Source organism: Astatotilapia calliptera, chromosome 23 (genome assembly GCF_900246225.1).
Source record: "Astatotilapia calliptera chromosome 23, fAstCal1.2, whole genome shotgun sequence".
NCBI classification, from domain to species: Eukaryota; Metazoa; Chordata; class Actinopteri; order Cichliformes; family Cichlidae; genus Astatotilapia; species Astatotilapia calliptera.
Genome location: NC_039323.1, coordinates 42,218,957 through 42,363,135, shown reverse-complemented (window position 1 = coordinate 42,363,135; position 144,179 = coordinate 42,218,957). Strand labels below are relative to the sequence as shown.

Genomic DNA, 144,179 nt, shown 5'->3' with positions numbered 1-144,179 from the left:
TTGGTATTTTATTCATGTGAATGTTTCAGTGCTCTGAATGATACTTACTCTTTTGGGTTTTGCAGGAAGAAGAGTGTGCTGTTTCTGGATTACTTAAAAGTGTCACGGACGAGAATGCGGTGGACTCAAGAGCAGACTCAATTTGCTTAGAACTGTGTATAATTTATTGAAAAGAACAAAACGTGAACGGAACTGGGTTTAACAAAAACCATACGCAGAAAACTAAAGGAAATCCATGGGCGGAGAAACCGGCGTAGAGCACGGGGAGACTTCTAACGGGAACTTCTGTAAACACAGGGGAGAAATGTTACTGAATGGGAAACAAACAAGTAAGGGACAAAGGTACGGAGTGCCAGTGAATAGTCTTGGGCTTACTTGGCGACCCTAGTCATTTAACGGGGAAAAGGCTGCCAGGGGTGTATTCCAAAGAGGGTCAAGAGTGGAGAGTCCGGTCCAGATTTCGAAGAGATGGAGAATACAGACTGAAGGGCAGGCTGAGGAGAAATGGAGTATATAATCCTCGGGTTCCGAGCAGATGGGAGGACAGGATGGAGACCAAAAACAGCACTACTGGTGAGTGCGATGGGTGGAGAATCTGAAGAATACAGGAAACAAAAACATATTAACCCAAGGTCCAGATATACAGAGTCAGAGCTCAGAGGAGGCCGAGTTTACCACAGATGGTAGCAGGACGAACTGGCGAGGAGTGGCAGGCCGTGCTGGCTTAAAACCCCTCTAGGTGGAGCCCCGGAGATTGACAACAGGTGATGAGCTGGCCAACTCCACTCCCAGGGACAAATGACAGGAACCTGGACCACGCCCAACCAGACACTCCCACAGCATATGACAAAAAGGAGCTGAGCAGTGAAGTCATCCTGCAGGAGAAACATTGTATGAACACTCGCAAAGACAGATAGAAAACTTAATTTCTTAATTTGTCCACTGAAGCAATCATCCTGGGAATCTGTGTTATGATGAGTGTGAATCTCAGGAAGCTAATGCTGAAACCATGTAGGGTTAGCTGATGCAGTAAAAGGAACCATCTAATGGCTCCTGTAACACTGAGCAGAAGGAGTCTTCATAAATAATGTAAAAATTATCTTCTTTTTTTTTGGCTCTTTTGCCATCAGAATTGTTGTCTAAAGGCAAAGAAAGATGCCCAACGGATTTACTTTACCAAATTGACCATCCCAGCCTTGCCGTAATGGTCCATTTGATTCACCTTTTATTGTTTATTTTATTTTCACTTACTGAATACGGGACAGACTTGACTGGAGGAAAGAGAAACAGCTGAGAAGAGGGACGGGGGAGAAGGGCAAAAGACAAAAACCAACAGAACGGGCAGAGAAAAAAAAATGCATATATCAATCACCTGGATCACCTGCTGAGAAAGAAAAAAGAAAGCAAGCAGAAGAGAACAAGAGTAATAGAATAAACAACATCACAATGATATATGGGAATATGACAGTAAATACTAAATATTAAACATTATTGTGCAGCACATAAGATCAACAGAACACAGTGTGCTTTGAGGTAGGAGCCAAAAAGGGTGTAGTTTGTGGGTGTGATCACCCGTGTGTACACCTGTGAGCATGGACGCGCTTGTTTTTTGTTTTTTAAAAGGTTCCTTCATGTAATAATCTGCTAGAGGGTGTGGGGGGGCCACAGCCCCGTCCTCCAGGGCATGAAGCAGGTATGGAGGAGATCAAAACTCCAGACATCCAGAGGCCCCCAGAACACAAGAGACCAAGGAAGACCAACAGAGGGGCAGCCGCGCCACTGTCCCGGAAAGAGCTGAGGAGAGTCCCAGATGAGGGCTCACCCAGCAGCCGCGGAGCAGATGCCCGGGGGAGTTGCAGTGACGCGCCCGTGAGCTCCGCCGGCAGCCAGCCGCGCCTGAGTGACCGAGCCCCAGGCCGAGAGGCCGGGGGCACCCCACCTCTGAAGTGGCCCGAGCGAGCCCCAGGCTCCAGGCCCCGATAAGCGGCCGCCAAGGAGTGAGCCGGTGTGTACCCGGACGCCCACCCCCGGACACAAAGAACCACTAACGCACCGATGTCCGAGGGGGACCGCCACTGGCAGGGGAAGTGGTGGTAGGGGGAGATAGGCCTCCAAACCTTGGAGGGCCTGAGATGTCCCCAGAGAGGTGGCGCCTGACACCCAACCTGACATATAGACACAGACATACAGGCACACACAGATACAAACATCCATTCCCACCCTCATGCTCTCATATGCACTTACTCCACACTCAACCAACGTGGAGACAGACATAAAGAGACGCTGTACACACGATCACAGTCCCCAAGCGTACTCTACAAACCGGGTCTAGGTGCCCTTGCCCCTGGAGGGGGGCACTGCACCCAGACCCAGGTGGTGTTACCCTTTTCCCTACGGTGGGGGGAGGCAGACCGCCCCGACTCTGCAGCAGCAGGAAGGCTCCACACTCCAGACCGCAGTCGGACAGCCAACTCCTCCTCCTAGCCCCCCCGCTCCAGCAGGTCGCAGAGAACGGGGGTGAGAGAAGACTCCAAACCTCCCTCCACCCGCTCATTGTAGTGTTGATGCATGTGTGTTCTAAGGTGCAATGAAAACCCAGGAGGGCTTGGAGCTACCTGCCAGAGAGCAGCAGGTAAGCGCATGGTCCCTCCTGCTAGCCCTCAATGTCTATGTGTATTTAAAATTGAGAGGTGGGCAACGATGCCAGGGGTGGGGTGTACACCCTGATGGTACTTTGGACTCCGTGTATCGTGCCCACCCCCAAGATCCTATATGTATGTGTAATGAGAGTGTGAGTAATGTGAATGTCTAAGTTGTGGGATAAAATTGAGGCAGAGGCAGCCAGAAGGGGACAGAGGGGGGGGTAGCCTCCTCTGCACCCTGGTGACATACCCCTACTCCAAGGTCCTGCATGTGTGGGTGGTTGTGGTGGAGCGGGAAGAGGGAGGCAGCTGGAGATGGGGAGGGAAGGACGGGAGGGGCAAGTGACCCCTCCCTGGGGCCAGCTCCCCCACTGACCCCAGTAGGCACCCCCATACTCAACCCACCAGGGAAAGGGGGCCCAGGCCCATCCAGACCGGGGCCCAGCGCAGCAGCGCCTCCCGGCCCCACAGAGCCCGGGACAGTCCTCCCAACCCCACCACAGAGAAAACTGCACCCACCCCACCATCCACTCATCTTCCAGACTACATAAGACAATAAACACCCAGGCTGAGATCTTCCTCCACCTCTCCTGTATCTCCCCCTCCTGCAGAGAGTTCCTGAAGAGAGGAAAGCTCCTGCAAGATGTGACAATCTCCCCCACCAGTTGAAGAGCCCCCCAGGTGGCTCGATGCACCGGCGGCACCCCGCTCCAGGGCCGGGCCCCCATGCACCCACCCGCCCACAACCCCGGCAACACACCAACCAGGACCCAAGCCCCCGAGGCCCGGTCCGGGCCCCAGCCCAGAGACGGAGCGCCCCCAGAACCTCACGCCCATCCCGGACCCACCCAGGGGCAGCCAGGCTACCAGGTCAGTAACCCACGTCCGTCAGCACAGACCCTCCCCTAGCCCTGCTGCACGCAGCCGCGAGGAAACAGTCACCTGAGAGCCAACAGAGCCCCTAACCGGACATGACCGCTACCCCGGGTTGAGCCCCCCAAGGAAGATGCCTCCGGGGAACCCCCCGACGCCCTAAGCCTGTCCCTACCCCCACACCAATCACAACAGTGAAGGCGGGACCAGACTATGACCCCCCACCCCCACTAGGTGATGGAGCTGATCAAAAGAGCCCAGAGCAATTGATCTGATGTGGTGGCAGAGGCTGTATCGAGACTAATGTAATCTAATAGATAATTTCTATATTGGTTAGAATTAAGATTATTTTTATTTTTCCAGTTCATGAGGACTGTTTTCTTGGCTATGCATAGGGCAGTGAAAACCATATGGGCTATATTCTTTTCTGAAGTGACATTATCTAAGCTGCCCAACAAACACACTAAGGGGGAAGTTGGAACGTTACATTTCAGACACTTCGATAAGTCTTCACATATCTCGCGCCAAAACTTCTGAACTGGTGGACAGAACCAAAGAGCGTGGATATAATTGTCCGGTGAGTTGGTTTGGCAGTGTGAGCAGTTGTTGGTAGACGTAAAGCCCATCTTGAACATCCGATGACCTGTATAGTGCACTCTATGTAATATTTTGTATTGAATTAATTGAAGACTGGGATTTCTAATTAGATGAAAGGTTTTTAAGCAAATCTGAGACCAGAAGTTTAGGTCTAAGTTAACTGATAAATCCGCTTCCCATTTTGCAATAGGAAGTGATATTGATTCATCTGTTTTAGAAAGCATTCTGTATATTTTGGATAGTAATTTGGGGGGTTTAAGAGTAAAAAATTGAACCACACTTGGTGGTGTTTGTAGTTCAACTTGACCCGGTTTAAATTTCTTTTTTACTATGGATTTAATTTGTTGATATTCTAAAAATCTTTTCTTGTTGATCCCATATTGTGTAACTAGTCCGTCAAATGAAATAAATTCTGTTCCTTCTAGTATATGTTCTAAATATTTGATTCCTTTATCACTCCAATCTGAAAAGTTTATCATATTATTGTTTTGTAATATGTCAGGGTTGTTCCAGATAGGTGTACGTTTGCATGGGATTAATGAAGACGCCGTCAATTTTAGAAACTCCCACCATGCTGTCAGAGAAGTGCTGATGTTGATGCTTTTAAAGCATTCATGTCGTTGGATGTTTGAGCTGATAAATGGTAGGTCTGAGATCTCTAGATTATTGCAAAGTGCTTGTTCTACATCTAGCCAAGGTTCATCTAAGAGGGTGTGTTTTAGCCATCCTGAGATCAACTGAAGCCTGTTGGCTAAGAAGTAGTGCTGAAAGTTAGGCAGTTCTAGTCCTCCTTTATCCTTGGTCTTTTGTAGTGTTTTTAAGCTTATACGTGGGGGTTTATTTTTCCAAAGGAATTTGGACATACATGAATCTAGAGATCTGAACCAATCTTGTGGCGGTTTAGTTGGGATCATTGAGAATAAATAATTTATTTTTGGTAAGACCATCATTTTTATAGCGGCAACCCTTCCCATGAGTGATATGGGTAGACATTTCCATCTAGCCAGATCATCTTCTACCTTCTTTAAAAGTGGGATATGGTTTAATTTAGTTAGATCTGCAAGCTTGGGAGAAACATTAATACCTAAATATTTTATATTTCCCGATTGCAGTGGTGTAGAAGAGGAATTATGGAGGGAGCAATTAATCGGTAGGACTGTAGATTTTGACCAGTTAATTGAGTAATCTGATATTCTTGCAAAAGAGTTTATCAATTCAATCACCCCAGAGATATTGGTTTGTGAATTTTGGAGAAAGAGTAACACATCATCCGCATAAAGGCTGATTTTATGTTCCACGTTCTTGCATTTTATGCCCTTAATTACTGAATTCTGTCTAATTGCTGCTGCTAGTGGTTCAATAAAAATTGCAAATAGTGAAGGGGAGAGTGGGCATCCCTGCCTGGTGCCCCTCAAGAGACAGAAGCTGGAGGATGTCTGGTCATTTGTTCTAACACAAGCTGTTGGGGAATTATATAATATTTTTAACCAGTTTATGAAAGAGGATCCAAAACCAAATTTGTGTAAAGTTGCAAATAGAAATTTCCAGTTAACTCTGTCAAATGCTTTTTCTGCGTCTAAAGAGAATATTGTAGTTTCTAGGTTTTTACTGTATGAGTAGTCTATCAAATTAAGTAATCTACGTGTATTTGTTGATGAGTGCCTGCCTTTTATGAAACCAGTTTGGTCAGGATGAATTAAGAGGGGGGTTATTTTCTCCAGTCTCTTTGAGAGAGCTTTGCAGATTATTTTAAGGTCTACATTTATAAGGGATATTGAACGATAGCTTGAGGGATATACAGGGTCTTTGCCTGGTTTTAGCAGGAGATTAATGTTTGCAGAATTCATATTTGATGGAAGTCTGCCCTTTTCTTTAATTTCCAACAACGTTCTGTAGAAAACTGGTGCCTGAATCATCCAGAATTCTTTGTAGAATTCTGCAGGAAAGCCGTCTGGACCTGGAGCCTTATTATTGGGCAGACTTATCAGGGCTTCCTGGAGTTCACCTGGTGTCAGTGGTGAATCCAGTGTCATTGCTTGAGTGTCCAATAATTTTGGAAGAGTTATGTTGTCCAAAAACTGATCAATTTCTTTTTTAGATGGGTTTATTTGTGGTGAATACAACGTTTTATAGAAATCCCTGAAAATGTTGTTTATTTGTATCGGTTCATATATTGTGTTCCCAGATGAATCTTGAACAGCACATATAGTTGTTTTTTCTTTATTTATTTTTAGCTGGTTTGCTAGAAATTGACCGGATTTATTACCATGTTCATAATTTTGTAGGCGTAGTCTTTGTACTAAGAATTTTGTTTTTTTATCAATTATCTCATTTAATTCTAGTTTTGTTTTGCATATTTTGTTCAATGTTTCCTGATCTTGGTGGGACGCGTAGGCTTCTTCTAGTGATTTGATGTTTTTTTCTAATTCCTGAATATTTTTGTTTTCTTTTTTCTTTTTATGTGATGAGAAAGAAATTATTTTACCTCTCATCACAGCTTTCCCTGCTTCCCATAGAACAGAAGCTGATGTTTCGGGAGTGTCATTATAGTCCAAATATGAAGTCCACTCTTTTTTAAAATATTTAATAATAATAATAAGTAAAAATTATCTTCAATGGCACTGCACAGAAATCTCCTTAATTGGGGCAATCATGTCCTGCTTCAAGTAATCTGAGGGGAAAGAGACCTGAGACTAAACAGGAGAAAACTCACTTTAATGGTCATTTCTACTTTTTTTTCCATAGTTTTTTTTATTAGTGCTGTCAGCGTTAATCTCGTTAAAATGACATTAACGCCATAACCGCATTAACGCGACAAATCTCCATTAGCGAGTTAACACTAACAGTTTTCAGGCCCCTCTTCTGTGGAACCAGCTTCCAGTTTAGATTCAGGAGACAGACACTATCTCTACTTGGATTATGTATTTGGATTAAGTTCTGCTGAATGATATAACTGTTATTTCCATGTATCCCTTAAAAATTATTATACATGACTTTCCATGGTGTGTTCCACAGCTTGTGGGAGTCTGTAATCTTGTATCTTTCAGGTTAAAACTGATTAAAATTGGACAGAAGTTGGAAAGAAGATGCAAACCGCAGCCTCCAGTGTGAAAGTCCCTCACTGTAGACCAGAACCGTATAACCTTGGGAAAGAAACAAGGTCATGCAATGGCAGACACTGAATAAATACAAGGAAAATCATCAAATCATAGCAGGACGTTTTTAGTCACTGAGCCAAAACAGTTCATGCTCTGCAGCAGATGGTGATTTAGAAGACGTGAAAATCCAAAAGCTGCATAAGTGATATAAGTGGAGCTCTGTGGGCCCTGTTGGTGTTGGTGTTTAGCACATCTTCTGAGTCAAAGACAAAGATTCACCCGCTGCCCTCTGGAGGTCTGCAGCTCTGCTCTGCCAAGTTCAAACTGTCTGGAAAGTCTCTCTGCTAAAGAAAAAACAATGTACCAAATGTAGACTTTAAAATTTAATCCCTATTTTAATTTAATATAAGCAGCAGCTGTGAGGAAAATTCAATATGAATGAAGAGTATGACCAAAAGGCGCCGAGTAAAACGCAGCGGTCTGGGGTAAAGATTCAGGTTTGCCTGTACTTCTGTCTACATTTGAAGCAGCAAGCTCTGTTACATCTCTGCGTCTCTCAAGATAAATGATGAATATGGATTTTTGTTGTCATACAAAGAAAACATCAAAATCTAATTCTTTACAAACAATTTTATAAAGAATCACAACAATGACTAGATTCATGTATTCATCCATCTTTATTAAATCTGTCAAATCAGGCACAGATGGGTCTCCTATCTGTGTAGGCTGGGCTGGTCAATCACCTCATTCAATTTTAAAGTATGTGTTACAAGTAATTAAACACTACTTCACTCCAAGAAAAAAATACATAATTAGAGTAAATGATTCACCTAAGTGCAGGATTATGCAACAATAGTTTGCCAAAGAGTCATCATCAAATCCCCGGAAAGTTTCAGCAAGCAGTCGGTGGTTTACGACACCAACTCTCTGCCATCTATAATCCAGTTCTGAGATTCTTCCCAGACGCCTTAACGCCCACTCACATCCTGGGACATCTGACCTCAGGAAATCACATGATAGGGTGGTGCCAGGTTTCACAATGAGCTCACCTGAAACCCTGGCTGATTGTGACCCACACCCGCTTTCACAGCTTGGCTCGTGTGATTAGGTAGAGGATGGATCATTAGGGGGTCCATGGCCCTCTCAGTGGGTTACTCCCACAGGGCTTAAATCTGGAACTCTCCACCATTTGACCCTCCAGTGTGTCTGGTGCAGTGTTAAGATAAGATAAGATAAGATAACCTTTATTAGTCCCACACGTGGGAAATTTGTTTTGTTGGGTAAGTTACTTTAAATTAGTAACTTAGTTACATTACTAGCTACTTCTATCAAAAGTAACTCAGTTACTTCAAGTTACTCGTTACTTTCAGAGTAACTAGTTACTAGGGAAAATAACTTTGGTTTTACTCAGAATTCTCTTGTTAATGTGTTGCTTCTGTAACTGGATACCCAGCCAGATTGCCAGTCTTCTAGCTTGCTTACTTGCCACAAGTGCACTGTGCCACCTACCAATAGAAAGGAAAAGATAATGTGCACATTTCCACGAGAGAAATACCACGCCTGATTCTATCCTAGCCTGCTTTTTACATCCAACACAAAAACTGCAGTCGTGGTGCTTCGATTGTACTCAGAACTCGGAAATTCTGCCTTCTGAATAGGAAGATGTAGGCAACACCAGACTGCAGATGAGCTGCATACAGGGCTGGACTGGGACAGAAAATTGGCCCGGACATTTTGACTAGAGACCGGCCCACCATTATAGGAAAAATCATAAAGCCTTTGAATGAAAACAAACACTGTTGTGACAGTGATGTTCACTGTTCTGATGGTATATATGCATCAATCTATCAATCGTTTGTTGTAAGATTCAGATAATTATTTATTAAAAGTGAGACATTTTAAACGAGAATAAGAAAGAAAAGTATTTCTTTGTGCCCCCCTTTCCCTGTTAATGCCTACCTGGCCCCCTGGCAACACTTTGCTAGACCGGCCCTGCACAGTTACCAGCTGTCAGCTGCTTAGAAAAGGATGCTGGTGTTATTTATCTCTCAGAAACAGTTCATAACTTCCCTTCAACTCATTCATGTCACCTAAAAGGTAAACCTGTTTCTCCATCACAGCTCTGATGATTCAGTAAGGACATCTCCTGGTTTCATCTTCATGTTTCCCTCTCACCACATATCCAAACCGACATCATGACCAGCAGCTTCACAGCTGTGGCTCCAGCAAACATCAGCTGATACTAGAAATTAATATTAAATAAATTCTAACAACAGCTGATCAAGCTTAAACCTGCTGCTGTTGTTTAGTGCGACATCCATTGGTTTCCTGTTTCTGGCGCAAAGTGAGCGATAAACAAACAAGAGAGATGATCAGCTGATCATTGATCAGTTTCATGATTGAAGTAGCAACAGGAGAGGGAGGGGAGAGAATGAGAGAAGAAGAGGCAGCTGTGCAGCAAAGACAGAATAACTCCAGCTTTGTGTCTTTTCCATTGTAGCTGAATTACGGGACAAACTGTTCCTTTTCACCTCAATAAGAAACGCGTAATATTTTCTCTGAATACGAGATGATTCTGTTTTTTACGGGACGGTTGGCAACTCTACTAACTAACCTTATGAACAAAATAAAGTTCAACATCACTAACATCATACCACCACCCAGCTGTATAGAAACTCCGTCATGCTAGCTAGCACGCAGTACGGAAAAAGTCAGCATAACGAAAATAAACTCCACCTAAACTTATATCTGACCCAGATGGACTGCAGGTCATAGCTTCTTACCTGAAGTTCAGTTCACACTTGGACCGGCGGCTGCTTCGGGTCTCTCCTCCTCCTGCCTCCCTTTTCGTTCATCCACCTGCTGCCTCCACCACTTGCTAATGTTATTGAATCTGTGGAAGCTCCGCGATAGCCACCACACGAAGTAACGAGTAACGAGTCTATCTGAATCCCAGTAACGACTAACGCGTTCCTGGTTTTGGCATAATAACTAGTTACCGTGCTCGTTACCACAATGATAACGTAGTTACTGTAACACGTTACTTAATAACGCGTTAGTCCCAACACTGGTCTTGTGATACAACATATATCCTCTTTACTGCACGAGGTGTGACCATTGGTATCCTTGCATCTGTCCATTGCCAACCATTTCATCTTGTCCACATCTGAACAACTCTTCCAAGTTTGTGTGTTTTTCCTTCTGAACACACACACAGCTTCCCGCACCATTGTTTTAACACCCTTACACTCATCACCACACTGTGTGTATGTGCTAATAGAGAACTCATGTCCTTGATTCTGAAGTACAGCTCCACTAACTCATTTATGTGAGGCATTTTGCAGAGGGCTTTAATATCCACATTTTTGACTTTATTCTCAAAATGGTCAACAACTTTTTGTGTTAATGTGGCCATAGTAATCATCATACTTTTGTGTTATGTTGTGTTGTTTCATTACAAATGAATATGAAGAGTAAAAAGGAACAGAGAGTGTGAATCTGGTCGCACAACAAGGGTTTTTTTTTTCTGTGTACTTGCGTGAGCAGAAATTGAAACCAACACGGTCTCTTTTCCATTCATCAGGTTTTACGGGTGCTGATTCTAACTAGTGCCTGGAAAAAAAGCTTTTAGATATGTTGAATGTTCTGGAACAATGCAGTGTAGAAGGACCTGAAACTGTCACAGCTGATTATTCTCTATGAATAACTTAGAAAAGAGGCCTTTCAGACAGTTTTTATCCTTCTAAATTATTTGAATTATTCTCATTTTATCTACCTTATATGCATTGACTGGATTTTTGAATAACTGCCATTGTGACAAAGATTAATGGGAAGACAGGACTATTTATATTATAGTCCTTTTTATACTATAGTATAATATGCAGAGGGCTAATTAGGAAATGACAAAGAGGAAAGGAACAAGACTCACACACTGTGTTTTGCAGCATCTCAGATCCAAGACACATAGAGTTCTTCAAGATCAGAATCAGAATCAGAAAGACTTTATTTATCCCCAAGGGGCAATTAAGATACAATAGAGCAGCATGATTTTGAGGATAAGGACAATACGAACAGGCAATAAGAGTGAGATAATAAATGCACAGAATATACACAGTTTTAAAATTACACAGTTTTAAAATTAAAGTGACTGAAAGGTGAATAAATAACTGTAAATGACTAAAAGTGAATAAAGTGTCGGTATAAAAAGAGTGTAGAATAGTTTATGTTTCTGGTGTGGATCGGCTGGAGTTAAAAAGCAGAGTGGCTTTGGGGACAAAGGTGGCGCTCCTCCTCTCAGTCCTGCAGGAAATGCAGTGGAGGCGTCGCCCAGAGGGGAGCCATTGAAATGTGGGGTGAAGAATGTGAGAGGGGTCGTTGATGATTTTGGCTGCCTGTCTAAAGCTACGTCCACACTAATGCATTTTTGTTTGAAAACGCATCGTTTTCTCTCCGTTTTGGCTTCCCGTCCACACTGAGACGGCGTTTTCTCCAAGGAAAAACGCAGCTCTCGAAAACGCACACATTTAAAGACGGTGAGTTTGCGTCGCAGTGTGGACAGTGAAAACTGAGATTTTTGAAAACGATGACACAATTTAGTCATGTGATCCAGTCATGTGACAAATTAAACAAAGATAGTGGAGGGCATTGTACAGCAGTTGTTGTGTTTGACAGCCCTGTTAAAGATGAATATCAGCCTGCACGTGCTCCAGAGAGCTTTTCTTCAAATTCTTTAATTTGAAGAATTAATTGCAACTTTGTACTTTTGTGTTACTCGCAGCAACAACTCCACCTCATTGTTAGTCCATTTAAAAAAACTCGGTGCTTTTCCTCGACCTTTTGCCACAACCTTTAAACGAGCTGGAAAGAAAATAAGCTGCAGACAGAAATGAGGCAGGCCAAATCTTCTTGAGTTTCACACATGCGCAGGACTGGAATGTAAGCGTTTTCGGCCATTTCAGTGTGGACGCACAACTCTGTGAAAATGACTGAAGACGCTAGTGTGGACGTGGAGCGTTTTCAGGCAAAAACACTGTTTTCAAATCTATCCAGGCTAGTGTGGACATATCCTAAGGGCCTGTTGCTGAAAACCTGTGCCAGAGTTCTGACAGGCCAATGATTTTAGAGCACACTGATGCCGTGTGCTGCAGTCTGTTCCTGTATGAAGGCTGAGGGAGGGGAACCAGCAGGTGATGGAGGTAATGATGCTTTCCAGGAAGGCATAGGAAAAGTCATCATGATGGGTGTGCTGACTCCAAAGGAGTTGAGTTTCCTAAGGAGGTATAGCTGTTGGTGGCACCTCCTGAGATTCTCCTCTGTGTTGGCAGAGATTTTCAGGAGGTTGTCAAAGATGGTTCCCAGGTATTTGTACTAGTGATGCGCGAATCATGAACGAATCGTTCAATACTCGAGAATCACTTTACTGACTCATGAATCATGATTCACAAGCCCAACTGACTCACTGACTCATCCCTGTTGCTGTTAGCAGCAATGTATATAGCTTATAATTAAAATTGTGGAGAAAAACACAACATCCAGTATAGTAACAAAAACATTTCTGCTCTGAACTGGAAGAAAAAACCCTGAGTAGAAGCTCACATCAAGACAATAGCTCCTCGGTTCACAGTAGCATCGCTCTGCTAACATGCTAACAGCACATTTGAGCTACTCACCCCCTCCCTCCTGGCTCACAGCTTCTTCTTCTTCTTGGTTGGCAACCAATGTTAAGGCGCATTACCGCCCCCTGGCTCACAGCTCAGTGGACATTTAGATGAGAAAATATATATTTAACACATTTAAGGAAAATACTAATAAAATAAAAATAAACAAAAATGTTTATTAAGACATTTTGATAGGAAATTGCTTAATTTTAGAATTTTTTTGCTCTTTTTTGCTCTATAAAATAGTTGTTTTCTTTTAGAATCACTCGTCTTAGCAGTAGGATTTACATGAAAAGAGAAACAAATTAAGTTTGAGTGAAAATGTACATTTTTTGCACTCTCTGGTCGACTGACTCAGTGACTCAAATGACTCAAAAAATCCAATTCACTTTGGTGAGTGACTCATTAAAACTCGATTCAGTGAAAAGAATCAAATTTACCATCACTAATTTGTATTCCTCAGCTACCTCCTCTGGCTTCCCGTGGATGGTGGTGGTGACTGAAGCAGCCAGATCCCTCTGCCTACTGGAGAAGGTCACCACCATCTCTTTGGTTTTGCTCACCTTCAGTTCAAGTTTGGAGCTGTCACACCACTCTACAAACTCCTGCAGAGCGGGCCCGTGGTGCTGTGAGGGCCTGACAGCAGTGACAGGAGAACTGTGTCGTCAGCATATTTCACCAGGTGACAGTTGGGCTGTGTGGATCTGCAGTCATCAGTGTAGAGGATGAAGAGCAGGGGGGAGAGCACACAGCCCTGGGGGGAGCCAGTGGAGGTGGAACGGAGAGAAGAAAGAGAGCTGTTTACCCGAACTTTCGAGTCCTGTTGGTCAAAAAGTCCAATATCCACAGGATTAGCTGATCATCCAGGTGAAATTTTCCAGGAGGAAAGTTTAGTGGCCAGGATACGAGGCTGCAGAGTGATGCACGCTGATGAGAAATCAGCAAACAGAAGTCTGGCAGAGGAGTCAGGGAGCTCCAGATGTTTGTGGATGCAGTCCAAGATGAAGAGTTTTGCATTATCGACACGTCTGCGTGCACGGTAAGCAAACTGGAGTGGGTCCATCAGGGGGTCAGTTGTTCTTACCATGTGCTGTTTTATGATCTTCTCCATGGCCTTCATCACCTGGGAGGTGAGGGCCACAGGACGAAGATCATTCAGAGACTCTGGGTTGTTTCTTTTGGGGATGAGGATGACTGTGGAGTGTTTCCACAGCTGGGGGATGGTGTGACTGTCAATTAAGTGTTGAAATAGAGTCCAGAACACACTTCCTACGTGCCCTGCACAGTGCCTTACAACTCGACTGCTGATGTTGTCATGGCCGGGTGAGCTCCTCTCCCTGGTCCTCCTGAGGGCTCTCACCACCTCCTCAGTCCTGAAGGTGAGTGCAGAGCTGCCAGGTTTGAGTGAGGATCTGGACGCCTCAAGCTGGATGATGTTGTCTGTCTCAAACCTGGTGTAGAAAGTGTTGAGGTCGTCAGGGAGGCAGGAGGGGTTGCTGCCCTCCACCCGGATGGTTCTGGGGGTGGTGACCGCAGTATCCACAGAGGCCATGGTTTTGAGGCCCTGTCAGGCTGAGTGGAGGTCCCCTGTGGTGAATCTAAAGGCTTGATTATTAAAAAAAAGAGAGAAAAATCTTCAGCATAATATTTCCCAAGTATCACATCATGTACTGAATTCAAATGAACTAATCAGCAAGTTTCTGTTATCATATCCTAAATTTGACACGTTGTTCGCTTTCATTTTCACAATATGATATGATTTAAAATCCTTATTTATATATGGCAGCCGCAGACTTTGAGAAGCAGAGGTTACATTAATTAAACGTCATCACAGCACACATTTTCTGACTACAACAGGATGTGTGCTCTGTGCTATTACAATACATACATTCATCATCTGCTGTATCAAGGGTACCTTGCTGTACCTGCTTTTTGCCTTCAGACAGGGCTCAGCTCCTAATCAGAATGTCATGCAGTAATTCATATTAATGGACTATGCTGTTACCAAATGTAATCAACCCTTTTCACATTTGCAAACCTCATTTCAATTGGTTAAACATTACGATGTTACCTTCAAAAGCAACCTAATTAATCAGAAGATCTATTGTATTTATAAAAAATAATTTAGAGTGAATAATCAGAGATTTCAATCTAATCCACCCACTTTAGCGTGGAGCCTTTCACAACTAAGGCAAAGGCTCAATCATTAGAATAGAATAGAATAGAATAGAATTCAACTTTATTGTCATTGCACATGCACAGGTACAGGGCAATGAAATGCAGTTTGCATCCATCCAGAAGTGCTTTAGTGATATAGGTATATTACAATATATATTAGCAATAGTATAGATATGTAAGTATATTACAGAAATGGGTCTATTATGGTATGTTATAATGTACACGGTATGAAGTATGTTGTGAATATTCTATAACTATAAGTATGTACAGGCTGTAGTGAGTACAAGCTATGTACAGGCTATGAACAGGATATAAATATGAAAAACTATACAGAATATGAAATAAATAACTTTACAGAAATCTGAGATATACAGCTATACAGAAATGGGAACTATGCAAGTTGTAAACAGTTGTAGGATTAAAGATTATCGAATGTACAGAATGATTATTTACACAGAGCTATTGTCATGAATCGCCGTGCGGCAGGCAGGAGTAGGACCCAAAATGCAGGACTCACAGGCACGAGGGAATGAACTCAAAACTCAGCTTTATTCGCTGGCAGAACAAATATACAGACTTAACCTAAACTGGGAAACCAAACTAAGAATTCACAGAGAGACACAGGGAGATCCACACAACATGAGGGACGACGTCACACTGAACAGAGGGAGACGCAGACAGAAATACACAGAGGGTTAACGAGGGAAGTGGGAACACACGGGGAACACAGGTGACACTGATAATCATAACGAGACAGGGCGGGGTGAACTGAACACTGACGAGAGAGGTGAAACAGGAAGTACAGGAGGAGAGAGAGCACGAGTAGAACACCAACGTAACAGGCAGGGGAGACATGGAATAAACACGAAAGGGGACAAGGGCTCATAAATACATAGAGGGCACACAGGGGGAAGAGAGAGCACGGGGAGAACTTAGACATAATTGGCAGGGGAAGCATGGAATAAAATACAAACATACAAGGAAACTAAGAACACTGGGCCAACATGGCCCAGGACCATGACAGTACCCCCCCCCTCAAGGGCTGGCTCCAGACAGCCCAAACACAGAAAAACAAAACCAAACAGGAAACAACCCAGGGCGGGCGGCGGGGGCCCAGGACGGAGGGCCCGGAACAGAAAACAAAAGAAGAGCACAGCAAACACCGGAGCCCAAGAAAACAACCCAAACACAGAGCAGTTCAGGGGGCCGACCATGCAGAAGGCAACGGCGGAGACGTGGAACCAGTTCAGGGGGCCGACCGTGCGGAAGGCAATGGCGGCGACGCGGAAACAGTTCAGGAGGCCGACCGTGCGGAAGGCAACGGCGGCGACGCGGAAACAGTTCAGGAGGCCGGCCGCGTGCAAGGCAACGGCGGCGGCGAAGGAGACGACGGAGCAGTTCAGGAGGCCGACCGCGCGGAAGGCAGCGGCGGCGGCGAAGGAGACGACGGAGCAGTTCAGGAGGCCGACCGCGCGGAAGGCAGCGGCGGCGGCGAAGGAGACGACGGAGCAGTTCAGGAGGCCGACCGCGCGGAAGGCAGCGGCGGCGGCGAAGGAGACGACGGAGCAGTTCAGGAGGCCGACCGCGCGGAAGGCAGCGGCGGCGGCGAAGGAGACGACGGAGCAGTTCAGGGGGCCGACCGCGCGGAAGGCAGCGGCGGCCCTCCAGTCTCAGGCGTGCTGGCCATGGCCTGGTGGGCACAGGACCAGACGAGGTGGGGCCAGACGAGGCAGAAGCGAAGGCTGGGCCAGACGAAGCAGCTGATGAGGATGCTGGGCCAGACGAAGCAGCTGATGAGGATGCTGGGCCAGACGAAGCAGCTGATGAGGAGGCTGGGCCAGACGAAGCAGCTGATGAGGAGGCTGCAGCAGACGAAGGCTCTGAAGAGGCTGCAGCAGACGAAGGCTCTGAAGAGGCTGCAGCAGACGAAGGCTCTGAGGAGGCCGCAGCAGACGAGGACGAAGACTCGGAGGCCGGACCAGACGAGGACGAAGACTCGGAGGCCGGACCAGACGAGGACGAAGACTCGGAGGCCGGACCAGACGAGGACGAAGACTCGGAGGCCGGACCAGACGAGGACGCAGAGGCTGAGGCCGGGCCAGGCGAGGTTGCAGAGGCTGAGGCCGGGCCAGGCGTAGCAGAAGCGGTCGCAGATGGCGGCTGGACAGGCTCCTCGGGCCCTCCAGCTGATGCGGCGTGAGGCTGGACAGGCCCCTCGGACCCTCCAGCGGAGACAGGAGGCTGAACGGGCCCCTCGGACCCTCCAGCGGAGACAGGAGGCTGAACGGGCCCCTCGGACCCTCCAGCGGAGACAGGAGGCTGAACGGGCCCCTCGGACCCTCCAGCGGAGACAGGAGGCTGAACGGGCCCCTCGGACCCTCCAGCGGAGACAGGAGGCTGAACGGGCCCCTCGGGCCCTCCAGCGGAGACGAGGAGGTGCTGGCCGGGCTCACTGGAACCCCCAGCGGACGAGGTAGATGGCGGCGTGGGGGCCGCGGAGTCCTGGATGAGCTCATCCGAGCTTCCAGCAAGAGCTGATGTAGAGCCAGAGAGAATTGGGACCCCGGGCTCAACGTTAAGCTGGCTAGAAAACCGCACTGCTACGGGGAACAGGGCCAAAGGTCCAGGTGGGACCTGAGCTGCTGGACACACGGGGACCTGAGCTGCTGGACACACGGGGACCTGAGCTGCTGGACACACGGGGACCTGAGCTGCTGTCTGTAGTAACGGTGGTGGTGAGAGTGGAGTAGGTAGTGGAGTTAATGACTTCACAGGGGAACGAACTAGAGGTAGTGACGGTTGTGGTGCTGGTGGTTGAGTGGGTGACTGTGCTAAAGGGGGCTGCACTGGGGACACTGGAGACTGCACTGGGGACACTGGAGACTGCACTGGGGACACCGGAGACTGCACTGGGGACACCGGAGACTGCAGTGATGGTTGTAGTGGAGGTGTAACGGGTGAAGGAGTGGCTGAAGTGGCTGTGGGTCGGACGGCTAGTGGCTCAGCTACGGGGTATGGTAACGGCAGGGCTATGGGTTGAATGACTGACTGAGTAGCAGCCTGAGTGGCTGGGTGTAGTGACGGTTGTGGTGGAAGAGAAACAGGTGGTAGTGTGGATGATGGAGCTAAGGGCGACTGAGTGGCAGACCGAACTGATGACTGAAGCGATGGTAGAGGTGAAAATGGAGCTTGTGGTGGAGTTAATGGCTGAGCTAGCGGGGACACAGGAGACTGAACTGAGGGTGGCTGCGAGGGAGCTAACTGAACTGAGGGTGGCTGCGAGGGAGCTAACTGAACTGAGGGTGGCTGCGAGGGAGCTAACTGAACTGAGGGTGGCTGCGAGGGAGCTAACTGAACTGAGGGTGGCTGCGAGGGAGCTAACTGAACTGAGGGTGGCTGCGAGGGAGCTAACTGAACTGAGGGTGGCGGCGAGGGAGCTAACGGGGCTGTGAAGGGCTGCGAGGGAGCTAACGGGGCTGTGAAGGGCTGCGAGGGAGCTAACGGAGCTGTGAAGGGCTGCGCAGGCGATAAGCCGCTCGCATTGACTTCCGCCACACAAAACACAGCCCCTGAATGAACAGTCATAATGTCTGGAAAAGACACAGAGTTCTCACTCACCACAGCAGGTGAATTAGAAGGCCGAATGTCCGGCCGTGGGGTGGCGCGTCGGCGGCGTGAATGCCGTTTTCTTCGGGAAGCCGGAGGTGCGGTGATGGAGGAAACCGGCAACGACGGAGAGATTGCGGCCGGCTCCTCATCCTCCGACCACATTGCTGCGAGAAAAGCAGCGGGTGAGTGACAGTCAGAGTGGAGGGTGGATGGAGAGGAGTCCAGTGGCAGCAGCGTGGAAACGTTTCCCGATTGTGGCGGTCGCTGTTGCGGTATGACGAGCTCGCGAGTTTGTACTGTTTCCTTGGCTTTCTGCAGATTGGACAGTAGGCCCGAAAATCCTGAGAGCTCGTGGAGATGGGGATTCCCTTTGAGAATAGCCTCGATGGCGTTTATCCCAATGGACACGGCTTTAATGTCCGAGGCGTGGGAAACTCGCTCCCACAGGCCGAAGATGCGGGCCAAATCGCTTTCCCGGGAGGAGCCTGCTGGGTCCATGTCTGGTGACGTCGTACTGTCATGAATCGCCGTGCGGCAGGCAGGAGTAGGACCCAAAATGCAGGACTCACAGGCACGAGGGAATGAACTCAAAACTCAGCTTTATTCGCTGGCAGAACAAATATACAGACTTAACCTAAACTGGGAAACCAAACTAAGAACTCACAGAGAGACACAGGGAGATCCACACACGGCATGAGGGACGACGTCACACTGAACAGAGGGAGACGCAGACAGAAATACACAGAGGGTTAACGAGGGAAGTGGGAACACACGGGGAACACAGGTGACACTGATAATCATAACGAGACAGGGCGGGGTGAACTGAACACTGACGAGAGAGGTGAAACAGGAAGTACAGGAGGAGAGAGAGCACGAGTAGAACACCAACGTAACAGGCAGGGGAGACATGGAATAAACACGAAAGGGGACAAGGGCTCATAAATACATAGAGGGCACACAGGGGGAAGAGAGAGCACGGGGAGAACTTAGACATAATGGGCAGGGGAAGCATGGAATAAAATACAAACATACAAGGAAACTAAGAACACTGGGCCAACATGGCCCAGGACCATGACAGCTATACAGTAGTGCAGTTAAGATAAGTGAGGGTGTAGATAGTTTCTACAGAGGCTATATAAAGTGCTGGTGGTTGTGAGTGGTGGTTCAGTCCATGTTATTATTGTGTTTGAGGGTACAGTTGTCCATTGTGGGTGTGTGTATGTTCAGTCCATGAGTTTAACGTGGGTCAGATGTCAGGAGGCAGAGTTCAGGAGTCTGACAGCTGTGGGGAAGAAGCTGTTCCGGTACCTGGTAGTCTTAGTCCGGAGGCTCCTGTGGCGCCTCCCAGAGGGCAGGAGGGTGAAGAGTCCATGTGATGGGTGACTGGGGTCTTTGATGATTTTCCCAGCCCTTTTCAGACACCGCTTCCTGTAGATGTCTTTTATGGCAGGAAGTGGTGCTCCGGCGATGCGCTGGGCAGTTTTCACGACCCTCTGCAACGCCTTCCGGTCCGAGGCAGAGCAGTTCCCGTACCAGACTGTTATACAGTTGGTCAGGATGCTCTCGATGGTGCAGCGATAGAAGTTCACCAGGATGTCTGAGGACAGGTGGTTCTTCCTCAGAGTCCTCAAGAAGAAGAGGCGCTGGTGAGCCTTCTTGACCAGCTTGGAGCAGTTGGTCGTCCAGGTGAGATCCTCGGAGATGTGGACTCCCAGGAACTTGAAGCTGCTCACACGCTCCACAGCCGTCCCCTTAATGTGGATGGGTGGATGTGGGTCAGCATTCCTCCTGTAGTCCACGATGAGCTCCTTGGTCTTCTCGGTGTTAAGCAGCAGGTTGTTTCTGTCGCACCACTCAGCCAGACGATCCACCTCCTCCCTGTAGGCGGCCTCATCGTTGTCACTGATGAGACCAATCACCGTGGTGTCATCTGCAAACTTAATGATGGTGTTGGAACCATCAGCAGGTCTGCAGTCGTGGGTGAAGAGGGAGTAGAGGAAAGGGCTCATCACACAGCCTTGTGGTACACCGGTGTTCATTGTGATGGTAGATGAGCAGTGGTTATCCAGCCGGACATGTTGGGGGCGGTTGGTCAGGAAGTCCAGTAACCATTTGCAGATGAGGGAACTGATTATGGAAGCTAAACGCACATTTGTGGTAAAGCAGATAAGATGAGAAAGATGCACAACATTATTTAAGTCTCTTAATCACATAGAGGCAGTCCACCAAATCATAGCATTATTCAGGACAGACACTGGGACATCATGCTGGACATAAAACCTGTTTTCATTCTATCCTGTACTTTTGCCAATAGAAAAGTTAGGAAAATATAACATTTGAAGATCAATTCAGAAAGTAATACTAAAATATGCTAGTATTAATACTATTAATAGTCCTATTACTGTAATAGTTGGAGAGTCTCCTAATGTGAGTGTAGCAGCAGCCATTGCAGCCGAGTATACTGCTCTCCAGGCATCTGGTTAGAGAGACCATACCATTGTAACGGGCTGGCGCCGGCGACTACCTGATCCGCACATGTACAGTATGTATGTTGTTCTGTCTAACTGACTAACCTCTACACCATATGGGCCTCCTAGCCAGTCCTTCCTCGCCAGACCACCGTTACAACATGCAAAATGGGAAGTCCAAAAATAGATGGAAATTCATGACACTGTCATGAACCGAAGTTCAGTACGCAAGCTGGACCCAGAAGCAGAGTCAACACGCAGGAGTACGAAAAATAAACTTTATTTCAACTAAAGGTGTCCTGGAAGGGTCAAAGGAAAACACGCTAGAAACTAGAAAAACCAAGGGACTGGGGGATGAGTTACGCAGGAACGCAGTAATCGGGACTGTGGGAGGCTGCAACAGAAAGAGGAAGAGAGTTACTGGGGAGCGGGGAAATAGCAGCATACGTGGGGGAGAGTATGAGTCTTACAGTCAAAGCGGGGCCGTGGGAGCCGGAGGGAGGGGTGAGGGTCCGCGGGGGAGCTCCAGGAAAGTAGAGGTGATTGGTACCGGAGGCGATCCAAACTCCAGACGGGCAGGTGTCTCAAAAACACGCCGAGCTGTTACCTGAGCGCAAAGGAAAAGATTAGCGTTTGTTCAGGTAAATGAGGGTTTTCACAACCGCCTTCCCGTGGGTGTACGTTACCTCTGTGGGACAACTAACAGACTGGCGTGGAGCAGCTGGCTGGGCTGGATCAAATAGTCCACCTGATAATCGCCTGAGATGGGATGCAGGTGTGGAGTTAACAGCCACACCCGTGGGCGTGGGCATCCCATCAGCTCCTCGGACACCGGGCCATGACAGACACCAGCTGAAATCTATCAGTAATTAAAACACAATCCTGCCACTTAGTGCAAATTAATATCAGCTGGTTCAGTCAAACTGATGGCCTGTAAAAAGGTCTCGTTACCAAGGGAACATCTCATGGTAAAACCAGGATCTCTCACGATCTTAACGGCCTTGCTGTTGCAAAACATCCTGATGGCACTGGTTACAGAAGAATTTTTAAACTACTGAAGGTTCCAGTGAGTACTATTGAGCCATAATCTGAAAGTGGACAGAACATCATTTCACTATATACAGTTGTTCCCCACAAGATTTCAGACAGTGAAGTGAAAAAAGTTATCAGAAGAGTTGTCCCAGAGCCAACTTGTGGAGAGCTGCAGAAAGACCTGGAATCAGCAGGTACAGTCGTTTCAAAGAAAACAATAAGTAATGCTGTCCATCAATGTTCTGTATCCACGCTCACCACGCACGACTTCATTGCTGAAGAAAAAGCATGTTGAGGCTTGCTTGCAGCTTGGCCGAACAAGATTTAGACAAGTTGGTGAAATATTGGGAGAATTTGGTGTGGTCAGATGAGACGTAAACTGAACTCTTTGGATGCCATAACACGCACCATGCTTGGAGGTCAAAAGGCATCACCCTGAAAACACCATACCAACAGTGAAGTTTGGCCGTGGGAACATTGTGGTGTGGGGCTGTTTTACACCGTATGGTTCTGACATGCTTCATATAATTGAAGATAAAGCACTAAGACATTCTTGATAAAGAAAGGGCAATCGTGGCTCAAGGAGTTCACCTTGTAATCGGAAGGTTGCCGGTTCGAGCCCTGGCTTGGACAGTCTCGGTCGTTGTGTCCTTGGGCAAGACACTTCACCCGTTGCCTACTGGTGGTGGTCAGAGGGCCCGGTGGCGCCAGTGTCCGGCAGCCTCGCCTCTGTCAGTGCGCCCCAGGGTGGCTGTGACTACAATGTAGCTGCCATCACCAGTGTGTGGATGTGTGTGTGGATGAAGTATAAAGCGCTTTGGGGTCCTTAGGGACTAGAAAAGCGCTATACAAATACAGGCCATTTACCATTTAAAAGTCTTCTGCCATCTACCAGGATGATAAAGATGAAATGAAGGTGGACATGATCCTAAACACACAGTCGAGAAAACACTTAAGTAGTTTCAGAGAAAGATAATAAAGCTGCTAGAATGGTCACCTGACCCAGAGCGCCGAGTTCATAGAAGGCGCCCATGGAACCTTCAGGATTTGAAGACTGTGTGGAAAAATGGGCCAAAATCAATCTGAGCAATGCATGTGACTAGTTTCTCCATAAAGGAGGTGTCTTAAAGCTCTCATCACCAACAAAGGATTGGATGGGTTGGGAGGGATTGCTTGTTTCTAACATCTGGTAAGAATTTCATGTTAACGGCACCTTCAGAAATGTATTTGGTGGAAATTTGGTGATGTGTTCAATACTTATTTTATCTGCTGCACCTTTATTCTTCGTCACAGCTTGAACTCTCTGAGGTAACCTTTTATATTAATTATTTAAGTAGTCTTCATGAATTATTCTTGGGCTTCTTGGAGGACATTCCAATGTTCTGTTTTGGATCTTCTGTTTTGGACCTTCCCTTATATTCTCACTACTTCAGTTGTTGAGGTGTGGGCTTGGGGGAGGTATACAAGTATGCTTTCACTGCATTTGCACAATGTTTGGGATTATTGTCATGCTGAAGAATGAAGCTGTTGCCAATCAGATGCTTTCCAGACAGCAGGTATTACATGGTGAATGAAAATCTGATGGTACTTTTCTATGTTCATAATTTTCCTCAACACCACCAGCTGCAGCTGCAATCATGACAGAGCCTCCACTGTGTTTTACAAATGGCTGCGGACACTCACTATACCCTTCCCCTGACCTCCTAGCCTCATCATACTGTCTGGTGAAGCAATATATTTAAGCCAAAAAGAAATCTTTGCTGTCTGAGTTTGTGGTGTAGCGAGGAACACTTTGAAATTCTAGAATTATACAAGTGCACTCAGAAAAATTATGGTTCTTAAATGGTTCTTCAGATGTCTTCATGGTTCTTTAAAGAACCATCATACGTCAAAGAACCTTTTTATTTTGTGGATGGTTCTTCAGCTATTACAAATGGTTCTTTAAAGAACAAAAGGTTCTTTATCCTTAGCAATCTAAGTTTGATGGTGTAAATGGCATAAATATTTATTCACTATAATGAGGCTGTGAATTATACTGTGTGTTTTCTTTGTGTGCATGTGTGTGCGAAGGGGAAGGGCGGGATACCTGGCAATTACCCTTTAAGAGAAGATGGTAGGAAACTGAATATTCAAATAAAAGTTAGAAATATTTGCAAACAATAGACACAATACACACATTCAAGTACTGTACTTTAGTTTTAAATTTTAATAAAGCATTACTATTTTCTACTCCAAGGCATTACTTTTGAGATTATTATATATTTTTGAAAATATAGCATAATGATAATACTAGTTATTGTAAACTTTACAAACCACCCAGCAGTATGTAAAGTCAAATTATAAAATACAAGTAAATAACAATTGCAGAACAGAATGTCGGTGTAATGAACACAGACTTCGTTTTGACAAAGCACACTGCTTAGGTAAATGATCTGAGTAGTTGTTCATCACTGAATAATTTGTTAATATGTGTTTCGAGCCAAATAAATGACAGGGAGAGAGAGAGTGACGTCAGAACAGGTCATACTGTAACCTCCCGGGAGCGGACGGAGGGGGTCAGTCGTTGGGATGCGCATGCGCAGACAGAGTGTGCGAGCGGCGGGCCTTGACCTTCGGGAAAAAAACTCACGGACGGTGACAGCGAAACGGATAACAGTCTTCAGTACCTGCTGGACTTTGAAGCTGTGGATTCTGGGACTGTTAGAAAAGGTAAAACATTTTCATTAAAACCTTATTACTGTTTTGTTTTTGTTACTCGTCATTGTAGCTTGCTGTTAATGTTGTGCTAACAGTAGCGATTAGCTAGATACGTTAGCCGTTGAGGTCAACGCAATTTAGTATCCAACGGTTTTCCTAACAAAACCACTGTTATAATTAAGTGAAGCTGCTCCCAGCTAATTTGAACCTTTGGCTTCTAGAGTTTCTGTCTGATTTCTCAGACTTTTTATCTGATTTAGTTCTGAGCTCAGATAAAATAATTATTGTGGGTGATTTTAACATCCATGTAGATGCTAAAAATGACAGCCTCAACATGGCATTTAATCTGTTATTAGACTCAATTGGTTTCTCTCAAAATGTAAAAGAACCCACCCACCACTTTAATCACACTCTAGATCTTGTTTTAACATATGGCATCGAACCTGAACATTTAACAGTGTTTCCTGAAAACCCTCTCCTGTCTGATCATTTCCTGATAACATTTACTTTTACAATAATTGATTACACAGCGGTGAAGAGTAGACTTTATCAAAGTAGATGTCTTTCTGAAAGCACTGTAACTAAGTTTAAGAATATAATCCACCCACTGTTATCATCTCCAATGCCCTGTACCAACACAGAGCAAAGCAGCTATCTGAACGCTACCCCAACAGAGGTCGATTATCTTGTTAATAATTTCACCTCCTCACTACGTACGACTCTGGATACTGTAGCTCCTGTGAAAACTAAGGCCTCAAATCAGAAGTACCTGACTCCGTGGTATAATTCTGAAACACGTACCCTAAAGCAGATGACTCGTAATCTGGAGAGGAAATGGCGTGTTACAAATTTAGAGGATCATCATTTAGCCTGGAGAAATAGTTTGCTGCTTTATAAGAAAGCCCTCCGCAAAGCCAGAACATCTTACTATTCATCACTGATTGAAGAAAATAAGAACAACCCCAGGTTTCTCTTCAGCACTGTAGCCAGGCTGACAAAAAGTCAGAGCTCTTTTGAGCCAACCATCCCTTTAACGTTAACTAGTAATGACTTCATGAACTTCTTCACAAATAAAATTTTTATCATTAGAGAAAAAATTACCAATAATCATCCCACAGATGTAATATTATCTACAGCTACTCTTAGTACCATTGATGTTAAGTTAGACTCTTTTTCTCCAATTGATCTTTCTGAGTTAACTTCAATAATTACTTCCTCCAAACCATCAACGTGTCTTTTAGACCCCATTCCTACAAAACTGCTCAAAGAAGTCCTGCCATTAATTAATTCTTCGATCTTAAATATGATCAACCTATCTCTAATAATCAGCTATGTACCACAGGCCTTCAAGCTGGCTGTAGTTAAACCTTTACTCAAAAAGCATCTCTAGACCCAGCAGTCTTAGCTAAGTATAGGCCAATCTCCAACCTTCCTTTCATATCAAAAATCCTTGAAAGAGTAGTTGTCAAACAGCTAACAGATCATCTGCAGAGGTTTATTTGAAGAGTTTCAGTCAGGTTTCAGAGCTCAGCACAGCACAGAAACAGCTTTAGTGAAGGTTACAAATGATCTTCTTATGGCCTCTGACAGTGGACTCATCTCTGTGCTTGTCCTGCTAGACCTCAGTGCAGCGTTCGATACTGTCGACCATAATATCCTATTAGAGCGATTAGAACATGCTGTAGGTATTACAAGTACTGCGCTGCAGTGGTTTCTATCATATCTATCTAATAGACTCCAGTTTGTGCATGTAAATGGAGAGTCCTCTTCACACACTGAGGTTAATCATGGAGTTCCACAGGGTTCAGTGCTAGGACCAATTCTGTTTACATTATACATGCTTCCCTTAGGCAGTATCATTAGAAGACATAGCATACATTTTCACTGCTATGCAGATGACACCCAGCTCTATCTGTCCATGAAGCCAGATAACACACACCAATTAGTTAAATTGCAGGAATGTCTTAAAGACATAAAGACCTGGATGGCCGCTAACTTTCTGCTTCTTAATTCAGATAAAACTGAGGTTATTGTACTCGGCCCTGAAAATCTTAGAAATATGGTATCTAATCAGATTCTTACTCTGGATGGCATTACCTTGGCCTCCAGTAACGCGGTGAGGAACCTTGGAGTCATTTTTGACCAGGACATGTCCTTCAACGCACATATTAAACAAATATGTAAGACTGCTTTCTTCCATTTGCGCAACATCTCTAAAATTAGAAATATCCTGTCTCAGAGTGACGCGGAAAAACTAGTTCATGCATTTATTACTTCCAGGCTGGACTACTGTAATTCATTATTATCAGGATGTCCAAAAAACTCACTGAAAAGCCTTCAGCTAATCCAAAATGCTGCAGCAAGAGTCCTGACAGGGACTAGAAAGAGAGAGCATATTTCTCCTGTTTTGGCTTCCCTTCATTGGCTTCCTGTTAAATCCAGAATTGAATTCAAAATCCTGCTCCTCACATACAAGGTCTTAAATAATCAGGCCCCATCTTATCTTAATGACCTTGTAGTACCATATCACCCTATTAGAGCGCTCCGCTCTCGCTCTGCAGGCCTACTTGTTGTTCCTAGAGTATTTAAAAGTAGAATGGGAGGGAGAGCCTTCAGTTTTCAGGCCCCTCTTCTGTGGAACCAGCTTCCAGTTTGGATTCGGGAGACAGACACTATCTCTACTTTTAAGATTAGGCTTCAAACTTTCCTTTTTTCTAAAGCATATAGTTAGGGCTGGACCAGGTGACCCTGAATCCTCCCTTTGTTATGCTGCAATAGATGTAGGCTGCCGGGGGATTCCCATGATGCATTGAGTTTTTCCTTTCCAGTCACCTTTCTCACTCACTATGTATTAATAGACCTCTCTGCATTGAATCATATCTGTTATTAACCTCTGTCTCTCTTCCACAGCATGTCTTTATCCTGTCTTCCTTCTCTCACCCCAACCGGTCGCAGCAGATGGCCGCCCCTCCCTGAGCCTGGTTCTGCCGGAGGTTTCTTCCTGTTAAAAGGGAGTTTTTCCTTCCCACTGTCGCCAAAGTGCTTGCTCATAGGGGGTCATATGATTGTTGGGTTTTTCTCTGTATCTATGAAGCGCCTTGAGGCGACTTTTGTTGTGATTTGGCGCTATATAAATAAAATTGAATTGAATTGAATTGAAAATATGTGGTTCAATTGCGTGCTGCGTACATAACCTAATGTCAGCTAGACCGAAATTAAAATTTAATATATTGTTAAAGTCACTAAAATGGCGCCTGAAGCCTGTTGTGACGTGAGCTCTGTGTCTGCTCTAGAAACTCTGAAATTCTGTAGATCTGAGCCGTACATTAAATACTCACATGAACCTGTACTTTGAATTCTGTATGAGCTGTATAAAATGCAGCTATGCATAAGTGTTTTGAATGAATAATTAGATTAGATAACTCTTTATTGTCTAATCGAATTATATAGAAATGAATAGAAATGTGACATGAGAAGGTGTCTTTGACTGTTCCTGCATAACTTAGTTTCGGACTAGTTGACAAGTTATGCTCCGGTCATTTGATGTTTCCAAGGTAGATGTTCTTTTGTAATATAGTTAATTTTTTTGTATATTTCATTTATCCACCATCATACATCATACATACAAGCTAAGAAGAGGTCGTTATACTAACAAGAGGTATCAAGGCCGGGCCAAAGTTCAGCACATGGTTAAAGTTTGTAATCCAGCCAGGGTGTAAATATCACTCAGCAGCCAGAGCTGAAGCAGGTAGCATCAACACATAAATCTACTCTACCCGGCTTAAATCACAAGAGCACCTCTGACCAAAAAGCTGTAGATTTTTCTTGTTTGCACAAATTAATCCAGATTCACATTAATTGTGTTCACAGCTCCAACAAAATGAGGAAGAGGAGGGGGAGAAACACAATTAGGTTGAATTACAATTGGATGGAAGGCGAGGACAAGGAGAAGGAAGCTTAGGATGAGGAGGAAGAGAAGCAGCAGGAGCATCTTTAGGGATCCCTATGATGTCATTGAGGTTGGTTTCATTAATATGGTCCTCTCACAAAGAACGATGACTTGTTTTAGTTCACCTACTTCCTGTATTAAATAGTGATGTGCAAAATGTTGTGAAAAACCATGGAGCAGGTATGTATAGTGCATCTGCAGGTAAATGAACATCAAATCTCTAAGACAGACTGAAATTTGTATATTTATCACCCTTATGATAAAACCCATGTCAGCCATTGGTTTATGGACTTGCTTTCTTGCTGTTGCTATGTTGGGACCATATTAGGATGAGGGATCAGAATCTGGAGTCATGCACACTATTGTTTCATTTAGTGTGTATCCATAAGATTCGTACAGCAGATCCAAGTTGTGCCTTGAAAACAGGAAAGTCGTCTGCATAGAGGAGAACTGTAATAGCAGGCTTGTACAAAGTGAAGCTTTGTGCTCTCGTTTTACTTCTGTCACCCTGTTTTGATGCAGATTTCACTTGAAATCAGGCAAGAACTGGACTTATTTTTTATGTGTTCTTGTGAATTGATTGTGTATCGCATATGTTTGATTTGACTTTCTGCAAGACAACAGTTGTCCGCTGGCCAAAAAAGTTTTCCAAATACCTCCACGTGATCTAGCCTGGATTTAGAAAAGAATAGCAAAAAAATCTGCACCTCCTGCTTCAGATGCAATTTGTGTTTCTGTGTTCAGAGGCAGCGGCGAGAGGGGAGACCTCGGCTCATCCAGCTGGAGAGCCTGACCAGGAGGAGTCGAACATTAACTGAGCTCTTCCAGGGCACCCTGCAGACTCGGCTGCTGGCATCGGCGAGGGATGACGTGAACGCCAAACTGGAGTCCATCACAGGTCAACTGCAGGTATGCGAGTCAGACCTTCTGAGGAGGGTTTCACTTTTCTCTTCTTTATAATTGACTCTTTTCTCTCTCTTTCAGCTCCTTGTCTCAGAGTGGGAGGGATTTGAAGCACAAAGGGAGGAACTTGTCATTTGGTTGGCTGATATGGATGTGAGGTTGACCAGCTGACAGGAAACACCAGTGAAAAACTGAAACAACTGCAGGTGTGGGCTTGTTTTGATATGACATATACAGGGAGTGCAGAATTATTAGGCAAGTTGTATTTTTGAGGAATATTATTATTGAACAACAAGCATGTTCTCAATGAACCCAAAAAACTCATTAATATCAAAGCTGAATGTTTTTGGAAGTAGTTTTTAGTTTGTTTTTAGTTTTAGCTATTTTAGGGGGATATCTGTGTGTGCAGGTGACTATTACTGTGCATTATTATTAGGCAACTTAACAAAAAACAAATATATACCCATTTCAATTATTTATTTTTACCAGTGACACCAATATAACATCTCCACATTCACAAATATACATTTCTGACATTCAAAAAAACAAAAACAAATCAGCGACCAATATAGCCACCTTTCTTTGCAAGGACACTCAAAAGCCTGCCATCCATGGATTCTGTCAGTGTTTTGATCTGTTCACCATCAACATTGCGTGCAGCAGCAACCACAGCCTCCCAGACACTGTTCAGAGAGGTGTACTGTTTTCCCTCCTTGTAAATCTCACATTTGATGATGGACCACAGGTTCTCAATGGGGTTCAGATCAGGTGAACAAGGAGGCCATGTCATTAGTTTTTCTTCTTTTATACCCTTTCTTGCAGCCACGCTGTGGAGTACTTGGACGCGTGTGATGGAGCATTGTCCTGCATGAAAATCATGTTTTTCTTGAAGGATGCAGACTTCTTCCTGTACCACTGCTTGAAGAAGGTGTCTTCCAGAAACTGGCAGTAGGACTGGGAGTTGAGCTTGACTCCATCCTCAACCCGAAAAGGCCCCACAAGCTCATCTTTGATGATACCAGCCCAAACCAGTACTCCACCTCCACCTTGCTGGCGTCTGAGTCGGACTGGAGCTCTCTGCCCTTTACCAATCCAGCCACGGGCCCATCCATCTGGCCCATCAAGACTCACTCTCATTTCATCAGTCCATAAAACCTTAGAAAAACCAGTCTTGAGATATTTCTTGGCCCAGTCTTGACGTTTCAGCTTGTGTGTCTTGTTCAGTGGTGGTCGTCTTTCAGCCTTTCTTACCTTGGCCATGTCTCTGAGTATTGCACACCTTGTGCTTTTGGGCACTCCAGTGATGTTGCAGCTCTGAAATATGGCCAAACTGGTGGCAAGTGGCATCTTGGCAGCTGCACGCTTGACTTTTCTCAGTTCATGGGCAGTTATTTTGCGCCTTGGTTTTTCCACACGCTTCTTGCGACCCTGTTGACTATTTTGAATGAAACGCTTGATTGTTCGATGATCACGCTTCAGAAGCTTTGCAATTTTGAGACTGCTGCATCCCTCTGCAAGATATCTCACTATTTTTGACTTTTCTGAGCCTGTCAAGTCCTTCTTTTGACCCATTTTGCCAAAGGAAAGGACGTTGCCTAATAATTATGCACACCTGATATAGGGTGTTGATGTCATTAGACCACACCCCTTCTCATTACAGAGATGCACATCACCTAATATGCTTAATTGGTAGTAGGCTCTCGAGCCTATACAGCTTGGAGTAAGACAACATGCATGAAGAGGATGATGTGGACAAAATACTCATTTGCCTAATAATTCTGCACTCCCTGTATTTGATATGAAACATACGTCAGAGACATTGTCCTAAACTGGACTAACAAAGGACCATGAGTACAACATGAAACGTACATTACATAGCGTAATGCTAAAGTTCATTGATCATTTTAATCATAAACTTGTTGTTGAAATATTTTTACTGAACATGCAAACATCTGCTGATGAAAATGTGTTGATTTATTGGTCTGTTATGAAGCTATTGCTATTTCTAATGTGTTTTATCACTTTCTGATGTTTTATTAATTAAACAATACATGTATTGTTGTGTTATCTGTAGCTATAGTATTTATATATATATTTATTTATAGTATAGCAAATATATTTAATTATTACTGTTTAAAACACTAATATGTGACATGTATTAGTAGTGATGTTGTGCTGAGGGTTAAAATGCCTTTTTGTCTTTTGGTAACTACAAAATGACAATAAACCATTAATATATGTCTATGCTGTGCTCGTATTTATTTTTACCCTACTCAAATTCAATTTATGATGCATTTTATTTTGAAAGATTTAAAATGTTTTTTTAAAGAACCACTCAAAGGTTCTTTAAAATGGTTCTTTTAAAGAACCATTTGAAGGACCTTTTTAAAAATGGTTCTTTAAAGAACCATTTTTAAAAAGGTTCTTTGAAAAACCATTAAAGGTGCCCCAAAGAACCATTTCTTGATGGTTCTTTGGGGCACCTTTAAAGGTTCTTCAATGAACCACTGAAAGAAATGGTTCTTCAAAGAACCATTGTTTGAAAGGTTCTTTGTGGCACCAAAAAAGGTTCTTCTATGGCATCAGTCTAAAGAACCACTTTTGGTTCCAGTTGGCACCTTTATTTTTCTGAGTGTGGAGTAAAGAGAAAAGCTGTGACAATATAAGGATTTTTACATTTACAGAAAACACTACCATTACTCTGAAGCTGCTTAAATGGTCAATTATTTAGATTACATACTTTTCGTGTTTAAGGTTTGTTTATCCGTTTGGTTCGTATACCCACAGTGGAAACTGTGAACTGACATAATGGTCCTCAGTTGCACATCTCTGAAATTTTAATCTCCTCCTTGCAATCTTCAATTTGTTTATTAGCACTCTTGCCTCTCAGCAACAAGGAATTTGACTCCAATATCTACCCCGGGTCTTTCTGAGTTTGCAGTGGTTCTCTCCAGGTGCACCCACTTCCTCCCACAAAGACATGCAGTAAGTAGGATAAGGTTTATTTCTCAATTGCCAATAAATGTGAATGGTTGTCTGTCTCTCTGTGTTAGCCCTGCAACAGTCTGGTAACCTGCCTGGGGTGTACAGTATGCCACCTCTCGCACTATGGTAGCTGGAATAGGCTCCAGCCCCCCTGGGACCCTGATAAGAAAAAGTGCAAGAGAATGGACAGATGGATGCTGTGGCAACCTCCATCACAGTTGTGCATCAACAGCTGCAATGGAGGTTGCCACAGCATTTCTCTAAAAAGTTTCAGAAAACTGCTTTACAGTTGACGAGTTAACTGTAAGGGGAAAAGGGCATTACGCAGTGGATTGGACACAATTTACTTATGATCAAAGAAGCATCATTAATTAGATTTAGATTATGTAATTATTTTATATTTTATTTATATCTGTAATTTATATTTTATATAGTGATGTTTATCTGCATCATGATTTTACTGGAAAGCACTTTGGTGTACTTTGGTCTTTAAAATGTGCAATATATATAAATTTTGATTGATTGATTAATATTAATATTGTCAATAGTAAATCCATATAATAGACTGGCCAAAGAATCTGCCCAGGAACATGAGAAGCTTCATTTATCTGTTGAAAGAAACCAAAGCAATCCAGAACAGGACAAAACTCCGTGACCATGGTTTTACAGGCACAGCAGGCGTGGATGTTAAAGTTGCCCAGGATTAACAGACAGTTATATAATGATGCATAATGACGAGAAAAGAAGGGGGCAGACGTAATAGGAGAGGAGAGAAGTTAGATTAGTGAAAAAGAGTGAGAAAAGACACCAAACAAAGTGAAAACATGCAGATAGGGACAGCAAGGAAATAAGTGAAGGATGCAGAAAAGGGAAGAAAAGCAAGAAAGAGAGAAAAGGAGAGAGGAAAACAAAACTGAGTGGATAAGATGACCTGACAAAACGAGAAAAAAGGCCAGATATAAAGAAATAATTTACTTCATGTAATAAGTAATAGAGGTTCTCCTTGATTTGTCACCTGATTGCTACTAGTAGCCTTTTTACACTGTTAGTTCTTCCAGAAAGCATCTTTGTTGAAGCGTGGCCTTTCTACACTAATTAGCTGATGGAGATGTTGGATTCATGAGCAAAGGCTGGCAACATCCATCAGAAGTCTGGTCTCTGTCAGCCTGTCTGACTTCCCTAGAAAAAACACAAGTATTACCAGTGCACTGGGTTGTCTGCATATGCCCCCCATTTAACTAACTTTAAAGGATTTCACAGAAATAATAAGTGAGTAATGTGTTCAAATCAGGAGCAGCCTGTAAACTTTGACAATCCACCAAGCTAAAAAAGGAAGCAAATATGGATATGTACACAGCTAATCACTGAAGCAAAAAAAGCAGGAAAGTGTGGAGGATTGCAGATTCTTCTCATGTATGGAATGAGGTGCCAGCGCATTTTTGCATGAATTCATCCCATTTGAACTTAATTGAAACCCCTCTCCTTGGGTAGGCATTACATTAATTCTTCCAGACAGCAGCTCTTATCAAAATGCAGCAGGCCTACGCAGGTAAATAAAGGTCTAGTGTGGGGAGAGGAGGTTGCAGTGTGCTACTAGTGAGCCGTGGGTGCATATAAAAAGATATTAGATCCATTCTAATTATCCTCTTGGAAACATGGTGGCTTGGCCTTCCCTATTTACAGCAGAGGTCAGGGAGAGAAGTATATCAGTGATTATGAAATCAATATCTCTGTACTGAAGGGCCAACTGATTCCAAAAGGCCAATTATCGTGGCAGCTTTTTCTTTACTGCAAAAATATAGTTTGATTAAGAGTTTTAGTTGTGAGCGCTGCTTACATGAAAATTAGAAAGATATACAGATAAGAGCATTCTGATAACTAAATTGTTGACTTGTTTGTATTATTTCTATCACTCCCAGAACCCCATTAACTCTTTGTTAAACATGGCCCAGATTGGAGTTCACAGCAGGACCATATAAACCCTTACATGGCCCTGCAAACTCAAGGACAAACTACCTTCACTTTACAAACTACTGTAACATTTCAAAAGACTGACCTAATGGTGACTGTAGGCCAATCCTGTGAAATGCTTTCACCATAAAACTGGGGAACGGACACTGGCCAGACCAAGAAAGAGTTCACCCCTTTCTTAGTATGGCCATAAACCTCCATCGCAGAATTGGACAGTCTAGTGGCTGATATGGTATCTGTAACCCTAACAGTTTAGTGTATGTCGAAATTTCTTACTAACTTTACTTTTTGGAGTATAACCAGCAAAGGTTAGCTCAGTCCAATTACAGTGGAGTGATTCTTAAGTGATGCATGAAAATTACTTTCTTGAGTTTAATCTGCGGTTGAACTTGTGGTGTCAGAAGCAAGATGGCACTTCCCAATCCAGCACACACGGCTGCAGTCCCAAAAGCAAGAGCTTCATGAGGAGAAGGCATCAACTAGAGAAGATCCAGCATGGGAGACAATCTCCATCCATATCATCCTCATAAGCAGAGCGCCAACAGCTCAACCACAACATGTGGAACAGATGATGAGCTGATGGCAATGATGAAGGACTCCCTGGCAGGACAGCAAAGCAGCAAGGAGGTTCTCTTGGCAGAACTCAGAGGACTGAACACCTCTTTACCACAAAGCGATCAGTTGCACTTAGCTCCTCAGGTGTGAAAACCAAGAACTGGTTCTTGTAGAGAACCACTTGCCAGTTGTCCAGTTGCTTGGAATCATTAGTTTGCCTGCCTATCGATCCCGCTTACTGGTTCTTGCACTCTTGCTACAATCAGCTGATTTCAGTTCATGTGTTAGAGGAGGAAAATAGTGATGTAGTTGGCTAGTTTTATTATTTTTTGCACAAAAGGATGAGAGCGCGATGGTAAAGTGGAGACTGCTCCAGGACAGAAATAACTGCATCACACTGTTAACACAACTTCGACTCTTCACAAGCACCAGCACAGACAGCATGCTAACGCTAAGCTAGCCAAGAACCCAGAGTGATGTTAAAGCTGAGTAAATGCTGACCCCAGCACTGTGATAAAGGGAGCTGTAAACTGCAGTGAAGCTGCTGAACTTCAACAGGTAACAAACTGATGAGCAGTCAGGCTGCAGCCTGTTCATGTTTCTACAGTAGAATCACCGTGGCGATCACTTTAAACTCTCTTTGTAACTGGTCTTTGATTTGTGTTGTTTTGTGCTATACCTAAATACTAAGAGAAGGATGACATGTGTCCTCATTGGAATTGGGATTTGTGTTGGTGTGTGGGGCTGTAGCCTGTAGCTTTATATTGTTATTTATTTTTGTGCCACTATTCTGAACACATGTAAATAATAATAATAATTAAGCACACAAAAAAAATTGCAGGTGCAAGTGTTGCATTTTAAGGAGAAATTTATTTTGAGCAAAGAAAAGCTAAATTTGAGTCAACAAAATGCATTGCTATGTGCAAAAAATGTATTTCAGTGTTTGCTATTATCCACACACACAATAGCAGCCCCTCTGCTAAATGTATGGATCACAAAATATGATCCACATTTCAAAATGTCTTGATAAATAATTTAAGGTGTTGGATAATGATATTAAGAAGGTGTCAAGAAGGCAAATGATTATGGTTCCTGTGAAAAATATACAGGAAAAGAAATAATAAGCTTTAACGCCAGAAATTCTAAGTGATGTTAAACTACTTTTCTTCATATCCAGAGTGACACAGATGAGGACCTTACTTTGTGTCAAACAGCAGGAAATTTCTATCATGATATAGAAGGCCAGATTCAAATGGAAGCCAAAAAGCTTCCTATTAAGGAAATGTGGAGGAAACCTCTGCTGTGTGCAGAAGCCAAAATAAAGAAGATGAAAGAGAAAGCATAAGATGGAAAAGAAGAGAATAACCAGAGAGAAGTTTTCCAAAGAGAGCATTTGAACATGATAGATGAGGAATGCTTTCCATTTGGAGATGCAGGGCATTGACTAAACAAGAGACAAACAAAAGAAAAAAAAACCCTTCAAGAAACAACACCAGGCTAAACAGAAGAGAAGGGGTGCTTTTAATGTTGAAAAAAGAAGCTATGACTGAAGTAAAAATAAATAAATAAATAAAAGCTTTTAAAACAGAAAGGGAGGCGAAAGAAACAATTTGGAAAGCCTTCATGGATTAGAGGAATGCTTCCCATGGATAAGGGATGCTGCAGAAAGAAAACATGAAAAAAGTAAAAGGTTTCTTTTTGCAAAAGAAGTCAGGGAACAACGCCTAAGAGGAAGGTCTTTGCTACTGAAAATAATTCCACGGTTTGTGACAGTGAGCCCTTTATGAAAGAAAAGGAAGAAATGATGATGATGATGAAGGTCTACATTAGAGAAAAGGCAGGTATCCAGAGAATGAGTGATGCTCTCCAGCTGGAAAAGCAAAGCACTGAAAAAGAAAGTGAGAGAAAGAAAACTTTCGGTGCCAAACAGGAAACTATTTGTGAGTAAATAAATAAATGGTAAATGGCCTGTATTTATATAGCGCTTTACTAGTCCCTAAGGACCCCAAAGTGCTTTACATATCCAGTCATCCACCCATTCACACACACACACACACTGGTGATGGCAGCTACATTGTAGCCACAGCCACCCTAACTATTTATGAGGGGGAAATGCATGTGAGAAAGCAAGGAGATGAGCAAAGAGGCTGACGTAATGGAGCATCATTAATAAAACCAGTAATAGAACTGTTTACTAACATAAACTGTTTACTAACACTTCTACTTTGGCTCTCGGAGGAGGCGGACGCACTTTTCTCCTCTCCCTTATCTTTCCTGCTAGTTCTTATGTCCTTGTCTAGTCTCGTGTCTTTTTTGTATTACTTTCCCTGGAACAGTCTCTCACAGTCTGTGTCTAAAACCTAAAAGAGAATTATGGATTTGATCAACTGGTCTCTGAATGCTATTGACACCCTTTAACGAGGGCTGGGCTCGGGAGAGCCCGAGTGCCCTGGAGGGACTTTCCCTGCCGGATACACGATGGACGGGTGGCAGAGGATCGTGTGCCTGGCGGGACTGTCGATCGAGGAAGCTGAAGATATCTACCTATTCGGAACCATGATAACAGGGTTCTTGCTGATCGGAGCTGGCTTGGCCCTGGCTTACCGGAGAATTAAGAAAACGGAACTGGCTGTTCAAACCCCACCAAGGCTGCCCGCTGGGATTGGAACGACAGGTGCGACTTCTCATAAAGGGCTCACTGAAGGCAGCATGGTTAAGAGCTTGGAGGCGCTAACGGCTGCAGTGAATGCTCAGAATAACACCTTTGAGCGTATATTGGATTACATCAGGAAAGAATCAACTCAGAACAACATCTCTGGGCGGAGCTGGATTACACCTCGGATCAGTTGGCTGCGGTCGTGATGTCTCAGAATCTGCTATGTGAGCAAAAAGAGTGACAAGACCACAGAATCGACGGCTAATAACATCACGGAGAAGCTCGCAGCTATTAACGGGAGACTGAGAGACCAGTGTCGGAGTGTTAAAAACAGCTTGAAATTCTCAATTACCATCATAACCCGGCTACCTTCGGCGCCAGCTCAAGGCTGGAGCCGAACAACAACTCCCTGATAACGACTGTGTTGAGTCTGTTCCTTCCCATTCCCTACACTGTCTCAGCTGAACTATGGACACACACACATATACTGATACTGATAAGCACTCACTGACGCATCACCCTCCCTACCCCGGATCCAACGCCACCTCCAATGCTTACCTCCCCTCTGATGTGGACATCGGGTCAGCTGGAGGCGCAGTCGAAAGATTGCAGCGGTCCCAGATCAGATGTACACACTGGAACTCTTTCCCATGTTGCTGTCTGTGTTTATTGTGCTGTGGTGTGTTGATACCTGTGCATTCCTGTATTATCCTTTTGTGTTACACATTTCAATGTTTTTTTCCTCGCTACCTGGCCTGACCTGTCTCCCTAATGTGATGTTTGTATTGTATGTACGGTCGGCAAGGTCTGTCATCTCGGTTGTGGGCAAAAGACCTGCAACTGACAAATAAAGGCTATCTCATCTCATCTCATCTCATCTCATAGCTGTCAAAATTTTCAAGACTAGCGAAAATGGAGATTTAGCACTACACTGTAAAAAAAAAATTGTAATATAAAAGTATTTTACTGTGTATTTTAGTTTTGTACTGCTCTTCTAGAACATCATTAAATTCACATAAATAGACAGTGATTTTACATTTCAAATGTAAATTAACGTCAAATCACTGTAAATGTAATAAAACATAATTTTCTTGTTTTTTAAATGTATCTGTCTGTACATGTGCATATTTAGATTGTTAAAATACATTCACAAATGGATCATAATTTCACAAATATTTGTCCGTTATTTGAAAGATTGAACTGTTAAATTCAAATGTAATGCTATGGAAAAATATATAAAATGATTCGTATAAACTTTTTTTACATCAAATTATAATAATTATTATCGTTATTTAGGGCGATTGTGGCTCAAGAGTTGGCGGTTCGCCTTGTAATCAGAAGGTTGCCGGTTCGAGCCCTGGCTCAGACACTCTCGGTCGTTGTGTCCTTGCGCAAGACACTTCACCTACCACCTACTGGTGATGGCCAGAGGGGAATTGTAAAGCGCTTTAATGGTCTCATAAAGCGCTATATGAATGCAATCCATCATTACTTAAACCAACTGTATATTTCTGTACATTTAAGATAAGATAAGATAAGATAAGATAAGACTTTATTGAATTTTTGCATCACCTCAGCTCAGGTACAGATATATGAAGGAAATACAAAAATTTAAGTATTATTATTTATATTGCCGCATTCACTGACCTTGTTTATAGGTAATTTCATTGTTTAATCACATTAAATTGTTCCTAATTTAATGTTTAAAAGCACTTGAAAAAGGCAAAATCCCATGTAAAATTAGGGCAACAAACTGTATTGTCATTACTGAAAATAACCGTATTTTCATGGGAAAGTTATTTTCTGGTATTATTTTCTGGTATTATTTTGGCGCCCCAGCTGCTGGAATATTAATGTTTTTTTAGGAATTTTTTTTCACGGTGTAGTCATCCTCTAGCTTCATTTTTGTTTGGGCCTGCAAGGATGAACATGGCAGCTGCACCAAGAAATGTAAAGCAAGCAGTGCTTATCTAGTGAAATTTAAAATATAATTAATTTATTTCAATTCAACTTTTTTTTTTATATAGCACCAAATCACAAGAATATTTGCCTCCACCTCATCCAGTCCCTCGACCAACATCTACGAGAGGAGCAATCTCGGTTCCGAAGCGGCCAATCATGCACGGAACAGATTTTCGCCTTAAGAAACATCATCAAACAGTGCGTCGAGTATCAATTTCGTTGATTTCAACAAGGCCTTCGATACCATCCACCGCCGATTCTCTTTGGCAGATCCTGTGCTTGTACGGTGTCCCTACCATCTTCATCAACATCTTCAAGGACCTGTACTTGCGATCGTGCTGTTGCATTAAGACTGGAAATGGCCACGCCGACTTCTTCGAGATCACCACCGGCGTCAGGCAGGGCTGCATCCTGTCACCACTTTTTTTTCTCGTTGCCCTCAACTACGTCATGCAGCGAGCCGGTGCCCATATAGGAGCTGGCATCCATTGGTCCGACCTCGATTTTGCTGACGATATCACCCTACTTGACAAAGATGAGCTGAAGCTACAGCAAGGAATGACCGATCTAAGAAGAGAAGTCAGCAAGATTGGCCTAAGGATCAGCTCTGAAAAGTTGAACATCATGCACGTCAGCTCCAAGGACCCACGACGGGGGATCTACATCGGGACACAGCAGCTAGAAGAAGTGGAGAAATTCACCTACCTCGGTATCGTGGTTTCCCATGACGGTGATGCCGAGGTGGATGTCAAATGCCACACTGGAAAGGCGGCTGCGGTATTTCGGAGGATGAACAAGATCTGGTCCTCCCCAGCCATCTCCTTCAAGATCAAACCCCGCTTGCTTAATTCGAACATGATCCCAACCGCCATTTATGCCAGCGAGACTTGGAAGGTGTCGGCCTGCATCAACACCAAGCTCGACGTCTTTCAGCAGCGATGTTTTCGCCAGATTCTGAAGATCCACTACACAGACCACATCACCAACAAGGAGGTCCTGCGAAGTAGTGGCATGGTCAAACTTCACAACATTGTTGCACGCAAAAGACTCCGACTGGCCAGCCATGTCCTCCGCATGGATGACGGACAGATTCCAAAAACAGCGATGTGCTGGCAACCCCTGGGCATTAAAAGACCACAAGGACGTCCCCGTAACACCTGGCGAAGGTCATTCCATCAAGACCTAAAGACATCGAATATATCGTTGGAAGAAGCTGAAGCCCGGGCACAAGATCAAGCCTGTTGGCGTTCATTTGCCGCCTGACATGCCACATAAGGCATGGGAGGATCTTCGTCTAAGTAAGTCATCCAGCCTCAGGGAGACCCCAAAGCGCTTTACACAACCAGTCATCCACCCATTCACACACACATTCACACACTGGTGATGGCAGCTACATTGTAGCCACAGCCACCCTGGGGTGCACTGACAGATGCGAGACTGCCGGACACTGGCGCCACCGGGCCCTCTGACCACCACCAGTAGGCAACGGGAGAAGTGTCTTGCCCAAGGACACAACGACCGAGACTGTCCAAGCCGGGGCTTGGGGGACAACGACCGAGACTGTCCAAGCTGGGGTTCGAACCGACAACCTTCCAATTGCAAGGTCAACTCCCAACTCTTGAGCCACGATCGCCCCTCAAAAGTCTGTTGAAAGTTGTTTATATGTTAGTCTCTTCCTGAGGACAGCCACAACTCCGCCCCCGCGTTTGCCAATCCTCGGCAGATTTAAATAATCACAGTCAGAAGGTAGGAGTTCAGTAAAACAATTGAGCTCACCTGGTCTCAGCCAAGTTTCCGTTAGGAGCATGAGATCCAAATTGCGGTAAGTAAAAAAGTCCTTTAAAATAAAGGTTTTATTAGCTAACGAGCGGACATTAGCAAGGCTAATCCTTAGTGAAGTCCAAGGCTTAGTAGTGGAAATAGGCGCCCGTTGAAGCGTCCGTAGGTTCTGGAAGTTTACTCCTCTCCGACGATGTCGCGGAGGTCGCAGGCATGGGTTTATTGTAGTAATCCCAGCGACAGGAACCAAACAGAGGTAGATTATGGTTGGGGAGGTCCAGTGTTTCACGTAGTCAAATCTGGCTGCCTAAAAGTATTGATCATTCCGGGGACGTAAGAAGGCAACCTTCAGTCTCACCAGTCGACCGCTTCGCCTTCCCTGGCCTACAACCGGCAGCGCCTGGGTTGTAGGCCAAATTTTAATAATATGTATGCATTAAGTCCATAGTAACTACATAAATTGCAAAAAAGTGCAATGAAATACATATAAAATTGAAAATCGTTTTTGGTTTTTGTACATATATTAGAAATGTAAGAGGCTTATCCCTCAAAACTGTAAATACAAAAAAGTTTCATAAAATAGTTTCCAGCCACAGGAAATTTATTTTGAGTGTCTTCATAGTTTTATTTTTGAGATACACTAAGTTTTATATACTGCAGGGAAAACGAAAATAAATATTATAATGCAAACTTGCAAAAAAAGACAGCATGTGCATCAAAATAAACTATTTCCAGCAGTGCAATTTGAGTTCTAAGCATCCCAGAAACTATACAGAAAAGCATAAAGTCAAACATAACTTTTAAAAACACCTGTCCCCTCCAACTACTGACCAATAACCTGCGTCAGCACCACGTGGAAGCTCCTGTCAGGCATCATAGCGGCTAAGATGAACAGGCACATGGGTCAATACATGAGCGGGGCACAGAAAGGAATTGGCAAGAATACCAGAGGCACAAAACACCAGCTACTGGCAGACCAAGCAGTAAGCTGAGACTGCAGGACCAGACTGACCAACCTGTGCACGGCCTGGATTGATTACAAGAAGGCCTATGACTCAATGCCCCACAGCTGGATACTGGAATGCTTAGAATTGTACAAGATCAAAAGGACCCTAATAGCCTTCATCAGGAACTCAATGGGGATGTGGCGTACAACACTAGAGGCCAACTCCAAGCCCATAGCACAAGTCACCATCAAGTGCGGGATCTACCAAGGAGATGCTCTGTCCCCACTGCTGTTCTGCATAGGCCTGAACCCCCTCAGTGAGATGATTAACAAGACTGGCTACGGATACCGACTATGGAACGGAGCAGTTGTCAGCCACCTCCTGTACATGGATGACATCAAGCTGTATGCCAAGAGTGAACGAGACATCGATTCACTGATCCACACTACCAGGCTATACAGCAATGACATTGGAATGTCGTTCGGACTGGAGAAGTGTAGTCGGATGGTAACAAAGAGAGGGAAGGTAGTCAGAACTGAGGGGATCAAACTACCAGAAGGCAACATTGCAGACATAGAGGACAGTTACAAGTACCTGGGGATCCTGCAGGCGAATGGGAACCACGAAGAGGCCGCTAGGAAAGCTGCAACCACCAAGTACCTGCAGAGGGTCAGGCAAGTCCTGAGGAGTCAGCTGAACGGTAAGAACAAGATCCGGGCCATCAACACGTACGTCCTGCCCGTGATCAGGTACCCTGCTGGGGTAATAGGCTGGCCAAAGGAGGAGATAGAAGCCACTGACATAAAGACAAGAAAGCTCCTTACCATGCATGGAGGGTTTCACCCCAAGTCCAGCACCCTGAGGCTGTACGCTAAGCGGAAGGAAGGGGGCCGGGGACTGGTGAGTGTCAGCACCACAGTCCAGGATGAGACAAGGAACATCCAAGAATACATTGGGAAGATGGCCCCAACTGACCGAGTGCTCAGTGAATACCTCAGGCAGCAGAAACCCAAGAAAGTGGAGGGAGACGAGGAACCATCATGGAAGGACAGGGCCCTGCACGGTATATACCACCGGCAGATAGAGGAGGTGGCTGATATCCAGAAATCCTACCAGTGGCTGGACAAAGCTGGACTGAAAGACAGCACAGAGGCACTAATCATGGCAGCACAAGAACAAGCTCTGAGTACAAGATCCATAGAGGCTGGGGTCTATCACACCAGGCAAGACCCCAGGTGCAGGCTGTGTAAAGATGCCCCAGAGACAATCCAGCACATAACAGCAGGGTGCAAGATGCTAGCAGGCAAGGCATACATGGAACGCCATAACCAAGTGGCCGGCATAGTGTACAGGAACATCTGTGCCGAGTATAACCTGGAAGTCCCGAGGTCAAAATGGGAGATGCCCCCAAGGGTGGTGGAGAATGACCGAGCTAAGATCCTGTGGGACTTCCAGATACAGACGGACAAAATGGTGGTGGCTAACCAACCGGACATAGTGGTGGTAGACAAACAGAAGAAGACGGCCGTAGTGATCGACGTAGTGGTTCAAATGACAGCAACATCAGGAAGAAGGAACACGAGAAGCTGGAGAAATACCAAGGGCTCAGAGAGGATGTGGAGGGTGAAGGTAACGGTAGTCCCCGTGGTAATCGGAGACCTAGGTGCGGTGACTCCCAAGCTAGGCGAGTGGCTCCAGCAGATCCCGGGAACAACATCGGAGATCTCTGTCCAGAAGAGCGCAGTCCTGGGAACAGCTAAGATACTGCGCAGGACCCTCAAGCTCCCAGGCCTCTGGTAGAGGACCCGAGCTTGAAGGATAAACCGCCCGCAGGGGCTAGAATAGAACTTGAATATATTGAACGAAACTTGAATATATAGAATGATCTTCTGATTATGCATGCCAGATGCTTCGGTTATTAGTAAATTTGGTTGTGTTCATTAGAAAAAAAGTTTTTTCTGTGCCAGACACTAAAAATTGTGAAATATCACAATATTGAAAAAGTTCCAAGGCTATTATTTAGGTAAAGGTTGATAAGACTGGTTTTATCTTCATATTCCTTTGTGCCATTTAAATCATAAAAGTAGTCAAATAAAGTGTTTAAAATATACTTTTCTTTCATGACAAACCATACTTCACACATACTTCATCACAGTAAAAAAATGTCACACTATATGTTACTTATCATGGTATGATGTACTAATTTATCTGTTAATAAACATGAATTGTGATTCTTTTATTAAATAAAATACCTGTTATACATTTTTAACTATCAAACAGAGAAATGTTTTTATTTAAACTCTTACAGTCTGATATTTGGAAAAAAAAAGACACATAAAAGGTAGGAACAAAGAACACTTTATTTGTGTATTTCCAATACTCAGAGGAAGAAAAGAGTATTCTGTAGTAACAGGGCAATACTGACCTTAAAAAAACAAAGAAAAGAAAAGAAAAGAAAAGAAAAGAAAGGGAAAGGAAAAAAACAAACAAAATACAATTAGCCTGTCTAATCAAGTAAACAAAATCCTTAAACATTCCCTAAAGAATGTAAAGCAGGTTATGTTTAACAGTTATTATCATTATTATTAGTAGTAGTAGTAGTATCATTAGTTGATAAGAATGCAATGTCATATAGTGCGATGATGATATAATGTTAATATTTCAGCTATATATTATTATATATTTCAAGTCTGTCACATTTATAGACAACTTGCTGGCAGTGTTGGTATATAGTGTTATATGTTATATATATATATATATATATATATATATATATATATATATATACATATATATATACATATATATATATATATATATATATATATACACACACATATATAATGTGTATATATATATATACACACACATATATAATGTGTATATATATATATACACACACATATATAATGTGTATATAATATACTTTTTTTTAACTAACCCTAATCCTTCAGATGTCTAATTAAAATCCAGTCTGTGTAAATGCCCTGTCCTATATCAAGCCCTGTTTGGCACACAGGGGAGTGGGTGGGCATAAGCTTCCCAGTCTGTGCCAACTCCCAGAGGATTTGGTTTCTGTCATGGTCTCTTGGAAAGGCTTTAATTTGATGCTGTAATAATTCCTTTTAGTAAGGCTACCACGTACTTTACCTCCTCGGGGCATGCACAGGGATTTGTAATTGGCTGTCGTTCCACTACTATTCCACTGCTGCTCCACTATATTTAACCATGCATGCCAGGAAATGCTGAATAAATGCTTCAGTGATAACATTACAGCCTTAGGTTGAGTCTATTTCTGCTTTACATCAAGTTGAAATTAAATTTACAAAAGCGAATTAAATTCAATAACTATCATCAAGACAAAGATCCAAATGTATGTGAACGTTCATAAAATAAAAGAATAATGTTTATGAGCTTGTTACATCTATCTGTGTGATAAGTCATATTTGTTATTATCAAGTTTATGCTTGTGAAAATGTAATAGAATATTTGACATGCTGTTTCTGATTTATAAACAGGGTTTTATTTATTATTCATTTATAATGAGGAACTCAGGAGAACATAACTATAAGAAGCTAATTTACAGGTGACGTAAACATGTATCACCAACAGCTAAATGTTATGGTGTTCATGCTATGAGATTCCACCAGCAGGTCTGCAGTTTGTAGTAGGCAGGTTTAATATCAGCAGTATTAGTATAAAAAATATTTTGGCAGCTCTACTGTCATGAAAATAAGAAGATGCTGAGAGACTTAGAAGATGCAATTCTTCATATGTATTTATAAAAGAGAAAAAATCAAGTTCTCAAACACACAACACATCAAACACCATACAGATGGACAGCAGAAGACCACACCGGGTTCTCCTTTTGTCAGCTAGAAAGAGACAACTGAGCTGGTCTGTTCCACGGACTCTAAAACAGTAGATTTTTTTACCCCTGTCCTGTTTGGCACTGTCACAAGCAGAGTTATCATTATTATTGTCTCAAGGCCAAGAAAAACACCAATATATACTATTCTTTTTATTATTAACCTTTATTTTACCAGGAAAAGTCCCATTGAGATTAAAAACCTCTTTTTCAAGGGAGTCCTGGCCAAGAGGCGACAACATGTTAAAATTACAAAGTTACATACATGTTATAAGTAACAATTACATATACATATATTCTGGTCATAGTTTATTAGTTATTACAACCAGGATGGACAGAACCTGGGAATGGGAGAAGAGATGGGAAATGGGAAAGAGAAAGAAGAAGGAAAGAGGAGTTAGGAAGAGAGTTAACAGAAGGAAAGGGAAATAGAGGAGAAGAGGGATAGAAAGAGAAAAGACTCTACCACCTGTTGGAAGAAAACAAGCAGAAAGAAGGGAAACCACATAGCAACACACATAGATGTAAGTAATATTAATAATAAATATTGAAAGCTGCCGAGCAGCACACGCGATTAATAATGCATGATATGTTTGGAGGCAGCAGTCAGCCCAGACAGTGTGTGTCTGTGAGTACCTGTTTGTACACCTGTGTGAACACCTGAGTGTGTGTGTGTGTGTGTGTGTGTGTGTGTGCGCGCTTGTATTCACAAGGTTTCTCCATGTAAGGGTCTAATAGTGGGTCTGGTGAGCCATAGCCCCATCCCCCAGGACAGGAAACAGGGATGGAGGAGAGCCAGGCCCCAGACATCTAGAGGTCCCCTAGAGCACGAGAGCCAAAGGAGGACCACAGGAGGGGCAATCATGCCACCCACCTGGAAAAGAGCTAAGGGGGGCCCCAGATGGGGGGTCACCCAGCAGCCACGATGCAGAAGCCACAGGGGGCTGGAGCAATAATCCCACCTATGCCAGAGCAGATCAAGCCCGGGCTCAGAGACCTAAGATCTGAGGCCCCTCCACACCACGGAAGGGGCTTGACAGAGCCAGGGGTAAACAGCCACCAGGAGTTAGCCAGTACACATCTGAGCACCCATGGATGGTTCCCTTTACTCAGGGGTGGAGACAAGCAGACCGCCCCCAGTCCTGCAGCAGCAGGGAGGCCCACCAGCCCAGATCTTGACCAGACAGCCAGCTTCTCCTCCCAGCCCCCCACCCCAGATGGCAAACCGAGAACAGGTGTGTGTTGAAGACCCCGCGCCTCACTCCACCCACTCAAATGTGGTGTTGATGCTGTTCTAAAATAGTAGGTAAAAAAACTTCGGTACTTCAGTGGCCTCCTCACTCATTAGATTTTAGACCAGTAAAGCAATCTTGGAATTTTTCAAGGGGAAATTTGTATGAGCAGCAGACAAATTTGCAGTGTTTGCAGGTTTCAACCTTATAAACAGGACATTTGCATAATGACTGAAACCAGCCCACTGAAGGAACAATGGGCTTGCTTTCTTGCTTTCTTATTATTTATTGTCATTGTCAAGAACAATGAAATTGCGTTTGGGGCTTCCATACAACCCAAAAAAAAGAAGAAAATAATAAATACCCCTTAAAACCCAAGTGTACATATTTAACCCAGTGTGACTCCAATGCAATAAGACAATCCTTAGCAATAATGTTCATAGAAATTCAGACAAAGACCTGAGAAACATGACAAAATACAACAATGCAACCCATTCAATATTATTGTACTGTGAGATATGATATCAGATATGATAGTTATCTATTTAAGAAAGAGGGGGGGGGGGGGGGAGGAGGGGGAAGAGAATAAAGATATGATGCACCAATGCAGACCAGTTCATTGCTATTAAGAAGTTGGATATGGTTATTGTCCGTGAGAGGGGGGCAGAGAGTTCAGGAGCCTCACAGCCTGTGGATACAGGCTGTTGGCCAGTCTGGATGTTCTGGCCTGTATAGACCTGTACCTTCTCCCTGAGGGCAGCAGATGGAAAAGGTGGCGCGCAGGGTGATGTTGGTCCCGCAGGATACTGTGCACCCTCCTCAGACAGCGAGTGGGGAAGATATTACTGATCCCTGGCAGACTTGTTCCAATAATTCTGCCAGCTTCTTTCACCACCCGCTGGAGTGCTTGCTGATCGGGTGGGAGGTCAGTTCCTTAATCTTAATTATGCAAATTCTCATGACCATTGATCAACAAGCACTGATCAACAACCATTGATCAATGGCCATGAGTAATCGGATCAGTATTTAAGGTTTGACTCTTATCATCCACTGGAGCATGAACTGGGTGTCATCAGGACGCTACAACACAGAGCGAACACCATCCCCACAGACAGCGGCCAGGGAAGCAGAAGAACATCACACCAAGAAGGCCCTGAGTAAATGTAAAACATTGATCAATAAGGACCAGAATCTCAGCACCTCGGCGAATTTATCCAACAAATAATTAACGCAGGTCTCAAGGCACCAGCAATGTGTACCTAATAAAGTGGTTGATGAGTGCATTTGTATAGTATATGCCTGTGTGCAATTAGCATTGCCAACTGAATGCTCATAATAAAGAGTCATTTTAATGTTACCACTGACAGTGTGCTACTGGCCTTGAAATACTGTCATTAAAAACATTAATGTAATGCTGGACAGTGTTCAGGAAAGTGAGAGAACTAGAGTCCTAACTGACAAATGTACAAACTATGAAATATGTATTATTGCATGATCTGTCTGAGAAGGAAAGACAAGTGTCGTGGGATCAGCTGCAGGGGTTGATAAGGAGACATCTCTGCCATCGCTCCACCACACCAAGATGTTCCAGGATTAATGGAGTGAAAAATCAATGAAGGGTGGCTCACGGCTGATGACCCTGCAGCTACCCTACTGACACCATCCGAGGTGCAACAGGCAACACCGTTTATCTAACACGCAGAAGCCAAGTTTCTCACCATACAATAGAAAGCACCGTTAGGTAACTGTGATACTGATTTGGTGCTACATAAGTATTGTATTGAACTGAATTCAAAATCCTGCTCCACACATACAAGGTCTTAAATAATCAGGCCCCATCTTATCTTAATGACCTTGTAGTACCATATCACCCTATTAGAGCGCTCCGCTCTTGCTCTGCAGGCCTACTTGTTGTTCCTAGAGTATTTAAAAGTAGAATGGGAGGCAGAGCCTTCAGTTTTCAGGCCCCTCTTCTGTGGAACCAGCTTCCAGTTTGGATTCAGGAGACAGACACTATCTCTACTTTCAAGATTAGGCTTCAAACTTTCCTTTTTGCTAAAGCATATAGTTAGGGCTGGACCGGGTGACCCTGAATCCTCCCTTAGTTATGCTGCAATAGATGTAGGCTGGGAAAGATGCACTGAGTGTGCACTCGCCCCTTTTCACTCACCATGTGTTATACACAGCTCTACATTTATTATTATTTATTGTTAATCTCTGGCTCTCTTCCACAGCATGGCTTTGTCCTCTCTCCCTCACCTTCACCCCTAATCATGGCCGATGACTGCCCCTCCTTGCCGGAGGCATTAACCTGTTAAAAGGGAGTTTTTTCTTCCCACTGTCACCATGTCCTTGCTGATGAGGGCTGATATGATTGTTGGGGCTTCTCTCGGCTATTGTAGAGGGTTTAGCTCGCAATATTAAAGGTATTGAGGTGACTGTTGTTGTTATTTGGCACTATAAATAAAATTGAATTGAAACTGTTTTCCACTGATCCCTCACGCGTTGCCTCTTGCTTTGGTATCATGTGTGTATTGTCCCAGTATTCTCTTGTCCATTGTCTTTGTTATCCCTGTCAGGTGTGTTCCTTGTTTTCATGGAAGAGTTCATGTTTCAGATTTTTGTTCCTCACCTGCTTTTCTTTATATTTTTGTAAAAGCTTATCAATAAATCTGTTTTAAGTAAATATTTTCTTGCATATTATACATTTTCTGCAGAGAGTGCCACAGAGTTGGTGTAAAGAATCATTATTTTAGGACCAACTAGAAAATGGCTATATGAAACTTTTTGTCCAGCATGAAGTCTTGAACTTCTTTAAATGTGTTATAGTAGCAGAGACCCTGGAGATTTGCTTCTATTTCTGTCTTCGTTTTATTTGTCACAAAGGAACATTTTTTTTTAAAATAATTCAAAGTCTGTGCCATCACTGAATCTCCCCGTCCTCGCTGGGGATAATCAGAGTCTGTATACATGAACAGCGTTTCTAGGCCAGAACCTCCTGCTGCTAGCAGGCTGTTTTCTGTGGGCCTCACACTGGTTTTCTCAACACCTACTAGCTTATGATAGCATTGATAATGTGCACTGATATCATCAAGGATGATACTCCAGGATGTTTCCAGATAAATCTACATTACACTGGCCTCATCACATCTCGTGACCTCAACTCACATTTAAACAAACTTGTCTCCATCTATTAACCCACTCTAGGCACAGACAATAACATTAGAGGCAAAACTATTGCTGAGTTATGGGGTTGACAGTCAACAGAGATGTCTTGGACACTAAAAAGGTGAATAATTGAATTTATATTAATAAATCTCAAAATGCTGTAAATGCTTATTGGACTTTGAGGTTATATTTGTAGAATATAACCTGAAGAATTGTCACAGGTTATGGTGAAAAACCTACACCACTGGCCAATGTTAAAGCTTTATAAACTTTAAGTGTTCACCAGCAGAGACGGGCAGTTGTAATCTGTAATCTGTTGGGCAGCAACAGACGTGTGCAGATCTGAAATATCTACTCATCCAGGAGAGAGTGCGACCACGCAGAGTTTAAAGCTTGGAAGTAATCACATTACTTTGAGTTTGATTCTGTACAAAGTGACAAAAACATTAGCATCCACTGTTCACTCTGCGTGGGGAGTAAACGTCTTTCTACAGAGAAAAATTAAACTTCAAATCTGAGCGAGCAGCGAGCACGCTGCCACGGGAATGTGAGATTCACAGAGAAACCCCCACTGACATGACCGCTGTGGGCAAACCTCCACCCGGCCCACTCCTGCTAAACAGGTGACAGTAGCTTTAAGAGTGACAGGACTCAGTGCTGCTGAATCTTTGATGTTATTTATTTTCTGCTGTGTTTTACTTGCATCTATTTCAAAGAGTGAGTGTAAATACAAAACATTATTATATTTTATCTGCTGGAATGTGCAGACAATAGGTTTAAATGTTAAACACAGTCAGAGAACGTTGCGTATAGTTTAATTTTTGCTTGATGCATAAAGTTAAAAGATTAAAACTAATAAAACAAGTTTTTAAAAATAGACTTTTCCATTTGATTACATTTAATATGATCTATTATGCAGAAAATATAGAACTGGGCTGAAAGGTCTGTTGCTTTATTACGTATTCAGGTTGTGTATCGTGGTTTTTTAAAGTAACTAATTAAAATCGTAACTAATTACTTTTGAAAATAAGTAATCAATAAAGTAACGGGATTTCTGTCTTGGAGAAATAATCAGTAATTAGTAACTAATTACTATTTTCAAGTAACTTGACCAACACTGTTCATCAGTAAAAAGCTGAGATATCAAGTAACCATTTAATTGTTGTGCAATTAAAATGTTTATGAGCGAAGGAAAAGTTTATCAGTTCAATAAAAAGTTCTCAGCAGCGGGGGTGTTTTTGCGTCAGCAGTGTCAGCTGTGTCTTTTATCAGTTTTATGGTCAAAATTCAACCTTTGAGTTTGACATTGTGCGTCCCTCCTTTCTAGTCTATAAGCATCACCAGTTATTGTTTGTTATGCGAGAGTGCTTGAAGAATCATTTAGTATTTAAAGACAAATCTGATACTCAAAGAAATAAAGTTTACTTGTCTCATTTCCTCCGTCCAGCAGATCTGTTGCCCACCACTGATACTTCTGTCATGCACCCTGTGTGGACAGCTAGAGGCCAATCTACTGCATATTGACTTACTCTACAAACTCAGGCATTTAATTCTAAAGCTGTCACCTTTTCTTTGTTTCTCCCCTCCTGCCAAGTTCATAAAAGCATATAAGATGAATTTCAACTACCACTTTAACACCATAACACAAGGAGTTTAGTAGAAACAACTGAGTTGTGTAATACACTTGTTGCCATGGTTTGAGAGCTGTTGACCTCTCTGCAGATGAAGCCAAATGCTTCCATTGACCTGGACACTCCCCAAAGTACCCATCTGCTGCTGACTGCCTGGCCATCTAAACCTTTCATACAGAATGTCCAAAGAGCCTTTTCTAGCCACTCGGCACAATAATAACAGTATTAGTTGATCATATTCAGGCAGCTGGAGGTACTGAGGTAATAGGCTTGTTTCTGACTGAGATCTGTATGTATGAAATTCTTTGCTTTGCTCTGACACTACAAAGCACTCTGCACTGGACAAAGCAACTGTAATGCCTGCATGGCAGGTATAGTCTGTGTCTGGTATTGGGCAAACATTCTCTCCTTTGAGGCTCCACATTTAGATCTGTAATGTTGTGTTAAAATACTGGTATTACTGACATAGAAATAGGATGTGGGGCACTGTTCTAAAAATCTGGAGGGTAGAGTTACAGGCTGGAGCCTCTGCACCATTATTTAACTTCCTGAGACGTTGGCAGGATGCAATGGCTGCAGTTTTGTCCGCCTGTACTGTACCTCCTTCCGTCCAACCACACACTTTGAGTTCGCTATGAGCCCTTTCTGCCTCAGAGACTCCAGCACCTCAGCCGCCCACTGCACATGCTCCATCCAGGTGTTACTGTAGATGACGTCATCCAAATAGACATCGGCATATACGGTGGGTGGCTGCACCACCTGACCCGTGAGATGCTGAAATGTTTCCAGGCTCCTAACAAGCCAAATAGAAGCTTGACAAATTGGTACAACCTGTATCTAGCGGAGAAGGCAGTGTTTTCCTTAGACTCTGGAAAGAAGGTGGTGTAGCTAGTAGCCCTTGGTCAAATCCAGTACAAGCAATGCCTAGCAACCCAGAGCATGGGGTAGGTATCAAACTGAAACCTCATTCACCTTGCAGCAATCCACACAGAACCGGATAGACTCATCTGAACTATAGAGCTATACCCAGCAACGTGGGGGTTCTATTACCCCAATTTCTAGCATGGCCGCCAATTCCCTCTAAAGTATTTGTTGCACATGTTCAGGCTATCTGTAGGACCAAGAGCACACCATCCCCTGGATACCCAATTCTATAATTATAGAATTATAAATTGATTCAGTATTTAATGAATCAATATCACATTACTCAAACTAAAATCGATTTGAATCGGGGAAATCGATTTTTTATACCTACCACAATCAAGCACCACTCTGTTGCCCTGATTTCTTTCCCAGGTCCCTCACCAGGGGATGTGCTTGTGTAAACTTGCTTATTCCAGGTAAAGCTGGACTGTGCATCACATGCTGCCCATGTTTTGATGCCATATTTGGCAGGTTTGCTCGGCATATATTGACAAAATAGACACCAGCCATGAAACACAAACAAGCATTGGTCAACAGTCACATGGAGGCCTAGATCGTACAGCAGGGGTAAACCCTGTATCCACTTGTCCCACATGACCCTTATTGTCATTCAAAGTACAATATTTTCAATTGATGGTGTCATGAAGAGCTAAAATGATGACTTGATGTCCTAAACATGGCTGACTGCGTATCTGGTGGGGTGTGGAACCATTCTGATCATATTTGCAGCACTCAGTTTTTGGAGTTGGGAAAGGGACCATATTACTGGAGGGGACTGTTTCTGCTGGTGGCTGAGAGACAACAGGAGGGTCAACACTCTCGTTCTCATCAGATGAGAACTGCAAGCCACACCGCGAGAAGCATCAAATTTCTCATGGGTGCAATGTCTTCAACATTTCACAAATTACCATGAGAGAAAGGCCTATGCACATAGACTTTGACCTCATCGTGTGTAGATCCCAAAGTAAAACTCGCACAAAGGCAGAAAAATGTATTATTTTGTCAAATTTATGAAGCCGTACATGGTCCTCTTTTGTAAATCTGAATGAATGCACTTTATGGATCATATTGTTGACTTCCAGACCGATCTTAAATGGATGTACACCCTTCCTTTTTCATGACTTATAAAATTGTTGTTTTCATGTCACATAAATAAATATATCTCTGAGAAACAGTGAGAACAAAGCACAATGTCACTGAGTGTGAAGAATAAAACACATGAGACGTAAATATGTACCTGTGCATCATGGGCAGAAGAAACATGACTAAATTTGGCTACCATGCTTTTGTTTTTGACTTTTATTTTATTTTATTGGTGATTATTATTGTTTTTATTTTAAAGAAAACAACAAAACAGTCATCCTGCTGTGCCCTCCGGATTATTTCATCTGAGCAGCTCCTTTGATAGAATTGAGCGCTACAGGTTGGTGGTAAATGGGCAGCAATGTGGTCATGTGGTCATCTGGACAAGGCATCTGGAACTGTGTTGTACTTTTCCCTCCTTTATTCCTTAAAGTGAATCCCTGTAGACATGCACTAGGTGTCTGGACATCAAGGACCCATAATAGTGTTGAATTATCTGTGAACACAGTGAAAAATTCCCATTCCAAGTATGTCCATCATTGCAGGGCCAATAACACAGCATAATAGTTACCTTCTCCACTATTCAGGATTCACCAGGACATCCTCCTTGTTCCTCTGTCTTCTTCAGGCCCATGTCACTAACATCAGTGTAAACCACAAAGGGCAGGTCAACGTTTACATGTTCTCGGATGGGTGGGGCGACCAGACAGTGCAGTGCAACACTCCTGTGTCCATTTCCATTTGCTGCTCGGCGTTTTAATGTATTCAGTCATTCAGCCATTTATGAGAAATTGGGGACAAACTGGCGCTACCATCTGGCCACGCATAGGAAAATTTGGAATGTCTTGATGATGCAACTGGGAATTCAGCCACTTTCTTAGTTTTATCCAGATCCACCTGAATACCTGCAGCTGACACAATGCGACCCAGGAATTTGAGGGATGTTAAGAAAAAGTTAGCTACAGTTTTTGAAAAATAAACGGCCTGGATGTCCTCCTTCTGCTCCTATGATAAAGAATTGATGATGTCATAGGTAAGAACCGGGTTGGAAGTGCATTTTTAGACTGTTAGCCATGAGCTTAAATTGGTATAATTTCCAGGCCACAGACCTTGATTTGGCTTTTCTATCATCCTTTTCAGCACAACCTCACGTGTCTGAATTTACAGTCATGTTACACCTTGCATGTTGCACCTTAGAACACACATGCATCAACACTACATATGAGCGGGTCGAGAGAGGTTTGGAGTCTTCACACACCCCCGTTCTCTGCTTGGAGCGGGGGGCTAGGAGGAGGAGTTGGCCGTCCGACTGCGGTCTGGAGTGTGGGGCCTCCCTGCTGCTGCGGAGTCGGGGCGGTCTGCCTCTCCCCACCGCAGGGAAAAGGGTAACACCACCTGTGTCTGGGTGCAGTTCCCCCCTCCAGGGGCAAGGGTACCTAGACCCGGTTTGTAGAGTACGCTTGGGGAGTGTGATCGTGTGCACAGCGTCTCTTTATGTCTGTCTCCACGTTGGTTGAGTGTGGAGTAAGTGCATATGAGAGCATGAGGGTGGGAATGGATGTTTGTGTCTGTGTGTGCCTGTATGTCTGTGTCTATATGTCAGGTTGGGTATCAGACGCCACCTCTCTGGGGACATCTCAGGCCTAAATTGTTGTTCTTGGCAGCACGGTGGCACGGTGGTTAGCACTGTTGCCGCACAGCAAGAAGGTCCTGAGTTCAATTCCACCATCAGGCTGGGGTCTTTCTGTGTGGAGTTTGCATGTTCTCCCCGTGTTTGCGTGGGTTCTCTCCGGGTACTCCGGCTTCCTCCCACCGTCCAAAGACATGCAGCTTGTGGGGATAGGTTAATTGGATAATCCAAATTGCCACTAGGTGTGAATGTGAGTGCGAATGGTTGTCTGTCCCTGTGTGTTGGCCCTGCGACAGACTGGCGACCTGTCCAGGGTGTACCCCGCCTCTCGCCCTATGACAGCTGGGATAGGCTCCAGTGCCCCCCGCGACCCTGAAAAAGGATAAGCGGAAGCGAATGGATGGATGTTTGAATCTTCTAAACTGACTTTAACTGAGGTAACTGCCGTTCCTTAGATCTGCTGGGTTCTTTTGTGACTTCCTGGATGATGAACTCTTGGACTAATTTCTTCTGTTATTTCAGGTATTACATTACACTTGCTTTCTGATTAGTTAATTCCTTTAATTCTACCAATGCTAAGGGTAAAAATCATACAAAATATGCAATTTTTTTAATAATGTCTCAAGAGAATACACTGCTTAAAAAAACCCTAAGAGTTGCTTATTCCATACCTGTTGAAATTTGACATTGATAAATGCTATGAAGTAGTTTCCAGTCCAGATGAACTGCCATTCCTGGATAATGATACGTCCCGGATGTTATCTTCACTATCTGATTCTAAACAAATCTTTCTAATTGTCTCTGTGGGCTAATTTTCTCTTCCCACGTTGATTTCACCTTCCTCTGTCTCTTCTTCACTGTGTTGCTTGGACAGTGTTTCTACATCTGGTGCTGTAGAAACACTGTCACGTAAAGCAGTTTCACCCCAGTTCTTTTTATTCCTCAGGCCTCCAGAGACGACACCGGAACTCAGTAGTTACCTCACCAATCCTTTATTCATCTTCACTCATGCATCTTCTAGAAGGGAGATGTACATGACCCGGCAATGCCTCTGCAAATCTCAACTTCCTTGTCTGTTACAAACAGTTTTATAGAAGCGACCCCCCTCCTGCCGGTCATAAAAAAGGGCTCCCCTCACCCAAGCTACACCGAACTTCTTTACAAAACGTGGTTATCAGGGTACAAGCACTGAGACCCCCACCCACTTATCCCTGGAAACAGACATAAAGAGACGCTGTACACACGATCACACTCCCCAAGCGTACTCTAAGCCCCGGGTCTAGGTACCCTTGCCCCTGGAGGGGGGGAACTGCACCCAGACCCAGGTGGTGTTACCCTTTTCCCTGCGGTGGGGGGAGGCAGACCGCCCCGACTCCGCAGCAGCAGGGAGGCCCCACACTCCAGACCGCAGTCGGACGGCCAACTCCTCCTCCTAGCCCCCCCGCTCCAGCAGGTCGCAGAGAATGGGGGTGAGAGAAGACTCCAAACACCGAACTTCTTTACAAAACGTGGTTATCAGGGTACAAGCACTGAGACCCCCACCAACTTAACCCTTTTGGAATTCCCCCTGAGCTATAGCTTCTCTTTGTTCTATTTTCACAGCCCAAGGTGGGGAAGGGTCTCCTAAAAGTCTACTCCTAACTTTATGACACGTTTAGGCCTTTACTACATCCAGGGCAGTGTCAGTGTCTCTACAGTACTCTACATTCTATCCAACACATTTCTAAATCCTAAAATGCGCTACAAATATCTTTCGATTTGAGTCTGTGTAGCTTCAGATCCGTATCAAGGTGAACATCTTTAGCCTTTCAACTCAAACAGTCCTAGCCAGAGCAATTAGCCATACTAAAACAGGCCCACAAAGACCTGCCCACAGTAACTTTAGCCCTGAGAGTAATTCAAATAAAGCTTACATTTCAACTGATATTGAAAGTGGGGGTTTTTCAGTGAAAATATGCTTTACTGCTAACAGAAAGTGCTACCGAATTTGAGATTACTTAATTAAAATCGCTACATTTTGTTCTGTTCCATGTTGTACTCTAATATGATCTGTGATTACCTCCATTACATGTGACTATTCAGTCACATATGAATACACTGTCTTATTCAGTTTATGCCATGTTCATATCATGACTCTTTATGATTTCAACATGATGTCTTTTTAACTCTGTACCATAGGAATATGTTTTCTTACTTTCCTTCATGACTCTGGGATTGTCACAATATACTCAATATAAAGTCATACATACTAAAGTCAGACATTCTCTGGAAATTACTGTCTACTTAGTGTTTCACTCACTCTCCCCTCACAACCTCCTGCTCACACAGACACACATCATTTAGCATAAACAGGCCACTCTATAGTGTCGTGTAGGGGTGTGTGGCAGGCAGAGAGGACCCGAAATCCAGGATTTGGCAGACTGGCTTAACTGAACTCAAACTGCTTTATTGCTGGAGCTCAGGAACAAAATACCAAGCCACAAGACACAAGCCAAAACAAAAACACTAGAACTTACCAATTACATAAGTCAGCAAACTGACATGTGTGTGCGCACATACACACAAGGAGGGAATGACAACAACGTGAGAAAGAACTGAGGGAAACTGAGGACTTAAATAGACATGAGGTTATCAAGGAAATAGACACAGCAGGGGAAAACAAGGCACAAGCAAGAAGGAAGCAAAACTAAACACAACACACATAGGACATAAGACTATCAAAATAAAACAGGAAACAGAACTTGACAGGCCAAAGTAAACAGAAAGACAAAACGGATTAAACATGGGAGATATCACAGAAACACAGAGTAGGCATGGGGAACACAGGGGGGCAGGAACCAGTGAATAACTAACCAGAGCAGAGTGAGAACATAACCTAGGCAAAGATAATAGCCGAACTGAAAACTACAACAATGCCAGACCGAAAAAATCTAACAGACAACTGAGTCCAGAAAATGCTGGCTACAAAACCCAGGATCATGACACAGAGACTCTCAGTGACAGGCCTGCATTCAAATAACTTATTCATTACACTGGTTAAACTCATACTTTTATATTCTGATCAATATTAAATATGATTAACTATCAGCAAAATCACATGTAAATTATCCGTCAGTTTGGCTTCGACGAGGCGCCTCTTTCTCCCTCATCTTATCTTTCCTGTTTGGCTTCTCATGTCCTTGTTCTGAGGCAATGTGTCGTCCAACCTGGAAATATCGAGGTCTCTATTCATGCATGTTCTTCCACTTGTTTAATTGCAAGTAATTTAACACACACACATCCAAGACACTTTGCTTGTGTGCCAGGCAGAGTTAGGCAGTAATAGTAAACAGTAAAAATATCGCGTTACTGTAATTCAATTTCCTTTTTCCAGTAACGAGTAAAGGATTACTATTGGAAAGAAAGTAATTAGATTACTGTTACTTTCAAGTAAGCAGGCTGCGTTGCTAAAAGGTGATTTTGTTTGTGAGAGTGTCTCATCATGATAATATGAGCGTGGCACGTCCGTGGTAGCAACAAACACGTGTGTAGATCAGCAACAGATAACACGGAGCGCAGTGTCCGATTTCCACTGTAGGCTCAGAGTCATTGCGACGCATCGCAGACAAAATACCGACTAAAAGCGGTGCTACGACTGCGGCCGTAATGTTGTGTCATATGCAAATCTCAGTGTGCAGGCGCCTCCCTGACTGGTGGATCCAGAGGATGGACCATACGGACTGGCTAACCAGCTGGAGACAGCTTATATGATGACAGCGCCATGGACGGCCAGCCATTCATCCTCAGGTTATCCCAACCAGCAGACCTTCTGTAACATGCCCAATGCTGTTCACCTGCTACAGGAGTAAGGGTGGACTGCCTTTTTGTTTGATAATAGTTTTCTCCTGTTTTTCATACTTAGGGAGGCAAGTTGCTGTCATTTGGTTTGATTATTTTGATTAGGTAAGTTTGGTAAATCCTCGAGACAGGCTCCTTTTGTTTGTTGCTTTGGCGTTAGGTCCACCCCAAAACTTTAACCAGCTCCTTTTGTGTCAAATAATCTTACGAATCAACCTATTGTAAATAAATCATTATCAAACTTTACCAATTGTGTGATGTGGCTGCTCGGGGTCTGACGAGGATGGATCACCCTTATTTTGTGGTCTGGCCAACCCTAGATGGGCCATAACAAGCTGCCAGAGAAAGTCATTTGCAGGATATCTTGAGAGAGAATACGACATAATGAACTCTCAAAGAGGTGGACTTTGTTTCCACCACTGCTAACATCTGGACGGTGAATAATAAAAGTTTTATGGGTGTAACAGTTCACTGGATTAATTCCAATTTACAGCGCAACAAAGCCGCCCTAGCATGCAAGAGACTTGGAGGCAGCCACACCTGTGACGTAAGTGGAGCAAGGATTGAAGAAATCCATTCATCATATGGGCTGCACAGCAGAGTCGTTGCCACTGTATCGAATAATGCATCCAACTTTGCCAAAGCATTCAGAGTATGTCAGCCCTGTGATTTGGAGTCTGAATGTGGAACGGACTTTTACTGATGTCAAAGAAGCTCTTTCAGCCACATCTGTTGATGGACAGGTTAGCCTCCCTCCACACTACAGATGTGCATCGCACACAATTAACTGATTTCAACAAGCGATGTTGACACCAAGGCTGTATGTAGGAGTAGCATTGCAAAATGCTCTGTTCTTTGGACTAAAGCTAATCGATGGACATTAGCCTCTGAACAGGTGGAGGGAGCTAAGTGTACCCACATCCACAAGGTGGAATTCCCTGTACGAGGCCATTTCCAGAACCAACACATTTACCTTGAATGAACTTAATCCCCTGTGTGTAAAACTGGGAATCAAGTGCCTTAATTGATGGAAGTACCAATTCTTGAAAGAGTACTGCACTGTGACGAAGCCCCTGACAGCAGCTCTCGACATCTTACAAGAGGATAGGTGCACATATGGGGCTTTACCACCAACACTCACAAGCCTGATGTGACCTTGACCAACACTGGTGTCAGGTGACGCTTGGTTCAAATAAAGAGGAAATGTTTACAGATGTTTTTGGAGATGAAAACACTGTGGTCCATAGAGATTTTGTGCATTTTTGTGTGTGTACAGTACTATCGAAATGTAGTTGTGCAGAGCGGAGACATACTTATTTCAGGGATTAAGTTATGACCAGCTCTCCTGATGTGCTCGCCTCAAAGCTTGATGCTCTTTTTATGAGCCAAGAGAAACTTTTACTGCATCATCATTTGCTTCCCCTTAAACTACTCACAGCTGGGTACATGTATATTACATTGTGTTCGATCTCTGTGAGACAGAGGGCTGCTGGGCTCATGGCGCTCTACTGGAATGGAAGAAGTGGAGCATCTTCTTTTGGCTACATTCTACGAGCTTTACAAAAAAACCTTTAATGCATATAATTCACTCCTAAAATGAGGAGAGAGAAACCCAAAAAGAGACCCTGAGGGTCGTTGAAATGAGATGCTGATGTTCTGGGTAGTTTGTTTGTCACTGTTCTCCTTCACAGACACGCCCATGTAAACCATTCATGGCTCTCTCTTCCCTTCATGCATCATTATTGACCCGTGAGCTTCCTACAGGAAATAATCTTTAAAAAAAACAATATTAATACAGCAAAATGTGATTCTGAAGCAGAATCATTTTTCCATGCCACTTTAACAGTAACTGTGCCATACAAGTGGAAACGAGTGGAAGGTGGAATAGGTGCGATTAAAAATGAATTCAGGAATCAGTCTCTATCATAAATAATGAGCAGAGCAGTGCAGAACCAAATTAAAAGCACACAGTATTATTAATGTATCACAGAGCAAATTTACTCACAGAAACACAATTAGGTTCCTGGACAGTGTGGCAAAAACAAGACTAGAAGACCGTGATCACTCTGACATGCTACAGCGCTACATGCTACTGATGAGATTGCAATCTCATCAGTAGCATCAAAAAAGGAAGCTTTGAAGATAACAAAGCCTGGATTTAGTTGGAAGACAAACATTAGCTTATTCTGCCGTTTGACTGAGCTGCATGTATGATAACGTTCCATCACACAGGGCTTGTCTCGTCCTCTTGTCTCGACTGTGAGCATCAGCATCTTGTTCCCCTCCAGTGTCCACTTCCCCTAACGACGTTGTGCGTTGTCCCCAACATGGGCGATCAGGATAAACATGGGCAATCGTGAGGATGGTTATGGTCTTTGCAGCATCCAGTAAAGTAGATTTCTTCCCCAGAATATGATCCCTATGAGTGCCACCGTCATGGTGCAGGGTCGATGACTCAGTGTTTCTAGTTTTCTTATGTTCTCGTTTTAGTTTTGTTTAGCGTCCTTGTTCTTCCTGTTTAATCCTTTGTATTTCTGGTTGTGAGTTCTTGTTTATTTAGCCTGTTTCCATCTTTCCCTCCCTTAATAGGTCACCGTGTGTGTTTAGTTCTGTCTCCGTGGTCATTCCCCATTCTCCATGGCGCAGTTTGTTACTCTCTGTGCTCCACGTTCCCTCTTTCTCCCCAGTCAGTCATGTCTCAGACATGTGACAGTAACATGTTGCTCCATGTCTCAGCAACAAGTTGAACTCTTCGTGGTTCCCGTTTTACTTTGACAGTCTCCTGTCACGTGCTCAGTGCTTTTGCTTCCTCCCTGTCTCGTTTTGTCCCAGCTGTGTTTCCCTCCTGTTTTCCATCCCCTTATTACTCCCTTGTGTGTTTAAGCCCTGTCTTTTCCTCTGTCCATGGTCGTGTTGTACAGCACATGTCACTGTGTGTCTCCCTGTGCCTTTGAGTTTGTGCCACAGCGTAATAAAATTGCCTTCCTAAGTTCATCCCTCTAAGTCTCATAGTCCTGCATTTGGGTCCTTCATGCGGCCTGCCAAGGCACTAGCCCTGACAGCCACTTCCTCCAGAGTCATTACCACATGTGATTAAGGACATAGGACAGGAGATGACTGTTAATCTGGTGATGTATCACAGACTGATGAAGTAAAATTTTTAATTCCAGTAAATTATTTTATCACTAAAATCTCTGTGTTGCTGCCTGCTTTTTTTTTTTTTTTGCCTGTCCCGTTTGGCTCTTTTTCATCAGAATTATTGTCTAAAGGCAAAGAAAGATGCCCAACGGCTTTACTTTACCAAATGGACCATCCCAGCCTCGCCATATTGGTCCATTTGATTCACCTTTGCTTTTATTGTTTATTTTATTTTCATTTGCTGAACACAGGACAGACTTGACTGGGGAAAGAAAAGGGAGAAAGAAAGAGGGGAAAAAACAGCGAGGAAGAGGGACGGGATAAAGGGCAAAAACCAACAAAACAAACAGACAAAAAATACATCGATCGATCACCTGGATCACCTGTTGAGAAAGAACAAAGAGAAAACAAGCAAAAAAAAGAGAGCAATAGAATAAACAACATCACAATGATATATGGGAATATGACAGTAAATACTAAATGTTAAACATTATTGTGCAGCACATAAGATCAACAGAACACAGTGTGCTTTGAGGTAGGAGCCAAAAAGGGTGTAGTTTGTGGGTGTGATCACCCGTGTGTACACCTGTGAGCATGGACGCGCTTGTTTTTTGTTTTTTAAAAGGTTCCTTCATGTAATAATCTGCTAGAGGGTGTGGGGGGGCCACAGCCCCGTCCTCCAGGGCATGAAGCAGGTATGGAGGAGATCAAAACTCCAGACATCCAGAGGCCCCCAGAACACAAGAGACCAAGGAAGACCAACAGAGGGGCAGCCGCGCCACTGTCCCAGAAAGAGCTGAGGAGAGTCCCAGATGAGGGCTCACTCAGCAGCCGCGGAGCAGACGCCAGGTGGGGTTGCAGTGACGCGCCCGTGAGCTCCGCTGGCAGCCAGCCGTGCCTGAGTGACCGAGCCCCAGGCCGAGAGGCCGGGGGCACCCCACCTCCGAAGTGGCCCGAGCAGCCACCAAGGAGTGAGCTGGTGTGTACCTGGACGCCCATCCACGGACACAAAGAATCACCAACGATGTCTGAGGGCGTCTGCCACTGGCAGGGGGAGTGGTGGGGGGAGATAAGCCTCCATATCTTGGAGGGCCTGAGATGTCCCCAGAGAGGTGGCGTCTGATACCCAACCTGACATATAGACACAGACATACAGGCACAGATACAAACATCCATTCCCACCCTCATGCCGTCTGCTTTTAAGGTGAGGGCTCCATTATAAACCTCTGAAAGGTTAGGCCGGATCTGTTTAAGCATTAAAGCTAACTGTCCTGTCTAATTGATGGAAATCACTGCAGTTTGTTGCAGATCAAAGTGAAATCAGTTTAAATGAACACGTATTCTTGGTACATTTTCTGCGTACCATGACAATCTCTGTGGAGCAACCAACTGAATGAAGCACAAACTGTGCACTGCATCATCACAAGAACAAAAATGAAGCAATTTGGTGATTTAGAAAATGTTGTTTTTACATGATTCTGATCTGAGTGTCATTTTTACACAGCTGGAAAAACAGGAACATACTAAGACTACCTGCTCAATCAGTCAAACTGATTTCACTTTGATTTGCCACAAACTGCAACAGTTTCTCAGGCTGTGGGACAGGAAGCTTTAACGTTTAAATGGATCCAGTTTAAAGTTTCATAGCTTAAAACAAACAGCAGCACTGAGAGCACTCTCAGTGATAAAATAATCAACTGGATTTAAAATGTTTGTTTTACCGCTTCATGCATTAAACCACCATGTAATGATTTCCTGTAGCATTAATCTCTCGTTTGCCACAATGTTGCATTTTACTGTTACATTTTTTATGGCCTTTAAAAATTTGTAATAAGCATTTTATCATCATGATAAAAATTAAATAAAAAGAACAGAAACCACAATGCATCCAATGAAGACATAAAAATGTGTATACACAATGTACAATACCAAAAACATTTAAAAGATCTTACAATGCCATCAGGTATTTCCATGACGAACTCTTAAAGAGGCGCTTTCATTATTAGCTGTAGTAACGACAACATGACCCTGAACTAAAACACATGAATCCATAAGAAATATAGAGAAAATATCAAAGTTATGTTACACTGTAATACTTGGAATCATAGAAAAAGAAGAATGTCCAGTTCTTCGTTAAGACCTGTTGGGGCCAAAATGTCCAGAGTGAAAATCCAAGAAAGTTCAGGCTCTAAAAGTAGAGCATTGATGTCCCCTCGTCTTTTTGGAAGTGTGCATGCTCAGTGCCAATACAACAAAGACAAGACAAACTGGGATTCATATGGTTAAAAAGGTTGGCAGCTAAACCTGACTGATGATTTCTAATATGACACCTATGTTCTGAAATTGTGCTTTTCAGAGACCTGATCTTTTACCAACGAACACCAACCCACAAGGACATTTAATCATATATATCACTGTGCTGGGTTTACATGAAATCATCCCCAGATTCCACAGCATTCAGCCACAGAAGATGGCGGCCATGACTTCAGTCAAAGTGGAACATTGAATGACACAAGTGATCTTAGTACTCGTGTTTGTGTTGTATCGAGTGCTTTTTAAAAATTCTAATTGTCAGTCAAAAGATTGTTTAACACTATTTGTCACGTTTTTTTATAAAGCTTTGTCCTAAATCTGCTGTTTGCTCTTTAAAGCCACTATTAAAACTACATATGTGGTGGAAATGAGACATGGGAAGACTTTTTAAAGATGTAGGACGATATGAAAGCCCATGTGAAGGTTTTCTGTACAAGGAAAAGTAGTACCCAAGAAGTCCTTACTACCATAATTGCCTATTATTAATTGTGCATTAAAAACCTTTTTGCATTCATAAATCTTCTTCCCAAAATCACCTGCTCCTGTCATCAGTTGCATTGTTTCACGAGTTGAAGCTGAATAAAACATGAGCTATATTTGCATCACTGAGGAAACACTGAGTCCCATCTTATAACCAGGCAGAGTCCCTCTCACGGTCAGAGACCTTCAGTATCTTCATTTCCATAAAATCCCTTTTGGTTTGAGTACGGTTGCACATTTTGACAACAGAATACAAAATGACATCCAGCAGAGCCACTATTACTGGATGTTGGCATTCTTATGTGCGCTAGCCTTCTTGGCAGTTTAGCCACAGCCAGTTTGTTGATGATAGGCAGGCTTGAGAGACGCTTTGGCGTGGGGTGTTGAGGGTTAAAAACTAAAAGCTCTGCTTTCTCGCACAGAGTAGAGCTATTTGTTCTGTTCACATCTTTAAAAGTAGGCTTCCTCGAGGACTGTTAACAAAAGGACTTGGCAATGTACAGAAGTAGTGCAGTGTGCTTGGATGAAACCTTTTGGATTCTGATTACTTCTGGGACAAATGAATTTAAATATTTACACTACTGCTCCTTGAGTTGATGTCCAAGGCTCCCAAAGGTTACAGCCAGCACTTCTTCCACCAAGGTGGCAACTTCTTCTCTCTTCAAATCCCATTACAGAAATATGAGTTCTTTCCAAATCTTCCAGAAAAATGCATCCCTGCTTCTTCAAAGATATGACATTCAGTAACTAAGTCCTAAAATATAGGACGGCTTGCCGGCATAATCTGATGAGCCTGCCTATCCAGTACTTTCCATATTCAGTCACAGAGAGCGTCACTGCGTGGCACACACTAAGAAGAAAAATGTTTAAATGAGGTTATCTGTACAATGTCTCTCTGCTGTCCAGTGATTTGACTTTGCCTGTGGAGAAGCTGCTTGTCTAAGTGCTGATAAAATCCGGATATAAAACCTGACACTGAAGATGAATGTGTCCCACAGCCACGCCAGCCTATCAGTGGTGAGCACAGACGACAACACGGGCCTGGGAAACGTGTCAGCGAGCTATCTCTGCGCTTCTTCCAGGCTCTCTCCTGCCCTCTTCGCTCACAGGCAGAAATGAAGTCGAAAAGGTTTGTGGCAACGATAAAAGGCGAGGGTGACTGGCAGAGATGGGAAATAGTAGAAACTCACTTTGCTGTTTGCCTGTTTTCGCTTGTTTGTTTGTGCACTGCCTCGAGCGCTCATACAGACTTTATAACAGCACTCTGTAGCCAAAAGACCTAAAGATGGCTGTGTGACAAATGCTGGATCTGAAAAAGTATTAGTCCAGAGCAGAAAACCAGGATCTTCAAACATGTATTAGAATACAAAGGCATGCTCCTCAGAAAGGCGCTGTTGGAGGATTGGTGCCAGTCAGTGCGCACTGGCCATGGCAGGAAAGAACACCACAGCCATTTAATTATACTGTGGTCTGGTGATTCTTACATTCTCATTAATGCACCTGTGAGTAGTTTCGTTAGGATGAATGTGATCAGCTTTTCCATTGATTTGCATTCACCTTTTCTTCTTACGGGATAAAACCACGCAAAACACCCCACAACATCATAGAGCCACCAGATCCCCTCACTGATATCCATAAATCCAACTTCCACGGACTCTTTCTGCAATACCTAAAATCCAGAGTTCTCTAAAGTGGGTTTAAGTGCATCCTCTATGTCAGTCTTTTTGTAGAATGCTCTTCTTTAAAATTAAATGTGATGATTGAGACATTTAAACAAAGAGAGACAAATGCAGTACTAGTGCTACATTATGTAGGTAAGTGTGCGAGAGATGATATGTGGCGTGACGGGTAAACTGAACACTGCTGGACCTACAGACCCACAAACCCCGCTGCCCATTACAGTGGATGAAACACCACGGGCCTTTTTTATTATCACCTCTCAAAGCTGTTTAGCTTTGGCAGGTGGCAGCATCTCTCATCTCTACTTTTATAGAGCACAAATACTCTGTAGTTTCTTTCATCTTGGTCTCTTTGGTAAAATGTGGGTCGTTCATATGAAGCCGTAAACAGTAAGGAGCTTTGTCTTGTACTTAATCTCCTCCCTTCAGCAGCACCGCTCTAAATCCTGCAGTGATTGTGCACACTTGGTCCTCATGATTATCGTCAGCATTTCACACGTTAACTGATGCTATATGAAATGTTTTAAATGCCTAAATAAATTAGCAATGACGCACAGCTGCTATGTGTTCATGAACTCTATGCTCTGAAAAGCTGTGCTGAGAAATGTATGCAAGTCTGAAAATAACCAATTAACTAATTAAATCTGAAATCAAAGTCAAGAAGAAAATTATTAGGGATTAGGAACGAATGCAAACGTATTATCTTCTGGGTTTGTCATAGGATTTATTTATTCATTTAAGGAAGGTGGAGAAAATGAAGTCAGGTATTATTTTTCAGGCATAATTCTTTTGGAAACAAAATGTAAAAAAACACCTTTGCCTTGCTGGAAACAAGAAATGAAGACACACAGAAAATGAAACAATCACATTTCAGGCCCAGAGACAGTGACGACTCTGTAAGCAACAAGCACAGAAGAAAAAAACAGCTGAGACGACCTTGTTGTTGAGGATGTGAGGCTATGAAAGGGGAGTCGATGGGAGTAGACTGAGGAGCTGCGGCACCAGCCTCCTCCAGCCTGCTCCAGGGTTCCCCCATTAAAGCCTGCTCTGCAAGCAGATGGAGTCAGTTCAGGAGTGAGGACGACTCACAGCCTCTTCACTGGATCACACTGAGCAGAGGAGGATTGTCTCTGACATTTCAAAAAGGCATCTTAGACGAAGTGTATGACAAGAACAACTTCAACTTCGCGATGTGTCCACATCCAGACGACCACAAAAGGTGATACTGTGTTAGAATGACAGACCTGCATCTGAAGCTTTTCCAGTGACTCCTCCGAGAAGCTACAGTTCATAATATGAGGATATATACTTCGGGATAACAGCACCGACGCTAATATTAACCATTCATTATTAAATTAAATTATCAGATTAAAAAGTCACCTAACGAATGTAAGACAATTACTTGTGCGTGTGTGTTTGTATTGTGCATCATTGAATAAGGGCCAATGTGCCTGCTACTCTGGGTATTTTACAGGTGACAGTGAAGAACCTGAACATGGCTCAACTCAAACTGCTGATGTTTTCTTTATTAGATTTTTGTACGGTTCAAATGAGCCTTTCGATAACAGGAGTACGATAATAAGACGAGTCACATGACGTAGTTTACATCACCACCACCCTAAGCTGAACGGTTCCCTTTGGAACAAAGATTAGAACCATCAGGTTCAACTTTTTAGTAAGTAAGATGTGTAGGTGTAATACAGATTTACATTTGCAGATTTACGGTGCCCATCCATTTACTAATAGTTTACTCATTTATGAAGTTATTGTTTAACAACCAATCAATTAACAATGGTTACTAGCTTCCTGAATTACGTGCTGGGGTATGAGCCATTTCAGTCATATGCTGGCAGGCCAAAGAGCTCCGGCTCAAACTCCTCCATACTCCTCAGTTGCAGCGTAGCCTCCTGGATAAGGCTGCGGTCCAGGTTGTCATCGGGAATCGCGACCACCTGCATTCCTGCTGCCAGTGCTGCCTTTACACCATTGGGAGCATCTTCAAACACCAAGCACTGGGCAAAGACAGGAGAAAAGAAAAACAGTGATATTATCCTATATACTCACCTGGATTTCACCTCCTCAGATGGCACAAACGTGAGAGAAAATTATATAATTATATAAAAGTATAATTAATTTTTTCTCTGTAGCTTGACTCTGCTTAATCCTGTCAGGTAGAATATCCATTTATTTTAAGAATAATGACCCTGATGAGCCATAATGCAGGCCAAAACTTCAAACATACTGCAGCTGCCAGTGCTCCCCCTCAACCTCCCCGTAGATTCAGTTTTATTTAGATAGCGCCAAATCACAACAGCCACAAGGTGATTTTAAGTTACAGACTCTACAATAATTTATTGCTTTTATTTCATGTCACTAAGGATTACCCAGAAGTTCTTCATCTTTTCCTATTTTATGAAAATGTGATGGTTATACAACAATATCAGGGTCCATGACAGACTCAATGGTGCTCAAGTGGTTGAGAATCTGCCTGCTGTGCTACTGTCCGTCAGAATGACCACCTTCAAACTGTGAGGAAAACGACACCGTCAGGTGGGAGCCCAGTTTAGAGGTAGTGGTAAACAAAGATCGTGGGTTTTCACTGCACTGTGGGCAGCTGCATGATGACGTGTGATGCTCAGCAGCGGTTCTGCTGAGTTAATGCACTGTGGAATCCACTATGACCAAACTGCTCTGACAGCGTCATCAGTTTCACAGTAAAGCTGATGTTTGTGCATGTCCATGGTGCAACTGCAGAGCATATATGCAAGTGGTCCTGACAGGACTTCTAGGGTGGTATGTGAAAATACCAGCCGCACAGGAGTCAAGACAATCCTGTGTAAGTCAGTATATTTGTTTTAACGAATTGGACGCTATCAACACACAGCCCACAGGAGCAAATGCATCTATGATCACATCTCATAGAGCTAGAGGTTGAAATTTCTACTGTGGACACAATTTATTTTTAAGCAATAGAAAAAAGACAAAATACAAACAAATAAATAAACTAGATCTTCTGAATTTACCACAGGAAATATATAAGAAACTTCTTTTTCCATTTTCTTTTCAAACAGGCTGGAACTGAACATAGTAATAATAGCTGAAGCATTAATAATAACACACAAAACAAGATGTTACGTAAAAACATTTTTTTTAAAAACACGCAGACTAACTGCCTTTAAAAAATGGTTTATGCACATGTTCAGCAAGGACAGTGTGGCAGCTGCAGCCTTCACTGGGAGGTCGTTCTGCTTTCACAGTTCAATAATCACAGGAGAGAAGCAAACAGTGGTAAGAGTGCAGCACTGTCAGGTTTAGGAGGAATATTTAATCCCAACTATTCAAAGAGATTTAGCTGGAAACAGAATGACATCTGTGCAGATGTAGACACAACAAACTACCTACTGCAGGGGTGGGCAACTCCAGGCCTCGGGGGCCGGTGCCCCTGCAGGTTTTAGATGTGTCCTTGAACCAACACAGCTGATTTAAATGGCTAAATTAGCTCCTCAACATGTCCTGAAGTTCTCCAGAGGCCTGGTCGTGTGATTCAGGTGTGTTGACCCAAGGTGAGATCTAAAACCTGCAGGACACCGGCCTTCGAGGCCTGGAGTTGCCCACCCCTGGCCTACTGCCATGCCAAAATATACGGTGATGTTGGAGGTGAACTATTTAAACGCAGCTGAAATTAAGCCCATGACACTTGACCAGTAAAGTGAACAGTAAACACAGACTTGCAGCAGAAAATCAGTACAATCAGCACAGTTAATTGATCTTGTTCAAGATTTATCTAAAACGTTGTCAGAATTAGAAAAAGAAGCGTTTTGTGTGAGGGTGCACTGATCTTCACCTTCAACTGTTAGTCCTTGACTCATCCAAATGAATATTTCTATAATCAAATTCCCTCAAGACTTTCTGTGTAACTCTTCGGAAAAAAGGGAATTCTGATAGCACGCAAACGGATCTGAGAAATTCATCCTTTAGTCAAAATAAATGTCAGCAACAACAGACAAAGTTTTCAGTTTGGCACAGAGATGCACTGTTTGCTCTTCTGCCTCCACACACATATGACATCCCATTCTTAATCCATAGGGTTTATTATGATGCTGGCCCACCCTTTGCAGCTATTACAGCTTAAAGTCTTCAAGTAAGGCTTTTCCACAATATTTAGGATGTATGGGTGTGTTTATGGGAATTGTTGAGTCACTTTGGAACAGGAAGGAGCCATCCCAAAACTGTTCCCACAAAGTTGGGAACAATAAATAGTTCAAAATGTCTTGGTATGCTGAAGACTTCCAGGGGAATAACATCGCTCTTTTGGACCATCCTGCGTGTTCCCCTGATCTAAATCCAACTGAGAGCCTTTGGGGATGGATGGTGAGGGAAGTTTACAAAAATGGACAACAGTTCCAGACAGAAGATGCCCTTCGTGTAGCCGTCTTCACCACTTGGAGAAATGTTCCCACTCACCTCATGGAAAGGCTTGCATTGAGCATGCCACAACGGATTTTTGAAGTGATCAACAATAACGGTGGAGCTCCTCATTACTGAGTTCATGTTTGGAACTTTGATTTCTGTTTTGGGGGAAAGTATTGTTGTTTTTGATCAGCTGTAAAACTATAATGCACAAAATGTTTTCAGGAGTGGCCAGACTATAAAAAATCCTCCAAAAGCACACTGACAACTCATCCAGGAGGTCACAAAAGGACTCAGAACTCTAGAAATATCGGGCTGGCTGTAACTCAGGAGGTAGACCAGATTATCTAGTTATGGATCCCTGGCTGGTGCAGTGTGCATGCCAAATATCTTTGGCCAAGATACTAACCCTAAGTTGCTCTCCACTTCTTCTTTCCTGGGTCTTTTCACGTGTGTTATGAACAAATCTTTTTTTCGGTACCGGTACCGGTTTTATTTTGTTGCATTTATCCGCGACACCTTAAAGGCCGGTCCTGGAAAATATTGTCGGGCATAAACTGGTCCGTGGCGCAAAAAAGGTTGGGGACCGCTGCGGTAGAGCTCAAAGTGGAAATACACTATTTTAAAGGGCTGTACACACCCTGTATGCATAAGCAGAGTATATTATCATGCATCAGTGACAGCTAGTCAGTGACAGCTAGATACGATTCCTTTTTTGGTGATTTTCTACAATTAACTGCCTCTCGCCCCGCTGTTTCCTGTTGTTCTCTTTCAGCAGCATAAAAATAGACGATGTCTATTATGCATCAGTATGAATGTGTGTGAATGTTAGATAGAAAGCACTTGTGTAGGAAAAGCATAAAAAAGTGCTCCTGGTTTAAGTGAATAGTAACATTCATTCACTAAAGTCAAACATTTGGTCTCCTCCGTTCCCAGAGAATGGACCACTGTTTAATGAAGAGTGGGTGCCTCACAATGACATCGCGCTGTTGTGTTTTTGTTTTTCATCTCCAAATGCTCTGTTTAAACTGAGTTTTGTTGTTTTATGCGTTTTATCCTGAAATAGGGGTTATGATTTATTCACACAGTGCTTCTACATTTTGGCTTAGTCTTTGATGAATAAACAAATATAGCGAAATGCGACATGAGTTGTTTTTCAGGTTGTATTACCTTCATTCTAACACCTGGTATGGGCTGGACAGTTCTTTATTATATCTTTACAACTGACAGAGGGTGTACTTTCTTTTTTCTCTTTATCACAAATTTCTCTTTCAATTCCATTTTTTCTTTTTTGTGGCTTATGGCTCCAAACAGCACTTGAGTGTGAATAAAGGAAGTTGCAGTTTAATGAATCTTAAGCTCTACAGGAGTCACCAAACGCTAAGCTTTACTGAAGCCTTAAAAACTCTTGTTCATTTCAAGTCTAATGCTCAGTCTGAACAAAGGGGCATCCTCAAGCCTCTTTAAAACATAATTGACTTCTGTGATGTCACTAATCCTGAAACTGAAGGATCTTGAACAATGGTGGTGGAAACACTCAGAGTCCAGAGCACTCTTGCTAATTCCCTTGATTGAGAGCAATTAAAAACGGTAATTATCCAATGAGCTCGTGCAATGACCTTTAAATCTGCTTCCTGATTGTGCTGAACTGGATGAAAACAGACACAGATGCACAGCAGACTAATAGCTTGGGTGGATTACAAAAGTCAAAAGTTAAAGAAATGAACTAAAAATTTCTAGAGCTGCACAAAACAAATCTGTGGATCAACAGAAATAGCAAAAAGAAAAAAGAACCACTGAAAGGATTATATGCATGTTAGATACACTACTGGTCAAAGGTTTTGGACCACCCCAGTGTTTCCAGTTATTTATTGAAGTTCAAGTTGATCAAGTCCAAATGGTACAAAGGTGAGTGGTGAACTCCCAGAGGTTAAAAAAAGGAAAAACAATGTACATTATACATAATTACACACGAAGGCCATCTTCAGGGAATCCAAATTCAAAGCTTCCAACTGACTCCGCCCAGCCTCCTGACTTAAGATCCCCATGAGCAGAGTTATGAGGAGACACAGCGCCCACTGGTCCTGCTCTTCAAAAGGTACTATGTAAGATTTACAACCTGTCCTGGGGCCTGCTCCCAAACACGCAAGAACCAGCAGAACCAACACAATCTGGATTCACTGTGTACTCGAGTACACACTGCTGAACGAGTCAAGACAAAGTACAGTGAGGCAGAGCTGTGTGTTTGCTGTGGGCAGATTCATACACAGACATTTGTTACAGGCTCACACACATTTGGCCCTCTAATGCAAACACATTGCCCCTTTAGAGGAGCATGGTGCAATAATGTGACAGCAGCAAATGCCTGCATGCTGTGATTTGGAGGCAACTTGACTGGCTACAGTCTATGCTGCTGGCTATGGACAACAGTTCAGTAAACAAGGCTCTCATCTACAAGATTAATGCGACTGAGGTGAACAGTGCGTACAACCTGAAATATAATTTCTTTCTACCCAGAGATTAATAATAAATAATAATAATGGATTGCATTTATACAGCGCTTTTCAGGACCCTCAAAGCGCTGTACAATTCCACTATTCATTCACTCTCACATTCACACACTGGTGGAGGCAGCTACAGATTAGCCGTCATTTACCCTCAAGAACGCTGCACAATTACGATCGTGGCTCAAGAGTTGGGAGTTCGCCTTGTAATCGGAAGGTTGCCGGTTCGAGCCCCGGCTTGGACAGTCTCGGTCGTTGTGTCCTTGGGCAAGACACTTCACCCGTTGCCTACTGGTGGTGGTCAGAGGGCCCGGTGGCGCCAGTGTCCGGCAGCCTCGCCTCTGTCAGTGCGCCCCAGGGTGGCTGTGGCTACAATGTAGCTGCCATCACCAGTGTGTGAATGTGTGTGTGAATGGTTGTGTAAAGCGCTTTACGGACTAGAAAAGCGCTGTACAAATACAGGCCATTTACCATTTTTACTCTGCACAATTATTTCCCCGAAATCAGAGAAAAGTCAAGATTCTAATGCAACAAAAACAATAGCATCTTTGCAGTTTTAATTTAAAAAAAAAATCAAGCAATTTAAATAACATAGGACTGCACTGCTGCCATTTGGGTGACTCTAACCCTCATCAACACTGCTACTGTGTAATCAGCACTAGCACTCCAGAAAAGGAAAGAGGACTAACATTTCTACATGACATAATGTTTCTACAACATGTCCTGTCATGTCAACCTGTCATGTTTCGGTAGGTTTGAGAATTGCTGACAAACTAAAACTGGTAGGAGTTTTGTATTAAAGCTTTATAATAAAGAGGTCAGAGTAGGGAAACACGGCAGACACAAGAACATAATAATATGGTAATTTCTATGTTATTACTATGCAATTAGCAAAGTAAAAACCACTTAATACCCATTAATATCAAGGTAGCAACAGCGGTTACAGCTGAGTAATACTGCCCTGAAATTTATGTAATAGAATAATGAGAACCCACAAACTGGGGGTAATAATATGGAAATACAACTCCATAATAAATTGTTAATAATAGGGTAACAAGGGAGGAACAAGAAGATAATACAGTGTTATTACCACTGAAATACCTGAGCTGCAAAATGCAAAACTGCCTGTTTCTATTTAATAACACATTAATAACCAAATAATAACCTTTTAAAACAAACCTAAAAAATAGTAATGACACCTGTGCATAGTTTCTGTGTAATAAGGAGCAATTTAATACCACGGTCATGATAGCTGATTAAAACAAGCATCAGGAAGTCCTGATGACCTGTGGTTAGTTTTGGGTTAGCAGAGTGTAGCAGAGTTAATTTACATTTATACAGACGACACAGATTAATTCACTGAATTTGTTATACCAACTGTATCTGCTCTAGTATGAAGACAATATACAGTAAACTGGAAATGAAACATCTGCTTTCATCGTGTTGAATTCAATTCAATTCAGAGCCACTACAACTGATCTGAGGATTTTCCCCACTTGCTGAATCTCACTTTCACCCCTGACTGCTCTCATGTCTGTTTAGGTGTAGAGGATAAGTCACCCTCTACCATGTTGGCAACATAACTCTCTTTTACTGCTTGTGTCCTAAATAATATTCAAACTGAATGCATTCATTAGAATTAGAGTACTTTGTATTAGATTATTAGTATTAGAGTACTTTTTCCACTTTTACTAGAGTAAAGAAGTTGAATCAGTACTTCAACTTGTTCTGGAGCATTTCAAACACAGGGATAGCTCAGTAGGTAAAGTGGTCGCCCCATGATCGGAAGGTCGGCGGTTCGAATCCACTTAACGGCTACCCTGAGGTACCCCTGAGCAAGGTACCGTCCCTACACACTGCTCCCCGGGCGCCTGCTTAGTGGGCTGCCCACTGCTTCACTGAGTGAATGGGTCAAATGCAGAGAAAAACAAGTAATTTCCCCATGGGGATCAATAAAGTATCCATTATTATTATTATTATTATTATTATTATTATTATTATTATTATAACATATAAGACGTTCTTCAAGAAAACACGATTAAAGGCCAAAGGTAAAATTATTATATACATTATATAAAATATATTACACTGCAGCAGCAGTTTTAGCCGTTAACACAGAGGTTCATTTTTAACATTATGAGTTTAAGGTGTGTAAGCCTGCCATGGGGTCTCACGAGTGGAATAATGTGCGAACAGCTCTCGCCTGTGATAAAATGGAGATGTAATGATGGAAGAAATATGGAACAATATATTTTGCAATACCTTAAAACAAAAGACCATAATGTGAAATCATAGATATTTTTAGTTTGTCATTTAATACAGATCATCACCTATATTGCACAGCAGGTTACTGAGCTGTGAGGAACATCCTCAATTACCTGCTGTGCAACGGAGCACCCGTCTCATCTTAATGACCTTACAGTACCGCATCACCCCAACAGAGCACTTGAGTGTTTCCTCTTTTATACACCTCTCTGTGTTCAGTTATTACTTATTATTAATCCCTCGCGCTCTTCCACAGCGTGTCGTTGTCCTGTCTTTGTATCCTCATCCCCAACCTGTTGCAGCAGATGGCCCCGCCCCTCCTGAACCTGGCACTGCAGAAGGTTTCTTCCTGTTAAAAGGGAGTTTTTCTTTCCTACTGTCGCCACATGTTTGCTCATAGGGGGTCATATGACTGTTGTTATTTTCTCTGTATTATTGTATTGTTGTTGTATTTCGGTGCTATATAAACACAACTGAATTGAACTGAAATTGCATGTTTAGATTCAAAGCAAAGAGATAGTAGAAATAGTGGGAAGGCGATACACTGTACTGCAAACCTAATACGCTTTATGAATATAGAATCAAGCTTTATATCACTTTCATGTCTTCATGTTTCAAACAATAATGCCAGTATATAATATATTATGTAACTTGTATGTCTGAAATTTAAACATCAACAGGTGCTATGTGCAAAAAGTGCCAAAACAATATAGAAACCATGAGCCATAAAGAAGGCATTCAATAGGTGCTGATCTGTGTGAGAAACCTACTTTTCTCCTGCTTGTCTGGAAAATCTATTTTTGGAAAGTGTTATTTTAAGTTAAATAGGACTAATTAAAAAGTGCCGCCTGTAAACCAGCACATATGATGACGCACACATACACAAACATTTGACAGGATATCAACCAAAACTCCAGATAAAACACATTTATTTCCACGGCATTAGTGAAATAAGTATTCGATCGCTGAGCGAAATATGACAGTACTTGGTAGTAGGGCTGCAGGATTTTGCATAAAATGAGAATCACGATTTTTTTGCTTAGAATTGAGATCACGATTTTCTAACGATTAATCGTGCAGCCCTACTTGGTAGAGAAACGCTTGTTGGCAGTTAGCGAGAAGATGTTTCTTGTAGTTGGTCACCAGGTTTGCACATATCTCAGGAGGGATTTTGGTCGTCTCCTCTTTACAGAAACTCTTAAATCCTTTTGTTTTCTTGGCTGCTGCTTGGCATCTCGAAGCTTCAGCTCCTTCCACAGGTTTCCTATAGGACCGAGGTCTGGACACTGGCGCTCTCCATGACCTTAATGTGCTTCTTAAGTCACTCCTTGGTTGCCATAGCAGTATCTGCTATCTCCAGTGTTCTGGCTGAGGGAAATCGATTGCCATCTTGACTGCCTTTAGATCATTAAACAGCTCCCTCTGTGTAGTTTTGGGCTGATCCCCATCTTCCTCACTCCATGAGGCAAGATCGTGCATGGAGCTCCAGACCAAGGACGACTGATGGTCATTGTATATTTCTTCCATTCCCATTACTAACCGTTCTCACGAAACTTGTGCTGATGATTTTATATCCAATCAACCTTGTGCAGCTTTTGGCACTGAAGTCCTTCCACAGCTCCTGTCTTTGTGATTTATGACTTCCACATAATCACATTATGTGATGTGGCTACTTCTGATGTTTTTTGTTGAAAACAGTTATTTCTATAATCCAACTTATGATGCCAGATATATCCTGGCTGCACTGCAGAGTACCACATCAGTTCGATCTACAGTAAAAGCAGTGTTTTTGTTCCTAAGCAGGGTCCTGACCTCTGGTTGGCATACACCCAGATGTTTTTGTCAGTGTTATGTCTGTGAAGTGCTAGGAAAGTACAGATGTAGCCTACTCCTCCAGCTTTGTAGCTTTGAAGAGAGACCATCAAACCAAATTTACAGCTACACACACCAACACCAAACCCTATTCCAATGAGGGCACATGTGATCTTCCTCTTAGTCAATAGGAATGAACACAAAGCCGATAGCACAAAGCAAAGATGAAAACCAGCACAAAAAGAAAGTGATTGTGATTCTACTGTAGAAACATGAACAGGCTGCAGCCTGACTGCTCATCAGTTTGTTACCTGTTGAAGTTCAGCAGCTTCACTGCAAATCACAGCTCCCTTTATCACAGTGCTGGGGTCAGCATTTACTCAGCTTTAACATCACTCTGGGTTCTTGGCTAGCTTAGTGTTAGCATGCTGTCTGTGCAGGTGCAAGTTGTGTCAACAGTGTGATGCAGTTGTTTCTGTCCTGGAGCAGTCTCCACTTTACCATCACGCTCTCATCCTTTTGTGCAATAATAATAAAACTAATGTCCACGCTGCAGACTGCGTCACTATTTTCCTCCTCTGATTAACTGAAATCAGCTGATTGTAGCGAGAGTGCAAGAACCGATAAGCGGGATCGATAGGCAGGCAAACTAATGAATCCAAGGAATTGGACTACTGGGAAGCGGTTCTCTACAAGAACCAGTTCTCGATCCTCATCCCTTCCTGTATCCCTATTTGATTTTGGAGTAGACTTTATCCAGTAGGTTTTTCCTGTGTGTAGCACAGTTCATATGCTGGTGGAATTTCAGCAGCACTGCTTTGACTCAACATGATGAAAGTCCAGCGCTATTATGTGTGCTGCCTCTGGATATTTATGAATTTAGTGCTAATGACACTAGAAAGCTAAGGGCTGAGCCAGGTTTAGCATCAAGGGCTATATAGAGAACCAAGCCTATTCATTTATGTCCTCTTTAATGGATATTTGTTTTTGGTTTACATCTTTTGACTTGTTTGAGCTACCCTACTAAGTCCTGATGTACTAAATGGAGGACATCCCGGGCTCTCCACTGACACGTCATGTGTTTGAGTGTCCTCTTTTAGCTCCAAAGAGGCAGGAAAAAAAATTCAATGACAGGATTCTTTTTTCCTCAGTTCTCTGGAGGATATACACAGGCGTGATCAGAACAGCGGTGGATGGAAATAGAATAGAATAGAATAGAATAGAATAGGCTTTTATTGTCATTGCACATGTACAACAAAAATGTAGGAGAGCAGGAATAAATGACAAACAGGAGAAATGTATATGAGTTAGGGCTGCCACGATTTGTCGACTAGTCACGATTAGTCGACTATCAAAATCGTCGACGACTGATTTAATAGTCGACGCGTCGTTTGAAGCTTTGTAAGATCCCAAAAGACGCAGGAATAAGTAGCAGGATTTAAGAGTGTAATAACGGACTGAAACAGAAGATGGCAGCATTGCATGTACAAGGATGCCAGCTGCCGTTAAACCCCGAAGAAGAAGAAGAAGAAGCAGCTGTGTCCCAGAATTCATAGCGCGGCCCAGCTCAGTTTCCAACAATGGCGGCAGCTAGTTAGTTTTAATGTTACTCTTATTATTCTTTCTGGGTCACAAAATAAACGTTTAACATATTTTCAGGCGAGAATGTAGCTGTGTAAACCTCAAATATCTGCTCAGTTTATCAGGACACCACATATTTTCAAAAGCGCTCCGACGTTTTCGGAGACGTCTGTTACCCACTAGCTCGATAGCGAGCCGGGGGCTAGGTCACTAGCACGGTGAGAACACCGGACTCCCGGCAAATTGTTTTCAAACCCACTGCCGTCTTTCACTACTCAGGTTAAATATATATGAGTCACTTAGATAACTTAAAATGTTATTGTTTGGCTTTTTTTTTTTTAGTATTTTATTTGTTCCTGAGTAAATCGGTTTGGCTGAGATTAAAGTTTTTACACAGCTGAATAAACGTCAAGCAGACAGCTGATCATCAGAAGTGTGAGATGCTCAGAATATACTCCAGTGTCCTGTTATATTTTAGATAGCAAGGAGTTTATTAAACTTCACCGAAACAATCTGCAAATTTCATTAAAATCTAATAAACTATCATCTTGTCTTTATTTTTAGTTAGCACAGACCTTAAACACTTAAAGCTGTAAGCTAATTATAGTTATATAAGAGCAGATGCTGCTGGTGCAATAAGCTGTACGTTCTACGTCCAGTGGATGATGATCTGATTAGTCGACTAATCGCATAAATAATCGGTGACTAGTCGACTATCAAAATAATCGTTTGTGGCAGCCCTAATATGAGTCCATGTGTGAGTGGCCTGAATGATGAGGGTCAGATTGGTGAGTGGCTGGGCAGGGGTGGGATGTGGGGGGATAGGGTTTGTTAACCCTTTAAGACCTACCATAGAACCAAGTCCGCCAGAGCTTATTTTATATTTTTACATGCTGTGGAGCCATTTTTTGGGAGCATTTCAAGTTGTTATACATCAATATACCCATTATAGTCCAAATTTTAATAATATGTTTGCATTAAGTGCATAGTAATTACATAAATTGCAAAAAAGTGCAATAAACTACATATAAAATTGAAAATCGTTTTTGTTTTTTTAACATATATTTCTAGTTAGAGAAATTTAAGAGGTTTATCCCTCAAAACTGCAAATACAAAAAAGTTGCACAAAATAGTTCCCCACCACAGGAAATTTATTTTGAGTGTCTTCATAGTTTTATTTTTGAAATACACTAATTTTTATATACTGCAGGAAAAACGAAAATAAATATTATACTGCAAATTTGCAAAAAAACAGCATATGCATCAAAATAAACTATTTCCAGCAGTGCAATATGAGTCCTCAGCATCCCAGAAACGACACAGAAAGTCATAAAGTCAAACATAACTTTTAAAAACACAAGTATAGGCTCATAAGGCCCTGAAGATAAAAAAAAAAAAAAAAACTACATTTCCTCAAAATGACATCACTTCTGGTTTCAGGCCAACCCGTTCTCACTCCCAAAGCGTAACATTTTACGCTAGGTGACAAATCGTCACCATATTACGTTTTCGGCTACCCACCACGTTCCTAAATGACGACCTCGGAAAAAGAGGAAATATGAGAACCGTCTGGACTGAACCTACACATGTTCGCTCTTTTTCTTCAAATCGCTTAGAAACACGCTATTTAACATCATTAAAGTCCTGGTTAAGGTCAGGAATAAGGTTATGGTCAGGGCTAGGGATAAGGTTAGGTTTAGGGCTGGAATACAGGGCTGGAACGTCTACTACCGCGGGAGCGTAATGGCACTGGATTCCAGCCATAACCCGCCGCGTACCATAAGAACGCCGAAGGTCTCCTTTCGCGTTCCTCAGGAACGCCGCGGGACGTGACAAAACGTCGACATGTTACGCCTCGGGAGTGAGAACGCTCTGTTCAGGCAGGTCATGGCGGACATGCGATAGTTCGCGCTGATGGACGTAGGAAGTGTTACGAACAGCTGATCGGATCGGCAAAGCGTGTTTCTGGAATATTATGTTTTTGTTGCTGCAAGTGCTTTTTATGCAGTTTTTGCAAAGCTTTATGTGGAAGGAAACTGTGACCGAGGACAAGCTGATGGCATCAGATGTAAGTACAACTCCTCCGGTTTCATATGCAAAAAAATTATTGCGCTACCTTAAGTAGTTGCAGAGCTACCGGGATTTAAAAATAGTTACGCAAAACTGAGTGTTAAAGGGTTAACAGTCCAAATGGCCGAGGGGAGGAAAATGTTTTTGTCTGGACGTGTGAGACACAACTGGTCTGAGGCGCCTCCGGAGGGCAGGTGATGGGCAGAATGCAAGGGGTCAATCAATCAATCAATCAATCAATCAATCAATCAAGGCTTTATTCGCCACGTGCAGGTTGCCTTGCAGTGAAATAGGACCCCCTCCCCCCGCGCGACCTTACACCCACGACACAGACACCACATGGGGATACAGGTCGGAGATCGGTAGCGTTACAGAAAAACACTGAAATATACACTACAATGGGAAAGTACAAGAGGAAAAAAAGAGACCTCTACTCATGCTGGGCTCCTGGGAGGACAGCATGAGAACAGGAAACAAAAAAACTCCTCTGCACAAAAAAGCAGATAAATGTCCACAGCACAACATTATAGAGCACGTGACCAGCCACAGGGTCGGGTGGGGGGTGAGGAGTAATCCGAAGCAAACACAGCAGCCATCCTGCCCAGCGCTACCATTCCAGCGCGGGCTCTGACCCGCCGTGTTCCCAGGAGGCAACAAGCATCGAAGGCGTTTGGAAAGGGAGGGGGATGAGTGTGTGCATATCAGTATATGTATGTGTGTGTGCGTGTCCAGAGTTCAGCTGAGACAGTGTCCTTCGCCCTGCCAGGCTAAGTAAACAGTCTGCCAGCCAACCCAGGTGGCCTTGCATGGAACGGGAAGGAACAGACTAAACACAGTCGTTATCAGGCCACCTGTGATGGTCCTGGTTTTCCTGAGACAGAAGTTCTGGCTAACTCTCGAGCTAACAGGCAAACGGGCATCGCTGGGTGAAGACACGAGTCTGACACGACCAGAGACGGTCAGCAGTCCCCAATGAGTCGCCTGTCTTCCAGCTGTAGCTTGCAGCCAACCAGCTGGAAATCAATCTATTATGTTTATTATAGTTATTATATTAAGCATATGTGATGTATCTCCATGATAACATGCTACGTTAGTATTTTCAGGTAATTCACTTTTAAACAACATACTGTAAAGATAAAATGTTAGGATTACCTTCTAGTTTTCAAAGCTTCTGGCATCTAGACACTCAGTATTACCAGTGTAATGACGTATGTGCTATCCTTTTCATGTTACTGTTATACATTTTCAGAAACATAATGAGGAATACAACAGGCCTCATGGAAAGACTTTTTTAACCCTAATCTAATTCTGTTGTAATTGTCCCTGTTTATAAGGATGATGAGAGGTGTTGTGTTTTTCTCAAGAGGCGTGTGATAGTAAGACATATACAACATGACAGTGGTGTTAAAAACACGTGAAACAAGGTGACACACTTACATATAGATTACAAATAGATATATGAACGCGTTCCAGCAACATACAGGACCTATACGAGTGTGTGTGTTTGTATGCTGCCTGCAGTGGCGAGTGAATAAGTGACAGTGATAGATTGCCCATTGAATCTTTCAAATGATGATGAAGCCTAGAGCAATATGAGCCAAGGATGTTTACCATTTCATCATTTCTGTTAAGGAGAGCAGAAATAAAGCCAGTGCTGATGATGGACAGATACGCACAATGGCACACAAGACCAAGTGCAAATGCATGTTTTAGCATTGTGTCTCAAATGTCACACTGATTGGTCCAAAGGTCGATCCGAGGATCCTGCCTCCCTGAGGCCAAGTTTGAATGATTGTTTGGGTAAAAAACAACGTCGATGGCAGAAACAGCCTCCAAGGAAAATAACCATAATGTACATTTATGCAGTCTGACCACATTATTAAAATACAGGAAGCTGCTTGATAATCCTAATACAGTGCAGTGGGTATGGACATAACCCAAAAGACACACAGCAAGAGATCACAAGTAAACAAAGCGGCTTGAGGCGACTGTTGTTGATGCTGTACAAATAAATTAAACAACTTGAAATAGCAGAATGTTTTCCCCTCACAAACAAAACCTAAGGGTTCATTCATAGATCACTTCCAAACAACAGGAATATCCATACCTCATGATGGAAAAACTCCTCTTAACCTGACATGTATAACATGAGGTTATACACACACAATACGGTAACATTATGTTGAAGCACAGTACGTATCACTCCGAGAGGCTCCGCCTACGACAGCCGTAATGCTCCGACAATCCATCAAGCGGTGCGGCTTCGTAGTTTAGCAAAGTCGTACTGAAACATTTGACACAACCAGAGTTCATACATAAGGCACACGGGATTATAAGGGGCTCTGTCGACTTTCAGAAAAATCAAAGGATGATTTTAAGTGCGCCGTATTTTCCAAACAACACGGTAATAACGACGGCCCGCTAGCATGCGCTGCCAAAAATAGTGCTTTGTTGTGTATCTGACGGACGAAAGCTAAACCAGTTCCACACCACTGAGGTTGCAGCATTTTTACGAACCAGTTCAGGTTCATCGTTTCATTCAACGATCCGCTTTCATCCTTCTCATTCTGCGTCGCCGCCATGCTTTTTCTGCCATGTGCGTATGAAAACAAAGGCACTGCGCACGCGCGTTTTACCCATATTCTATTTTACCCATAACGTTGCCCAACATTATACCGGCATTACTGTATTGATATGGCCCAGCCCTAATGTTCATACTTCATACTTCATTTACATTTTGCATTTTTCAACTAAGGTAATGCATGCAGCGATGTAAACCAGCTACCTAAACTGTTGAGCCATGTGTTCTATTAACTTTAACTAGTAATTACTTTATGAATTTCTTCACAAATAAAATGTTACCAATTTGAAAAAACATATTGACAGCTTTCCAATTGGAATATGATTAAGAACAGCAGTTTTAATTGCTCTCCTCTCTTTATAGCCCAGAAACAGCATTAGTGAAGGTCACCCATGACGTTCTCATGGCCTTTAACAGTGAAGTCATCCCTATGCTTGCCCTCAGTGCAACAGCAGTCAATACTGTTGGCCACAATATTTTACTACAGAGATTCAAACATGCCATGGGAATAACAGGAATCGTGCTGCAGTGCTTTGAAGTGTATATGTTTAATAGACTCCAGTTTGTATATCTAAATGGGAATGCCTCTCACGCAAAAGTTAGTTATGGAGTTGCACTGGGTTCTGTGTTACGAGCAGTACTCGTGCTTGCTTTAGGCAATATGATTAGAAAACAAATTTCATTGCTATGTAGCTTCATTTATCCACGAGGCCAGATGTTACAAATCAATTTAAACTGTAAATTAAGAAGATAAAGCATCAGAGAAAAAATCCACTTGACCCATGGCAACAAGGGGAGAACAAAAACTAGGAAGAATTTCTATTAAAATGCAGATCGTTACGATCATGGATTTGCATTCCTGTGTGAAGAGATCATGGCTGACAAGGTAAAATACAACTTAAAAACAAGGTCAGGCAATATTTCAAATAAAAATATGAAATTATTATTTCACTGTTTTTCTGTTTGCCATTCAAAACTATTTCTTTTGATGTTTCACGCAGTAGTCATCATATATTTGTGCTGTAACAGTTTGCAGCTGTGTGTCTGAATGCTCTTCACTAACAAGTGGTATGAAAACCTTTGAATCCAAGTGTGCGTTCCTGCACGTGTCAGCGGTTAATGCCTTTCCCTGACCAGTGTAACTGCAGGGAGCTCAGTGACTACAGACGCTGGCTTCATAAGCTAAGGATGTCTCAGCTGTCAAACTTTCATAGGTTGAGTTTTATATTCAAAATCAATGTTTTAGAGAAACCATTTCGTTAAACTCGTTAAATGAACTGCTGATGTTTTCTGAACAGATGCCTGTTTTAAAGCATTTGAACCTTTTTTGTTTTTGTAGGCTGCTAGTTTATACTTTATTGTAGAGAGAGAAGATGTCATGGCCTTTTTGACTTAACAGAAAAGTATGGATGTGTAGAAGCAGTACTACAGTTTTATTGCAATCCTTCTGAAAGAGTAGGATTATGGGCATGACTGGGCATTAAAGTACCAGTTTAACAGGTTCTCTGTGAAACTGGTGTGCAAAAAAAGACACATTAATTAAGACAATTTTGAAAGCAGAGGACTTACTACTGTGCTGAATTTAAAGAGATTGCAAATGGGAAAGAAACGTCTTTGGACAGTCCACAGATTAAATCAAGAAACCATCACTAAGCAAACATGGGTGCCTGAAAATGTCAAAGCCACCCTTCCAGGGCAGGCTGGTGTATCCAGGTGTAGTTAAGCAAATCATGTATTATAATAGATAAGAGAAATGCAAAGGGCTGCGGCGTGGGCTTGGCCGTCACAGCACTTTACGCCATGAACTGACATAATATTTGTATTTTATTCCAAAAACTTACAATTTGATTATAGCAAGTAGAAAAAAACCATCTAAGCATGAGCACTGAAGTTTACTATGGACAGTGAAGGCATCACTATAACATCACACCTTCTCTATCAAAACACACTCATCTGTTTTATAAGTGAACCTGATCATGGGGCCAAGTCAAATTCAAACAAGAGACAAATAAATTACGTGATGAATGAACAGCTGGAAATCCACATCTTTCGCTCCTCACTGTGGATCACAGCGCTGATCCTTTATGTGAATCCCTGCAAAGCCCTGATGGTTTCTGAGGAGTGAAAGCCAATAAAAGTATGGAGGTGAGACTCCAATCATAGTTGCTGTGTTGTTGCAGCATCATTATCTACACATCCAAAGCTCCTCTGGCCAAAAGGGAATTCACCAAAGAACCGTACCTGACTCTCTTTTCTCAGACCAAGCCTTCCTAAAATCACACTGCACTGTTTGGTATCACAGTGGTATCACAATAGCCAGGAAAATGTATGTTGTTTGGAAATTATTACAATGTACTTTAATGCAATTGTACTTGTTATGTTTTATTACTTTTTATTTTCAGTTTGGGATTTATAAAGGGATTCGAACACAACACACGACGTTGATGAAAAGGAAAAGCCTCTATTCAATGGCCCGTCCAGATCAGCGTTGGTTAGAAGTAACAATTCACCCCAGTTCCAAACAATCTGGTCTCCAATGGGAAATGTAAATGAAACCATAATGCAATGATTTACAAATCTCATAGTCCCATATTTCTTTTGCAATAGAAAAAAAACGAGTATTTAATATTTAGACATTTTAATGTTTTATGATAAATATTAGCTCATTTTGAATTTGATGGCAACAATATGTCTCAAAAACTTTGAGGGGGGAAGGAAATGTTGTAAAAGGGAGTGGTAAAAGAAAGAAACAGCTGGGTTATAATATCACAAATGTCAACTAACATAATCATCCTGCTGCAACCAGGTTTCTGTAAGGCAGAGTAAATCAATCTGTTGATCAATTATTAAGTCATGTACTAACAGAGACTTGGAGGAGAGAGACCTAATATTTAATAATCCACATTTCACTGTTTTACTCTTTGGTTCAGATGTGGATACTGTATTGTTCTTTCTTTGTAATTGTTTATGTTTAAGTTGTTTGTTGCTGGTTTTTAGTTTGTTTTTTGTCTGTTTGGGAGCTGACACAGTCTCTATGGAGATGGGTTTTTGGGGGGGTAGCAGGAGGAGAGAAGCTGCAGAGAGGCGTGTAGGACTGCAACTCTGCTTCCTGGTCCCAACTCTGGATAGTCATATTTTGGGGGGTTTAATAAATTTGTCCATATTTCTAGAAATGAGAGCTGCTCCATCCAAAGTGGGATGGATGCCGTCTCTCCTAACAAGACCAGGTTTCCTCCAGAAGGTTTGCCAATTATCTATGAAGCCCACATCGTTTCTGGGACACCACTCAGACAGCCAGCAATTTAAGGAGAACATGCGGCTAAACATGTCACTCCTGGTCTGATTGGGGAGGGGACCAGAGAAAACTACAGAGTCCCACATTGTTTTGGCAAAGTTGCACACCGATTCAATATTGATTATAGTGACCTCCGATTGGCGTAATCGGGTGTCATTACTGCCGACGTGAATTATGATCTTACTGAATTTATGTTTACCCTTAGCCAGCAGTTTTAAATTTCCTTCAATGTCGCCTGCTCTGGCCCCTGGAAGACAACTGACTATGGTTGCCGGTGTCTCTAGCTTCACATGTCTGAGAACAGAATCACCAATTACCAGAGTTTGACCCCCGGCGGGTGTGTCGCCGAGTGTAGTCTTCATTTAGCCCAGAATGGCTAAATGAAGCAATCCCATCCAACTAGCAGCCAATAGCCTGTCTCAGCACAACACGAAAGCTCGCGTCAGCCTGACTTCAAGAACCTCAAGGGCGAACCCATCCAAGCTTTTTAGTAGATACACCCAGGGTATCAATTTGAGCTTCCTATGTCACCTCGTTCTTCAGTTACCACATTCACAAACTTAGGTGTCCACGCCACCCGCCCGTTAGCCCAACGTTGTCACCACAGTACTCCATCAGCTTGACCAACCAGGGAAAAACCGTGCTGGGAAAAAGCATCTGACTGATTTTGTTTTTGCTTTCAGCACATTTTCCAAGCGTATCAATCAAAATTGTAATATTCTGTTTTGTTTTGAATTTTAAAGACAATCTGAGTAAATACAAAATGCTGTTTAATTGATCAAGAGGAAAATCTAACCTGCGTAGTGCAATGTGCAAAAGCATTCTCCCTGTTTATTTTATTTATTTATTTTTAACGTTCTGTGATGTTTACCTGTTGCTAAACAGACAGGAACTCATATAAGCAGCATTCTACTCAATCTAAGAACTCTACCCACGTTCATTCACCCAATCACACATTCATACAGTGCTTTTATCTAACATTCTTACATATACTCACACTCTGTTGATCATATCATGAATAAATAAATCAGAATATTGTTTTTACGTGTCATATTTCACACTGGGAGATGAATTAAAGTAAAGGATGAAAGACGGCTGCAGTGAGAAACACACAGACTGAATTACAAGTGAGTTCTCGGAGCATCAGTTGTGTTACCTGTCACCCACTGACAGGTAACACAACTGTGGAACACATGGGATGTCGTACTGAGCAAGAATGTGCCATTTGGCTAATATAGTATGTGCTGCCTTCATTCCTCTGCAATCACACTTCATCCTGTCTGCCTAATATTTTAAATCAGGGGTGTGCAGCTCCAGTCCTGCAGCTTTTAGACGCATCCCTACTCCAACACAGCTGAATCCGATGGTTGGATTCCCTCCTCAGCAGCCACCACGTTTGGCCTGATAACAAACCATTCATTAGATTCAGGTGTGTCGGAACAAGGATGCATCTACACTGTACACGGTTTTTGCTTTTCTATGTTTTCAGAAATAATCTTTGTAGTAAAAATGAAAAGTGAACACAAAAGCTGATAAAGTGGCCTCAGAATGTCAGAAAGTCAGTAGTTTATTTAGTCGCTTATTCGTCACTGATTGTTCTTTTAAAGATTTTTACACCAGGGATGAGACAATACTGCTAAGGACTGACACTAAAAGACAAAACATGCATGTATGATGTACAGATGGCTGACAAAGGAACGACCAACATGTTGGAGCCCTACAGTGATGGCTCTGTTACGCTGCGTGGTTCTTTTCGCTGGTGTAGTTTGCAGCAACCTGTCTCCTTAAAGAAAGGATATCGTCAAATCAACAGAAGTTTTATTTCTGAGCGATAACCTGTAAATAAACATTTCTACCTGGGAACCTGAACACTGATCCAAAGATCTAATGTTACCTCAGGGAAATCTGTCCATCTTCAGTTTAACTGAAGGGTGAAGAAAAGCATCATAATCAAGCTTGGATAAGTAGTGGGTCCAAGTCCATGACACTTCAGTTCAATGTAATTACATTTTTTTATAGACCACCAAATCTTTCGCTTCAAGGCATGTGCAGAGAAGACAGCCCTTATTTATTCTTTTAACAGGTTTTCTTGGAGCTGTGTTCAGGCTTCACTATTGCTCTACAGCAGGATGAAAACACGATCGGAGCATTTCTCCAGGAAAAGTGTTCAACTACAGGGTAACAAAGACCTTCTTTATCCTTGTGAGACGGTGCAGATCAGTTGTTGTTCTCTTCACCCTGATGGCGTTTCGCTTCAATCTCACCGATACAAAAATCCACCTGACCAGCGCAACCAGAATCTACAACCCCAAAAACAGGAGGCTGGATGACACGCACACTGTTGAATCAACAGTAAAATCTACAATGCTTTGGGACTGCACGCTCTGACTGCAGAAACAATGAGCACTTAGCAATTTAAAAATGACCTTGCTACTGAAGCACATTTTCATGCCACCCTTCTACAGAGAACGATGTGCTGGTATAACGGGTGAACGCTAAGCTTTGCCAAAGTAGTAATGAACCAACTGTCCAGATAAAAAAGTTTGTCTTAACTGAACCCGGTCTGATTATCTGGATGACAAAGCCTCCCCTGAACGATTAATAATTTTCTATCTGTGTGAGCTAAACTAGCTCACGTTCACGTTTCATCAGCTTGCGGCTGCCGAGCACACCTTTGGTAACATCTCCTGTTTCATCAGCCGTGTTACTTCACAGCTGTGAAAAATGTTTCTGTTTCCATCGAAAACAGAGCGCAGCTTTTTCTTTTACTTTGGTGACCTCAGACACGACACCACATTACTCAGCTGTGAGCTACAGTGTTCACCGTGAGGGGGCGTGAGGCTTTCTCTGCCTCCGGTGTTGGGAATATCCCATTAAACTCCACTGTAGGACATGTTTTAAAAATCATTCTGAACAGGACTACAGCTTTTTTACTCCCATATTGAAACAGTGAGAACAGTTACCCACCACGTTACTGACTAAACATTATATGCCTATAACTCTATATGAGGAACTAGACCGTTGTCCTTTATCTAGCATGTGTCTCAGAGGATTGGAAACACATACAACAGCTGATAAACCAAATGTCTATATTACCAAGTCCGTATCTGTCCACGTGTTTGATAGAGATCTTGCTTTTTGTCCGATTTTCCCATTTTACAGCGCCCTAAAAGGAACGTGCTTTTTCCATCAGAGCTGAGAGGAGGGCAGAAAGAGCTGATAATTGGATGTGTGCTATTACCATACCGCTGCTTCTTGTGTTTACCTCCTACTCTCTCCCTCTGTCTCATGTCTCTGCCGCTAACCCCTCCTCCTCTCCTCTGTCACGGAGTGGGAGCCAGGGAGTGACGCATCATCATTCGTTATTCCACTGAACACTCTGTCGATTCCCCTCTGAGCCGCAGTTTCATATCTCATCAAGAAAAATGCCAGCTCTAACAGTGGCTGGCTCCAGATTAAAAAAATCAGGTGCACCATGCCACAGGCAGGCCTATTTGCAGCAAAATGCTTTAAAGGGAGAAGAGTTAGCGATGCATCTATTGGAAGCCACAAATTTCCCTTTAAAATTAGACCGTAAATCCCATTATTGCTACCTTTCTGAAAGGTTTCTGTTTTGTCTACACTGTAGTTTTCATATTATCCACAACCTAATTATACATGTAGGGTGTGTTGTTAAAATGGCTGCGACGTTTTATTAAAGCTAAGAGTTATACCTTCATGGATGATGCACCTGCAGAATGTGAACATCTGATGTGTGACGTGGAAAACTAGTTTACAACCTCCGTTTACACACAAGTGCTAATAAATAAGTGTCTTACTTCAGCACGTGAATAGCCAATTAGACTGGCAAACTACACATTTCCTAAATAAATATTGTATAATTTATAGAATAAGCACATTTCATTAATTTACTGCATCATTTCTTCTTCTGCAGCAACTTCTGGAAACTGTTTACTCCTTGCAGTGGGAATGTGTGAGGCTCCTATTGGAATAAAGCAAAGACAAAAGCAATGCAACTAGATATCACTGTTCAGTGAAAACTGGGTCATGAGGAGAAATGCTGATTAAATAAAAGCAGGAAACGATATGATTTGCAGAGTGAAACAACACAAACACTGTTAACACTTATGCCGGGCACAGCTGCGGGTTTGAAATTCTGTCTGACAACATAAGATAAAAACTTTTGATGAAGGCAATAAAGCTGCCACATTAATCCAAAGTAATTCTGTTTTATTTTTAATATAAATCATGTCAGAAACGGTGACGTCAAGTAATAAACTGTAACACAAAAGTGATTGCATCAAAATACATTTCAAAACCAAATCAGGCAACAGCAGCCAATGTGCAGCCACGTCTGGATCGCACATGTAATCGGCTACATGTGTCCGAATGAGAGTCGTGTGCCTTTGAGATGATTCGGGGCTTTAATGCCCTCCATCCTGGAGGCGTCTACACGGTGACCATAGTGCTCTGGTACAATCACTCAAAGGAGCGTGGCACGCTCATTTTACATGTTGCCTATTCCATCCCCATCAGCTATTTTTAGAACTGGTTGAATAACAATGTCACTGACTCACTGCTAGAAGTTTGTTATTTACTCTCCACTTTCCTCCTACCTGCTGCCAACGTTGATGCAAACGTAACACAAACTAAATGCTCACAGCAAAGCTCTTGTTGACGTTCATTATCAATACACTATTCATCTCTTCTACACAAATCAACAACGCGAACATGATAAAAACACTGCATGTAATTTTGACCCCATTTACTCTCAAACTGACACAGACTGACACTCATTGCTGGCTTATTGCAACTGACTGCAAACAGTTGCAGACCTGGTTCATTCTTCAAAGCAGGGAGCAACAACATCACAAGCTGATTGCACACCACAGTTGTAAAATCTTCATATATATAAACTACAGGACATGTATGCACACAGTTCAGGTTTTCATAGTAGAATATGTAGCGGAAGTGAGTGGTTACAAGTGGCTACAGGTTACAGTAGCCAACCAACAAATGCATAAAGTGCACCCACATTTCACTTCATAGAATGAAAATGTTTGTTTTGTTGTTGCTTTCGTTTCATTTGCACTTTTCATGTTTCCAAGCCAACGGTGTCATTTATTGGTCATTTCTATAAAGCCAGGAAAATCATTCAAATGGAGAATTATTTGCATTAGTGTTGAATGTGATGAGTAATGCGTGTGGGCATCTGTTAATAAGGAATATTTCACATAAAAGATTCTTTCCACATTAAAATGCAGTAACCTCTTCAGGCTTTATGTTCCAAGGATATGTTGCCAGTTCAACGTTTGTTCCTGGCTGTCCTGAACAAAAGTGAAGACAGTAAATGTGCTAGTTGAAGGCAGGGCTTAGAAAAGGGCAACATCCGTGGTCTGATTCACGACAGTCAAAGCAAAAATCTGAATAAAATCCATTCACAAGCAAAGGACAACTCTGTTTAGACTCAGCTTTAAAGTGTAGCAGCAGAATTACCACTGAGTATCCTCGCGTACAGCATGGGAGCGATTTTAGAAGAAACAAGTGAAGAACAGCATCGTGCAGATGCTGACAAAGGGTAGTAATTTCAACATGATAAATGAAAACTTGTGACAGAAATCTAGATGCTATTACACAGCCTCCCCAACCAGGAAATTCAACCCAGCAAAAAAGACAAGACTCCTGTTTCCACAGGGAAAAACTGAAGTAAACTAAAAGTTGGAAGAGCATTTCCTCAGTGCTGAAAGCTCCAGGGTTCAAAGGTGACATTCAGCTCGCATTACTTCCACCAGTGTTCCCTCCAGTCAGCAGTTACAGAGTCCAGTATTCTGGGTAAGTCTTTGTAATAGGGTTTTTGTTCCATATGGACTCCGTGTGTAAAGGCCTGGCATGTTCCTGCATCTCTGAAAGTGTTGGAGTGATTGTTTTGGCTGTGGTCACCTCTCTGATCAAGGTTCCACCTCTGGTGGCTCCTGGTACTCCAACACCTCTTCTATTTTACAGAGGTGACTGTGTCTCTGGGACCAGTCAAAGCAGTAGGAACAGTCTCTGTCTATTTGTCCAAAACCAGTGCTAATCAGAGAGGAGACACAGAACCATCTGATTGGTCGAGTTAGCTAATACAAACAGCAAAAGCCTTCATGTAACCTCGAGGTTATCTGCTACTCCAGCAGTGTCTGTAAGTCAATGCACGCTTCAGCTGAGCACATATTCTGTGATCATTATCATGCGCCTTTCTGAGAAGGATTAAAAATGCTGCTTAGGTTTACTCTCCAAGATAAATTTTTATGAATATGTACGTAATATTGTACCTACATGAAATGAAGGGTTCATGGCTACAATGAACATCCCTGAACACATATTGAATCGGTGTAATAATCAGCAGCAGATTTAACGTGTGGTCTAGAGTGAGAGTGTTATCATAAAGTAGGTCAGCTCTCACTGTTATTTGGTTCTTTTAGGGAGATATTTGGCAGCTATTTTTGACTGACTCAACGCTGCAAATGGCTTCCAGAGTGCCTGAAAATATATCTTAAACAGCCCATGAACCCTGAAAGCTTCCCACTTTTGATCAAAGTGCTGCAGAAGATGTGTGTGCCTGTCAGTGCAGAGAGCGGCTGACATTAGGTCCTGTCTGCATTACTGCAAATGGAACACATTAGCTGCAAATAAAAAGGCTGACACACTGGCAGTTAAATACAACTAGATAAAAGACTCACATTGTGTGACTTACTGTTGACTGCAGTTCTACTGCAGTACTGAAGATGCATCTTTCATCTCTGGGATCATATTTTCTACATATGACTTTCATCCAGTGTGTGGAATCAGCTCAGCGTTAGTGGACTGTGCCGAGCACACACGTCCTGTGCCAACGTCTCCTCAGTAGCACACCATTCATTTTTAGCATTTTTCAACTCAATTGAATTTAACTGTATTTACACGGCACCGAATCACAACAGCAGTGTCCTCACACAAAGGTGTTGCAGGAAGGAGGCTTGAAAATATCAGTTCTCCCTGTTTCAGCATTTGATGTGATCCTTTGTAAATTCTTTTTGCAAAGCAGCCCAACAGTGGTTTCTGTTGATAACCACTGTGGTTTCTGTTGATAACCACTGTTTATTCATTTATTTATTTAGTTTGTCTCTCAGTTTGAATTTGAGAACTTGCAGTACAGGAAATCCTCTGATGTGACGACGTTTCAGTGGACTGTTCTCGCTCGTTACCATGTTCTACATCCTGAAATAACTCTTTATGAGACACAAAGATATTTGTGCCAGAAGCAGAAACATCTTTAAAGATCATTAAAGAGAAGAATAGCGAGTTAGTGAGTATCAGTGCCTGTCTGTGTGTTTTCAGTGTATTAGCAGCACTGCGGACACACACACACACACACACACACACACACACACACACACACACACTATATAAACGCACTGGATCAAACATTTCGAGGCAAAGCAGACAAGAATGTTTTTCTAACTGTAAAGATTTTGTTCCACCTGCTGATAATAAATATCGTTCACCTGCACACAAAAATCATCTCATTAATAGAAAATCATGTTGCTATTATCTATTACATGAAAATCTAAGACAACTAAAAATTATAATAAGAGGACAAAAAAAACTCTATTTTTTGAAACACTGTTTTAATATTAATTATTTTAAATAATATTTCACTATCTAATTATAAACGTAAAGAACTTTTGGTTCCTATTTTTGAAGAGTTTTGTGAAAAAACAAAAACAAATGTTACAAAATAGATTTTTGTTACTTTGATCTCGAATGCTGCGAATGACGAACAGACGGTGCACTCCTCACCTTCTCCGGAGGAGCTGGGGGATTGAACCGGCCGGCACACACCAGGAAGGAGTCCGGCTGAGGTTTGCCATTCTTCACATCTGGATCGTCACCCAGGACAATGTGATCAAAGACAGCGAAGAACTCTTTGTGTTGACTCGTCTTCAATTTGAACGTCACGCCGGCTGAGCTGGTTGCCACTGCAGTGGGGATTTTGTGCTTCTGCAGATGACGCACAAGTTTCTCCACACCTGGTGGTACATGCGTTGCAGAATTAGTCTTAATGTAGGAATAATATACTGGTTCACCAATTTACAGGATAACATTAAAACATTAATTAACAAAGTGTTTTGTTAATTAAGAAATATTCCCAACATGTATTCCCCTGCAGAGCATAACAGTCATTTTTTCTTTTTAAGTTTGAAATTTGGACTTCAGGTTGTGCAGGGGAAGAAATGTGTCTGTTTGATGGTTACTGAGTGGTGATTTAATGCGTTTCACATGGATAATTTTTACCTGTGACCTATAAAAAGTGCTGCCTTCAAGAGCACATGAATTTATTTATACTGTTTTCCAGTTACTGAGAGATGTTTCCTGCCCCCTGATGTCATATACAGGGATGCAACAGGGACAGACGCTGATGTGGAAATATTCAGAGACCTTGTTGGACGAAGCAGTGTGGTGCTGACTGTCACAGTGAGCTTCAAAGGCAGGTGTAACCAGGCCCTCTGCATCCCAACATTAACAGTTATTCTGATTGTTTTTCTATTCCTTCAGAATTTTCCGATTGCTCCTCGTCTCCTGCTCTGGGATGTCGCACTCGAGCTTCAGCTCAAGTGCATCAACTATAATCATAGATGAGGTTCCTAACAAGACACAACGAACTGAGGGTGCACGTGACGCAACATCAGCTAAACAGCTTGTCAGAAAGATGGTTTTTCATGAAGTTCCCAACATTTCACTCAGAAAAGCTTTTAACACCATGTTTTTGTTGCTAGTTGAATCTGTGCTAGGAGGTGGCGGTGAAGGAGTACTACAGGAGTACAACTGGAGTACTACAGGAGTACAACTGGAGTACTACAGGAGTACAACTGGAGTACTACAGGAGTACAACTGGAGTACTACAGGAGTACAACTGGAGTACTACAGGAGTACAACTGGAGTACTACAGGAGTACAACTGGAGTACTACAGGAGTACTACAGGAGTACAACTGGAGTACTACAGGAGTACCAAACAACACATGGCACAAGAAGACAAATGGTTACCATCCTGGTGGCTCACCTGGTTGATAATCGTGTGTGTATGTTTCAGGGTTTTGTTTTCATATTTGTGCCGCTGCACAGCCTTTGCCTACATTTGCCTACATCTCAGACCCAGCTGAAACAACACTGGGAGTGAGAATGACAACAGGTGAAAGCAGAAATCCAGTACTTATGATCAAGTACCTGTAAGGGATACTTTTATACAGACTTTTATATATGTATTTTATATATGTATAAAATACATATATATGTATACATGTATTTCAGAAAGACTGAGGTTCATGTGCAGAAATCCAGACATCTGTGTGCTCTTAAAGGCGTGTAGATCAGAGCCTGACTTTTCTGATGCACGTTATTTTAAAACTCCGCTTTAGTTTTCAGTCAAAACACACACATTACAAATTCAGCTACACTATGATGACTGAGAAACAATCCCCTTGGCTCCAGACGTCTTTATTTTATTGTACGAAACTTGCCCCAAAATTTCATTTGGTTTTGAATAACATTCATCTGGTATCACTTTTCCACACGCGAGATCTGCACAGAGCCGAGGGCTAAGGTATATGGCACACTCTCACAGCTCACTGGAGATCATCTAGGAATGGACCTAATTCCTGGTTTTAATGAGTCGTGCAGTAAACATCATTTCTGTCGTTTGATTGAGAGCAGTGATTCTCAAACAGTAGGATGAGCCTAAGAGGATCATGCATTTCTCCAAGAAACAATTCAAGTCTTTATATTGTTTAAAAAGAAATATTAAAAGTATGTCCGTGTTTGTAATAACGACTGATCTGATATAATGCATGATCAAACTGCTTTTTGAATATCTCACACAACACAGAACAGGACTTAGTTTGGAGAGAGCTGGTAATGGTTTGTGTCATGTGGGGAACATCCCACTGTGTCTGGTGACATTATTCCTGCAGCAGACGAAAACTGGAATTTGTTGGTGTTGTTACTTCAAATAATGAACGTCGTTTTCTCCCCGTCTCCGACTGCAGGTATGTCAGTAGATTTATAGCATTTGATTGTTGAGCACCAAAACTATTGAAACACTTGTAACCACATAGAAACTTGATACCTAAGCATTCTTGAATGATCCATTACCCGTGTGCTGTTGGCCCTGATTCCACATTAGTCCTTATTTTCAAGAGAGACCTGGCACATGTGGACTGTGTGAGGTCTGAAGTCTTTTAGAAACAGAAACAGATCACGTGCTGAAAAGCATCAGACGGCCAAAGCTTATCACTGGGAAACCTTCACCATCAAACGAAATGAATGCCAGATCAAACGAGCTGTTCTCAGCTAGTCGAGTTAAAGTTGATAGTTTTGATTATAACGCTGCCTCGCTGCAGTCTTGACTCTTTTCTGCCAAATACTTTTGGGAAAAAATCTTTTTTCTTGTGACAAACTGCTCAGAGAAAAGGTTGATGACCATGGTCATGCACTCAGTACAAAGTGAGGAAGGTCGTATGATTCAAAATATTTGAGTTTAAATTTCACAAACCATTTGATATTCAAACAGTGTTCAGGTGAAACTTTGTATTTTATACCTTCGTTTACGGTGTTTTCATTCAGCTGTATTAATGACTGCAGGCAAAAATACACTTTTATTTGGAAATTTATTTGTTTATTGGAATTCTTATTCATTTTAACAGTTTTCAGTGTTGACACTTGGGGGAGTGAAACTAGCAAGAAAGTAGCTCTGAGCGCAGTTATTTGTCTTCTTTTAGTGTTATTTTAACACATTTTTGTGAGTTAAATAATAAACTGGCATTGTGTTAAATATTTAACTATTCTGAACATGTCCGTTTACATCTGGCTCTATAAACCCTGAAAAAGTGTTGAAACCAACTCTGTGAGAGTTAATTCAACACTGAAACAAAAATGCATTAAAGCTCTTGTGTAACATGGGCAGTGTGATAGGCTCCGGTCTAAGAAAACACGGGAGAAGTCATCCACTGGTCAGAGTCTGTTTGGCTGTGATTCAAGCCTCTCGTGCCCAGTAATGGATATCATGTTTAATCCACACAAAGCAGAAAACATGTGATCAAAGTTCTTCTTGTGTCACTGTGGGGTCACATATACAGTTGGCAGACCTAAACTGGAGTCCACTCAAACTAAACTACTTACTGACATGTATAAAAAGCTCCAAGATTAGCAGAGTCCCTGCTGTTCATCCACTCATGAACATCTGTCATGTGTTGACCTGCAGCTGGACTAAGCTCTGCCCACTAAAGCGATGTTTCCCTGTTTAACAATGACCGTCAGCAGCACCAGCCTGTAAGAGCAGACAAGGAGCGTCTGTGAAAGGTTTCACTAAGCCTGTGTTTAGTAGCATTAGCAGCACAAATGAAATCCTGTCTGCAATAATGTAATTATGACACGGCTTTCTGGATGAAATCCAGGGAGTTGTTGGTGTATGTGATTATGAACTGCCAGTGTACTGTAACACAAATGGACACGTGATGGATGCGCGTCTGTGTCTGACTTCTAATGTTCATGCAGGTGTTTACAGGTGTCCAGCAGCTATCACACTGGATGAGAGGAGCCTTCGGTCACAACACTTCCACACACTGGTATGATTCACACACAGAACGAGCAGCACTCCTACGTGAAGATCCACAGCCTACACAATACCCAATGAAAGGCAGTTTAAATTACGTGTGTTTTTACTGTTTGCTATTGTCCCGTTTGGACGCTCAGTTTCCTCCTACAGGAGACAATAAAGTAGCCTTAGCTTAGCACAAACAGCTGCATCTTACTGCTGTTTGTCTGCTCAGAGAAAGCTGGAAAACACAGTAACTGATGTCAAATGTCAGGGTAAGTCAGATTTACCTGGCATGAGTTTAGCAGAGGGAAAGATCTTTTCTTGTATTTGTCTGCTTTCAGCAAGCAGCTCCTCAGCTGTCATGGGGAGCTGCAGCCTATCACGGATCATCTGGGCAGCATCCAGAGCCTTCTTCCCCATCACTGACGTCTTCACGTCCCATGTGTACTGCTTTCCAAACCGGTCACATATTTCCTGGAAGGACACGGTGTAAAGTCGCTCGGTGTCTACAATGAGGAAATAAACAGCTTTTACTTAAATGTCACTGAACATTGTGTTCACCACAAACCTACAGGTACACAAACAAACGAGCACATCTGACCTGATGACATTATCAGTGTTTAACATTCATTAAAACCCATTTAAAACAGGCCAAACGCCGGTATCATCTTAGGCAGAATCATTTGCCAGGTATAAGTAACTTAGTTACAGAGTCTGCGTTTAGTGGTAACACAAGTTTACTTACACTCGTGTAAAGACTGGTTTGTTTTATGGTAAACAAGTTGATAGCACAGACTGGTGGTTTAGATTTGTGCCGAATTCAACATCACATATATAAAAACTTTACACGACACATCAGTAATGTTTTTCCACGGGCTGCGGTGGACCGGGTCTTCACCAGACTCGAACACGACTCGAGTGAATGAATGGATTTCAGCACTTAAAACACAACATCACCAGAAGAAGATAAAAATGCGTTTCAGGACCTAATAACAATCCATCCATGTCAAAAATGACACGGTCCACAGGTTTGTAGCTGCCGTGGGACATGTTTCACTTGTGACTGTAGTTCCGCGTGGCCGGAGCAGGACAACCAAAACTCAGCCAGATGTTCGCGTCACGAAACAAATAGCGGCCAAACGCGCGTTTCCACCAACGTCCCCTCACAGACAGCTGCCACACGGTTCCTTATTGTAAACATCTGGTTATAAATAACAAGCCTTTCTGCATTGCTCTCTAAATAAAATATTCGGTCTTCTCATGAATACTTTTTCGATGACCCAGAGCAATGGATTGTGGGAAATGAAGTCCACACGAACCTTTTACAGCAGGGATGTAAAATTGATGCCAAAATTGGGACACTATGTTAAAAGTGAGGGACTTTTAACTAATATTGACTATATATGAGATTTACAGCTTTTCCCACTGATATAAACCTGCCACGACTCATTCAAAAGTAATAGATAACAGACAGAAATCTTTCTGTTTTTCACTTTTCATCAGTTTGTTATTTTCAGTTTGAGCTCAAACAGCATGGTAACAGACTCCTGTTGGGATTGCACTTCCTTTTATTCTTCTCCCAGACTGAAAGGCGAGTTTCACTCATCCAGCCCGCTTAGAATGAAAGTACGTGCTCAACCCGATATCCTGACACAGTGTGTAATAGACACGCTTGTCCACAGTGTCCGTTCACGCTTTGCCTCTTGAAAACATGAAATGTAGAAGTTGCAGTTTGTTGCAGTAATCTGACCCTGGAGTGTACTAATATGTTTTTGCTCAATACCGACTTCGTGGCTTTAAATATATTATTTCCTCCTGCTGGTAGCGCAACTTCTGCACGCCTGTCCATTTCACACTTCACAGTGGACCGGTGTCACATTTTGCTGTGATACTGGGTTGATGTGGTCCAGGGGCGGAGCGTGGGGGTGGCTTACTGGGCTTAAGCCCGGGTTGTTTTGTCAGAAGCCCGGGGTATTTTGGGGTGTAATTTTTTCATAGTTAGATGCCTGGCTGACAACTGTATAAAACAAAAAGTACACACAATATTCGAAGCACATAGTGCACACTGAGGGAATTTACGACTGTGCGTGAATCCCCCCTGATATTGGTATGATCCGAGCTCCGGCACTAAGCGACTGAGCGAGGGGGCGGGGCAGCTGCCGCCTGCGAGTGCGCTGTTGGAGAAACGGAGCCAGCCATACTAAGGAGAGCTTAAGTTTGACCAGGTACCAAAGAAAATCATTCATACCGTACAAATAATGTAAATATGACGGTGCATCACGAAAGATTGATATCAAACTGATCACTTGACCAATATTACGTTACTTGCTCTTCAAGTGAATCAACAAATGGCGAAATGAAAAGCCGAACAACAACAGTGCTGTTTCTTTGGAGAGTCTCAGCTTACATGTGTGTATTCACAGCTGAAACCAGATATTTACACTTTATGGAAAACACAAGAACATTTTTTTACTGTACAACGTCATTTAGAGTAAACTTGTTTTGTTTTGGATAAATATTGAAATATCTTTTGAATTAGTTAAATGTCAGAATAAAGAGAGACAGAGCTTCTGTTTATCATCACTTTCATCAAATGTAGGAGTACATGTACACTAAGTTTATTGTTAATTAATAAGAAACTCCAGACGATTCCATTCTGAGCTGAAGAAGCTTCTGATTGGTTCGTAGAGTCCATGTGAGTAAATTGGTGGCACAGCTGTGGATGCATATAAGGCAAAACACAGAGCCTGTTTCTGTGACATGGGAACATCAAGAGATGTCAACTAGGGCTGGGCCATATTATACCGTTCACGGTAATACCGGTATAATGTTAGGCAACGATAGGAAAATGAAATATCGCGATAGAATGGGAGTAAAACGCGCATGCGCAGTGCCTTTGTTTTCATACGCACATGGCCGATTGTTGAGTGAAACAGATGAACCAGAATTGGTTTGTAAAAATGGTGCAACTTCCGTGATGTGGAACTGGTTTGGTGTTTGTCCATCTGATACACAACAAAGCACATTTTTTTGCAGAACATGCAAGCGGCCGTTGTTATTGTCGTATTTGTCGGACTAAGATGCTCTTAAATCTGGGAGTAATCTGGGTCCTAAACTCCGTATGCTTCAGGTCAAACAACACTGCAGCATCACTGAGAGTTAAAAACTGTCTAAATTCTTTCATCTTTAATAAAACGATCAGCATTGCTGCTTTACCAGGTGTAACTATGAAGTTTAACTTCCAGGCATCCATGAAAACAAAAGTTATTACATTTAACGGAGTTAGAAGTTAGCAGGAAGCTAGCGGAAGTTAGCTCGCTAGTTTCGCTAGTTACCTAAGCATGATATAGCATGTTCTGACTGAGAGATTTCTGAAAAAAATCAAACGTACAGCTCTGCTATCACTTCCAACATAAATGAAGACGGGAAACTAAACAGCAGTGACGTTTGTAGGGTTACTGAAGTTGGGCTAGCTGGTATATAATGATGTGCTACGTGATCGCTAGTGACACAGCTATGTTAGCATAACATAAACAGTGAAGCTGGAGGACGAACACTAACACTTTTCCACTTATAAAAGTTAACGTGAAGGTTCCTCATGGTTAGAGACAAATGCAATCGCATGGCAGGATGCTGTAAACGGACCAAACTTCAGTCAGGAGAACAACTGAGATAATCCATCCACAATACGAGGTTAGTCATTAATATACTGCTGCAACATGGGAATAGAGCAGCTGCCAGAGAATTCAACATTAATGAATCAATGGTACAGAAGTGGAGGAAGCAAGAAGAATGAGTTTAATAAAGTTTGATTTATCTGACTGCTTTGTTTCGCTTAATGTGCCTTATAATCCCGTGCACCTTATGGTCCGAAAAATGCGTACTGCACACTGCAGTTTAATGTTGCAAAGCACCTCTTTTTAACTTCAGTGGATATTATACATGGTTATGCTCAGGATATGTCAGCCCATTTCTACTGGAAATGCCTTTTGGTTAAACTTTCAGCAAGGAATTTGCATTTGCACTGTTACATTTTTATAAAGCTTTAATGTACATAAAAACCAGCTTCTTGTTTAAGTGAAAATAAATGGAAGGTTGTCTTTTTGCGCGAGTAATGTTGTGGAGTTGTATTTTGTCTCGCATCAATTATATCGTCGGTTATATCGTTATCGCAAATTTTCAAATATATATCGTGATAAATATTTTTGGCCATATCGCCCTGCTCTAATGTCAACCAAAACAAACACCAGGAACAGAACTGTGGAGCTCCATAAGTGTGGCTCAGTTTGAATACAATTTGGTGCCATTTACAATTAAGAAATACAGACAGTTTCTCTCTTTACTCTTAAAGTTAACAAATATGTTTTTTTATATTTATCAATCTAAAAAAAATAAACTTTTAGTCTGATTTGATGTTACAATTAAAAAAGTGTTTTTATCTGAAGAGTAAGTATGTGGTTTCAACTGTATATTTGATGATTGTCAGCACAAAGAGAGAGAGAGGAACAGAGAGAGAGAGAGAGAATGAGGACAGAACAGATGAACAAGAGCAGGTGAGACACACATGTTAGTCAAATGGTTGTTTACCAGAAGTATCACCGTATCACAGGTCCTCATGTATCTCATGTTTCTTTTTAGGTTTGTTACTTTTCAAATTCTACATTTATTAAGTTTTGCAGCTTGTTTGCACAACAAGGATAAATAATTATATAAACTTTTCTCAATCTAAATATTGGACTTTGGTAGAATTAAAAAATAAGTGTAGTGCAGGTCTATGATGATTTTTAGTGCTGCTATCATCTAGTTCTGATTCTGGTTCTGTCTTGGTTAAGTCCTCAGTAGTCCTGATTTTGAACTGTTGTAGTCCTGTTTTAATTCCGGATCAGTTCTGGGTCTGGTTGAATTGGGGATTAGTCCTTGTGTCTTGATACAGCCCTGACTGTGTTCTGCCTCGCTGCTTAATTAAAAAACTAGTTTAAGGTGTCCTGCATATGTGATATTTATTTTTCCCTAACTCAAAACAGAGCCAATTAATTTTTCAGTCATTTCTAAACACCCCCCCCCCCCCCCAAAAAAAATAAAATAAAATAAAATAAAAAATCCCACATGCATACTACCCTTTAGGGCTAAGCCCCGGGTGTTTCAAATGTCTGGCTCCGCCTCTGATGTGGTCCACCAGGTAAAAAGAGTTTGACTTCACTGTGTTCCTGTTCCCTCAGAAGTCACGTGTCTGAACTCAGAACTGACATCACTTCTGAGTGAAGCGTGCTCCAATCATAAGGACTGAAAGGAAAACGGGATTTATTTTGCTTCCTTGCGAGGTAGAGTCATTCATGCATCACTAGCAATACCGAGCAATTCAGCACAGTACTTGTTTTTTGTGCTTAAAACCTCGGCTGCAGACCAATCATAGAAAGAGCCTGATCCATGCATAGTTTATTTAGTGTGTCAGGAAGACACCACAGAGGCACAACAGATTAAACGTTGTACAGTTACTGTTTACTTCCTGCCTTCTTGGATTGCTAACTTGGAGTTTTTGAGGCTGCCCCAATTTTCCGAGTTGGAAATCAGACAATCCCGTTTAAAATGCCGACTTTCAGCTTAATCTGGAACGCTTTCCTCACTGATCTGACTGAATGCAACAGATTTCCCCACTGATTGTGAGGCTCATGCTCAGTTTTTTTTGTGTAATGTATAAAAAATAACAACTATGACTAAGAAAACAACAGAAATAATAAGATTTTATTACTGCCTGTGTTGGAGGCTCCTTCTGGATCAGAGGTTTGACATTGGCTGTATCCCATTTCAATTCAATTCAATTCAATTTTATTTATATAGCGCCAAATCACAACATAAGTCGCCTCAAGGCACTTCATAGATACAGAGAAAAACCCAACAATCATATGACCCCCTATGAGCAAGCACTTTGGCAACAGTGGGAAGGAAAAACTCCCTTTTAACAGGAAGAAACCTCCAGCAGAACCAGGCTCAGGGAGGGGCGGGGCCATCTGCTGCGACCGGTTGGGGAGAGAGAAGGAAGACAGGATAAAGACATGCTGTGGAAGAGAGACAGAGGTTAATAACAGATATGATTCAATGCAGAGAGGTCTGTTAATACATAGTGAGTGAGAAAGGTGACTGGAAAGGAAAAACTCAATGCATCATGGGAATCACCAGCAGCCTACGTCTATTGCAGCATAACTAAGGGAGGATTCAGGGTCACCTGGTCCAGCCCTAACTATATGCTTTAGCAAAAAGGAAAGTTTGAAGCCTAATCTTGAAAGTAGAGATAGTGTCTGTCTCCTGAATCCAAACTGGAAGCTGGTTCCACAGAAGAGGGGCCTGAAAACTGAAGGCTCTGCCTCCCATTCTACTTTTAAATACTCTAGGAACAACAAGTAGGCCTGCAGAGCGAGAGCGAAGTGCTCTAATAGGGTGATATGGTACTACAAGGTCATTAAGATAAGATGGGGCCTGATTATTTAAGACCTTGTATGTGAGGAGCAGGATTTTGAATTCTGGATTTAACAGGAAGCCAAAACAGGAGAAATCTGCTCTCTCTTTCTAGTCCCTGTCAGGGTGTCTCACCTGCTCTTGTTCAGGCTCTGCAGCCTTAAAGGCCGCATTTTAAGGCCGATTACATCACAGCGAAGCGACGAAGGCTGTCCCAATTCGAAGGCTGCTCGAAATGCGGCCCTCAAATGCGTCCTTCATTTCCCTGAATTTTAAGGCTGTGGCGGTGTAGACTTCGTGGCCCAACATATCCCAGAATGCATAGCCTGGCGGTGGGTGTGGATAAATTTGCCGGAAAAAAAAACGGCGGATGAGGGGCCCCCGAAGAGTAAACTTTAAGTAAGTACTGAATATTATGTCACTTATTTATGTGCAAATGTTTAATAATGAAGAACATTAAACATTCCTGTTGGCCACATGTCGGCAAAGTCATGTGACGTTAGTGACGTTTGTACTAACTTGGTTTTAAAGCCTTTACTTTAAAATATACGCCGTTCAATAGCTGAGCTTAATCTTACAGAGAATGATCAAAGCTCATGTAGAAACAAACAAATGAACAGAAGATTTTCTCCTTCATTTCTGTCACACAAAGCTGTATAACACGTTTCCAGCTGTTAGTATCATGGTTGCTAGGCAACCTGGGCAGCGCAACGGAGGCTAGACCGTCCCATTTCACAAGCCTCGCACTTCCGGCCTTAGCGGTCTTTGAGTACGCGGCCCTTGTGGGCCATTAAGGCTGCAGACCCTGAATTGGGATACAGCCAGACTCTCCTACCTGAGTTACCTCACTGAGCCACCTCGTCCCCAGACTCAGCTACATCTACAAAGGGCGTGTCAGTGGAACTCAGGAAATGCTCAGTACTGCTCAGTATTCCTTCCAGCCTCCACCTACATCCCCAGTCGAGATCATATGGAGTCATATGCACAATGTAAGTACAAGCTGTCATTGTCCATATCAGTATGTAAACAATGTGGGAAGAAAACTGCTTCCCCTTTCCAAGTTCCTTGCCTGGTTTTCCAGAACCTTTAAGGTCCTTGCTTTATGGTAACAAAGAACTCCTCTTAAACTCCAGGTTTCTGCTTCAGCTCCTGTCACATCTGCGCTCCGCTTTACGCGACAGTACATCTCGGCTAGTTCTTCAATCATTCACCTGTGGCCCAAAGTTGCCATTGGGCCAAGTGTGCTTTGGAGCCCCTGATGCTCAAGCACAGTGTTTGTTATGAACTCTGTCTAGTACAGAAATCCAGCTGAACAGCACTCAGGTGCAGACTGAGAAGGCCATTACCTGTTTCCCCAGGTTTCACTGTCACTGCTAGCATAACTGTTTAAGTTCCCCCACATGGAGTGGGACCTCCCACCAAGTCCTTAAGCCACTGTAGGCAGCAAGGCTTCTTTAGACATGACACCTCAGAAGATATTCAATTCAATTCAACGTTAGAGGTTCACAACAGTAGTTGAACATCAATAGCTGAAAATACTCGCCCAATGGTCACGTGACCAACAGCTTCTTTCACAGAGTCGTGCTCTCTGTCATAGGTAAAGGTGTAAAAGTCACTAAAGGTCCATTGCAGGGATTAACTTAAATACCCTGACTTACACCTGATATGATGCTCTTTAACATGATGAATAACAACTGTTTCTATTAAGTAAGAATTCAGCCTTACATGTCAGCGTTTCACAAAGAAGGACTGCTGCAAATTACTGACAAAAGGCTGTTCGCTGCAGTGTTACCAGCACTGCCACATCGTTCGCAATAATTGGAAGCTCTGCATTAACAGAGTTTGTCTTGTTAGTGTGAAAGAGACGGCAGGGAAATGAGATAACTCTGTAACCTGGGTGATCTAATGAGCCTGTGGATTTCCGGTCTAATTGGGGGATGGTGAGAGTGAAATGAGAATCGGGGTCTTGTTGCGTGTGCTTTGTGCCAAACTGCACAGTTAGGGGAATCGGTCAAAACGACCCAGAGCTAGGAATGTCGTGTAGGAGCGCGACCCGTGTGTTCATCTGGAGGAGCGCTAAAGAAAAGTACAATTTCATGATAAAACTTTTTTTTTTTAAATGTAAATATAACGACACCAGCAAAACAAAGAAGTTGAGTATTTTTATTTTCTTGCAGCGAGAGCGTGAGCAGAGGAAACAGCACAGAAAAACAGGATAAGCCTGATGATGCTTCCAATCCCACAAATCAATCCAACAACACGAAGATGACAGTCTGAGAGAAGTAGCGGAAGATTGCTATGAAGCTAGCCTGGAGCGACACTTTGCTGTCTGACTGAAACACCGTGTCTGTAGATATAAATAGTGGAGTGGTAAAATCACAGCCAGAAACACAGTTACTTAGTTTTCTCATCTCTCTCTGGAGTGAGACTGCTGCAGAGACTCTGCTACAATTAGACTGAGAGATGCTTGTATCCACTGTTTTATGATTAAAGAGAAAACCGTCGTTCTGGCTTTAATTATAACTTCCACATAAACACTCAGGACTGCCCAGCTGTTATATGATGGGTGATACACTGTTTACTTAATTCAATTAAAATGGGTCGCGATTGACCTCTACGACCATAAAGCATCATTTCTGTTGTTCTCACACTATCATATACACTAAATATCCTGTGCATGTGCATGATGCAATAACAGGGCAGCCCCGTCCTCTAAAAACTGTTTCATATTCAACTACATATACAAATACAAGTACATTATCATGCTGTAATTCTCTCATTATAGTTTGGAAGTATCTTCCATCCAAGGAAATACCTCTTAGATTTTTTTTAACAGAATTCCACATTTGAAGAGACATAAAGTGATTCAACACTCTACTTTAAACTTTTGTGTTTTTCTCTCTTTATGTTGTTTTTTTTTTAAATTTGAGTTTAAATTTCAAAGGTTGTACCTTTTGAGACGTGTTGGTTGCACTTCCACTTGGTGGTTAGTTAGTGTTTCCATGCAAACTATGGGTGACAGCAGCAATCTCAAGGAGGTTCTCTTTTCATCCAGTGGCAGCCAACAACTGCCCAGAGATGCCAAACCAGTCTTTTGTTTTGTGTGTGTCACGGTTCTGGGTCAGTTTCGACCCAGTATTTTGAGTTTTGATTGAGTACTTTATTTTTGAATGTTTGTTGTGGTTTTGGGCGCTATGAGTATTATTATTAGAATTCTATGTTTCTCTTTATTCATATTTAAGGATTTGTTCTCGGTTGTATCTCACATTTAGTTTAGTTCAGGTTCCATGTGTCATTCTGTCTGTCTCAGTGTCAGGTCTGCGTCTTGGTGTAGTGTTCTCGTTTCCTGTTTTATTGTGAAGGTCTGCGTCTCATGTGAGTGTGTTCAGTTTTGCCTCTGTCTCGTCTTGTTGATTAATCCCAGCTGTGTGTAATTCCCCTGTGTTTCTCTGTGTGTATTTAAGTCATGTCCTCTGTCATTGTAGTTGCTGGTCCGTCTGTGTTTCCACCATGTTTCATCTGTGTGTTTCCCTGCAGTCAACCATCATCTGTTTCCGCCCGCTCTCATTCATGTCCAGGTTCGTGTTCTGTAGTTAGTTTGTTCCCAGTTTAGTTTAGTCTTTGCTCCGTTCGCCGTTTGGCCATTTCCTTTTTGTGTTTAATAAACCACCCTCACACCTGTACAAGTGCCTGCGTTTGGATCCTCCTTTATTTTCCACACGGCTCATCTCACTCACCGTGACAGTGTGACTGAGGCCTAAGAGCATTTAGGTTCTGTGACAAAAGAAACTGTAATCAATTCCAGTTACTGAGGAAAGATACTTACTGTCATAAAATTACAAAGTCCAGAAAAGAACAAAAACAAATCTAACGTACAGTAAAGCCATTCCACAGTTCAAATAGTTCCCACCGTCTTTTCTAGATGCCCCAAAACACCACAGTGGACCCCAGCACTGGCAGTGTGACCCTGGATTCACTGTGTGCGACCATGTAGAAATGGGACATTTAACCAGTGATGGGAATAACGGCGTTTCAAGTAATGGGGTAATAGGCGTTACTTTTTTCAGTAACGAGTAATCTAACTAATTACTATTCCTATCGTTACAACGCCGTTACAGTTACTAACAAGGAAATGGTCCGCAACTATTTTTCAACAAACAGACGGTTGAAGCTGTGTTCAGTTTACCGAATCTTATATCAGCTGCAGGAAGTAGCTGTAAGTAATCTGGACGCTGCAGCTTTAAGCAGCTGTGCTCCCGTGGACGGTGATCACGATCACTGTCTAGCACAACAGCTGGAGCTCAGGGGCAAAACAATCGCACGAGTGCTGCTGTTTGACTGAGGAAGAATAAAGTAGTCGTGGTAAGACAATCACATGACCACTTAAAGACAAAGCAAAAAGGTGACATATACCAGTTTATAAACTGTGTTGATCGGCCACGTAAAAGTCATGATAAACAATATATACGGCTGTTTTTCCTCAATAGCTTCGTCACGTTTACTGTCTAAGGACAGCAGCGAGACCTCTCTGCTTATGACCAAACAACAAACAAAAACCAGCCCTTTAATGTTGGCAGCCATTCCCCAACTCACTGTGAATGGGACTCATGGACATTCATCAGCGGCTGTTGATCAATGGTCATGACAGTTTGCATAATTATGATGAAGGTGACCTCCCAGCCCATTGTTGCTTCAGTGGGCTGGTTTCAGTCATTATACAAATGTCCTGTTTATAAGATTGAAACCTGCAGACGGCTGAGACTGAAGACGTCACCTGATGATGACGAAACGTTGAACAGAATCTACTTTTGGAGATTTACTTACCTGGATGATTGAGAATGGATCAAGACGTTTGGAGTGTGTAGTTAATGTGCTGTCTTGTGTAGTTAGTGTGTAGTGTTGTGGATAGTGTTGTGTTGTGTGTCAGAACAATGAGGCGACTGCTGTCTCCAGGTAGAAACAGGAGCGACACACTTGATGCTGTCAGACCTGCAGGTATCAGGCTGTGATGTTTCCTTTATAGTGGACAGAAATATTTGCAGTGGCACAAATAATTTGTAGCATCTTATTGAAGAACAGCTGATTGTTCTGTAAACAGTTTGAAGTGGTTATTAAAAAAGGGTAAAAGGTAAATGGCTGCAAATAACTTTGTTGTTTATAAAACTTGTGCATAAGATTTTAAAAGTGACAATTTATATTTTCATTTAAAGTTATGAAATATGATTCAATAAACATGTTTGTGGTTGTTACAGTAAAAAATACCACTTTTTCTACTCTGATTTTATGTTTTTTGTCTGATTTTAGATCAGTTGTGTTAATGCAGTTTGTCAAAATGAAAACATGACTGTAAATTCAGACACGTGAGGCTGTGCTGAAAAGAATGAGACCAAACAAGGCAAAGTAAATAGTTTTTAAAGGTGAAATGTGGAGGAAACATCAGAAGTAGTCAAAAATGGACAATTATAACCTGGACCCCAGAGGGTTCAACGTTTTTTTAAAGTAACATAATAGTTACTTTTCAAGTAATTAATTACTTTTAGAATCTTGTAACTCAGTTACTAACTCAGTTACTTTTTTGAGGAAGTAACTAGTAATTATAATTAATTACTTTTTCAAAGTAACTTGCCCAACACTACATTTAAATGAAGCGATTATACTTGTATCTCCCAGGTTTGGTGCCTGTACACTGGGCTTTCCCCAGTGGATGAAAGGGTCGCATCCTGGTCATTTGTGGATATAGAAGCAGAATCACAGTTTCCTGTTTCCAGCCTTCTTGGAGTCCCTGATGGACGTCTTTGAATGTGCTGCTGTGGTCCCCGTTGTTCTCAGCAGGACAATCGAGGCTTCATGTTGCGGCGAGTGTTAAGGACTTTAATGGGACACAGACCAGGTAAGGTGCAATGTTCACAAGTGCAAAATGAGTGCCACGCTAGACATACAGCACACGTCCATGCAATAGTAAAACTTGTCCCACATGTTTGTGAGCATGTCTGTGGTCACGGATGTTTTTACGCGATTTTGCAGTTCATCCACAGTAGTTGGAGAGTCACAGAAAGTCCTTTACGAACCCATGATAAGGAAACATTACAAACAGTATCTGGTGACCTTGTTGAAATGCCTCAGGTCTCCTGCTGCCAATCCAACGTTGTGGCAGCTCATTGTTAAGGAGTTAAGGAAAATGTTGACACTGAAAGCTAAGAGATTCATTTACAGTACAGGTAGAACTGTGCAAAACACTGAGTTTATTTCATGATTATTTTTAGTTTGATCTTAACAGCTTCTTTGTCACATTAAAAAAAATGAATCAATTTGTTTCTGTGACATCTAATTAGCACAATGAAATGTTCCTTCTACAAAATCAGCAGTTAAAATGGATAAGATTCTTTTGAAAGCATTAAGCATTAAGATGATGACCCACATGCAGACACAGAAAACTGACTGAATGAAGCCTTCATTTCACCCCATAGAAAGTTCACAGTAGGAAGTTCAACAGGACAATAAACAGAACCCTAAGCTGACTGGAAAACCACAGAATAACACTAAGACAAAGATTTAAGGGAAAGACGGGATATTTATTCACATGGAGATAATAATAATAATGGATTGCATTTATATAGCGCTTTTCAGGCCCCTCAAAGCACTTTACAATGCCACCATTCATTCACTCTCACATCCACACACTGGTGGAGGCAGCTACAGGTGTAGCCACAGCTGCCCTGGGGCAGACTGACAGAGGCGAGGCTGCCATATCGCGCCATCGGCCCCTCTGGCCAACACCAGTGAAGCGTGTTGGCCAAGGACACAACGGCCAAGACTGTCCGAGCCGGGGCTCGAACCGGTAACCTTCCAATTACAAGACAAACACCCAACTCTTGAGCCAGGATCGCCCTTGTGTAGTAGAAGTGAAGTGGGACCAGAAGGACAATGATACACATCTGTAGACAATCAAGACAACGAGAGAAGAGGAGCTAAGTAAAACTAAACACAAGACACAGGAGACAAATAATGACCAAACTCAAACAGGAAGCACTGAGAATGAAACGCAGACACGTGACTCAAACTGACATGGAGTGAAAGGACCAGGACAGGTCGTGCTTTTATCCTTAAGCCTTTTTAGTGCAATATGATTGCTGTTAACGATGGTAGTTGTTTTGAATGCACTAAATCAATACCCTGAATGGACGTTATTTATATCCACAAGGCGTGAACAGGAGTGACCATCAGGGCCTTATGCAGCTCGTCCAACGCGCCCAGGATACCTGACACTGAGGATCAACGGTCACTCAAAGCTGGCTGGAGCCTATCCCAGCCACCATAGGACATGAGGCGGGGTCTGCCCTGGACAGGCCGCTAGTCTGTCAAAGATGTACCCCACCAGGCAGACAACCTTTTGCGTTCACTTTCACTCCTATGAACAATTTAGATTCACCAGTTAACCTAGTTAACCAGTTAATCCCACTAATTGCAGGTGTTTGGACTGTAGAGACAACCCATGCAGACAGATGTTTATGTCATTATGAGAAAAAAAAGTCTGCACAGGCAAACCATAACAACACGACTGCAAAAACACAAACTCCAGAATATTCCACCTAACCAGGCTCAGTTTCAGTGGGTTGTGCTTCCATATACTCACTGCACTGTACCTACATCGTGCTGTGTTTGCAGTATGGACTGGACTAGAGTTGGTGGTCAAGGTAATTTATCTGCAATGGCATTTGTACAAAGAATATATTATTAACCTGTTTTCTTTGCTGACAGGAAAGATGGGGAGAGAGGGTAGTGTGACATGCACAGGCACCTAATTGGTTGCAACGAAACCAGAGCACATTGCTTTTTAATGCAGCGTGCTGTGCAACCATTCAGCTGAGCATTCATCTGACATGCTCCAAGTTGTGTTATTTTTATCACAACCTCTGCACACAGTGGGGGGCACCTTTTGAACATCGTATTTAAAATTAGGATAGCAGCAGAATTATTAAATAAATTAAACACTGTTAATAATATTGGATCATTTGCAACAGCTAAAATGAACCATTCTAACCATTAAAAGGAGGAAATAGTACATGAATAAACTAAATTTGACAGGAACTCGGGGAGTGAGGTCCTCCACCAAAGCCAGTGCTCCATTTTGCAGTTTTAGGGTAGGGGATCTTTTCCTACTCCTTCTCCACCAGTTTCCATAAACATGAAGTGTCTTCCAGTTCACCCCATCAGAGCTGAGAGACACATAAGCACAGCTACGCTGGATTTCATCTCACTGTATTTTAATGGGTATAAAAGTGCAGATTAGCAGAACTAGTTTCCGTAAGGATGATGGTTATCAGGACAAAATATCAACAATTCACAGCTTCTCTCCAAAACCTTGAAGAGTATCTTCTTCTTCTTAAAAACCTTCACTGGTGAGACATTAACAATTACAGCCATTCGTGAAGTTTATTGCCGTTCTCTGTCACACAGCGATAGACTCATCAGCCAGCACATTTGCTTGGTAAATGAATTCACTTTGATTTGGTGGACAGAAATCAATAAGTGCATTCTGTGTTATTACGACTCCAGCAGCGAGCCAGCTGATAAATCTGATCATCTTACAGTGTGACAGACAGCCAAGGACACTTTCACATCCACTGTGATACAGTCGTTTGGAATTCTCCTCCAGTTTATTCTGTGATTACTAACCATGACACTTCGACAGAAGGGACGGGCCCTAAAGCAATCAACACAACACTTGCGCACACACAGCTATTTACACCGTGATGATAAGCTCGTTAACTCTCTGTGGCTGATCGGTATCGCCTTCAGCTGCAATTCCCCAGCCAGCCATTTGTCCTGGGTGAGATATCAGCAATCACCATTTTAAATGAGGAAAGGTGATATGAAATGCTAATTCAGCAGCTAAGATCAATACTGTTCACCAAGGGGAATAAAGTAAAGCAGAGTACCTGGTACAAACTGATGTCCTTGAGCACTCAGTGAACGACACGGCTTTTTTTGCAAAACACAGAGATGCTAACATTGCAGAGAGTTTCTTATTCACTTTCATGTTTATCTCAAAGACCCTGCGCTGTTCTTTGTTTTCTGACACAAACTACATATTGTGTTATAATTAGAGCTGTGTCTATTATTTCAGCATCATAATTGCAATGTGCTCGTGCATCACAGTACAGGATGTGTAATGTTTAATAAGGTAAGTGTGTCATGATAACTTGCTGCTGTGTGACTCAAAAGGAAAAGTGGCAGAGTTCTTAACCTACAAGACACGCCAGTATTTACTCCAAGGGTGAGTACTCTTGGATCCATTTTTTTAAATTACATTTAAAAACTGGGGAGAGTTTATTCAAAGCCATTTCTGTATGGGTCAAGTGTCCTCCATAGAGTTAACAAGTAGATCCTTTGTGCACCAGTACCCCTGACTGGTCAAGCCCTCTCACTTCCTGTGTAGACAGGATGCTGAAAATTGGCAGTGCTCTACAGTCCACCCCCATATTTGAGCCACGGTCTTCATACAGGATCAGTAAAGTGCTCAAATAACCCAGAAAAACTGTTTTGGATGTTACTGCCACAATTGACTGGCACATTTGGGCCTGTTGCTAACTACCTTACTGATACTGCCAGGAATCTTGGAGTTTTCATGGATAGTTCCTTCAAACTTGACAAACAGGTCTCTACTGTGGTAAAAACTAGCTTTCATCAACTACGCCTAATCTCTAAGGCTAAACCCTACATACCACACAAAGATATGGAGAAACTCATTCATGCTTTCATTATGTCAAGACTGGACTATTGTAACTCACTCTACTTGGGTCTACAATCTTCTCTTCTGCAGCGTCTGCAGCTGGTCCAGAATGCCGCAGCACGTCTCTTGACCGGCACTAGAAAGTTTGACTCTATCACCCCTGTTCTGAAAAATTTACACTGGCTTCCTATCAAATATCGAATTGATTTTAAAATTCTATTGTTTACTTATAAAATTTTAAACAATATGGCACCTGACTACTTAGCTGATCTCCTCTGTCTGTACAGCCCTCAGAGAGCACTAAGATCATCGGGCCAACTGCTCTTGGTGCAACCTAGGTCTCGGCTGAAGACCAGAGGAGACCGTGCCTTTGCCGTTGCTGCACCCAGGCTATGGAATACTCTCCCTCTTCATATTCGCGCGTCAGATTCCATTCAGTCTTTTAAATCACGTTTAAAAACGTATTTGTTTGATCTGGCATTTAAGGCGAATTAGGGTAATTTACATCTGGCTCTGTATTTAGATTATGTAATTATCTTATATTTTATATATTTGTAATTTATATTTTAGTGTGATTTTATTTGTACTGCGATTTTACTGGAAAGCACTTTGGTGTACTTCGGTCTTAAAAATGTGCTATATAAATAAATTTTGATTGATTGATTGATTTTGAAGTTTGAGGTAAATTTAAAATACATGGCTGAATATAAAGCATTACATAAAAATCTTACAATGTTCAAGTGCTGATTGAGTGCTCCCCCAGACATATGGCATATTTCCATACAATAGAAAACTTGTACCATATATTTGTGAGCATGTCTGGAGTCACTGATGTGTTTATGTGATATTGCAGTTCATCCAGAGTTGCTGGAAGGGGAGTCACATAAACTGAGTCTTTTACAAACCCGTGACAAGAAAAAATTACAAACAGTGAGGTTAGGCAACCTCGGTGGCCAGAGGTGAAATGCCAATTCCAGGCACTTACTGCCAATCCATCGTTGTGGAAGCTCATTGTTAAGGAGTCATCAACCTAGTAGCAACGTGACAATCCCCTCTAACAGTATGTGTTCATTACCGCTGAACAGCTGCAGGCTAGTGGTTACACAAAACAAAGGCAGAAAGACACTACAGAGGTAACAACAAAAACCTGAACTAAAAGTGACAAACCCTGAAAAAGCCAAACACTCACAAGAAAAACTGGAGCACCAGAGCTCAAAACAAACAAAGTCTGGGAGGCTGGCTGATTGACTGGTGGTAGAAAAGGCAGTCTTGGGTGTCAACCGGAGGCTGATAGTACGGGCAAAACAGTTTAAAGGGGCAACCCGGAGGTCAGCGGCACAGGAAGAGCAGTTCAGGCTGACTGCGGGGCTAGTGGTGGCGTGAGCGTGACTAAAGGCTCTCGATCAGCTTGGCAGGCTTGGCAGAGGCAAGACCAGACAAGGCAGGCCCACATGATGCTACATACTCAGGCAAAGGCGGGGCAGGTGGCAGTGTGGACTCTCTTGAGCCTCCGACCGGTAGGAAAGGTGCTGGACAGGCTCTCCTGAGCCTCCAGCAGAGACAGAAACAGGTGCCACTCCCACGCAAGAAGTAGGTGCGGAGGTCAAGTGTGTCCTGGCTGGCCTCACCCTGGGGACCAGCATGGATGCCGGGGGAGACTGGACACCAGCCACTCGCACCCAGCAATCATATTACAGTAAAAAGGTTTCAGGAGTTGGTACGGGTGAAGGAGTAAGCTGGGTCACGGTCACCCTCACCCTGGGAGCCGAGACAGGCACAGTCAACAGCTGGGCGTCTGCTGTCCCTACACGAGGAGTAGGTACAGCTGCAGGGGAAGACCAAAGCACTGTTGCCCTGGGAGCACGGACAGGGAACAGCCGGGCCCTAGCCACCCTCACCCGGGGAACTGGTACAGGTGCAGGGGGAGGCTGGACTGCAGCCGCCCTGGGAACAGGCCCAGGAGCACAAGGAGAGCTCTTAGCAGTCCTAAAGTCAGCTAGCTGTTTCCCACACACTGACTGATGGATGTTATTGGAAGTCTTTGGGTGGAATGCACATGGAATAGGTTTTGAACAGATAACACAATGAACAGTCTTGGAGCTAGGAGTGTGGATTGGCTCCTGCTTATGAAATGCAGTCCAAATCTCATTACCCAGGGACACAGTTCTACCACCAACTGGTGCAGAATTACAGGCGTGACCATCCCCCCAACAGAAAAACAAAACTCAACCTTGTAATTGCTTAGTTTGGAAGCATAACTTAAAAAGTATTTCAGTCCCTTATTAGCAGATAGTAAAACTCTGCCTTCAAACAGAGAAAAGGCTGACTTAACACCAATATGTATCGAGTCTTGGTGAGCTGGTATAGAAACAGTCACTGATTAAAGCGCCTTGAGGCGACTGTTGTTGTGACTTGGAGCTATATAAATAAAATAAAATTGAATTGAATAGATGTCAGGCTCAGAAGCACACAGCCTCCCATTAGAGGAATGTGCAACTTGGGGACTGATCAGCTCAGCTACATAAAAATCTTTATTGTAATCAAAACTGACAGACGTGGTTTCTTCATCCAGAGACTCAGGAACACAAACATTACATTCATTATTTGGCCTGTTGGGCAAGGAACCAGTGAAAGGTGGGCGCCAGCCACAGGTAACATAGTCTTATTGTTGTTTAGCACAGAAGTAGAGTTACTTGATGTGTTGCCAACAGGCACTGAGGCTAAAAACAGTCTTCAGAACAGCTACTACTGACTGAGGACACTTGTGGAAAAGTCCGTTTTACTCACAGGGAACAGCGGGCCTGATGTGGAGGCGGCACCACCCACGATGTCTCTTCCCCTGACGGACCAGACAGATTGTGCTGACAGAGTTAGTGCAACTGTCCCTTTAGCACCCCCAACAGGTGATATTGTGAAGGGTTCTGACACATAGTGACATCGCAGGAAGTGGAAGGAAGCAGGAGGAAGGAAGTTTTAAGGAAGTTTACACATGGCCGAGTCTCTGGTTGTATTTTGTGACACTACATTGAATCATGTCTGTTATTAACCTCTGTCTCTCTTCCACAGCATGTCTTTATCCTGTCTTCCTTCTCTCACCCCAACCAATCACAGCAGATGGCCCCGCCCCTCCCTGAGCCTGGTTCTGCCGGAGGTTTCTTCCTGTTAAAAGGGAGTTTTTCCTTCCCACTGTCGCCAAAGTGCTTGCTCATAGGGGGTCATATGATTGTTGGGTTTTCTCTGTATCTATTATTGTACGATCTACTGTACAATACAAAGCACCTTGAGGAGAGTGTTGTTGTGATTTGGCGCTGTATAAATAAGGCTGAATGGAATTGAATTAATTTTAATTGTGTTATATTTTAATTCAGTCTCACACTTTCTACATTATTAAACCTGTGGTCAACGAGTAATGGTCTTTAGAGTCTTAATGGAAGACTCGTGGCCGTGACATAGTCCTTTAACTCCTCGGGCAAAAGGTTCACACAGCCTGGCTTACCCATAGCAATCCGGACCCTCATAACAGCAAAACATAAGGCGCTGTTCTTTTGAGAAAAACAGAACACAGATATTCTTCCAATGCAGATAAAGCTACTGTTGACTACAGCATGACAGAAAGAACCTACAGCCTGCTATAACTCCCTTCAGCGGTAAATCAGGCCGTAGCGACAGGATCTGTATGATGCCCACATTTTCCACCTCCTCCGTCTTCCTTATTCCCCTAAAGGAATTTGCTTCAAAGACAGAAGCCTTCATTCTGAACTTTTTCGAGTCTCCTTTTGAAGCAGTTTGATGGAAGGCTGAAGTGTTGTTTTTGTTCTAATCAGTGCAGAACTGGGAACGGAGGATAATTGAGTAAGAAAGCCCAAAACAACAGACATACATGGGAACATGTCTGGTATAAAGAATGAAATGACAGTTGTGATGCAAATGGTGATGATAATGATGGTCATCCTTATAAATATGTTAACCCCCCCCCCTCCCCTCCCCCTTTTACTGTGATGCACAGTGGGAGGGTGTGAGCACTTGAGACAGAAGTGTTTGTGAAGTGGCTTCCCCTCACTGATGATAACAGTAATTATGGCGCTCATTTAGAGGCATTTCCATCTCCAGTAACGAGGTTGATTACAGGAAGAGGGGTTCATGTGAAGGAGTTTAATATTTGGAGCTTGGTGAGTTTACAGATTTGGACAGATTTAAATTCATGACAAACTTTTACTTAATGCATTTATTTCATTTTTTTCCCTCAACTTAATTTTGGGGAAAAAACTCTAAACACCAAAAGTCTTTTCTTCTTTGAACTGAAGCCTCAATAAACACTTGAACAAAAGGAAGTTTTAACATTACCAGCATGACCTTATTTTAAATGAAATAAGCACACACCAGAGTGCTCGAGCATTGGTATTCTGCAGTATACTACTCATCAAGCAGCAGATGGCAATGGACATTGTGAGATGAATGCAAGGTGGAGGAATTTGTTTTACCTGTAAATATAAACGCATGGATTAGATGTAAGTTCTTTTTAGTGTGCATTCCTGCACATTCATGCATGCTGAAGTTTTAATAATGCTTGGGCTAAGGCAGGGCTATATGTGGTTGTGCACTCCAGACTGACATCCAGGAAACCTTATCACAGTGCACGAGCCTCAGGTATGCATGTAACAGTTTTAAGGGTTAGATAAATGACCTAATAAAGAATCAAACTCCTTGAGCTACTAATGCTCTATATTTGTCCTTGTGGAGATAATATTTGTGGTCAGAAGCCATGCACACACAATTTTGGGGATTAATAATTTCTTTCATGTGTTGTTTTCCCAGCGTGGAGCGATTATATACCAAACTTCTTTAATGGCTATTCGTATATAATAGATTGGCTTGTTTTATGTAATATAGGGATTTTAAAACATAGTCAGTGCTGGCAGCTATAGGAAGGTTTTGTTACTCTCTCTCCCGCATCCATAAATGAAGTTTGGAACTACCAGGACTCTTCTTAGAGCTGGTCACCTGGCCAGTCTGAGTGATCGGAGTAGAAGGGCCGGGAAGGGTGACCAACGGGAGGGTCCAGAGACTTCAATCACTGTCCGCTGAGATGTCATAACTATACCGGACTATACTGGAAGAGACTGCTGGAATCTCATTTTACATTACAATTTAAATGTAAAAATTATGAACTTTTTTATTGGTCAGTCCAGAAGGACTAATTTTTAATCAACTGCTAGAATCCTGTGTTGGTGTGACCTTCAGATACACAAATCACCACTGACAGAGCCTCAACATACCTGCAACATACAATCATCATATAAGAGTCTGAGGATTTGGTTTTTGAGGATCAGGACAGTCCGGCTGGTGTTTTGGGTCAGATGTGTCCAAAACAGAATCTGTGAGAATAGTTAGCAAATTATATAATTATGTAAACTTCAATCAGACTGTGCAGAAATGTGTACACAAGTGTTTATCACAGTCCCCACATTTTCTAACTCATGTAATGAGATGTGGTGTGTATTTCTTTTCACAATTAGTTCTTGCAGTGCATTGCTTCTATTCCAGTCTTTCATTTTGGGCGCTTTAATTGAAACATTGATTAACTTCTGCCTTGGGAATACTAAGTACGTTGTGAAATATCCTGTGAGAGCTGGAGACACCAAACTGCACATCTGTGTTTCTGCAGTAGATCCTTCGAAGACTACCAATGATCTACCTGTATTCGATTAGCTCGTTGTTTCCTTGATCTTTTTTGCTTGCTCCGATTTGGATCACACTCAGTGCATGTGTGAAATCATCTCCTGCAGTGAACAGAATGAATGTGATTCTCTGCGTTTGCCAGCAAATGTAACCTGAGAGGACCTAATTTCTAACAGCCTCAGGTCCGGATGCAAAGATCCATTTAGCGACACACAGTATGCACAAAGGCTTGTTGTTTGCTGAGGATTCTTTGAAGCTGAGCCTTGACAAGTTTTGCTTCACTCCATCCCTCCACAACATCACTCGTCTGTTTTCTGTTGTTGCCCTCCTTTTAGGCAGCAATACTGATGCTTTGAATTCTCCTCTCAGATCGTTCACATAAAAGTGTTTCATACAGTAAAAGTGTATTTTTACACTATCGACTTATTACAGAGCATCAGAAAAGTATTAAGTGCCTCACTTGTTCCACATTCCTCGTGTTTTGTTTGACAAATTTTACATGTATATAAAATCAGCACAAAAACACGGGTCAGGCGTGTTTCTCCTAATAGGTCACAAGGCCAGTGTCCTCTGTGTCTCCTCGGTGATTCCATCCTTGTTTGTTATCGAAACGTCCAGAGACGCCACCGGAACTCAGTAGTCATTTCACAAAACCTTTATTCATCTTTATTCATCCTCATTTAAGCATGCACTTCTAGAAGGGAAGACAAGGCCGGTGTCCCTCTGCAAATCTTCACCCCTTTGTTAGTTACAGCCAGCTTTATAGAGGCGTCCCCATCATAAAACCCCCCACGGTGTGCTGCAAACTCTGTCTGTGTCTATGTGCACGAGCACATGAATGCCTACATGTGCGCGTTCCCACGTGTCTATGTGAGTGCTCGTGTGTGACTGTGTGCGCATACCTGTGTGTATGTGTGGGTGCACATGAGTGAGTGTGCGTGTGGATGTGTGTGCGTGACAGTTAAAACACTGTGGGTGTAGGTGACTCCCTAGAGGTCATAAAACCCCTCTCCCTTCCAGACCACAGTTATAAATGTTGAGACCCCCACCCAAACATCCTCTGGGGAATTTCCACTCAGCATTTACAAATTATGGTTTCTTTAGCTAAACTGAAGACGGTTTGTCATGCATTTCTATCTTCGTGCGTAGAATAAGCATGAGTCACCAGGAATGTAACTACATGACGTGTAATCAGGTAGTTCTCAGGACGTCCATGTCAGGTTAGTTGGACGGTTACAGTGACTGGTTAAGTTTCTGGTTACGTCCTAAGTTACGATGCTGATTTCCCATTGAAACATGATCCATGTATTACAGTAAAGCTGTGTTAGACTCGCAGCTCCAAGCTAAGTGAGCTCACATTACTCTGTTTTCCTCCTCATATGATTTTTGATTAGATTTTAGAATTTGCTTGAAAATCCCTGCACTTACACCTCGAGCACCACATGCAAAGCTTTAGACTATTTAGTTCAGGTTGTTTTAACACACTGCTGCTTGCTCTCGTTGATTGCAGGTCAGAACTTGTTAATTGTTACCCGCAGGAGATTAAAACCATTGAATATTCTTCCACTCCAGCTTCATTTAGTGGACTGTGGACACTTTCAACACACAGTTTAAACCTGATTCATGGTGCAACAACAACCTCAACACCTGTTCACTCACAGTGGATGATTAGAACTTGATCCTTGTGTGAAAATCTGTGATTAGAGCTATTAGTTATCATTCAGACTTGGTCTTTGTCAACAACTGCATGTGCTTACAATGATTTCCTCCCTCCAACCTCCAACTCCTCCAAATTCCAAACATTTCATTTTATTTAAAGCAGCAAAGATTCATTTGGTGTACGTGGATTATGAAGTTTAGTTCAAGGACATGAAAATACAGTCAAATTAAAGTCTAGAAACACGAATAAGTAGATTAGAAGTTGTTACTATTTCACTGACTGGTACGAGACGATGTTATAGCTTAGCAAAGCTGGCTCGAGTAGTTTGTTTAAGCATCAGAGTCTACTATGACATAAAAGCACCAAAATGAAACGGTAACACTCACTCCTGTGACTTTGACTGTCACAGACATACAGCCATTAAAAGGCCCTTTCCCAGGACACGTGCAGCGCGGCGCTCTATTAAACACTGAACATTTGTACAGAATATTTGTACAGTAATGCATATACTATTATATATTGTACATATATTTATTAGTCTCAGATGTAGCCATTCTTGTATTTTGCTTGTTTTACGTTATTGTATTTTTGCACAACTCTGTTGCTTGTGAAGCTCGCACACAAGAATTTCACTCACATGTGCTGTACCAATGTACCTGCACATGTGATGTGACAATAAAAGTGATTTGATTTGAATACTATATTTGTTTAAATTGTTATGTAGTTATATGGTGCAGTGTTTTTGGCTTTCGCTGCGATGATGCCAGGTCTGTTTTGGAAATGAGATTTTTACCTGGATAAATAAAGGACTCATATACTACTACTAATAATAATAATAATAATAATACACGAATTCTCTTAGAGGATACTAAGTCAAAGTGATACATGTTTTGAAATGACAAGGATCAGGCGCATCTACAAAAACAAAGACGTAAAGCACTTACGCACATAAGAGCGATGCGACCAGCGCAACACAAACTTTGTGTCCTTCGCTGTGGTTAGCCATCAGCGCAGCTTATGCCACGTCCTGTGTTTAAGGCAAATGATATTGCATAACTTTATTTATTATAGCACAGATGTTACCCAGTCTAAAATTAGGTATTTTAGAGGCCATGAACAAACTTTCCAGGCAGAGTTTTCCAAGATTTAGACAGAGACGTTTTGGTGTCCTGTAATAAACTAAGAATGCTGGAAGTGCCTGTGACAGTATTTGGCTTCCAAGTGTTAAATATACAGAATAGATATATATATAAAAATCTAAATCTTTGTTTAGTCTGTGCAGAAATAAAGACACAAATGGCTGATAAACGAGGCTGTTGCATGTCACCAGCAGAAAGGGTCACAGCTGCCCTGCATGAACAGTCTGCTGCAGCTCAGGAACGCCGCCCTGCTTGATACGGCTCCTGATTTATGTGGCTGTCGTGGCTGACGTGCAGTGACCCCTGAACAGCCCAATAAAATATTCATATCTGTGTGGGACACAACACAGTCCTTCACATCCTCCCTGCTATTTACAGGAAACACTGACATTCCCTACAGCTTCAAAGTAAATATCAATGGTATACGATACATTTCTGCAGACTAGCGGGACTGAAAATCACTGCAGACTCAAGATTTTGGAGAAAATACAAACATTTGTGTAAACTAAATATGACGGAACCCAATTACATATTTCTAATTTCTAGGGGCGTCTATGCATTTTGTTTACAGCACAACAATCGGGAAAAATCTCTTCACAGTCAGAAGTCCTACGATCTATTCTCATTTTTATGGTGTCAAAGTCTGATTATAAAATGGAATCATGATCAAACATCACGACTTAAGCATAACAAATAATTAAATAATTTCCCCCAGGGATCAATAAAGTATTCTGATTCTGATTCTGATTCTGATAACAGTTATGGCTACAACTTTAATTTGATTTAAAAAGGATTTTATCTCTAAGCACTGTCTAGACTTAATGATTTTCCTGTTGGTGGTGCTGAGTGTTCAGCTGAAAGTGTGAATGTCTGCATCGCCGTCTGCCTGGCTTTATTCACTGTATTAGTGTAATATGATAGTATGAGGTGTTTGGGATAATCATGGGACCTGCTCAGTCTGGATTTTTAAATCAATTCCCTTCAACAGCTGGTGAAGAGATGGGGGAAATATGGGGTCTTTCCCTCTAGTCAGTGTTAGCACTCACACTGTGGCATCTTAGATCAACTAGACTTTTCAGAGAGATGCTGGAGACTAATAAAGACAAGAACTAACAGACTTAAAAACTCCTTTGTCCCACACGCCATCAAACTGTTTAACTCCTCTCTGGAGGGGAGAGGGAGGGGAGACAGGAGGACAAAGGAGGGGGGAACAACTAAGCTGTAGTGCCTCTGCACCTCACTGTGCAATACCTTTTGTGCAATACTTTTTGTAAATAGTCAACAGTGCAATAGACTCAATACTTGAAATGTGCAATTCACTTGTATTTTTATTTTTTATTCCTGTTTATTCTATTTATCCCCTTTGTATATTTTATTTATATTTGTCTCTGTATTTATATATGTGTGTGTGTGTGTGTGTGTGTGTGTATATATATATATATATATATATATATATATATATATATATATATATATATATATATATATATATATATATATATATACATAACAATTCTGTAACTGTAACTTCGGTCGTTGCTGTGCTTTTTGGAAGTCGAATTTCCCAGAGGAACCCACCCGAGGGATTAATAAAGTTCTATCTTATCTTATCTTATCTTATCTTAATACAGCTAAGAAAACAAACGGTTTTTCTTTTTTCTGCTGTAAAGTTGGGAGCAGTGAAAATACACATGACTTTTTCATGTCTAATGTTGGAGAAATAGCTTAAATTAAGAACTATACACAATGCACTCAAAGCACTCAGGGAGTTGGTCGTCTAAAGTAAATGTTTAATGTGACTAGTCTACTTTACACAGATCAATGCAAATAAAGGAAAACACTGAAAAAAGTGCTAATGGGCTTCGATCATTTATCATACACTCAAAGAGTGAGACTGGGTGGTTGTTACATTTACAAGAGTCTAAATTACAAGAGTAATTTGAACAAAATAATTACAACATAAACGATGTGCATGAAATTAAACTACTTAACACGTATTTATTCTTGTACTTGTGATTAGTGATGTGTCGGTCGCGAACAAAACTCTTTGAAGTGAACGACACCAGCCGTAGGGTTTTTTCTCTCTCTCTCTCTCTCTCTCGCACTTTTTTCCCGCTTCACTCCGCACGCCAGCCTTGTGCTTTGCGCTGGGCAGAGGGGGGAGGGGCGGTAGTTACACTCAGTAGCACAGGAACAGAGCGGGAGGGAGAGAAAGAGAGCAGGGACAACAACGTCACATTAGAAAGGTGCTTGTGTATAAATACACAAACAATACACATATGCTTTCAATTGTGTAATTTAAGTGATCTAGTAGCTCTTTTTGGAAGTTCAGCTAACGCTAGAAATGTGTTTTGGAGTTTGTACGTGTTTTGTCTTTAGGGGCCACCGTATATATTTATATATAAACATATAAATAAAACAACAGGTTTTTTTTACATTAGTAATTCATTTTGTGCATAATTTTATATTGTTGTTAATAATAAATTAATCAAAGCAACAAAACAACCTGAAGAGCCGGTTCTCTAAAACGAGCCGGAAATCCCATCACTACTTGTGATATCACAAGATCACGTGAGATTTCAAACCACAGGAACATCACAGGGGTTATAAGAGGCAGGAAAACATACACACACTATGTGTATGCTATTGCTTTTTATTGTGGTTTAACCTGTGAAGGACAACAATGTAAAGGAAATCCTGCATCAAGCCTGATAAGGACAAAGAGAAGAGGATGGAGTGAAAACCATGTGAATTTTGTTATAAATCCATTAAACTGGAGGCGGAAAAGATGTGCATGACAAGTTCTATGTTAACCAGACTTTAGAATTTGTTGAACACTCAAAAAATAACTTTTAATGAACTTTAAATAATCATGGAAAGGATTTCCACATTAAGTACTTTTGTTGGACCAACCTAATTTAAATGAGATGGACCAACTCAATTCAATTAAGTTGTAGTCAACATCAGAAAATAAGTTCATTAATCAAAAAGTTCATCAATAATTAATGATTTGTTCCAATCCAGGTAAATTAAGTTGGAATAACAGAATTGGATGATTCTAAAATAAAGCAGTTTAATAAGATAAGATCCCCTTTATTATTCCCCCACGTGGGAAATTTGTTTTGTCCCAGCAGAACATGGACAGTGCAAAGTTATATAGCAAAAATTAGAGAACACTGGAATACAATAAGAATAAGATTCTGTACACAACTGTACAGAATAGAATAGAATAAAATAATATATACAATAGGATAAAATGAGTCATAATCATGTGGAAATCCTTTCCATGATTTTCAATGTTCAGTCAAACAGTTACTTTTTGTGTTTTCCACAGTCGTGCATTCATTCTGGAATAACAGGTTTGTTAATTAAAATAATAAATAAAAGACAAACTGTGTAGAGACACCGTGGACGATGGTAGGATATAAAAACAGGATTAAAGCCGTGGCTGTGTTGAAACCAGCTGGCACCATGTTTGAGTCAGTAAAGCTTTCCAGTGTTGGTCAAGTTACTTGAAAAAAGTAATTAGTTACTAATGACTGATTAAAATTGCACAAAAAAAGTTAAATTTTTCGCTGTAGAAAGAAGTTTTCTTCCCACGCAGACTGAACAGTGGCACTAATTGTCTCACTTTTTACAGAATCAAACTCAAAGTAATGTGATTACTTCCAAGCATTGAACGCTGCATGGTCGTACTCTCTCTGCACTATTTTATCCATTGTTGATCTGCACACGTCTGTTGCTGCCACGGACGTCACACGCTCGTACATCGTTGTCATGAGACGCTCTCACAAACAAAACCACAGTTTAGTAACACAGTAACGCAGCGTGATTACAGGAAAGTAACAGTAATCTAATTACCTTTTTTGCAACAGTAATCCCTTACTTTACTCATTACCTGAAAAAAGTAATTGGATTACTGCCTACCTCTGCTTTCAATCCACTACAGAACATCGACAAGCTGATATATTTTTATCTTCATTGTGTCCAAACTCATCTTCTACACCCTCAGATGTAGGCGACATTTTCAGCCATTCAAAAATGTTTCAAAAGCTGTTTAGTGAAAGTTTAGCTAAACAATAAATTCTTAAAAAGCAAGACAGAAACAAAGTATTTTTCTATGCAAATATTTGATAGGTTTGTAGCTTGAACCTTGTGGTGGGGCGTGGTCTGCACGGCATCCGCAATCACGCCCGCCGTGTTGAAACACGGGGACTCAGGGGTTGGTGTGGTTGTGGTGTGACGTGAATTAAATAAAGATGGCTCTGAAGGTTGCTCCGTGGTCCCGCCGTGCCTTATTCACGCCACAAACCTATTCGCTGGAACGTTGAAGACAATATAATTACACAGCAAGCAAGACACGAAGTAGGCAAAGTTCTTCATGTCTCTCGTGCACGGCAGAGACCGGACAAACGCCGTTCCTTCGCTTGACCCCAGTCGCTCTCGTCCGCTCCCCCGTAACACTGCTCTTTTATTGAGGTTACATGAATATGCATAGGTTCATTAACATACGACGTCTGCATACAAACAAAGAGTACCGTGTGTGTGTGTGGGGGGGGGGGACCCCATAAAGACTTCCCTAAACCTGCTGGTCTGGAAGTCCAACAGTGCATCTAAACAAAAGGCACTTAGCCTAAAACAGACATAGCCACGTTGATCCTACCATAAAACAACAAGACGAGGTACGACCTCTCCCACGCTCCCAGGATGTAGGTGTGCACACAAAGTTTGCAGACTATTAAGGATCAAACCTCTACCAATCTAAAACTAATTATAAAACTCTAAGCATATATAAGTAGATATTTCTAAGCATAACTGACAATCAACAATACAAAACCTAACAATATTTATTCACTTTTATTCTGTCTGGCAACATGTTTAGTACTAAGTACAATACAGCAAAAACAAATGTGTTGCTGATCTGATTCGTTCTTTTTCCTGATTGTATATATTAAACAAAACACGCTGGCTGTGACTTTTAACTCTTAATCCACAGATTTTGTTTGTAACTGTAGAATTGAATTTTAGCCAGGTTAGATTTTTCCCCCTCTTCTCCTTAACTAAACTGGCTGCATCGTGGCTGTGTATCTACAGTAAGACGCACACACAGTCTGTCCTGTGTGGTCAGAGTGTGTTTTACTAAAATGCTGAACCACTGCTTTAATCACTGTTGCAAGACCTCTCTGCTTCACTGGAACAAATGGGGTGCTTATCTCCAAGTATTTGTGTGAATCATCAAATCCAAACGAGCTTTGTTTTATTGTAGTTGGTATTTGTGAAGCAGAAAATCTGCACATTGCCCAGAAAATCACCTTGGAAACGAGATGTTCCAGCTCGTTCTATTGGAATGGAAGCATGCCCGTCTTGCTTTCTGCATTCTTACCTTCGAGGAGACTTGTTGATATTTGCAAACTACATTTTCCTGTATGAATTCTATTTGTGTGATGACAGAGTGTTATGTAAAGCAACCGATTCACACATTCCTGAACAAAGAGAGCATTTTGGACTGACCCTGCGGCTGCCAGTTTACTGATCAGAAAAAGATCCTGGTAATGTTGATAAGGGTTTCTGCCATTGTTTTTGATTCCCCCGACATACCAGGATGCTGTAAAGTGATTAACAGTCAAAGTCAGCCTGATGTACATCTGCCTCATTAGGCTTCCCAGAGAGAAATGGATCAGCCTTGTAACATTACTTCACATATTTACACTCCAGTAATTAGAAATTACAAAGTCAGATCTTCATCGTAGCGTCCTTTATCAGTGAGATTAATTGTCTTGTCACAAGTGTATAATTCTGTTGCTAAGTGGGTAGGGCCACAGGGATAGACAATAAGAGGCAAGAAAGGAAATTAAATGACATCATTGTTGCCATGTTACGCACATATCCACACAGATTAATACTTACATCCAATCAATTTGCTGTAAATATCAAAGACAGTAAATTTTTATTTACTCATGTAGATATTTATATAGAGAGAGGGTTCCTTCCAGTTGATTCAATTGGTGGAACACATAGTATGGGATATCACACCTGTGCGTGTCACGTCAATAAGGCAGACAACCTGTGATGATGTGCAGCCCACCTGTACACATACACTCCTGCCATCAGTCGTCACCTGGCTGAGAACACCTCTGCCAAGTCGAGCTAAGTACTTTTAGTTACCTCTGTTGTTTGTCAGCATGAAGTTAGCTTAACTGCCCGTATTGGTGTTAGTCTCTACTGTTGCAGTGTGGGCTTCTCACACAGATGAGCCTTCTGTGAAGAATGGCTGGCGTCTCCCTTAAAGGAAGTGTGAGGACAGTGATTCAGTAGGGACCCGGAGTAGAGGCACTTCTCCTTGTCCTCACTGAAAGGAGCCAGTTGATGTGTTGGGCATCTGACTAGGATTCCTCCTGGCCACCTCCTAGCTGAGGTATTTTGGGCATTTCCTACTGGGAGGAGGCATTAGGGTAGACATGCTGGAGCAATCACATCTCTTGACTGTCCTAGGAAAACCTGGACGTTCCTATGGTAGCTATGGAAGTCTGAGTGTCGCTGGTTAGGCTGTTGCCCCAGACACAGATAAGCAGCAGACGCTGGGTGGATGGAGTTAGCCCTCTTTATGGAACAGAAAACTCTGAGCTTGGTTCATTTTAGGGTTAACAAACTCAGTGTTTTCACTAGACCTGCTCTCTTGAACATGGCCCAGAAAAAAATGAGATGATGGGAAGCAGGTGCGTCAGCCAGGGAACCTCTGGGAGCCAAAGAAAGAGCACACTTCCTCACAGGAACACAAACACAGATGCTCTTGAAGGAGGAAGAGAAATGAGCAAAGTAATGGGAGAGAGGGCTAGCTGACACTGGGGGCAACATTGATCTCAGGGGGAAGTGTTTTAGGCCTGTTTGACTTTGGGTGGACTGGTTCTAGTTTCTGTTTGAGAGGTTTTCACTTCACTCTCTGCCCTTGTAACCAGGGCAATTTATTCGGATGCCAGAAGTAAATATTAAGGTCACTAGTCAAGTAGCACCAAGCCACTAACCAGCAGCTATTACAATTAAATAATAATAATAATAATAATAATAATAATAATAATGATAACAGCTTCAACAGCTCCGCTCAAAGCCCTCTCCACTCATCCCGACTAAGCCCAATGTTGAGTCTCCTTTAATAATCAATCGTTTGGTACCATCTGCACCACCGTCCTCCCTGAACGGCTGAAAACGTTGTTGGAAATGCCGTTAAAAGTACTCAAAATAGCATTAAGATGAAACATGTTTCACTGCACCCATGAGTAGGACAAACTCTGCCCCTCTACATTTCTCTGAATATAAGTAGCAAAAAGTGTAATCAGTATTACAGCCAACATGTGCTTTTCAAGGTTAGTGACAAGTAGACATGAGTATCCTCCCCAAGTTCTTCTGTGGATTTTGTCTGTTTATTTGTATTGACTGTGAGCGCGTTCATGCATCTGTTTCCTTTTTGTTTTCGCCACAGAAAGCAGGAGAACAAATGAAGCTGTTTCATGTTGGTCAGGCAGTTCACTGTGGACAGAGGTCGAAACAGAGACAACCTGAAAACAAGAATGTGGACACACATCATTTTCACACACCAGCATTTTTAAACTAGTTTTCCGACTGGCTGTGTTCGGACTTTCATCTTGCTGCAGAATGAATTTGGGATCAATCCAACACCTACCTGATGCTATTGCTGTTGCCTAGGTGGGTAGGAAAATATCTCACATGCCTAAAACAGTCACACATGCACCACCTAGTCTACTGGCATTAACATGCTCGGTGTAGTTGGAAAACAGAACATATCCTCATTTGAATGCAGCTGGATGAGTCAGAGCACCGTGGGGGGAGGGGGTGGGAGTGATTTCAAAAATCAAATATCTTTTAAAATATACAGACTCCGTCTTAATCCCAGGTAGAAATGACACCTTTCTGTCTACTGTGAGTGTGTCCTGATACGGAGACTGAATGGGAAGCTTTGACTCTAAGACATCCAGATGTTCTCCTTAAGTATCTCCTATCCAAATACATGCCAGTTAACAATTAGGATGCCTGTGAGGAAATATGCAGTTGTCTGTTGGCACAAATCACACAAAAGTCCAATACAGATTCCATCCATCTTTAATTTCCAGGAAACATGATCATCTGAAGGCTCCAGCTGACAGAAAAAATACTGGTGTGATTGCACCTGACAGTGTGGAGCAATGGCCAAAAACAACAAGGAAAACTGTGTGTGCAGCAGTTTCAGTGGCAGTTTAACTTGCAGTAGCTAGATCTCCCTAAACAAACACACATAAACTGGTATTGTATTGGTTGTATTGTTAAGCGCTCTCATTCAAGCTGCTCCCTCTGTTGCAAGTCTGTCCTTTTGCAGACATGCAGCTTGTAGGTGGCTGAACTGAGCAGGCATCAGATAAACACTGCAGCAGCTTGGTGCCCACTGTTTGCCTGGGTGCACAGAAATGCTTTGAATATTGATACATGGATCCCTGGCAGGGTGCTCCCTGCACCTGGGGACTCTGTTGTCCTACTGGGAGACGTCAACGCTCATGTGGGCAGCGGCAGTAAGACCTGGAAGGGCGTGATTGGGAGGGACGGCCTCCCGGATCTGAACCCCAGGGGTGTTTTGTTGTTGACTTCTGTGCAATTTGTTCATAACAAACACCATGTTTGAACATAAGGGTGTCCGTAAGTGCACGTGGCACCAGGTCGATGATTGATTTTATAATTGTATCACCGGACCTGCGGCCATATGTTCTGGACAGTCGGGTGAAGAGAGGGGCTGAGCTGTGAACTGATCACCACCTGGTGGTGAGTTGGATCAGGTGGTGGGGAGGATGCTGGACAGACCTGGTGCACCTAAACGTATAGTGAAGGTGTACTGGGAATGCCTGACAGAGGCCGTGGTCTACAGCTGAGCTTCAACAGCGAGGTAGACTGGAGCCAAATGGACCGTGTTCAGGATCTCCATTGCTGAAGTTATATATTTAATGTATATTATGCTCTCTGGTTACTCTGGTATGAATGACTCAGAATTACTTTATAGTAAATAACACACTACTGGCAAAACACAGTGTGAAGAACTCCAGTTTTTAGTTCAACATACAAGTGATGACTGTTGGCCTTCATCAGGTTTGATTTAATGCTGTCAGAGAAAATATGTCCTCTTCATGCCCCTGACTACATTCAGTGTTTAAGCTTCCTGAAACACCGAACCGAGTTACTGTTCATGTTCCTATACAGTGACACAGATACACTACTGGTGAACTCATGTGTTTCAAATGAACAGCTTAAATGGTACAAAGGTAAGTGGTGAAAAAAAGGTAAGGTTACCAAAACTGAAAAATAATGTACATAGTTGTGTATATTTCACAATTATACTAAAAGGCCTTTTTCAGGGACAACATGGGTTAACAGTTTAAAGCAGTTCTGTCAGGGGTGTCGTGTGTGGATGCAAGAAAACCCAAATGCTGGACTCACAGGTGAAGGCTGGTGTTTATTATGATGAGCAGATAGATAGAACATGAAACGGAGGACTGACTGAACTGAAATGGCTGGTTGGACTGGACACACGGGCGGCGTAGTCAACATCAATGGCACGACAAAGGACTGAAAGGAACTGAGGGCTTAAATACATGACTAACGATGGCGACGACTGGAGACGGGTGAGTACACAGCTGAACTTAGTCTAACCAATGATGCATGGAATGAACTGGAACACAGGTAGACAGGCTGGCACAGAAAACAGAAAGTGAAAAACACGGATGTGGAAAATAAACTGAACATGACAAAACTGAAAACACTGGGTGAACCACCCAGGAAACCTGACAAGTTCTGCAGCAATGGAGGTTGATCAAGCCTTCAAAGCTGCTGCTACTAATTCCTACAGCTGTTCCAACTTTTCTGGGTTACTTCCCCCTCTGTCTGCATAAAAGCAGTGCTGGAACACACTGTGGTACCCTTGTGAGCATCAGTTGAACAATATTGTACTGTAGTGATGGGATTTCCGGCTCTTTTTAGAGAACCGGCTCTTTCGGCTCCCAACCAGCTCTTCAGGTTGTTTTGTTGCTTTAATTCGTTTATTATTAACATTAATATAAAATTATGCACAAAAGGAATTACTAATGTAAAAAAAACGTGGTTTTATTTATATGTGTTTATATATAAATATATGAGATGATGATGAGATAGCCTTTATTTGTCAGTTGCAGGTCTTTTGCCCACAACCGAGATGACAGACCTTGCCGACCGTACATACAATACAAACATCACATTGGGGAGACAGGTCAGGATAGGTAGCGAGGAAAAAAACATCAAAATGTGTAACACAGAAGGATAATACAGGAATGCACAGATATCAACACACCACAGCACAATAAACACAGACAGCAACATGGGAAAGAGTTCCAGTGTGTACATCTGATCTGGGACCGCTGCAATCTTTCGACTGCGCCTCCAGCTGACCCGATGTCCACATCAGAGGGGAGGTAAGCGTTGGAGGTGGCGTTGGATCCGGGGTAGGGAGGGTGATGTGTCAGTGAGTGCTTATCAGTATCAGTATATGTGTGTGTGTGCGTGTCCATAGTTCAGCTGAGACAGTGTCCTTCACCCTGCCAGGCTAAGTAAACAGTCTTCCAGCCAACCCAGGTGGCCTTGCAGGGAATGGGAAGGAACAGACTCAACACAGTCGTTATCAGGGTGTTTTGTTCGGCTCCAGCCTTGCAGCTGGCGACAAAGGGGTATCCGCATAAGTGATGTTATTTTTTACTTTAGTGCGAACAACTCATATGAATTTCAAAGCAGTTCTACAGTCCAACACTGGTCTCTCAATCGCCCGTTGGAGAGCCGCGAGCTTCGCCATACTTGCGTTCTGTGATGTTGTCATTTCTTGTGCTCAAGGAGCCAATTCTGAGAACTCACGGCAGTGTGCCTCCCCGAGATGTCATCCAATTTGCGCCCAGAGATGTTATTCCGAGCGAGCCCTTCCGAGATGTATCCAGTCTGCAGCCAGAGATCTTATTCTGAGTATTCACAGCAGCCGTAGCCTCTCCAAGATCTTATCCGTGCTGACTCAATGAGCCCATATACGGTGGCCCCTAGAGACAAAGCTCGTAAAAACTCCAAAACACGTACAAAAGACAACATAAGTACTCCAGGATGCTAGGGGGCAGTGTTGAGCATTTGTTAACTCGTGGCTACACAAGCCAGCAAGTACCACCGACTGGATTTGGTGTGTGGTAGTAACAGGTAAATGAACATTTTTTTAAATTATTTGAATATATATGAGTGCTTGTGTATAAATACACAAACAATACACACATTTATGGGAACTTCTGCAATATGGGAAGAGCTTTCTGAAGAATATTTGATTTCTATTGTAGGAAGAATGTCACGGGTGTGTTCAGCTGTTATATCTGCCAAAGGTGTTTACTTTGATGGGTTAAAAGTTTGATTTATAAATTGATTTATTTTTTAACTCCAATTGCTAATTTATACTAGCTTTTGTTTCAGAGCACAATGAGACATTAAACTGCTTTGACCAGTAGTGCTCATGGATGATTAATTCCTTTGACTTTTTGTCTTTCCCAAAGAAAAGTCTGTCTGAAGAGAACTTTTTCCTTTTTGTTTTAGTTTGTCCCCAGTTCCTCCACTAACATGGAAGAGGCTGTTTATGACCATTACTGCAGCCAGACACCAGGGGCGATATAGACATTTTGGCTTCATTTTTGGGGAGCTATTAGGCCAACCATGTTTTCTACAACCATGTTTTCTACAGTCATGTTTTCTACAGTCATGTTTTCTACAGCCACTGGCATGAAGTGAAGTAGCCATAAACCATATGTGTCCAGCTATTTGATCTACCCTAAATCCTTCAGCCCACAAAGTGCTTAAGTGTGAATGAGGACTTTTAAAAAAACATAAATCACTGAAAACAGTGGCCTGTATCATGTCAGGAAAGGTTACTGTATAAAAACAAAATAATATGAAATTAGCCTGGTTCTGGTTTTGTAAAAACATATTGTACGCTATTTGGTTATTACATAATTATTACACTATTTCAGAACCAGACAAAAAGAAAAAAGGCAACATATAATGTGTTTACATATAGCTAACTGATTATGTGTCTTTGTGGTCATTTTGTACCGTGACTGACAGAAAAGAATTTGTCACATCAGAGGACCTACTGGCTGCATGTTTATTAAGACATCAATCTGTTTGCCAGTCGGTGACATTTTATAAAGCTTATCCCTCATTATGTTGTATTTTTAGACCCCTTCTCCTCCAAAATGATCTGTCATATGATAAAGCCATGATCTGACATCACTTTTCATTGTATACTCAGAGTTCCAAAGGGAGGTAAGACAGAAGCCTCTGTTGGCCCAGGTCTGGTGCTCGGCCTTGAATAATGTATCCAGTGGAGGTTACAGGGCGTGGTGGTGATGGAGCAGATCAGTGAGACAGGTGGATCTTAGTGATACATGGGTGGTGTCTTAAGAGAATGACTGTTTTGGGACCCAAAGCCAGTGAACCTACTAAGTTTATGTTTACAGGAGAGATAAGTGGGGAGCTGGAGTTTTATATGCAGTTTATTTAGGGCTATATTGAGTAATCCATTCTGGAGGCCATGAAAGTATATATCTATGATTCAGTAGTAGAGGTGGAGAGTGATCGAAGAGGACAAGGTACGATTTTAGGGGGTCGAGGCAGTTCTAGTGATTTGACTGATATGCTGTGAAAAATGTCTCAGAGGTTCCAGGTTTTTCTGTCATGTCATTTTCAGAGCCCTGCACAACAGACTTTGCCTATTAAGAGGTTATTGGGACACTTTGACAGACACTCATGTCAAAAACACACAAAGATGGATTTTCTCACCAGCTAAAAGTCCAGTGTTGAGAATTTAGTAAGAATATACAAACTCTTTAAATCACATATTTAATAAATCCTTTGCACACAGTGCAACCCTGGACCGATAAGCATTAGTTTTGCCTCAGTTGTGCTGAAGGTGGAGAGTGCACTGTGGTGACTTTGTAATACACACTGCAGACAAATATGTATATATTTCATCTAACAGAGCATTTCACACATAACCTGAGCCCAGCTGAAGCCTTTCTTTAAGTCTGCCAGTCTGCTGTCTACCCACACAGTCCAAAGATGTACAGTAACTGGAAACCCTCACAGGTAATGCACATATTTGTCTAGACGCAGGATAAACTAGTGGTTCTAATATTGACCCCTTATGAGCAAGCACTGTTGTTGACCCTGTTTGTTGTGAGACTATGTTCACCAAATGGCTGGATTATGGAGGCACGCGCAGTGATTAAGAGAGTTCGGTGGTCTTCCTCTTCTTTAAGCTGTTGTCGTTACAGGTCACCACAACATACTGCCTGCCTCCATGTCACCCTGCCCCCAGCATCTGTCACACACCCTCTGAATGTCCTTCGGTGTAGGGATGGGTATTGATAAGATTTTCACGATTCCGATTCCATTTTCGATTCTGTTTAACGATTCGATTCTTTATCGATTCTTTTAAAAAGGAGAACACTAAGGTCGATTAGCTCAGAACTTCGTTTTATGTCTTCTCTTTGAACAAGATAGAAATTTAGGAGTAACATGGCCTTACAAACCCAGCAGTGAGATCTTAAGAGATCCAGCCTACGGCTCTTCAATGGGGCGTCACAGGGTCCCCAGGAAAAACATTGCAAATATAAAATAATAAAATGAATATTCTTCTGTAGCAATAACAAAGTATAACATAAATTATTTAGTAGCAATTACACAAGAATATCCAGTAATGTCCCTGCCTACAATTAAACACATTCACTTACTGAAAATCATCTGCTGTGGCAAATGGGTGCAAGCCTTTGACCACAAACTGAGTCACTGCTCGGTGACGTTCGTCTATCCTGCCTGAAAGGAGACGCTACCGGTAGACTGCAGCGAGAACTGCCAGCATCTGAGCCAGACTCTGTCTGTCTCATCATGGTCACTAAATGCACAGTAATGGCAGGTTCGTAATAAGGCAGATCGCGCTAACATAATATGTTAGTTGATTATTTACCTGCCGCATTAACGGGAGAGGACGTGCAAACGTTACCGCTGCTGCTGGGTTGAGATTCACGAGTCCGGAGCGGAATTAAAAACACGACATTGATTTAAGGTCATCGTGTGTTTTGTGAGCAAATGCTTTTGCATATTCGTAGTGTTTCCTCCCTTAAATGAAATATCTACTTTGCAAGTGTTGCAAGTTGTCCTGTTGTCATCCGTTCTCGTAAAGTGTAACCAAACTTTTGAGCGTTTGAGCCGCCATGTTTCCTGCCAGGTAAATGACGCTCCGCAACGTGGCGACGTCATTCAGGGCAACTGGAATCGATAAGGGAATCGTTTGCAAAAATGGCAAACGATTCCAAGGAATTGAAACAGTGGGAACCGGTTCTCAACAAGAACCGGGTTTCGATACCCATCCCTACTTCAGTACATTCATGAATCTTCTCTACGGTCTTTGCCTCCTGCCTTGCACTTCATTACTCAACACCCTTTGTCTGATAAATCCACTATGCCTTTCTGTCCAAACCATCTCAGCCTTGCCTCACTCACTTTTTCTCTCTTGCACTCATTTCTAATCCTTTCCATCCTGGTCACTCCAAATGAAAACTGTATCATTTTCAGCTCCTGTCTTTTTGCCACCATCTCCCACTCTGAAGTGGAAGTTGTTGCATGCACCTGTCACGGTCCGGGGCAGCGGCCGTGTGAAGAGTGGAAAGGAGGACTCAGATGCAGCACTTACTCAGATGTGAAGGTGATTTATTGACAATACTGAACATAAAGTGGAGATGGCAAAACAGAACTAAGGACGAACTAAACTGGGAGAAACTACACAAAGGGAGTGGCAAACCTGAACATGAAGGGAGAACAGCAGGGAGAGCACGCAGGGGATTCACTGGGTATGAACACAGACGACGCGACGAGGAGCAGAGGAAATCACACGCTATAAATACACAAAGAGACACTGGGAAATCACACACAGGTGGGGGAAACAGCTGGACCTGATTAACCTGACGAGACAGGGGAACACTAACACCAGGGACCAACAGAGGGAGCACAAACCCAGAACCCAGTGTCTAAAATCCCAAACACAAACCATCCCAAAACAGCCATGAATAATAATGAAAGTAATAACAATAAAGAACATAAACATAAAGTCACTGAGTCATGGTCGCAGGACCATGACAGCACCACTGTGTTAATTGCTGTCTAGTGAATCTAAGATTCAACTCAAAGTTTACAATAAACTAAAGTAAGCAGATTGTTTCCTGTAAACACTGTCAGACCTTTGAAGTGGTGGGATTTGGACATAATATCGTGCAGCAGAACTAATTGAGAGATGTGAAATAAATTAAAGGTTAGACTGAGGGCTGGGTATCGATTTTGATTTCTATAATCAATTCAATTCAATTAGATTTTGACAGTCAGGAATATTATTTAATTCTGATCATGTATCAGTGCTGACACATGTGAGCCGTCATCAGGTGTGAGCATCACAGCAGAGGCCTTTGTGTCAAAGTAACAGAACATAAAACACAAAAGCATGAAGGAGATGTTCCTGTTCTGGCTTTTTATAGCAGATAACCTTAAAAATATTCAGCAGTAGAAAACAGAGATTTGAGATGGGAAACTGTTCGTGAAGTACACTGAGAGAGAGAGAGAGAGAGAGAGAGAGGTGCAGGAAGTCTGATTTTATCGCGGTGGAAGCGAAACAGCCAAAGTCAGAGGGAATTAATGAGGATGTGAAGCGTAGTTTGGATCTGCTTTTGTTGCTGGTTCAGTGAATTTTGGTCAGAGTGACGAAACCTGCAGCTGAGAATCTGAGATGTCGGCTTTCAGCAGCTCTGTGGACGTGTGAACGATCCACGCTCTGTGTTTACATCTTTGTGCTGAATCCATTTACCTGCTCTCGTTTGCTGTTTTAGCTGTTTGGTGGTTGTTGAAATGGTTTCTGGCAAAATGCATTTATAGTTAAAACTCGACTCAGGATTTAATGAATTGATATCATGTTATTCAAACTAAAATAGATTTTTTAAACCCAGCCTTAGACTAGTACTCATCGTTCACACTGAGGGTTTTCATGGATTTATGGTCAAATTCAAAGATGAGATTTTTCCACCTTTTTGCTTCAAGCACACCCTTTAATATTTTTTATCATTAGGCTGTATTTTGTATGATTGTTGCATATGGTACATACATTGCAGCTGGTGTGATTAAAAGTTACTTATATTATTTGTCACGGCTGCACAGAGTCCAAAAAGGCCCAGACGGCCAAGTTCAGGAGGCCGACCATGCGAATGGCAGCGGGGCAGGTCCGGATGCCGGCCACGCAGTAGGCAGTGGCGCGGAAACAGTTCTGGGGGCCGACCGTGCGGACGGCAACAGCGGCGCGGAAACAGTTCTGGGGGCCGACCGTGCGGACGGCAACAGCGGCGCGGAAACAGTTCTGGGGGCCGACCGTGCGGACGGCAACAGCGGCGCGGAAACAGTTCTGGGGGCCGACCGTGCGGATGGCAACAGCGGCGTGGAAACAGTTCTGGGGGCCGACCGTGCGGACGGCAACAGCGGTGTGGAAACAGTTCTGGGGGCCGACCGTGCGGACGGCAACAGCGGCGTGGAAACAGTTCTGGGGGCCGACCGTGCGGACGGCAACAGCGGCGTGGAAACAGTTCTGGGGGCCGACCGTGTGCACGGCAACAGCGGCGTGGAAACAAGTCCGGAGGCCGGCCACGCGGAAGGCAGTGGCGGCATTCAGGAGGGCGTTCAGGAGGGCGTCCACGGTGGCGGAGATGCCCAACAAGCGGCCTGGCAGATGACCGACGATGTGGAGGTGGTAGTAGGGGACCTGAAGGCGAAGCGGAGGCTGGACCAGACGAGGCGGAAGCGGAGGCTGGACCAGACGAAGCTGATGAGGACGCTGAAGCAGAAGCTGGACCAGGCGATGCTGATGCTGAAGCTGAAGTTGGACCAGGCGACGCTGATGAGGATGAAGACACGGAGGCTGGACCAGGCGAGGCTGAAGCAGAAGCGGAGGCTGGACCAGGCGAGGCAGAAGCAGAAGCGGAGGCTGGACCAGGCGAGGCAGAAGCAGAAGCGGAGGCTGGACCAGGCGAGGCAGCAGCTGATGAGGAGGCTGAAGCTGGACCAGGCGAGGCAGCAGCTGATGAGGAGGCTGAAGCTGGGCCAGGCGAAGTAGCTGATGAGGATGCTGAAGCAGAGGCCGGACCAGGCGATGCTGAAGCAGAAGCCGGACCAGGCGATGCTGATGAGGATGCTGGAGCCGGACCAGGCGATGCTGATGAGGATGCTGGAGCCGGACCAGGCGATGCTGATGAGGACACGGAGGCTGGACCAGACGAGGATGAAGCAGTGGCTGGACCAGGCGAAGCGGATGAAGCCAAAGCAGACGCTGGACCAGGCGAGGAGGATGCTGAAGCAGATGCTGAAACCGGACCAGGCGAGGCCGAAGACACGGGGGCTGGACCAGGCGAGGCTGAAGACTCTGAGGCCGCAGCAAGCGAGGACGAAGACTCTGAGGCCGCAGCAGGCGAGGACGATGAAGCTGCAGCAGGCGAGGGTGATGAGACTGCAGCAGGCGAGGGTGATGAGACTGCAGCTGGTGATGAGACTGCAGCTGGTGATGAGACTGCAGCTGATGGCTGGACGGGCTCCTCGGGCCCCCCAGCTGACGAGGCAGGACGCTGGACGGGCTCCTCGGGCCCCCCAGCAAAAACAGTCTCAGAACCAGTGGGCACTGGAGCCCCTGGCACACACAGAACAGAACCAGCAGGTGCGGAGACCTCTGGCAGGAACGCAACAGAACCAGCAGGCACACGGGCCTCTGGCAAACACATAGCGGCCTGCAGCTGCGCAGAGCATTGACCCTGCTCAGGCAGCGACAGCCGGGTGCAGTCCTCAGCTGGCTTCTTAAACTCCAGGGGTCCAGAGTCTGATGGGGGCTGAAACCCAGCCTCTGGGGAGGCCCTGGAGTGCATCTCAGTCTCAGAACTGGCCAGCCTTTGAGGAATGTTGACATTATTATTAGATTTGTCTCTCTGCTTGGAATGGATGGGCGAGGAATAGTGTCTTTCGGGTAGAATTTACTTGTATTGTTTTACAGGTGAAGCAACTGACACAGGATGCAGGGCTGGTGGCTGCTGAACAGGAGGCTGAACTGAAGGTGACTGACATAATGGTTGTGATGACAACGGTGGTGAAGTTGGAGACTGAACGGAGGATAAAGCTGATGATTCTTCTGCCAACTGAGCTACAGACCGGGATATGGATTGTAACATGGTTTGTAATAAGTCCGGCTGTGACTGTAATTGAGCTATGGACTGTGAGACTGAACGCGGTGGAGGTGGCGACTGAGGTTGAGGCCGGGCGGCTAACTGAGCTTGAGGCCGGGCGGCTAACTGAGCTTGAGGCCGGGCGGCTAACTGAGCTGCTGGCCGGGCGACTAACTGAGCTTGAGGCCGGGCGGCTAACTGAGCTGCTGGCCGGGCGGCTAACTGAGCTTGAGGCCGGGCGGCTAACTGAGCTGCTGGCCGGGCGGCTAACTGAGCTGCTGGCCGGGCGGCTAACTGAGCTTGAGGCGATAAACAGTCTTTGTCCTGTGCCGTACAGAACATTACCCCTGAGTAAACAGTCCCACAGTTCAGACCAATAATATTGTCCTGTCCACTCACCACAGTCGGCTGCTCAGAAATCCCCAGGTCCGACTGTGGCGAGGAGCGTCGGCAGCGTGAGCGCCGTTTCCCCCTTGAAGGCTGGGTTGACGGGCCGGGCGGAACATCCTCTGTCGGACCGGGCAGTGAAGCATGAGTTGCAGGGTGGGTAGTAGCAGCCGGGGGGTGAAGATGGAGTTTGTTCAGAATGAAATTCTGTGCGAGTGGGTGAAGTGAGCTGAGCAGCCAGGGGAGACCAGAAACCAAGCGCTGTAGCCGATTAGCCACGGCTTGGCGAAATTCTCTCCCCTCGTGCTCCAGCCACGCGTTAATTAATTTGTCCACAGAGTAAACAATATCCTCCTGGAGCTCCTTGGGCGGGTTGAATGCTGCTGGGTCCATTGTGGCCGGTTCGTACTGTCACGGCTGCCGATGGCGAGCCGTGTGGATTTAGAAGGAGGACCCAAGATGCAGGCAGTGGATGAGATACCGGTGGTTTTATTTACAGAGGTGTAGTGGCAAACAAACAGTGGGGCATAACAAATAACTAAAGACACCTAAACTGGGAGGACTAAAAATAACAGACCTGGGAGCATATGACAATGGGATGAGAAGCAGAGAGACGCAGACGAGGAACAGGACACCGTGGAACACAGGGTAACAGACTGACACGGAGGAACACAGACGAACCGGCAACAGGCAGGAGAACACACAGGGCTTAAATACACACACCAGTAATCAGGGGATGAGAGACAGGAGGGCAACACAGCTGGGAGGAATCTGGGCTGACGGGACAGGGGAAACGTAAACTGAGCACACTCACATACGACACGGACCTTCACAATAAAGCAGGAAACTCAGACACATGGAACCAGACAAGACATTGAACTAAACAGACAGATTCACAAACAGATGGGGTGACACCATAGACAGGCAGATACAGACGCAGACTCAGAGGCAGATCAAAAATAACACAGAACCTAAACAATCATCATCTAGAAAATGATAAACTAAAAGCGCTGGGTCACCGACCCAGGACCATGACATTATTGATATTGAAGCTGTGGGCTCCTATTGATCTCACTACATCTGAGGTTAGATGGTAAATGGCCTGTATTTGTATAGCACTTTACTTAGTCC

General features: G+C 42.8%; 1 protein-coding gene across 1 annotated transcript; it reads right to left on the bottom strand.

Moving 5' to 3' along the window:
- Positions 1–68,248: 68,248 nt before the first annotated feature.
- Positions 68,249–100,941, bottom strand: pudp (pseudouridine 5'-phosphatase). The gene is made up of 4 exons (XM_026159552.1): positions 100,658–100,941; positions 99,959–100,177; positions 95,878–96,107; positions 68,249–69,553 (listed from the first exon to the last, which is right to left on the bottom strand). The coding sequence occupies exons 1-4, from the start codon at positions 100,719–100,721 to the stop codon at positions 69,377–69,379; spliced, it is 690 nt and encodes a 229-aa protein (XP_026015337.1). The 5' UTR covers positions 100,722–100,941; the 3' UTR covers positions 68,249–69,376.
- Between the last annotated feature and the right edge of the window lie 43,238 nt (positions 100,942–144,179).

Bases quoted from the DNA above. Each gene is read 5' to 3' on its own strand.
- pudp (XM_026159552.1), bottom strand. From the start codon at position 100,721: ATGTCCCACGGCAGCTACAAACCTGTGGACCGTGTCATTTTTGACATG. The intron at 100,178-100,657 runs GTCCTGAAACGC...TCCTCATTGTAG, and splicing joins CATGGATGGATTGTTATTAG to ACACCGAGCGACTTTACACC. The intron at 96,108-99,958 runs GTAAATCTGACT...ATGTACCACCAG, and splicing joins CTCTGCTAAACTCATGCCAG to GTGTGGAGAAACTTGTGCGT.